Consider the following 117,267-nt stretch of genomic DNA (forward strand, 5'->3'; position numbering starts at 1 on the left):
AAAAATATATATCAGGGGCCAAAGTAAAGAGCAGTGAGCGCGGATTGGTGAGAGCAAGGGATCGAGTGGGTAAATGTGAAGGGAAAACAATTGTAACATGGCTAATAGTGCTGTCACGATACTAACATTTCAAACTCTATTACTAAGGAATATACTCAATACACGATACCGATTTCGATACCACAATATTACCACAAAGTTTTAACCCCCAAACATAAAAAGTAAGCTATCCCCAAAGTGATAAAGTAGCCTCTTGCCTTTGGATATAAACTTACAGATGAATTACTTTGGTAAACAGGTTGAGACTCACTGTTTTGGACAATAGCCCGACATTTTCATTGCACCTTCTTCATCAAACATTGTTGTCCTGTACTGGTTCTGATAAAGCTCGAGATCATTCTAAAACTGAACCAGCCATTCCCAACACGTGGGGTAGCTCAGTAGAGTGCTCGTCTTCTGATCCAAAGGTCGGCAGTTCAACTCCCTGCTCGGTCAGAGCGGTCAGATCCACTGGCCTGCAGGTTGGCGGTACGATCGCAGCTGCCTCATGTGAATACTGCCGTTGTGTCCTTGGGCAAGACACTTAACCCAACTCGCCCCCCAGTGTCTGCGTATATCTGGGGTGTGAATGTGTGTGTGAATGGGTGACTGGTTCCTTGATGTAAAGCGCTTTGAGTACCTTGACGGTAGAAAAGCGCTATATAAATGTGACCATTTATCACAAAAGGTGGAATTTTGTCCTGTTAAAAATGTTTCTTTTAGGATAGGGTGACCATTGTTTCAGAATTAAAAACTGTGACACAGCTGGGTTGGGATGGGGGGAATAATACAATTGTAAAAAGTATTAAAGTACGTTTTTATGCCTTCTGTCCATCCACCTTATTCACGGCTCACAACAAACATCCCCCTCTTTACTTTGCCTGACCAGCCATTCCCAACACGTTCTGGCAAAAACTGTGTGTGGCTCTGGGGCTCGACCGCTGCGTTTCAATTTCTAGGGCGGAGTTTAGAGAGCAGAGGCAGAACCAATCACATAAACCCAGAGGTGACGCAAAAAACGCGACACGCTTAACTGGATATTACGTAGCGCATGTCAACAAGGCGTGTTCCGCGTTATCCGTCCCCGAACACAGAAAATGTCTCCTGAATCGCGATGACGCCCTTCGTATAACCGCATCTAACGCACGTTCATCACAGCGAGTAGAGCGGACTTTCCTGATCATTCAAACCGAAGCGAGAGCAAAAGTAAACACTCGGTCACGAGCCGGGTCACGAGCCGGGTCACGAGCCGGGTCACGAGCCGGGTCACGAGCCGGGTCACGAGCCGGGTCACGAGCCGGGTCACGAGCCGGGTCCGCCATCTTGAATGTTTTGGAACGGGGGAGGAAAGCGCTACTTCCGTATCTCAGTGTGACACGTTAAAACCTCCGACTGGGATGGGACAGGTAAATGGATTACCGACGATTTCACTGGCTCTGACTCCGATTCCAGACCCTTACGCATTCGAACAGAATGTGGGCGGGGCTGGCGGGTCAGGCAACTCTTCACTGTGGTCTCAAAGCGGTCAAACTGGACAACATGTCTTTTACAAAACTGGGACAAATCGATGGTTTTGGACACTGAGACATGGGACACAGGGCTCAAAACTGGGACTGTCCCGGGTAAATAGGTACATCTGGTCACTAATTTTGATATAATTTTTAGTATTGATTTTTGATACTTTCGATACAACTCTAAAGGGTAAAAGCTAAAGATTAAGGATTAGGAGTTGGATATTAAATAAGTCGTTATTATTGAAAGAATAAACACAGACCAATCAATACATGTGTGTAAATAAAGATACAGTCCAGTAACGTTGTCAAAAAAGAAAAAAAAGAGAAAGAAGGAGAAAAAAAAAGAAAAAAATAGAAATACAAAAAAGAAAAAGAAAAAAAAAAAGAAAAACCAGTGGGTGGAACCAGAGAAAATACAAAGTGTGTATTTTTTGAGATTACCATTTTTAGAATAATGCATCCAAATGAAAATAAAATGCAAGGTTAGAGCGCACCTGATCCATAATGTGAGTCCCATTTCGTCCAGTTTATGTCGAATTTGTCCATTTCCAAGTTCAGTCCATATGTGATTTGTTCCATTTTCCGTAAGTCCATTATGATTTCGGTCCAGTCCTTTATTGTTGGTGTATATATTTAAGTCGTTTCTAAACCTGTATTGTTCTTAATAAGCTACAGTATTTGTTCATTATGATCTAAGCTGTTGTCTATGCTTTTTTAAGGCGATTAAAAGTCGCCTTAACTGTGACTGGATCTTTAGATCAGATTACATTAGAGCGTGTAATCAGCGTTTGCCTTTGCTTGTCTTTCCTCTGTTTTGGATGCAAGGCCGTACGTCGCCAAGTCACGCCCCGCGGGTCGCTGTCTGAGTCATGTCCTTCACGCAGCAGCCACATTAACGGAATACATTCAAACGCCTGCTACAGAATCATTACAGGCCACATCATGCACGTGTAGTCCGTGTAATAGCAGTGCGTTTATCACAAAGACGACTGCAATATAAAGTAGTCCTTTTCGGAGTAAAACCACGGTTATGAAACATCTGCAACACTAATAACACCACCGATCAAATGCTGGTAAAGTTTGTATTTCAGCTCAATAATGGACTTCAGCGGCCCATGCCTTCTGCTTTATATTATACACACTTTTACGCACTGCTTGTAACGTGTCCGTCATTTCAAATGTTTTCAAGTAATGATCCGTACCAAACACAAGTCATATTTTCAGATGGAGGGCAAGGGCCAATCTAACTCTACGGGAGAGCCACTGCATTTGAAAGAAACAACCACAAAAACAAAAATTTTGAGTCCACAAACTTGTAATTTAAAAAGTCCTTTCAACTGTGTTTGATTGATGGCACCACTTTTTGACGCTGTTGGGAAAAAAGTGATTGATTTTTCTTTCTTTATGTCGATAGAGACATGTGGATAAGCCCAGTCATTACAGAGATATTTAGCCTGAACCGGCACAGAACATGTCCTCAGCTCAGGGTTTATGGGCAGATTAATATTATGTGATGCCACGTAGCTTTCAACAATATGTTTAACACTACAAATACAAATACTACCATCACTGTGTAACTACCAATACAACTGCAGCCACAATGGCTTCGGGATTTAACAAAACAAGGCTTTTTCTACCACTATTTCACTGCAACGATGATCAAAACAACTCAATTCTAGGAGAAACTAACGCTGCAAATGTAGAAATGTCATGCTAGAAGTGAAGGGCCAGTTATTGTTGTGTCCTTGGGCCAGACACAACACCCACTTTGCCTTTGTGATGCAATATTTTGTGAAAAGTAAAGCCACTTTTAAGAAGAGTGTGATCATAAGACTGATGCGTTATTTGGAATAAAAGGAATAAAAGTAGCTGAGTGGCTTTCATTTGCTGTTTCATTTGTTTTTCATATTTTGTTATTTTCTGATCTTAATCCCTTAATTTCATCATTGAAATCACATTCTGTTCCACTTCACTGTTGCCTCTTTTCCAAAATTTGAATGTATTTGGTTCAATTAAATTCCTCCTTTTTGCTAATTCCTTCCTTTCGCAGATGTACCAAAGCCTACACGCTTTACTTGATTAATAAGCATCTTCTGCTTACTTTCTTTCACTGCAAGTAAGTCTAAATAATTTACTATCTATATTTAATTCATGGTTCTTCCAGTAATATTCAACTCACATATAAACGTATACAAACCAATTGAAGTGGTGTTCTTTTTGACATGTTTCCACTCAGTTTAATTTAAACCTAAAAACACACCAAAGCATGCATCACTGGAACGGAGCCAATTAAAAACAGTAATTACGGAGAGACTTGTCCTTACCTTGTGCCTGCACTTAAGCACCACTCCATATGCGCCTGCAAGATACAAACAAACAAAAGAGCGTTTAGTTTGACACAAACGTGTGCTTCTCGTATTACGTTTTAATTACCGACGTCACCCTCAAGACTCAGCAGCCAAACTGATTATGCTACGTCTGCTTGTGCTGCCAGCCAAGGAGGTTCAAGAGGCGCGCGTCCCTGTAACACATGCAGAGGTCTGGATGGCACAAACGCTGTCTCCGTGGACTCCGGACCGCATCAACTACACTGTGGGAATAATTACATCCTAAATCCAAGCCAATCGGCAATAGGCTCTGTCTGTAAACGCGCGGAGCAGGGGTTTTTAGATGAGTTAAATGGCACTGATTTAAACATAATGGTCATGATGTAAACACGGAAAGCCGTTTTTATTTGTGAAAAATAGAGGATTGAGAAACATGTATACTGCGCTATAGAGACAGAAAGATGTCACTAGCATGAGGCAGTTATATCAGCTTTACTCTGAATTAATCTGGTTAAGTCGCTTGTCTTTATTGAGCAGTGATTGGTTAACGTTGGTGAAATTAACCATTTGTGAAGCTCTGTGAGGCAACTTCTTGATTTTGTGTTCTACGATAATAAATGAACTTGAACGAGACATATTGTGCTTTTATTTAGCTTCTTAGTTTGAAGTATAAGATAAGTAGATCATCCTTTTACATTTTCTTCATTGTGAACCACGTTATTGATCCAAAAAAGCAACAGAAACCATGCACATGTGTCACTCATTTGTGACTAAAATTAAGACTAACGCTAAGTACAGGGATGTGGGCGGACATAGGGGGTAGGTGGAAACAGGAATTTCTCAGACATTCAAGCTTCAGTTGCAGGACAATCCAGGATTACTCAAGCATGCAAGAATCGATCAAAATATAACTCTAAACTGATCACGAGAAAACATTGATGAGGTTGATTTTTCATAATATGTCCCCCTTTAAACTGTTAGTTATTAAAGCTACATTTGGACATCTAAAACTTGCTATTACACAGATTATAACGCATTATATAGTGTGTTAGTGTGTAGAACAGGGACATTAAAGTGTAACCTTAGCCTTGACATGTTACTTACTACATTTCAACATACAATTCACCAGCAGATGGCGCAAGAACTCAGAGGAGTGAAGGAATCAGAACCAAAAACTTACTGCTCGAGCTAGTTATTGCATGCTATTTGTGCCCTGAAACCCGTGACGATGATGCGTTTTAGTGCTAAAGATGGAGACGGATGCAGAATTCCCCAAACACGAGCAAAAGAAACAAACCCCTACTTGTGTTTTTGAACAAAAGAACAAAAAAAACAAAATAAAGACACATTTTGATTCAGTTCTTTCTTACGCATGCATGTAAAAAACTCTAGAGAAAACCCACAGTAACTTGAGAAACAACCACTCTGCCAACATATTATTATGTAAGAGTTATGGTTGATGAGAGCCAACACTTTCGTGAAAAAACAAATCTAGAAAACTTGAGATAATTAAGTGCCAAACAAGAATGCAACGATATCAAAGTGTAACGTCACCCACCTTCTCCCACAATACCAAGGACTTCAAACTTATTCATCACATCACCAGGAGGGGGCGCTCCTCTAGCAGGTGAACGTGCACAGCTCTGGTCTTAGAGAGGACGCTCCTGTTTGGACGGGACGGCGACGGTAAAGTCCTGGTGCAGTTTGTCGATGGCGAGGGCCGCTCTTCTCCCCATTCTCCCCTCCGTTTCCTCCACAGAGACCTTGTATTCTTTAGCTATGTCTCAGGTTGGTTTAGTTTGTGTTTGAGAGCTGCTTTTTATTAAATTCCATTTCTTGTGTTCTCGCTGATCGTCTAGTCTTGTCCAAATCTCCACACGGTCGTTCCTGAAAGAGGAGAAAATAGAGCTCTGGTTAAAGTTATGTAACGTTTTTGGATTTGTGCTCCGCGTTCAGAAGACAGCAGCAAAACACGAATCAGTTTGGTTTTTGATCGTTTAGCAATTTCTGGTGGAGCCTGTCAGCGAGCAGAGACGCAGAAAGAGTCACTAGAAACGTTTATTCAAGCAGTAGAACCAGTAGTGAAGTTTCAACCGTAGTATAAGTAGCTGTAGTAAATGATACAAGCTATATATTAAACCTGTACACTAACAAGACATTATTATCACTGATTTGATGCAGAATAATTCATGTAATTGGTAAAATTATGGGTCAGGACCAAGAATTTAAAACAAAAATGCAAAATACACTACCATTTCCAACAGTGATCAGGGGTCTCATTTATAAAGCATGCAAATGTACAAAAAATGCAAAATGTTGCGCACATGAAGTTTTTGAGCTATAAAAAGAAACGTTGACATAGAAATGAGCCTCAAATGGTCCAAAAACTCAGCTTGTCACTTTTAAGGTTTTCTTAAATGAGGCAGAAGGTGATCCAATTGAAAAGAGACGAGATAGTGACGAAGTTTGAAGACGTTCGTGGATGTTTTAGTAAAAATTCCACGTCAAGTTGTATAAATGAGACCTCCGCTGTCCAGATTTTACAGTATTATGAATTCACACAGAAACGCAGGTTAAACACAAGGGGTGGCACAGGATCTGCCGAGATAAACAAGAAAATAAGAAAGATAAGATAAGGAAATGTGTTTTATATTTGCTTTGGTCAAAAAAATGCTACAGTGACAGGAAAAATATTACAAAATAAATACTGTTATGTCCTAATTATGAACAGAACCACAAAATTGTTTGATTTATTTATTATGATTTATGTTTAAATCCATTCTTGTGAACCCAATGTGGCGTCCCAGCCTCAGTAAACACATTAACTTCACAAAAAGTGCGTTGCAAGTTCATAATCCACCTCTTTAGATAAATTAGTCTTAACTATTATGGAATCAACAATCTGCTACAATCTTACGGAACGATATTTTGAAGCAATATTTTGAACAGAATTGTAGAAATGCTACAAATTCAAACATAAAAGTGCCTAACAACAGTGACTCCTTCATGTTTTCTGCGCTGAAACAGGGCAAAGGATCACGGCCTGTTGTTTTAGCTGGTGCTGCAACAGAACAACTTGGACCGAGGCGACAAGCAAAGCAAGAAAGACCAGAACAGACTAAATCCTAAAGCAACATCACAGAGCGCTATGTGGGCCGTCGTGGTGGTAAAATGGGACAGTATATAACTATGTGGACAGTCGTGGTGGTAAAATGGGACAGTATATAACTATGTGGACCGTCGTGGTGGTAAAATGGGACAGTATATGACTATGTGGGCCGTCGTGGTGGTAAAATGGGACATTATATAACTATGTGGGCCGTCGTGGTGGTAAAATGGGACAGTATATAACTATGTGGGCCGTCGTGGTGGTAAAATGGGACAGTATATAACTATGTGGGCCGTCGTGGTGGTAAAATGGGACAGTATATAACTATGTGGGCCGTCGTGGTGGTAAAATGGGACAGTATATAACTATGTGGGCCGTCGTGGTGGTAAAATGGGACAGTATATAACTATGTGGACCGTCGTGGTGGTAAAATGGGACAGTATATAACTATGTGGGCCGTCGTGGTGGTAAAATGGGACAGTATATAACTATGTGGGCCGTCGTGGTGGTAAAATGGGACAGTATATAACTATGTGGGCCGTCGTGGTGGTAAAATGGGACAGTATATAACTATGTGGGCCTTCGTGGTGGTAAAATGGGACAGTATATAACTATGTGGACCGTCGTGGTGGTAAAATGGGACAGTATATAACTATGTGGACCGTCGTGGCGGTAAAATGGGACAGTATATAACTATGTGGGCCGTCGTGGTGGTAAAATGGGACAGTATATAACTATGTGGGCCGTCGTGGTGGTAAAATGGGACAGTATATAACTATGTGGGCCCTCGTGGTGGTAAAATGGGACAGTATATAACTATGTGGGCCGTCGTGGTGGTAAAATGGGACAGTATATAACTATGTGGGCCGTCGTGGTGGTAAAATGGGACAGTATATAACTATGTGGGCCGTCGTGGTGGTAAAATGGGACAGTATATAACTATGTGGACCGTCGTGGTGGTAAAATGGGACAGTATATAACTATGTGGGCCGTCGTGGTGGTAAAATGGGACAGTATATAACTATGTGGACCGTCGTGGTGGTAAAATGGGACAGTATATAACTATGTGGGCCGTCGTGGTGGTAAAATGGGACAGTATATAACTATGTGGGCCGTCGTGGTGGTAAAATGGGACAGTATATAACTATGTGGGCCGTCGTGGTGGTAAAATGGGACAGTATATAACTATGTGGGCCTTCGTGGTGGTAAAATGGGACAGTATATAACTATGTGGACCGTCGTGGTGGTAAAATGGGACAGTATATAACTATGTGGACCGTCGTGGCGGTAAAATGGGACAGTATATAACTATGTGGGCCGTCGTGGTGGTAAAATGGGACAGTATATAACTATGTGGGCCGTCGTGGTGGTAAAATGGGACAGTATATAACTATGTGGGCCCTCGTGGTGGTAAAATGGGACAGTATATAACTATGTGGGCCGTCGTGGTGGTAAAATGGGACAGTATATAACTATGTGGGCCGTCGTGGTGGTAAAATGGGACAGTATATAACTATGTGGGCCGTCGTGGTGGTAAAATGGGACAGTATATAACTATGTGGACCGTCGTGGTGGTAAAATGGGACAGTATATAACTATGTGGGCCGTCGTGGTGGTAAAATGGGACAGTATATAACTATGTGGACCGTCGTGGCGGTAAAATGGGACAGTATATAACTATGTGGACCGTCGTGGCGGTAAAATGGGACAGTATATAACTATGTGGGCCGTCGTGGCGGTAAAATGGGACAGTATATAACTATGTGGGCCGTCGTGGTGGTAAAATGGGACAGTATATAACTATGTGGGCCGTCGTGGTGGTAAAATGGGACAGTATATAACTATGTGGACCGTCGTGGTGGTAAAATGGGACAGTATATAACTATGTGGGCCGTCGTGGTGGTAAAATGGGACAGTATATAACTATGTGGACCGTCGTGGTGGTAAAATGGGACAGTATATAACTATGTGGACCGTCGTGGCGGTAAAATGGGACAGTATATAACTATGTGGGCCGTCGTGGCGGTAAAATGGGACAGTATATAACTATGTGGGCCGTCGTGGTGGTAAAATGGGACAGTATATAACTATGTGGGCCGTCGTGGTGGTAAAATGGGACAGTATATAACTATGTGGGCCTTTGTGGTGGTAAAATGGGACAGTATATAACTATGTGGACCGTCGTGGTGGTAAAATGGGACAGTATATAACTATGTGGGCCGTCGTGGCGGTAAAATGGGACAGTATATAACTATGTGGGCCGTCGTGGTGGTAAAATGGGACAGTATATAACTATGTGGGCCGTCGTGGTGGTAAAATGGGACAGTATATAACTATGTGGGCCGTCGTGGTGGTAAAATGGGACAGTATATAACTATGTGGGCCGTCGTGGTGGTAAAATGGGACAGTATATAACTATGTGGGCCGTCGTGGTGGTAAAATGGGACAGTATATAACTATGTGGACCGTCGTGGTGGTAAAATGGGACAGTATATAACTATGTGGACCGTCGTGGTGGTAAAATGGGACAGTATATAACTATGTGGGCCGTCGTGGTGGTAAAATGGGACAGTATATAACTATGTGGACCGTCGTGGTGGTAAAATGGGACAGTATATAACTATGTGGACCGTCGTGGTGGTAAAATGGGACAGTATATAACTATGTGGGCCGTCGTGGTGGTAAAATGGGACAGTATATAACTATGTGGACCGTCGTGGTAGTAAAATGGGACAGTATATAACTATGTGGGCCTTCGTGGTGGTAAAATGGGACAGTATATGACTATGTGGACCGTCGTGGTAATAAAATGGGACAGTATATAACTATGTGGGCCGTCGTGGTGGTAAAATGGGACAGTATATTGTGAAACCGTGTATTTCCTGCAGGTTTAAATCATGAATGACTTCAGCGGGGCTTACAGACAGTGGCAGATGTGGCGATGCATTAGGTGAGCAGAGAAACACATCTTACGCTTTGAGACACATTAAGGCTTGACAGGAATACGATGCAAAATGTATGAAATGGAGTAACACTTTTTTCAAGGTGTTCGCCACGATTAATTATGCAAGATTTAAGTCGACTGAATCCATTTAAGAGACACTCAAAATACTGGATGAAAAGCACAGACTTCCAACAAACAATTGATGTTTTATGACGTTAAATGCACACGTAACGTAATTATTATTTTGTGCACGGAAATAGTGAATTCAATTTGATGCAACCTGTTGTTGGGTTATTGGGTAAAACACTTTTTACCAATAATGTGAGCGTTCTGTCGCCGGTGTCGGGAAAAACGTTGTTTACGATGCATTTATTCATCACGTGCAGAAAAACTGCACACGCACTCGCCACAAGAGCCGTGTTTTCTGTTCTCACTAATACAGCGCAGTTTGGAGTCTAGATCTCACGGTCAAGTGACGCCGTGTATTCTTTTAATCTGAGGAAAGCAAACTGTTTTAAGTGAAAGAATAACAGCAGTTAGCAGTTACTCAAAAATCAATATTGTGTATACTAGCGTTTAGAGAAGTGGGTCGTGCTTGTGAAGTGCATTATACAATAAATCCAAGCCACTATTATTAATGACTGCCTTGTTCATGGAATAAAATAGTCTGATTTCCCTCTTAAGTTGAATGAAAAGTGTTAACATAAAGGGATCATTCTTTGAAGACCAATCATATTGCTTTATAGGACTGCTTTTTACATCTATTAAAGGGGTTATCAACAACACTCACTTTGTATCCAGATCCTACAAGCTTAAAAAACGAGTAGGAACCACTAATAAACCATAGGCTTTAGGGTTTTATGTCTGCATCACTACCTGCTGCTGTGCTCTTAAGACACACCACTGTTTTCAACCAACCGCAACATAAAATCTGCATATTTGCAATGGCCCTATCACTATTATACAGTACATGACTATGACTGCAGAGTTAGAATATCCAGTATCTATAATCAAAACCACTGACAATTACCTAAACAAGGGCATGAAGTCATGTGTCTGTCCTTTTGTGGTTCGTTTTATGGTCCATTTATGTTTTGAGCTAAACCTGAACCAAGACTCGGGATGTCAAATGTTAAAGTTACGATTATTGTGAAGATTTATAATTATTTAAAACAAGATTATAACCAAACAGCACTGAAATCTGTTGTTTTCTTTCATTTCCATTGTCTAACACATTACTCCTTCCTCAAGTGTGAAAAAAACACCCAGATCCAAAAAGTACTTTACATTTTAGATATATTTTTGGACAATAGATTGAAAAAACATGATTAAATCTAGATTTTAAAATCATCCCAATTATAATTTTCTAGTTATTATGATTATATTGTGCTCTGAATAATCACGATTATCGATGAAGCTAATAATCTTGACATCTCTAACCAAGACATTTACAGTACAGGTACATTCTTGTATATTGTTGAATACTGTAATGCCGTTTTAAACCCACCACTTTAACCACACTGGGAAAAAGCAAAAGTGTGCTCGTGTTTCCTCCTGTTCCCTCACATTTTGAGAACAATTACTATGAAAAAAACAACACGACTAAACCACTTACACTTCCTTCTTTCACACATACAAATCCACTATTATTAAAAGCACCACATGGACACTGTTAGACTACGCACCCGCCGAAGCACGTTTGTTCGATTTAATCTCATGTTAACAAGGGGAAAAAAGAACCATAGAGACTTTTGCGGCGATTTGGTTGTGTTGTGTGGGCGTTTTCCTATGCAGCGTGCACAGCCAAGTCTCTTCAGGAGAAGTGATGAGGTGGAATCTGAGTTCATCCCTGGCAAAAGCTACAGCCAAATGCAGCATCAGATTAAACCATGACACAACCAACTTCAGAGGGGACTAACCAAGATTATACCCACCAAAATTAGACCAGAACATTCCTCTGATGTCAACAACATTTGGCTGGCAGATGTTATCAAAAAGGATAGTTTTTGTGTGATTTTTCTGCCTTAGATTTGTGGTAGTCTTTAAAAAACATGGTCCTAAATAGAGCCCATGTTAGTCCTGATGAAGACGTGGTTTGGACCTGTTCTAGTCCTTATTCAGTCCTGATCTAGAAGAGGTTTAATTTTAGATTTAGTCCTGGTCTGGTCCCAATTCTGATGTGATGAATGTGCAAGTGTGAACTCGTCCTTAGTCATGATTTTCGGGTGAGTTTGGGTGTGAGACTTGCATGCAAATTTGGCTGTAGTTCTGACCTTTATCCGTGTGTTTCGTCTGGAATTTGAAGTTTGGGTCTGCTCTAGATTATTGGATCGGTCCATGCCATAGTCCATAGAAAATATTCAATGTGCTCTCCTTATTGGAATCTGTAACCAGTTATTGCCAATAGTCAAAAAGGTCTCAAAGGTCATCATTGTTTTTGAAATCAGGACGTTTTAATGGTAAAAACAGTGATGATTACATTTTAAACTGAATTATCTGGACCATTTCTGGACAAATGAGTGATAAGAGTTGTGCCAATCTCATAATTCCATAGCCATTTTAGTCCTTAGCCTGGTGACGCAAGACCTGTTGTTCCAGCCCTGATATTATCTTCATATTTGACCAAATCCTGGCTTATTCCTCATTTAGAATAACACTTGTTCTGACTTCGATTGTAATGTTGGCTGCTGGTTTAACTTAATTAGACCTGCTCGTCCTCTTGTTTGTGTAGGAATAAGTGACGTGCTCTTTGAATTGGAATGTGCACGTTATGTCAATACTTTTCAGAGCCATTTTTTATTCCTGTCGTGGGCCACTTTAGACCTGCTCCGAGCGACGGGTCCGGATCAATCTGGCCGCGGGTGCGTCCTCGTTTCACAAGCGTGCAAGGACAATATTCCTCCATAGAGTGTCATTGTTTAACCTAATAAGAGGGCAAGCAAAAGCAAACAAAAAAATGGTTGAAACGCACCTTGCAGTTCCAGAATGATATGGTCCATTTGCTTTTGACCACAATCCAGGTTTAGTCCTCATTCAGCGTGACACCTGTGCGGATCCTTGGTTTATTACGACCTAGTTTACTCATGCATTTGTCTCATTTGTTCAAAAATGGCAATGTATAAAATCATCTTAAGTCAACAATTTATGCTTTCTGCTCTTTTGGCTTGATCAGACCGGTTGGCAACGGCTCCTCGATGTGTTCCTTGTGACAAAACCTGCACCTGTAATACCCATGCGTTCTGTCCATTTAGTCCTGGTTTGGTTCTGGTTCCACCTCGTTCACGGAGACGGTGCATAGCCAACCCACCTGAGCGCGTCTCCACATACACTTGACGCTGAACATCAGAGACGCCCCCCCCCCCCCCCCCCCAGCGCGACGAGTGTGAGCGCGCGTGTGGCCGTCCGCGCGCGCGAGGAGCGACGGGGGACAGCAGCCCTAATAACGCTCTGCACCTAAAAAACTGCGTCGACGCGCGCCGACACCATTCCTCCCGCTGTCCACGCGTTCCTCAGCCTACACAGCAGACCCGTGCATACATTATCCCGCGCGTACGTTGCACAATAACGGGCGTCTTGTTGCCTCTCCATGCGCCACACAAGACGTTGTTTTTTGTTTTTTTTTACGCACCGAACAGATGCAAGACGCCGGTGGGCAGCATGATGTCATTACAGGCGCGCGGAGAGCCTCGTACCTGCAGATGTGACGTGTCCGCGCGTGAGGTGAGCGCGCCGGGGCTGTGAAGTACGGAGGAGCATCATCATCGTGCCCGCGGAGGAGAAAACGGCGCGAGGAAGAGGAGGAGGAGGAGGAGGAGGAGGAGGAGAAGACGCGACAAGTGCGGGGCGACCGCGGCGGCGGCGGTGATGCGGGGAGCGCTGGGGCCGCGCGCGTCGTGACGAGCCGCGATTGGCGCCCGCGCTGCGTCTCGGGGACCGGAGCAGATCCAGGCGCGGTGAAGCCCAGAGGAGCCGCGTCTCTCCATGAACCGTTCGTCCCACCGTTCCTTCCGCAGGCTCCGCGCTCGCAGCCCGCCGCGGCATCAGCTGGTTATAGCAGCAGAACGCGTCGGGGCGCGCGTGTGTGAGCGACGCGGCGGAGAGCCAATGAGCGGGGAGACGTGCCTGCGCGCGCTCCGACCGTGTCCGGAGTCGCAGGCGCAGACGGGGGAAGATATACAACTTTAGGGGTTTATTAGGATTGATTTGAGAACTGAACACATGATGATGCCCACTACAGAATTTATTTGTTTGTTTAATTTATTTGTTTGTTCAGCTGCAGTTTGTGCGTAAAAGTGAAATGCGCATTCTGTCATTTCACTAAAGGGAGTTCAGGTTGTAGAATGTGCTCTATGTCAATTGAACTTATTAATGACATCTTTATCAACTGTAACTGGTCAGCACCCAATGAATGCTCAAATCACAAGTGAGACTACAGTGAAGTCATCAAGAAGTCCAGCTCCGTCCTGGGCTGTGCTCTGGACTCGGTGCAGGAGGTGGGGGACAGGAGGGTCCTGGCTAGATTCACATCTATGCTGGACCATGAGTGTCACCCCCTGCAGGACACTCTCTCCGCTCTGGAGAGCAGCTTCAGTGAGAGACTGATCCACCCTCGATGTGTGAAGGAGAGGTTTCACAGGTCTTTCCTTCCTGCTGCTGTCAGACTTTATAACAAAAACTGTTAGTACTGAACACTCGCAATACTGACCTAACCTAATACTGATGTGCAATTCTGTCATATGTGCAATTGCTGTTGGAATTCATGTGCAATTCATGTGCAACCTATGTGCTGTCGTGACACATATTCATGTGCAATTACTGTCGTGATCACATGCAATGGTATTTATGTATTTATTTATTTATTTGTCTATGGGAGTTTTTATTTATTTATAGGAGATCTTCTACTGAAAGTGTTTTTCAGACTTCCTATAAGTGATCTGTTCTTCTGTATCTACCTCTGTATCTACCTGCGTTGCACCAATGAAATTTCCCCATGTGGGACAATAAAGGAATATCTTATCTTATCTTATCTTAAGGCTAAAGGGATTCCTTTACATTTACTTGAGTCTTTCCTTTGATGCACGAGCAGATCAAAGACGTTACAAACACGATCATTCTGTGCCTGAGTCTTCTGTCTTCACGATTTGGACAATTCATCCTCACAACACTTGGCATCACAAGAATGCAGCTTTTACAAAACAGTGACGCGTCCAATCCACGTTTTGCACACATTCACCCCAATATTTAATCACATTTATATTCCTAATAGATTATCATCCTCACCCCCTGCAGGTGAGGCTCCTTTGTCACCCCCTCTCCCCCTTTTGCCCAGGAACACAAACCACATCAAGTAAATAACACATTATTATTTTCGTTTGCGCTCTTGGCACGAGACGCATCATCCAACCAAACAAGTCACAACACCTGCTAAAAACGACTCATTTGCACCCCCCCTCTGGCTTTCCCTTCCTTCACGATTATTTAATTAATTTTCATTTCTTTTTTTTCTTCTTCCCCGGTGGAGAACTGTGAATAGTGAAGATTGCGCTGCGCCGTGGACATGCGCGCAGGCTGCAGCGAATATGGCGGCTCGCATCTGATGGAAAGGGAAGATTCTCGCACCAGAAATACGCCCCAAGACGCGCTCGGTACGTCTCCCGCCTCGTCCCTTTGCCCCACACGTCGCACAGCGTCTGCGCCTCTTTTAGCCCGCGGCAGAAACGAGCGCACGCGCCAGAATAAAGACGCAGAGACGGGACGAAAAGGAGCGTGTTTATGTGCTGCGCGCACTGTGCCTCACGCTCAACTCTTGCTGCGATTTGGCGCCGTTTTTTTGACAGTTATAGCGGGTGTTTGCAGACGTAACGGTGGCAGTTGGGTGATGCTGAGTGCGCGCGGTTGTGTTTTGGCGCTAAATTGTTGCTGTGGTGGGAGATCGCGGCGGGTTTAGGGGCTGAAGAGTGAGAGGTGTCCCGCCCACTAAATGTGGACATGCTCAAGCTGCGTCACTCGGCCCCTCGGTTTTAATTAGGGCCCAGGGCTTTTCAATACGCCAGGCCGCGTGCTCCTGGGTCATCGAGAGTCTGAAAAAGATGTATTACAACGATGTTACCAGTAGTTATCATGTGCAGCTTTGTTCAGCAGCATTATTTGACTTTTTTGGTTCAAAATGTAGGCAAAGTTTCAGGCAAATGCACGAGGCAGATATTTCTTTTCAAGCAAATAATTTTATTGGGAAAATGTACATTTATTGCATGTTTATTTGTACTGCAACTGTATTGATGATTACAATTATTTTTTTTATTTTTTATTAATACCTCAATATTTTTTGGAGTGTCCCCATCGATATTATGTCAATCTAACAGAAATGTGTTAAATTGTCTTTAAATATTTAAGTTAAGGTTTAATAATCAGACAAATGTGAAATATCTAAATTAATCACAAAAGTTCAGAAATATCATCTCATACCCTAACATATAAATACATTTTAATCAGCTCTTTTTGTAGCATTTGTTTTACTCAATATACTTGAAAATGTTGCATATTTTCAAAACAAAATGATTTGCACCTCTGCATTGGAAATTGTAAGGTTATTGTGCATAACTAGTGCTAATTCTTAGATAAGTTGCAGTTTGACTTTAATTTTTATATATTTTCTTTTATCTTCTCTGGAATAAAATTACAAGAAGAAAAAGGTGCTCCTAGAGTTATGACGCAGACATAAGGTGGGAGGCTTTTATAATTAAACGTCTTCAGAAGGACATGCATTAGACACATTACAGTGTTGCAAAAACCTTCTGGCATTTCAAAGTTTGGTCAAGTTTATTTTTGATATGTGCATGAGCTGAGATTCAGACAATAACTAACTCTAATATATACCGTAACTGTATAAAATAGATCATGTTTTATATTGACGGGGTGAAGACAGACACATTTCCAAACGTGTCGTTAAAATGCTGCGTTAATTGCATCCATTTCAGCTTATTGTTCATTTGCCGGTCCTGCCTTTCGGTTGAGGTTGTAAAAATCAATGACTTCCTGGTGGGTCCTTCCTCCGTCTGACCTCGGATCAGATGAGCCCGTCTAGAGTCTGGAGAGGAGCGAGAATGTCTTTTATCCCCTCTCTCCCACTCTCTTTCTCCCTCACATCACAATATTGTGATTCTTACGACTATTTTCACCATTATTCACGATGACCAACACCAGAACTGAACAACAGTGAGACCCTTGATTCGCTTTTATCCACATTGTCTAATAGAGCCCGAGATGAGGAGAAAAGTGCAACGTTTTTTGCAATAAACAAGGCTTTACACCCTCACACGCAACTCTATTTCTATTTGTAGGACTTTTCACCGTGATTGATTACATTTAAATAACCTTTTTCCATCTAAAACTCTCACATTATTATTCTTAGTTCTCACGATTGACCTGAATATTCACAATGATTGCTAAGCAGAATATTTGAGATCTGTTTTCTCTCTTCGCTCTGCCTCTTCTCTCTCTCTTCTCTATTCCACACTTCTAAATGGTTTTTATGGCCGCCAGGAATCTTTATGGCTCCGTCTGATTGAATGGGGAGCGTCTCCAGACCTAGACTCTAAACCACAAACGCTGCGAAGGAGAGGAGAGTGCAGTACTTAAGAAGCCTTTGGATTGATGATTTGTACTAATAATATCACAACATGTTCCTAAATTCAGATCACACTTCTGATCACGTTTTGAAGGCATCTTTTTGCTGCAAATGCAAGAGAAATGGCACTGAAAAGCCTAACTGATGTTTTCATTTGGACATGCTGCTTTTGGTGAGGTATTTTAACTTCTACTTGAGACTTCTAGTTAAAGTCTAGTCTTGATTGTTGTCAGGGTGATATGCTCGGTGCGTAATATTGATTTGGAGGCCACAATGATGATTAAGAAACACCCCTGTTTTTAGAGTTGGTTCTTTAAGTGCTCGTAAACTAATCAAGAACATAGACCATTCTAAAAACTGTTACATTTTGTTCTAGATTTTTCACTTTTGCTGAAATGTGTAGTTTCAATTAGAGCTGCAGTTAATGATTATTTTGGTTGTCGACTAATCTAACAATGATTTTTTTCGATTAGTTGACTTTTACAATAACCACATAAAGAATTCCAGACAGAGCATATTTACAAAGTGTGTTATTCATGAAAATCAGAAATGTTTGTTCTTTTTTTTGACATTTTGATTTCGTAATGCTTGTTAAATATTGTTAACTTGTTGTCTTTGTTACAAAACATCTTTTTGTGTTTGTTTTAGAGTCTGTAATGATTAACAAAATATAACTACGATTGTTTTTAGAAATGATTAGTTGCGGCCCTGGTTTCAACACTGTTTAGTATTGGTTTTCTTTTCTTTTTTACTTATTTACTTATTATTTTACTACTTTTTCATTAGTAATCATACAGTTTTATATCAAAAACTAATTTCACTCATTTTCCATTGCCATAAATTAGCAATTAAAAAGTAAATATCAAATCTCTTGAATGGTGAAAAGTCTATCAGAAGCTAAAACCCACGGTCAACTTTATTTAATCACAAAAAGCTTGTTATTCAAGTGTTTTCTATGAATAACTGATGTTTATTCACACATTCTCTGCCACACATCGCTTTTGCAAAACAAATATGAATGTCACAATGTCAAGTCTTTGCTTTTAAAGGTTATTTTAATGCAGCGGAAACAAAAACATACGTGCCAAAAATACAGCCCCAGTCAGTGACTCACAAAAACAATGATTTTGATGTTTAAATAAAACAACATAATGATACCGTTGGTGACAGGTCAATTACATTTCGCAGGGTGAAATGTTCAAATGCTTGTTTTTGATTTTTTTTCATCTTCTATTTTTAGCTATTTTATTTTGAGTGTGATAATTAAAAGAACATTATTTCTAACGCAACAGGTGTTAAAGTGCCTCTGACAGGTTTGACGACTAATTAAACTAAAATGGAGTTAAGATAAATATGAAAAAAAGATATATAAAAATGTTAACCCAGAAAAGCACATATTTTAGGTTTATAATTTCACTTCCTGTTTGTAATTGATTACATCACACTTGGAAATTACCCAGCAAACACTGGGCAAAAACTAAATCTTAATGTCGCCATCTTTTTTTGTTGTTGAATTCATGTTTAGAGGGTCAAAAAACTTTGTTTATTTGTGTAAACTATGCATAAACTTTGAATTGAATGAGTGTGATGTCACTTCCTGTCATTTTCTACAGATTTTCAAAGTTTTCTCCACAAATATCTACTCGATTGGTGTAAAACTATAATTTATCAGTCAAAACTAGAAAATTGTAAAAACCTGCCATACGCACTTTAATGTTACAATATTTACTGCGTTTTGTGCGTGACATTACGCGCAGACACTATATGTTCTTGTATTGTGGAGAGGGAGGGAGAGGGAGAGAGGGAGGGAGAGAGGGAGGGAGAGAGGAGGGAGGGAGGGAGGAGGGAGGGAGAGGGAGGGAGAGAGGGAGGGAGAGGGAGAGAGGGAGGGAGAGAGGAGGGAGGGAGGGAGGAGGGAGGGAGAGGGAGGGAGAGAGGGAGGGAGAGGGAGAGAGGGAGGGAGAGAGGGAGGGAGAGAGGAGGGAGGGAGAGAGGGAGGGAGGAGGGAGGGAGAGGGAGGGAGGGAGGGAGAGAGGGAGGGAGAGAGGAGGGAGGGAGGGAGAGAGGGAGGGAGGAGGGAGGGAGAGGGAGGGAGGGAGGGAGGGAGGGAGAGAGGGAGGGAGGGAGAGAGAGAGGGAGGGAGAGAGGGAGGGAGAGAGGAGGGAGGGAGGGAGAGAGGGAGGGAGGAGGGAGGGAGAGGGAGGGAGGGAGGGAGAGAGGGAGGGAGGGAGGGAGGGAGGGAGAGGGAGGGAAAGAGGGAGGGAGGGAGGGAGGGAGGGAGGGAGAGAGGGAGGGAGAGAGAGGGAGGGAGAGGGAGGGAGGGAGAGAGAGGGAGGGAAAGAGGGAGGGAGGGAGGGAGAGGGAGGGAGGGAGGGAGGGAGAGAGGGAGGGAGAGAGGAGGGAGGGAGGGAGAGAGGGAGGGAGGAGGGAGGGAGAGGGAGGGAGAGAGGGAGAGAGAGGGAGGGAAAGAGGGAGGGAGGGAGAGGGAGGGAGGGAGGGAGGGAGAGAGGGAGGAGGGAGGGAGAGGGAGGGAGGGAGGGAGGGAGAGAGGAGGGAGGGAGGGAGAGAGGGAGGGAGGGAGGAGGGAGGGAGAGGGAGGGAGGGAGGGAGGGAGAGAGGGAGGGAGGGAGAGGGGAGGGAGGGAGGAGGGAGGGAGAGAGGGAGAGAGGGAGGGAGGGAGGGAGAGAGAGGGAGGGAAAGAGGGAGGGAGGGAGGGAGGGAGGGAGGGAGAGAGGGAGGGAGAGGGAGGGAGAGAGGGAGCGAGAGGGAGGGAAAGAGGGAGGGAGGGAGGGAGAGGGAGGGAGGGAGGGAGGGAGGGAGAGAGGGAGGGAGAGAGGAGGGAGGGAGAGAGGGAGGGAGGGAGGAGGGAGGGAGGGAGGGAGAGAGGGAGGGAGAGAGGGAGTGAGGGAGAGAGGGAGGGAGGGAGAGAGAGGGAGGGAAAGAGGGAGGGAGGGAGGGAGGGAGAGAGAGGGAGGGAGAGAGAGAGGGAGGGAGAGGGGGAGAGAGGGAGGGAGAGAGGGAGGGAGAGAGGAGGGAGGGAGGGAGAGAGGGAGGGAGGAGGGAGGGAGGGAGAGGGAGGGAGGGAGGGAGAGAGGGAGGGAGGGAGGGAGGGAGGGAGAGGGAGGGAAAGAGGGAGGGAGGGAGGGAGGGAGGGAGAGAGGGAGGGAGAGAGAGGGAGGGAGAGAGAGGGAGGGAAAGAGGGAGGGAGGGAGGGAGAGGGAGGGAGGGAGGGAGGGAGAGAGGGAGGGAGAGAGGAGGGAGGGAGGGAGAGAGGGAGGGAGGAGGGAGGGAGAGGGAGGGAGAGAGGGAGAGAGAGGGAGGGAAAGAGGGAGGGAGGGAGAGGGAGGGAGGGAGGGAGGGAGAGAGGGAGGAGGGAGGGAGAGGGAGGGAGGGAGGGAGGGAGGGAGAGAGGAGGGAGGGAGGGAGGGAGAGAGGGAGGGAGGGTGGAGGGAGGGAGAGGGAGGGAGGGAGGGAGAGTGGGAGGGAGAGAGGGAGGGAGAGGGGTGGGAGGAGGGAGGGAGGAGAGAGGGAGTGAGGGAGGGAGGGAGGAGAGAGAGGGAGGGAAAGAGGAGGGAGGGAGGGAGGGAGGGAGGGTGGGAGAGAGGGAGGGAGTGGGAGGGAGAGAGGGTGCGAGGGGAGGGAAAGAGGGAGGGAGGGTGGGAGAGGGAGGGAGGGAGGGGAGGGAGGGAGAGGAGGGAGAGAGGAGGGAGGGAGAGAGGGAGGGAGGGAGGAGGGAGGGAGGGGGGAGAGAGGGAGGGAGAGAGGGAGTGAGGGAGAGAGGGAGGGAGGGAGAGAGAGGGAGGGAAAGAGGGAGGGAGGGAGGGAGGGAGAGAGAGGGAGGGAGAGAGAGAGGGAGGGAGAGGGGGAGAGAGGGAGGGAGAGGGGGAGAGAGGGGGGGGGGGGGGGGGGGGAGATGGGGGGAGAGGGAGAGACGCAGACACTCCAGCAATGGCTTCAGTCATTGCAGATTTTCTAGTTTTTATCTTTATTATTTTCCCCTCCATCCCTTGTTGGGAAATGGGAGTTTTTGTTTATAGGAGATCTTCTACTGAGAGTGTTTTTCAAACTTCCTATAAGTGATCTGTTCTTTTCTTCTGTATCTACCTCTGTATCTACCTGCGTTGCAACAATGAAATTTCCCCATGTGGGACAATAAAGGAATATCTTATTTTATCTTAAATATTTCAAGTAAAACCAGGAAAAGTTTACAGTTCTTTTTGGAGCTGTTAACACATAAAAATGTCTTTAAAAGAGGGAGGACGGACTGACTGAGGCTTTGTTTTCACTTGATCAAGTCTCTGAAAACAGAAGAAGTGGCTTTTCAGGAGCTGATGTTTTTGGATAAATGTACAGTTTTAGTGATGTTTGTTTTCTTCTTCGCTTGTGTCTCTGTAGGTGACCTCCCACTGAACATCCTGTGGTCAACATGGGCCGCACTCCACACAGAGGTAAACATCGGGTCTATGTGTTGTAATGTGCTGCAACTAACAATTGTTGTTTGGATTGCAAGACTTTTTACTAAATTTGACCCAAATAAATTTATGCTGATAGATATATTTACAGCCAAAAACTTATTTACTTTGTCATTATGATGTAGCTATTGTTTTGTCTGATTATTGTTTTCTCTCAGTACATTTTTGATCTGTGAATAGTCCAGAAAATGGTTATTAGCTTTTTTCAGCCCTATTATTATGAGTTTTTTTATTTTTAATTGATGTGACTTATTCAATGACATTTTTATGGGCTTAAAAGTGATGAAAAATGACCAACAATGTCTATGACAATTAACTATTGAAAATAAAATATTACATCTTTTGAATCTCAAAATCGTGCCTTTAAACAGAAATATGAAGCTTGTGGATATAAATAATTGGAACATTTAAATCAAGCACTTCTCCAACTTGGAAAATCTAAAATGTCAGTAAAAAGAAGAGGTATTATTTATTTACTTAGTGGAAAGTACATATATTGTGCTGCTTCTGTCTTTGCTACAACTTAAATACTGATATTATTACTGGCTCCAGGAATTTGTAATTTATTGTAATCGTCAAAGCTTGAGTCGTTTTGTTCGTCATTAAGAGCTTGTGGTTTGGAGCAGAGTTCAGATTTTTGAGGAAGAAATTTGTCTTATTTTTTGTGTTAAGCTGCATTAAAATCCTTTATGTTCAGGATATTTTTCATGAAATCTTTCTTTTAATAAGACAAATGAGACTCAAAATCTTTTGATCTTATTCCCTGCCCTAACTGACACTATTACTCTTTCTGTTCTTGTCTTTGAGGTCAGGACATATTTGTGATTCAAATAAGAAGATTACTTCTAAAAATGTCTAATTTTTCTCTTTTGGCTTTAGAAAAAAAACTTGATACAGATTTTGATTCAAAAATGATAATATAAACTCTTTTTCCTATGTCTATGAGGTTTTTCAGCATTGATACTTGCTCAAATAAGTTGCGAGCTGGTTTTGGTATTAGCATCGATTACAATTTGGTATTGATTATTACTTTTTCATATTTTCTGACAACCCCACTCTCTTTATGCCTCAAAAAAATCAACAATCGCCCACAATTAAAATGTCAGAATCGTCTGTAGCCATTACTCTGAACAAAGCGGTGCGTAAAGGTCTTTGGTGCCTTCCCCTCGACGCTAATAAACTTTTCCTGCCTCGTCTCTGTTTGGTAATTGGAGCGTCTGTATCAAAATGCAAATGAGCCCTCAATCATCTTTTCATTTCAGATCAGAAAGAGGAGAAGAAGGAGCAGCAGCGGCGGAGCGGCCTCACAGCGGGATCTGCCCTCGACAAATCCAGTGGTGGGTAAACCCCCCGTCCCCCGCTGACACGTGTCACCGATCACACGTTTCACATTGCACGGGACGCGGGCGGGGGGCCTTTTCTTCAGCCCCCTTCAGTGTGTTATTTTTAAATTATAATGACAGCGTATTTGTGTCACGTTTCAGTGGGTTTTGTGCGCTTCGCCGTGGTGAAATACAGTAGGGCTGCGTCTTAGGTAATCCGCTTTATTAGTGACGGTTAATCGTTTATTCAACATCGTTAGAAGAAAAGAGTGTAAAGATTCAGTTCACTTTTTTATGATGAAGAAAGACAAAGCGTGGCAAACGAGAAGTGAAAGTTTAGGATGGATATTGGACTATTACATCCGATTTTGGTCATGTTAAATTGGGTTGAAATGTTTATTTGAAATACTATTGTGTTTTGCCTTTTTATTTTCTATTCTTATACGTCCTTTGCGTTTATATGTGTCGAATTGAATTTAAAGTTTGTGTGTTTTGAGGTTCGGTTGTTTTTGTAATACTCTTTTGTTTGTAATGCATATTTTTTCCCCCTCAGAACCGTTTTGTTGGGACGATTATCTAAAAGAGACGTCCTCCGTTGCAGCTTCGCCCTCGAGCTTTAAACAGGTAATGTTCAGCTCTACTTCCTGTTCCTCTTTTACTGTTCGGCTCAATTTGATGTAGAAAAGCCATCACGGTTTGAGGGGAAACAGACAAACCGGGCGTCTCACGTCTGCATTTTCTCCATCAGCGGAACATTTTATTATGAAAAATGTATTTACCCTATCTCAAAGTTAAATTTGTACTTAACGCAATAAAAGCTACATATGATCAACTTTTATGAGCTAATCACCAGCTGTTCTTTCATAATTAGTTTTCTCAGAGGTGTGTTTTGATAGATTCATGCACATCTGAGTAATCCTGTTTTGTCCTGCCTTCAAGACCACTCAGAAAAGATCTGTTTTCCCCTTCCCCCTATCCCCGCCCTCTTCCAGTACAGTAACTTGAATTTATACACAAAAGAAGGGTTCTAAAATGTCAGGTAGCTCTGCCGTTTTTAACACAAAGTCAAGCCATTTTAGATTAATCTTTTAGTTAACAATGAACAACATGTATGTACTGTACGTTATAGTTTATTACTAAGCATAATACGTCCTCAAAGTACGTTTCGTTTCTCTCTTTTGCCTCAGTCTCGAGTCCCTCCATCCAATGACTTCAAGGCGGGCATGAAGCTGGAGGCGCGGGACCCTCGGAACTCCAACTCGGTGTGCATCGCCACGGTGATGGGCATGGTGGGCACGCGGCTGCGGCTCAGACTCGACGGCAGCGACAACACCAACGACTTCTGGCGGCTGGTCGATTCGTCCGAGATTCAGCCAATAGGAACGTGCGAGAGGAGCGGCGACATGCTACAGCCACCGCTAGGTTTGTTTGGTTTGGTCTGTTTGTTCCGTTTGTTCTTTGATCCAAGACTTGAACAGAACATATTCATTTTTGGAACTTATAGTGTTAGCTAGAAGAGGAAATACTCGTAATAATCGTTTGTTTTTAAAGTATTACCTGTACAATTCAGGAACTTCAAAATATTGCCATAGTTCAATTTAAAGTTCCTATGACAGGTTTTTATTTTCTAATTTGACTGTATTTGGTGTATTTATACCTGTTGTAAATATAAATGATAGATTTACATCGATCAAGCAGCCATTTGTGGAGAAAACCTCAAAAATGTGTTGAAAATAACAGGAAGTGACATCACACCGCCTCATTCCATCCAAAGTTTATGCAGAATTTACACAAAAAAACAACTTTTTTGACCCTCTAAACATTGATTCAACATTTTTTTTTTTAAAATCATATATTTTTATTTGTCAAATAAAATAATTGTGACATTAGATGAGCCCAGTGGGTCCTGGGTAATTTCCAAGTGTGAAAATTACAAACAGGAAGTAAAATTATAAACCTAAAAAAGGTGCTATTCTAGGATAAGATTTGTATAACTTTTAGCAACATATTTATCTTAACTGCATTTTAGTTCAATGAGTGTTCCAACCTGTCAGAAGCACTTTAAAATACCCTTTACAGTCGACATGACAAAGGTTTAATGGCTGTAAAAGTTAAAGCTTGAGTATCGGAAAGGAGTACGTAACACTTCCCCAGCTCTCACGAACCCTTTGGCACAGCCTTGTATTCACATGCAGGACTTGTCTTTCCACTTTCCACTAGGACAGCTTTTTCAGACGGAGAATTTGAAAGAAGGTGGACCACCCTTCCACAGCCAATCAGCGTCATAGCCCTTTCTTACTAGTGTACAATAGATCAAATGTTTTTAAGTAGATACTCAGTAATACGAGACTAGGTTCTGCTTTTGGTCCTGCTAAAACCACTGCTTGTTCTACCACTTTAACTGATCACATTGATAATATTAGTCACTCTATAATTGCCCTGTCTATATAAATGTTAAGAATGATTGTTGATGTTTCAGGTTTTAGGATGAATGCTTCCTCGTGGCCAATGTTCCTTCTTCGAACTTTGAGTGGAGCAGAAATGGCCCCGAGTTCTGTATTTAAAAAGGTACAGTTTAACTCAGATTCAGACTACATGCTCTGTCTCTCTCCTCTTGTCCTATGAGGGCCGGGACGCCAATTTGTTTTTTACAAGGTGGTGGGGGAAACACACCTCTGATTGGCTGGCCCAAACCTTTTCCCTAAACCTTAAACGGTTTCAGCCAATGCCGAGCCTTGATCAGACACAGGCCTACACTAAGGCCGCACTTCCCCTGTCATCCCGTACAAAAAAAAATTCAGGATAGGTTTTGTTTCTGTGCACTTTCCATCTAAGACAGTAGAGGGAGCCATAGACAATAGTAATAACACCATCTGACCATTGAAGTTCACTGTTTCCTTTGTATTTTCCTTTGTTGATAAAGTTGCAAAACAATTATATTAATACTATTAAACTGTACATTTATGATGAAATGTACAAATACAATATATTGTCAGGTAGAAGAACATGGGACAGGTTGATAACATATATATGGATCATATTTGGGTCGCATGTTTATCTTGACTTATATTTTGGTGCTATTATCATTCAGATTATGTTTTAAAAAGTGTCTTAGTCATTTTCTAGCTCAATAAAGTCTGTTAGTTTAAACTATTTTAAATTGATCCTAGCTCTCTGTCTGTTTACATGTACACAAACAATCTGATCATTTTCTGATTTCTGGAGTTGTCAGATTGTTGAAATGTCACGTTAACACTTACATCTGATGTGAGCAATCTGATTCCTTTCTTTCTTTCTCTTCTCTGATTGTTCACACTTATGCAGGTTTTTACATGGACAATTATGCAAAAACAAATGTGAGAAAGACAAAACTGAAAGAGACAATGGAAAATGGTCAAGATTGAAAGAGTTATTTTGAAATCAATTGTACTTTGTCTTTCCAATGCAACAGATACTCTAAAAATCCTCTAATGAACCGACACGTGTCACATTGTTTTTGATAATTAGATCGTCTTCTAGATTTCAGATTTCTTTATGGACATGTCTTTTAGGAACCAGCGAGTCCGGCCAAAAACCTGTTCCAGCCGGGGATGAAGCTGGAGGCGGTGGACAGGAAGAACCCTTACCTGATCTGTCCCGCCACCGTGGGAGAGGCCAGAGGTCAGGAGATTTTCGTCATGTTTGATGGATGGAGGGGCGCCTTCGACTACTGGTGCCCCCACGACTCCAGAGACATTTTCCCGGTCGGGTGGTGCGCCATGACCAAACACAGCTTACAGCCGCCAGGGAACTTCTGTGAGTATGATCTGGTGTTTGTTCTGGAACAGGAGGGCGCTGATTGCACATTTTTTGCACCGCGCATGAGAACTGCGTTTTTACAATTATTAAGATTGAGTGAACTTTGCAAACAACTGAAGACTGAAACATGAACTGATAATCCACAGAAGGTGTTTGTAGAGGTTTAAACTACAGGTACAACAACAGGACATTTTGCATTCTATTTTCTAAAAAAAACACAGCTTTCTTTGCAGCAACTATCAAAAGATAAATAGTAGTTGTTACATTTATGAGTAGTTACAGAACAGTAATATACAGTCAGTAACATATATACAGTATACACAACATGCAGCACAGTAGGACATGTTTACAAAATCACACTTTTACATTGGCTTTACTGTTTCAGCCACTGCTTCACTTTGCTTTGCTGTTGAACTGGTTCAGATCTGTGAGGTTCACTTGAGCAGGTTTAGTGGGGTCTTGCTGTAGGAAAGTGCATTTTTGTTGTATTTGTTGTTTTTTTCTGGAGTCTGTCATTTTAAGCTTGATGTTTTATCATTTAAATATCATGTTTCAACTTAAACTTACCACTCAATTGTTTGGAGAGATGAATAGATTAAAGACAACAGCTTTGGTTACTCCAAAAATCAATCAAAACAAGTCAAAAACGGGAAGTTAATTCAGCAGATATTCGCGCGGGGTGATAAACATGTTTTAATGTGTTTTAATCAGATACTCGTGTCCGTTACAGCTTTTCAGACCTAATTTAGAATAATCCTTCTCAAACGGTGTGAGTCTTATTTAATCAGACCTGCTGCATGTTGTAACCAAGCAGAAAGCCTTATGTTGGATTTAACGTCTCGATATATTAAGTCGTCGGTCATTTCGTCGAGTGATTTGTGCAGCTTCTGTTTCTGCTGTTGTGTAAATAACGCCGGCCTAAACGTCTGTGATGGATGGGAAATGTGTGCGCCTCGTTCCTGTTTTGGGCTCGCTGTGGTTTGTTGATGGATGGCAGTTTCACATCATCAACCTCAGAAACTAAGACTGTTTTTGCAGCTCTGGGGCGTCGGTACATTTGACTGCAAACATTGAAATGCACTGAAGCAGGTCTGCCACAGTAAAAGTACTCAAAACGTTCATTAAAAACAGTTAGGAAGACACTACTACTATCAGTCTTGAGTCTTGAATAACTGTATTATTTAAATTTGAAGTTTGATTGCGGGTAATATGTTAAAATAGATAAACAAATGTATTTAATTTTAAAAACGGCAAGAAGGTCCTTGACTGGATTGGATTATTTCCTGTTATTAAAACGCTTATGACTTCTACTTATTTAGGAACTCTGACAAATAAGTCATTGATTGGACAGTATTATATTAAATGCATGGATACAAACAGGTGATATTTATGTTTATTTTCTAGGAGACGCAGTGTGTTTGATTTGTGGTCTGGGGGTTTTCGTCTGTGTAGAGTTTGCATCCTGTGTCTGAGTAGATTTCCTTTTTGTTCTCTGGTTTCCTGGAGAAAAAAACCAAGGTCAAGAAAAATAACAAACTAAAGAAGCTTTAGTCTTACCAAAACTGGGAAATTACCTTCAGACTTAAAACTGCACACAGTGGCAGTTATTTGACTTTAATTCAGCAGGTATGAAAAGATGTCATATTATTTCATGGATTAAGTATTTGCAAATTAAACTAGTGAGTTAAAATGGAAGAAAAAAAGATAAATTAAGGTTTGGTCTAAACAAGGTCAAAACCCCAGTAAACTGCCCTTAACAACTATAAAATACAGGCGTCAAATAAACTTTATTGATCCACAAGAGAAATGACATGACACAATAGTTCTCAATCCACAAAACAATATGATATGATGCACAATCTATGTTTTGGTTCTCATTGGATTGTACAAATCACACACAAAAACAAAAACAACAACAACAACAACAATTTAAGAACCAAAGAGCCAATAAATATCAGAATGTGTCGATGTTGACAAAAATTAGTATCCCTATAACGATAATCAGACAATATTATGTCATACTAACATAAATGTGTTGAAACATATTTTAAATTAATATTTGAGGTTAAATTATCAGACAAATGTGAAATGTCTGTAAAATGAATCACAGAAGTGCAGAAAATATCCCGTTACACTCTCAAAATGACTTTTTAAAATTTGTATTCATCTGTTTTTGTAGCATTTTTAAAAAATATTTTGTTGCCCGTAGGCTTTACTAGACAGGAAAGAACAGTGTGAAATGGGGGATGAGAGCGAGGGAAGGACATGCAGTTTTTCAAACTTCCTATAAGTGATCTGTTCTTTTCTTCTGTATCTGCCTCTGTATCTACCTGCGTTGCAACAATGAAATTTCCCCATGTGGGACAATAAAGGAATATCTTATCTTATCTTATCTTAAACAGAGCTTCTGGAGGAGCAGCTTCTGTGGTGCTTTGTGGTGCTTTGTGGTGCTCTGGGGTGCTTTGTGGTGCTTTGTGGTGCTTTGTGGTGCTCTGGGGTGCTTTGTGGTGCTCTGGGGTGCTTTGTGGTGCTTTGTGGTGCTCTGGGGTGCTTTGTGGTACTTTGTGGTGCTCTGGGGTGCTTTGTGGTGCTTTGTGGTGCTCTGGGGTGCTTTGTGGTGCTTTGTGGTGCTCTGGGGTGCTTTGTGGTACTTTGTGGTGCTCTGGGGTGCTTTGTGGTGCTTTGTGGTGCTCTGGGGTGCTTTGTGGTGCTCTGGGGTGCTTTGTGGTGCTTTGTGGTGCTCTGGGGTGCTTTGTGGTACTTTGTGGTGCTCTGGGGTGCTTTGTGGTACTTTGTGGTGCTCTGGGGTGCTTTGTGGTGCTCTGGGGTGCTTTGTGGTGCTCTGGGGTGCTTTGTGGTACTTTGTGGTGCTCTGGGGTGCTTTGTGGTGCTCTGGGGTGCTTTGTGGTGCTCTGGGGTGCTTTGTGGTACTTTGTGGTGCTCTGGGGTGCTTTGTGGTGCTCTGGGGTGCTCTGTAGTTACGCAGTTACGTGTGGAGTGGTCGTCTGATTTAGAGACAGTGGAGAGGGAAGAGTCAACAGGAGGAGATTGAAATGCACATTTGTTTATTGGACTTGTCTGAGCTGTTAATGTTATGCTTCTTGCAATCAGCTTTAGTTAGTGTGCATGTGACAGGTTAGACCAGGGGTTCCGAAACTTGTCAGGCTGAGACCCACAAAACAACCATGCAGCCTACTCGGGACCCCCACTGTAGTCATTTCAAGGTGTAAACCTTTTAAAATTAGGTTTATTTGTATTCATTTTATTGTGTTTTAGTGAAATTAGGTCAGATAACTCAAAAAATTACTGTGTTCAATGAAAAAATGTATAACAGTATAAAAATATAAATTAACATCATCTTGCGACCCCCTGCTCATGGTTCGCAACCCCCAGTTTGAGAACCAGTGGGTTGGATTACACAAATCACTCAAATGTAGTGAACTTGATTATGTTTACAATTTTACCCCCCAAAAATCTGTTTATTAAAAGTGTATTATTTTACTTCCTAGGTGGACATCTGGTTGGTAACTCCACAACTGTTACCTAGCAACCATAATGTAAACAGGGGGCAAAATCTATTTCAATTACGTAACAATTATGATTCGACAAGTAACAATACCATAGAACACCTGTATTTTGTTAAATGATTGTTGAACCTGTCATAAAAATGTGTCAGTTGAATGTAATTTTTCTCTGTATTTAGGAGGCAATGTCGCTTATTGATGACATCACAGGGGGAATTTCCTGCTTTTCAACTTACATTTTTCAACTGTTTTTCATAAACTGCGACTCGACTGATGTAAAACCATGTTGAATATTTAGAATAGAGTCAATGCCACCAAACAAAGTCATAATCAGAACAAACATACCAACAAACCTGTCGTGTGCACTTTAAAATGTCGACATCAGGATTGGAAAAGATTGACAACGACAGCGAGGCAAATATCGGATATTGGCATCGGCTGAAAGACATTTAAATAAATCCCTAACAAAAGGTGAATGTAATTAGCGAGTGGCAGGGAAATGGAGCAGGTTGTGTTTGGTTCAGACGCGCAGGTAACGATTTGAGTGCTAATGAGCTCATAATTATCTCGAGATGAGAGAGGCGTCGACAGTAATTAAAAATCATCATTATCTTTCATTGAGCCGCTCAGATTAAAGCACTGCTGTGGTAATTGTAAACCTTTTCATAGACGTGTGGGGAAATAATGTATGTTTGATACTGATAACTGCTACTCATAGTGTAAAAGTATTTTGTGAGTTTGTTGCCGTTGCAAAAGAAAGAAAGAAAGAAAGAAAGAAACAAGAAAGCAAGAAAGCAAGAAAGCAAGAAAGCAAGAAAGCAAGAAAGAAAGAAAGAAACAACTGGGGAGAAACTGATACTTCTTTGTTGGGAAATACTTTGTCAATTGCTGCAACTTCAAAGCTGCAGTTGGAACTTCTGCTTTTGTAGAGTTCACGTGTTCTTAATTTTTTTTTCAATGATATTTGCTGTAATTTCAAAGCTGTAAACTTGTTTGGCCATGTTTGAGATTTTTCTTCCTTTTATGGTTTACTTTCTCAATTTGGGAAGTATATTTGTTTTGTTTTTTGCTAATCTGATTGAAATTTTAAGTTTACGGTGAATAGTTTTTTATAAAGATTTTGAATTCTTGAGAGCAAGTCATGTCACATAATCGGCATCTTTAACTTGCACAGATGTTACATAATACTTGGGGGAAAAAATCTAAAGTATAGGTTGATAATACACTTAAAAAATCCCTACTTGGGCTGTCGCAATTTAAAAGTTAAATGTTGCGGTTTTTGTGTGAAAAAACTTCACAATTTAACGATTATTGATACAAAACATCAGTGAAATCTTTAATTTCTTTAATTTCCAAAGTAAATGTGACAAAAACAGTACTTTCCATTAAGCTGTATTTTTTAGACTCTAGATTGAATTTAAGAATAACTATTGTTTTTTAGTTTTTGATGATATTGTGAACGGAATAATCAGGATTATTGATTAATCTAATCATTTTAACATCTCTAATCACCACTTTTGAACAGTTTGGCTGTGTTTCATTACTTTCTTCTTGTATTTGTTTTATTCTTTACTTAATGTACATATCATATTTTTTTTTGAGTGCAATGACGACAAAATGAAAAAGAACTAGAAATAAAATTAAAAGAAAGCTGCTTGAGAAATTGCAATACAATATGGTATTTGCTTTTAATGTTTTCCCCCCATTTTGCCGGACTGTTGTTTTAATTGTGGAAACTAGGTCATTATGCAAATCACCTCTTTGAATTATTCATAAAGTCTAAAACGCGTCAGTGTCAGAGGGTCCGGGGTCGCACTTTGGGGGCGGGGTCAAAGAGCGCCGCCTTTCACTGGTATTTCAAGACTTCTTTTGTCATCACGGCTTAAACGCGAGCGCATTATTCAAATACTGCGCTGATTGTCGACCCTTTCAGTCAATGGCTGTTCAAGGAAGTCTGTTTGAAATAAACAAATGAAGTATCTTATCAGCAGAAATAATACTTTGGTGTTGAATGAAAGAAATAAGGTTTTAAAAGCGATGGAAAAAGTTGTTTTTTCAATTTTATCTTGATATGAATACAGAGGAAATGTGGCCAAGGAAGATAGTGCAGAGTTTATATATAAATAATCTTCTTTTTCAACGAGACGTATTCGATTTAAGCCTGGCGGCCGTTTTGGATGTAATTTATGGTACAATAAATACGATTCTCAAGCGTCCTCTCGGGCTCTGTGAGTAGGACTTGATTATATTTCAATGACAAATCGCGCTGACGATGTCTCACAGTTTACAGTGAGTGAAAAGGAATCTTCTCACAATTGCAGTATTACTCATCATAAAAATCACATGGAAGTATAAAAGTAAAATAAATGGTGCGTTATATTATGGTGAATCTAAATTACAGGCATCGTATAGACTCAACTTACTGAGAAAATGTCACTAAAAACTAAGAACTGTTTTGTGCCTGAACACAGTCACTCAAAGGTAATAAATACTAACAAAAAGCAAATAGAAAAGGAATAAAACTACTTCTACTACATATATTTTTTCTTATTTTTCGTTTTTCTTTGCATAGGTACATTTTTTAAAGTATGTTTTTGGTGTTTTATGTTTAAATAAATAAATAGTAAAACAATAAATTAAAAGGAATAAAACTGTAAATTGCAACAACAAAATCACAAACATTTTGGCTGATACAAGAGTGAATGTATTGATTTTAAATGTCTCTGTGTGTTTATGTTCATGTTTATGGATCAAAACTTAGATATAATTGTTCTGATTTATATTATTTATGGATTATCCTTTTCAATAGATACAATCAATACAGAAAACTTCACTCTTTCCTCAACTGTGATGGGTTTCAATTTTAGAATATGATTAGAGCTTGCAAATGTGGACTTTGGGAGTGACATAAGATTAAACAATGATTCAAATACACAAAAGAGTTGTGGAAAAACCTGGATCAATGAATACTTTTATCATACTAAAGTCCCAGAATGCTTTTAATGAACACTAAATTAAATATGTTAAGTTTACGTGTAGTAACCAAAATAAAAACAAACAATATAATGCCATTTTTACTCAATTAAATCATGTTTTAATGTGAGGTTTTGTGTTATTCTGATATTGACCATTCTACAGCTATTCAGGAAAGACACGAATATGTGATTTTCTTTTATTATATACTGTCTTCTTGTATGCTAGTTTAGATACTATATTTTTTAGACATGTTTTGTACGACCTTAGTGGCAACACAATCCTGATCTTTTAACTTTTTTACATCTAATACTTGACTTTTGTGTGTCATAGATGTTAAAGACCTAATGACTCGTTCCGTTTGTGGGTGTTTTTGAGTGGTCCTTTCAGATGAAGACGTCTTTAAGTGACAGCTCCGCCTCGTTGCCCCCGTTTGCTTCGCTGCTCATTTTTGAGTCTCAGCTCCGGCTCCTGACCTTTCACACTGAGACTTCTCCGAGGTTACCGTGACGTAAGAGCATGTGATACGGTTACATTTCAGGTGTTACTATAAAATGGCACAGATAAAATGATTACATGGGAAAAAAGACTGCACAACAAAGATATTTATAGTAGTATTTATAGTTATCGATTAGCGTAGTTTATCGATTATTCTTTTGATTAATCAATTTGGTTTTTTAGAACGCAAAAGTTACGGGATGAAAATATTTGTACCCAGTTTGCCCCAGATGAAGCTTAAGTGAAGCCGTTTGAGGACTAAAGGGTGTTTTCATCAAATACACTCAATTTACACAATTTACACATCATTTTCATCGAATTCCAGCTCAATTTGAGTCATAAAACTTATTTTCTCAGCTCATGGCACGTTTTCAAACCTATGCATAGACCAGTTAATGACTATTCAATTACTTAATGCATTGACGCCATAATAATCAATTAACTTGTTGCAGTTGTAATTTACATTTCCTTTCTACAATCAGTGTAGAAGTTCTTTTGGAGCGAGCCCGGATGTCTACATTTCAATCACCACAGCTCTAAATCCTCCTCCCCCTCCCTTCTCTTCTGTCTCCCCCGGGACGCCGCCACGCCAGCCCCATTAGCCCCGTGCTAACCCTGCGCTAACCTCCCCCATCCCCCCCCTCCAAAGCCCCCGCCAGTTTAGGAGGCAGGTGACTGACTGCCTGTCGATTCGGCCCACAGATAACATGCCTCCCCCCCTCCTCCCTGTCTCCACCCGTCCCTCCCCTGCTCCATATGCAAATCAAACATACCCTCCCCTCCCCTAGGCCTCCCCTTCCCTCCCCTACCCGCCCCGCCCCCTGACGCTCATTCATTCGGTGGGCAGGATTTTGCAATAGTAGTAGTAGCAGTTCCTTTGTTGTGGACTAGTACCGGGAGAAAACTACTACTGCTACTGCTACTGCTGCTAGAAAACACATCGGAAGTAGCAGAAAACTAAGAGACGATTCTTGGGGAGACATTCGGACAACTGAAGTGTAAAAGTATTTTGTGAGTTTGTTGTCGTTGCAAAAGAAAGAACCAGGAAGAAGCGACTGGCGTGAGAAACAGATTTTTTTTTGGGTCGGGAAATACTCCAGTCCATCGCTGCAACTTAAAAAGAGCTGCAGTGGGAACTTCTGCTTTTGGTGAGTTCACGATGTTCTTTCTGTACGATATCTGCTGTATTTTGAAAGGTGTAAAGTTGTTTTTAATTTTTTTATGTCTTGAAGTGTTTGTTTGCTTTATAAAATGACATCGGTTGAGGAGAAAGTCTGTTTTTCTGGTCTCTCTGCTCGGCTTTTGCACAGTTTCAGAAGTGTATTGCGCCGGATTCGGTTAATTTGTTTTGTTTTTTGCTAATTTGGTTGGAATTTTTGGGTTTCATTTGTTCGTGTAAAGCTTCAGAATCACACAAATCACATCACAAAACTTCTTTTTTCTTTTTCAATAACCTTGAGTGTCGACGAAACATTTCATTTGATCGAAGTTGTTCCTTTTTCTAAATTCCTCAGATGTTACATAGTTCAGAGGAAATCAATAATCTGTGTGAATGATCAACTTTCTTCCAACTTTCTTGAGATCATGATTGTATGAAAAAAGGCTGTAACTACAACCTATTTTACTATTAACCTTTTTACGTTGTTTTATTTGATTCCTTTAGTTTTACTCAAAACCTTTTTATTCAATCAGGCATTTTAATTACAGTTGCTTTCGGGACTGATTTGACTGTATATAGTTGTGTATTGCTCACTGTAAGTTCTTTGTGTTTTTATTATTTTATTCTGTGTTTTTGCGAAGCACTTTGTGACTTCTGTCTGTGAAAGCTGCTATACAAATGAAATGTACTTACTTGACAGACATTAACATTTAGTTGTAAGTTTGTATTTTATATTTGTTGCCTTTTTTGTTCATTTGAAACTTTTTTTTAATAGAAAAAAATGTGTCTGTGGTGTTGCTATCCATTACAAAATCTTCTCTTAGTACCATATCTTGCATCTGCTTTTTCTTTGACCAAACGACTGCATTGACGTGTTTACATTTGACATATTCCTCGTCTTCACATTATTAGAGTTGCATTTCCACTGTAAGAATAGTTATTTTTTCATTTTCTGTTATATCCACTGCAAGTTTTCACCTCATTTCCTTCAATTGTTGATAATAAAATGCACTGAAGCAGAGCATGTTGTTTTGTTAAAGAAGCCAAAATAGTGCTGGACAGGCAGGCTTCACGTGCACACTCACACACACACACACACACGCAGAGTCTCGTGCACGCTCGTTACCCCCTGGGCGAACCTTGCTGAACGGGTCAGTGGGTCAGTCTTTGTTACAGAGACATGATCAGTGCCATATGTTTTTTTAATTACAGCCTGAACAATACACACGAGGCTAATAAAGACGCTGCTGCTCGTTTAGGTTTGTAAATGTTATTGTTGTGTCGTTTTAGCCATTAGCGCCGCTTGTCTTTAACTTGCATGACGTATCTGACATGCGTGTGCAATGTAGGCCTGTTTTTCTTTTTAGAATACAAAGTGATGACTAAATAATTGCTGTTTATTTACTTCTGGGGTTACTTGAATTAATGAATGAATTAATGAACAGTGGAATAACTTTGTAGCATTTCCCCCCCTTTTGGGAATTGTGACTAAAATGTGAATGCTTTAATGGAAAAATAATTACAAAAAGTTGCATTTATTTGAGCCCAAAAAAATACTAAAATAAAAGCATGTTTTTTTTTCTTTTTTAGATTATTATTTTTTTGCTTTAAAAATATGCGTCCTTACTCGCATCTTCACAGACTTTACTTGTACTTGCCCTGCGCTCGCTTGTTTCCATAGAAATGCAGTTTCTTTGGACATAATATTCCACGGTATGGCATAAAAATACATACTGTACTTTAGGATACAGCACTGGACTTTCCCCATTGTTGGAGAATTAAAGGCAATCTTATCTCTCAACACCTTTATTTCAGTCTCTTCTTTGAGTTTAATCTTACGTGGTTCGGCTTTAACACTCACTTTTTCACATTTAATCCGAGCGTTGTTGTCTTTCTACACCTGCAGCTCTTTGCCTGGTTAGCATCGCTTGTTCCCCCGCAGCTCTTTGAAACCAAAAACCCGCTCCTTCTTCACCTGCTTTCACTCATTGGCCGATTAAGCAGCGTTTTGTGCTTTTACTGTCTGTTTCCCCTCAGAGAGTAATACAAGCCCCAAAGCCTCTGCCAAAAAGTCTGAAAAGCTGCGGCTCATTTGAGATCCCTCCAGAAAGCATTCGCAGAGAGAGAATATCCTAGAGTTTCATTGAGTCTGACCTATTTGTTAGATCTTGAATGGTCTTGGTTTATTCCTGGGGTCGATTTGAGTTTATTTGGCTTTCTTGGTTTTAGTGTTCCGTTTAGTCCTGGTTTTGGTCAGTGCGTCGTCCTGTTGTGACTTCTCTGCTCTCAAATAAAGTGTATAAATGCAGAAGAAATAAAATGGCATTGCTCAGAAGTTGTTTCTTGTAGTGCATGTTTTGCTTAAGCTTTTTGTCCATCTTGGGTTAGTTTTATTGTAGATTTTTGGTTGAAGTTTGAGATTTGGTGAATGTTTTGTAGTTTTTCTTTAGTCCTGGCTCAGTCCTACTTTGGTCCAGTCCTGGTACACAGTACTCTTGTGTAATTTCAGGTCTGGTTAAGTCTTGGTTCAGTTTAATCCTATTGAATCTTTTGTTTTTTTTATATTTAATACCCTGATTAGGCCTGTTTTAGTCTTTATTTGCGTTCACACTTGCGCAAACCTCAAGTCAAAATAGGGACTAAAGCTAACCAAGACTAAAAAAATATCTTCTCATCATTATTATGATTATCGCTATGATTATACTTGGTTTTATTTGTATTTATTTTGTTCCTCTTAAACTGGCCTTAATCTATGAGGAAATATATGTGCATGTTTACGCGTGTGTGTTTGTGCGTGTGTGTGTGTGTGCGAGGTGTGATGGATGTGTGTGTGTGTGAGAGTGTGTTTGTGTGTGTGTGTGTTTGTGTGTGTTTGTGTGTGAGTGTGTGTGTGCGAGGTGTGATGGATGTGTGAGTGTGTGTGTGTGTGAGAGTGTGTTTGTGTGTGTGTGTGTTTGTGTGTGTTTGTGTGTGAGTGTGTGTGTGCGAGGTGTGATGGATGTGTGAGTGTGTGTGTGTGTGTGAGTGTGTGTGTGAGAGTGTGTGTGTGTGATGGATGTGTGTGATGGATGTGTGTGATGGATGTGGGTGGATGTGTGTGTGTGTGTGTGTGTGTGTGTGTGTGTGTTAGTGATGGATGTGGTTGGATGTGGGGGTCCCATGAGAGGAAGGGATGAACAGGGGAAAAAACAGAAAACAATTGTGCTTTTCTTCTTTCACGTTGTTATGTGATGATGTCAGAAATTGCACTGTCAAAAAGAGAAAAAAAAAGACTGAAATGGGCTAAATTCAGGACAAAATAGAGAAGTGTGAACCCAGCCTTAAATTACTTTGATATAGTTTCAATTTGAGTAATGCAAAGCAAGGAAAGGTTATTTGTAGAACACAATTTGCACAAACGGGAAAAAAAACAAATAATTAAAGACATAAAAGAGAAGAGTGCAAATAAAATAATATCAGATAATATATAATAAATAATATCATGTGCACAGCTAAACAAAACAGTTTTTAGCTTAGATTTGAACATTGTCAATAATAATACACGTATACATTATTATTCCCTATTCATCTATCTTGTATTTGGAGCTGCTTAGTCCAGATTTGGGACATTATGGAACCAAGATAAGATAATTCCAGTGTTGCAACAAATATTAGGCACAGACGTATAATCATGAAAACAGATAACTTAGAAATAACTCTTATAATATTAACAATAACAACACTACAGCTCTTCTAGACAGAAAATATTGCACCAGGGATGATCGGAAATGTCAATACTACAGCGATAATAGAGTTTATTTTCAAACTCTAACCCTGCAACTATATTAGTTTCTTTAATGTTTGTACATACGAGTGCCCAAGTCCAGAGTTACTGTAGTTTGAGTTAGATTTGAGTGCAGTTTGCAGGGTTTGTTATAGACTCACACTTTGTTGATCCGTTGTTATTGCCATTCATCGTTTCATCTGGATTTCCGATTTTTGGTTTTGCTGAACTTTTGCCCACTTTTGAGGAGCTTCCAGGTTAGCTGAGTCCGTCACGTCTGTAAAAGAGATAAGAATAATCTCTCCAGAGACACGAAGCGAGGAGACAAAACAACACTCTGACACAACTTTGCCAACAAGTAACTGAAAGGAAAACTAAAACCGTCACAGCTGAGCCTTTTCACCCACTGAACCTGTGTGTGAAGGGCTCCCATCAGGACCACTGCACAAAGCCCATTTATCATCACGAAAACATCATAATTTTTCCCCTCAAGGAATGTCACCATGTTAAATTTTAGTGTTACGCTTTTTGTGAAGAAAAAACATCAACATTTAACAATTGTTCACGATTATTGAGACCGCGACCAAACAGCAGTGAATTCTTGAGTTTTCTTTCATTCCCGTGGTCTGAAATGTTCCTGTTCCTCAGGTTTGTGACCGACTTATTGAAATGAAGTGTATGCAAAGCAAAATAAAGTTAAATGTGACAAAAACAGCCAGATAAAAAAGTTGGGTTTATATTTTGGGCTTTATAATGAACAAAAAATACTTAATTTTGCCTCTAAAATTGTCACGATTATAATGTTTTGGCCCTTACGATTATATTGTGACCTGAATAATCACGATCATTGATTCATCTAATAATCTTGACATCCCTAGTCCCCACTGCTGTTGCACTTTTAAGATAATCAGACGCACCTTGTTTATTTGTGTGTTTTTAAAATTGGTTTGACTGAAACTCGTCAAAAACTATTTTCTTTTTTAAAAGCACAACAACACTTTTTGCCTCTTCAATCTTAAAACGTGAAAGTCCAAAATATTGTAGAAGGTGTTGCCTGGTCGGAGAACCACACCCAATACGCACTGTATTATTTAATCCCATTATCAAGTCACACTTAGGCAAAATAAAGTCCATCTTAATTAGCCTCACAATGCTGAATGTACTCTTCATGTAAATCACGCCATTGTTTGCTGAAGTAGGATTATATTTCTCCTGCAGACAGAGACACCCCTTTTGTTTGGTCCCGGCTGATGCCTCTTTAAAGGATTCAAGGGCCATTGTTTAGTGGATGTGGATTTTAGCAGCAGCCAAGCACAGATAAGAAATGACAAACGGGGGAGTGACGGCTGAGAATAAAACGCTATTTTCCTGGCTTTAAGTTTAGACTTTAGAATCCAAAACCTCTTTACTTTGTCTGTTAACCTTTAAACAATTAAACTTTCTCTTTCTCCCAATTACTCGTTGACCCTTGCTGTTTTTTTTAAATCTTTAGCGCTCTATAATGCTCTTGATTGTTGTGTTTCCTGAAGCTGTTGCCCAGAGGCTCATGACTTTAGACCTCGTTGGATGAAAGAACGTTTCTGTTTGAGCTCATTCTGGGTAATAAATAGTCTATAACCTTTGACCTGTCTCATCCCAGACTAAAAATGTCTGTTTATTATATTCAGAAGAGACACGTTATGTATTATAATACCAATGCAATATGGAATGAAATATTAGGCATTTATATATTTAAAACAAACCATTGATGACATGTCCCGTAGCTCAGTGGGTTGTGTTGTTGCCCCCTAACCACAAGCTGCTGGTTCTCCATTGCCCACTTTAGCTTTTTGAAAAGAAATTGGATTGAAAAACTTGCCAATAACTGTGCGAGTAAAGCATCTGTGTTTAATCCTTTTTTCAGACATTTAAATTCATTTTCTGATTGTATAATTCATTCACTTTTACAGTTTTCCTTCATTTGTAGCCCCAGCTGCCCCGGTACGATTGCCTTGTACTTCCCTTTACACGAATGTCCCTTAAAATTGGTGTTAAAAGTTTATGAAAATCATGTTTTGTTTGTGTAAAATACTCTTAATGTCAGAATAAAAAAAAATTGGGACTAATTTGCCTTTTTATCGCAGCAGATTCAGTTTTAATACAGCAGTCAGCAGGTTAATACTTGTAGAATTTATTATAAATATCACATCTATTGTTTTGTGTTGCATCGATCACCAAGACAAGTTCCTATGTTTGTGAATTTTGTTCATTGACAATGGCAATAAACCTTCTCATTCTGATTCTGATTCTGATTCTGATTCTGATTCTGATTCTGATTCTGATCTCTGTTTGGAATCTGTCACAGTAAATAGCCCAGAACAATAAAATCACTTATTTTTTGGGATTTACATTCCTTATGCTTTTCAGAATTATGAAGTCAGTGTATCATGAACAGCCTGATAAAGAGCACATGACATTCAGTTTTTGTAGAATAGATTCAATTGAAATGCTTCTAAAATTCTCTCAAATATGATTTTATTTTAGTTCTTACAAATAAACAGTTAATTATCATGATTATTGTTTGCTCGAATAATATTGACATCTATATTTAAATTCTGTGTCAGTGTAATTCACCTAAACATCATATTCATCTCTCCGTCTTCCCTCCCTCAGTCACTCTCCCTGGGGCGCTCCTGGCTCCCGTCTCCTCCTCGCTGCCCAGTCGCCGCTCGTCCCACAGCTCCTCCTTCATGCAGACCTCGTACCGCCTCCCTCACCCCTTACCCCCGCTGCCGGTGCGCAAGGGGGTCCGGGGCCGGCGACCCAAATCCCAGACCATCGCCCTCCTCAAGGCAGCAGCCGAGGCGGCGGCGGCAGAGGCGGCGGCGGCGGGGTCTGCTTCGTCGGTCAACGGAAGCGGGACGTCCCGCAGCAGCCCCCCCAGGAGCAGCTCGCCGGGGGTCACGCTCGCCCCCCGACCACACAAGAAGAGGGGTCCAAAGCCCGGCAGCAGGGTAAACAACATGTCAAAGGCGCAATATGTTATGATCTGGCCCACTGACTTTTTTGGGGAATGTTTGGTGTGTTATGGAGGTTATTGGCTAACACGGTGATGAAGAGCGGGGGAGGACAGGCCGCTGAAAGATCGGGCGGGACTGGAATAAATAAGGCACCGACAGGTTTAGCAAAGAGGCTGTTTTGGCTGCATTTTTATGGTTTAATCTTATTTAGAGTTTGGAGTTAATAACAAGCTTAAATTGTGCCAAAGCCCTCTCCTAATTTTAGCTCCTGTGAATAAGAGCACAGTTTTGTAATCCATTTGTTTAGCTGTCAAACTGTGTCCAAATCAAAGCTAAAGGCTAAACCAGGAGCAAAACAAGCTAATTCTGAAGATTATGACTAATTTGTATGTGATTATTTTAAGTTACGACACATTAAAAGCCAAATGGTGCAATAATGTCGATACATTCGGATTTTGCCTGATATTGTGATTATAATTTAGCAACATTTTGAAGGTTTCTTTATCTGCTTTAGACTGAGAAAAATGTAAACAACAAAGTCATTTCTTAATTTGAACAATTATAACCTTGCTGTAGTCACTAGTTGCTATAAGACACGTACACAACACCGTCTTTGAGAGTTGCAAGTCTTACTTCAATCTTGTTTTTTGTTTCTTAATCAGTAACGACAAGTCCAAACCCAGACTAAAGACTAAGACTAATCTGAATCCAGTCCGACTAATGTCTGTCTGTGTTTGGTGCAGAGAAAGTCCCGCCTGACCCAGTCTTTAGGGTCCTCCCCGGTCTCGCCTGCTCCTTCAGAATCCAGACTCAGCTCCAGTCTTGTCTCCACGGACAGTAACCACAGCAACGGGTCCAGTGTCGTCTGCACAGGTAAATCACATTAAACGAAGCCTGCTTATAATTAATGAATGCTAATGGTATGTTTACGGTCATTCCGCTCGATATGGGCATTTAAGTTCTGCCTCGACCAGGTTTGTTATTTTCTAAAGTTTGTTTGGTATTGGCTTTGTTAGATGGAATAGTAACTGTATGTGAATCAGACTTCATTCATATTAAAATAAAGAATATTTTTGCAGGTTTTATTCATGTGTATTATTTTTATCTATTGGTTTGAACAAAATATATTGTCTTTATCCCAAACTGCTGTCATTGGGCTTGATTAACCTGTTTTACTGGTAATTTCCATATAATGACATGTCACGTTTCAGAAAATAATGAAAACCTAATTTGTTTTCCAAGTGCATGTGTTTTTAAATAAAAATAATCTAACTTGACTGTTCTACTTTGTCCATTGTCCCACTTTATCCCATTTCATCCTAAATATTCTGGAAAGGAAGAAGAATTTATAACTGATTAGATTCAAAGATTTTTAGATTTCTAAATTCAGCCAATATACGGCCGTAAAGAGACATTTTTATGCTGATTCTAGATCATTTAAAAGTGTAAATGTTTTGTCTCAAGTGCCTAAAACATTAACTGTAAAAATATATGTCTTGAACTAACGTGCGCCTGATTCAAAAATGGGTTTTAACACTTTTGGTACGTTTAGACTTGTCGTTATTTGGTCCTAAATAGCACATTTTTAATCCCGATGTGGACTTGTTTGGTCTTGTTGTAATCTTTGTTTGCTTCTGATCTAGTCCAGGTTTTGTTTTCAGTTTAATCCTGTTTTAGTCCCATTGTGAACGCCCCGATTATAATTATGACGGCTTCATATCATTGTCCCACCTCTTTGAAACCACATACTTGTCTCTTCTCTTCCAGTGTGTGTGTATGTGAACAAACATGGAAACTATGGCCCAAACCTGGATCGTAAACTGGTCCAGCAGCTCCCGGACCACTTCGGCCCGGCTCCGGTGAACTCCGTGCTGCAGCAGACGGTCCAGGCCTGTGTGGACTGCACTTACCAGCCCTCCGCCCTGCTCTCCTTCCTCCAGAGCCAGTCCCACAGCGGAGGCGAGGTCATCAGAGGTCAGCTACACCAGTCCATGCTTCTCTGTTCTCGTTTTTGAGAGAAGCCTCTTTACAATACTTCAAATACATAATTATTTCATGATGAGGCCAGTATAACTAATGATGTGTGTATTACAGTCTTATCATAATACTCAAATGTCAAACTTTATTTCAATACAAAGGAATATACATGATTTTTGATACAATTTTGATACCACAAAGAGAATAAAAAAGCAATACACTGACATTTTTCACACTGAATTATAGTAACTGCTTTATTAAACATTGTCCTATTACACTAATTCTGATAAAACTCAATGTTATTTTTAAACTGTTCAGGAAAGGCCATATTTTTCCTGTTCTGATTGTTTAGTGTTTTCAAATGATTATCTAGTTTTGATTCTTGTTTTAGCATCGATTAGTACCTGATTTTTGATTCTTCTAACAACCTTAATGCATTTTAGTGATATTTGTATTTATAATGCCAATTTAAAGGTACTATAGGTAAGATTTCGGGTTTACATTTCGTGAACAGAACCTCACTGTGTCCCCATATACGAGGCACATCATACAACAAACAAAATATAGCTTTTCACTTACAACAATGGTAATGCTGAGTTTATTTTGGCGTTTTGATTCTCAAGACATTATCCAGTCAGAAAGCAAAAGCAGCCTCACAGTTTCAATGCTGAAATCCAGTGGGAATAAACCTAATCCTCATTTACCTAAAGCCCAGCACCCGCAGCCAATCATTACAACCATTACAATACAATCAATAGTCCTTATCTGAGGTTACGGCTCTGGCATGATTCTATCCTGTTCTTTTTTTTAAAACCCTAAGAGCGCAGCCTACATACAGTCCCTTTAACAGCATCTGAGAGCGTCTGCAATCAGCGCTGACATGTGTGCGTCTAACCTGGCGTGGGATTCTGGGAAAAGGCTCTCCCCGGGGGTCTGGATCAGCTCCGGTCCGGGTGGGGCACAGAGAAGGGGCTTAATTTGTGGATTTGCGGAGGCTTGGCTTGGCTCGGAGGGTGTAATGCAGTTTGAGTAATGAGTGTTTGAGAAGGGGAGGGTGAGATGGTGACCCCCAAAACATCTGCTCTTTTTCTCTTCTGTCGTTTGTATTATGCCGGTGTCATTTTGTGTATTGCATCATGGTTTGGCTGTTTGAATTTTTTTTTATTCATGCAGCTATACTATGTGTTTTGTTTTTTTAAAGCATTATTTAGTATTACATTTTACTGTGAATTTGAACATTCTCTGCCATCATAACCTTAGATTAAAATATCATTAAAAGCCAGAATAAAGATGTGTGGGTTCAGTCCAGTCCAACCTGTTTAACACATTCAATTCTTAAAGGAATAAATGCCACAGTCTGTAGTACATACAGTATATGTGGCCCCTGTTTGGAACCTGACTATGGGGCCATTCTCACTCAGTTTTGTTCTGATATGAGCCCAGTTTAGTCCTGATTTAGACTGTTCTGGTTTTAGTCCCAGTTCCGTCCAAATATGATGGATATGATGTGTGCAACAGCAGTAAAGTAGGATTAAAAACAGACTAAACCAGATCTAAACCAGGTCTATTGAGAGACAGTTTTTGACAAGACTAGACATAAGACTCCAGATTACCTCCCGACAGGGCGATGATGGCAAACAAATGTATGGCTTCGTTTTTCTTGTATTGACTGGTCACAATTAGTATTTTTACATATTAAAAACAAATCAAATGTCTTTCGATCTTCACATCATGAACATAAACATCACAGAGATCAGTCATTTAACACTAAAAATGATCAAAAAAACAAAAACAGCTTGAAATGTTGGGACACTGGTCAGTTATTCCTCTTTTTGTTTATATTCTGTCCATTTTGTCCAGCATTTTTTAAAGCTATGACCCTTAAACTGTAGTAAAAAGGTCAATCTCTCCATAGAATATATCTCTTTAATAATCTTTAACCATTTGTTCAAACACCACATCAAAAAGCAAATAGCGGTCGACTTGAGTTTGATTGACTGCAAAGCCCGACCCCCGGAGGAGCCTTATATACAACATTATATAACCGTTAAAAGTAGTGCCACAACCCGTCCTGCTTTCGACAGCCGTTGCCTTGACTAAACCGTACAGTTCGTGTTGCTTGTCCGCAGTTCGGTCGGACCACGGCATCCGGTACGTGAAGCTCCCGTCCGTGTCCAGCGCCTCGTCCGTCCTGCGCTTCCTGGAGAACCTGTGCTCGCACTTGGAGAGCGACTGCGTGTTCAGCTCGCAGCCCTTCAGCCCGTTCACAGGCAACACCCGCTTCTACGAGAGGAGCAAGTCAGGTCAGAGCATCGACACGGGCGGGGCTCGAGGAAACGGCGGGGCCCGGGCTGTAGTTTAGGGTTTGGGGGAAAGAGTGGATTGTTTTATACTTTGGAGAAGATGGACTTTCAGTAGTTCAGTAAAGCTTGAAGAGTTAGGGCACAATAAGCGGTAATTAAGAATTCAATCATGTACTATTGAATACTTCAGAAAATGTACTTCTAAATGCACTTTTTGTATTATTTTTGCTTACACTTTGGTTAATTTGTGTTGAAATATCAATAGTCTTACACTTGTTTATTTTTTTGTTTTTATTTTTTACAATTTCCACATTATATTGTATATTTTATCTGATTATTTCAACATTAAAACACAAATGTGATCAAATCTGTTACTCAGCACCGAAGAAGTATTTTCACCAAATGCATTTTACACTTTTTACTCAAGATTATTTTTGCAAAATACATATCGATATATTTATTTTTCAATTAATAGTCGGCTACTCTTATGTGAGCACAACGTTTGGCTTCTCTATCCACCTCTGACAAAGATTGAAACACTTTGTGCAACATACAACCATGAACAACAATAAAAGCCATTACTGTTTTCAATATTGAATTCATCAAGAAAACTGCATTTACAAGAGAATATTTCCTCTATTTCCCAAAACAGAAAACGGTCTCGCCAATAACAACTCCCCGAAGGACAGCGCCCCCATCTCCCGACCGCTGCACAGTAACGCCGGCGATTATCGAGCGGCCAAGAAAGAGCGAGCGTTTTACCACGGCCACGCGCAGCCGTCTCCCCCGGCTCTGCGGCGCGTCAGCTCTAACCCCTCCGACACCAGCCCAGCGCACATCAGCAGGAGAGTGGAAGGTAAGAGCCATTCAACACTGTGACGCGCAACAAACAATTACTACTACATACTATAATTTCAAACTTGATGTCAAGTTTGACAAACATGCGGGCGCAGCCCGCATGTTTGGTGCCCCGTCGCCCCTGGCAAGTACAGTGAACTAGCCCATGCCGAAGGCATGGATCATGCATACTTACTCCTGCTATGACAGAAATAGTCAACAATTAGTGAATGGGCGTAGCCCATTCACTAATTGTTGACAACAGCAGCGCGAAGCGCTGCATTCCTTCAAAAACCCTCCTGGCATCGTCCTGTACGCGAGAATCCATGCCGCAGGCATGGGCCATGCTTGTATCTGCTCAAATCAATGGAAGTCTATGGGGAGTGGGCGGGGCATCCCGACGGAATAGGGAGTGACGAGCGCGTAAGCGCTCGTAATGATGATTCCACCCCATGGCGGCATCGGGAAGGCTTAGAGCTTTCAAACGATGTATAATTTGTTGTTATAGTGGAAACGGCTATATTGTTTTTGCTAAAAATATTATTATTTTTAGGCCCGAGCCCCAGCAGGGCGGAGGGCCTATTGCTCCCGCAACGCTGCCTTCGGCAGCGTTGCAACTGTCTGACCAAACATGCGGGCTGCGCCCGCATGTTTGGTACCCCGTCGCCCCTGGCAAGTACAGTGAACTAGCCCATGCCGAAGGCATGGATCATGCATACTTACTCCTGCTATGACAGAAATAGTCAACAATTTGGATATAGGGAGTGACGAGCGCGTAAGCGCTCGTAATGATGATTCCACCCCATGGCGGCATGGGGAAGGCTTAGAGCTTTCAAACGATGTATAATTTGTTGTTATAGTGGAAACGGCTATATTGTTTTTGCTAAAAATATTATTATTATTATTTTTCTTGTTCTTCTTCAGCGCTTTGAACTCTAATTTGACCCCCTGAACATGCTCAAAAACTCACCAAACTTTACCCAAAATTCAAAATCGGCGAAAAATTTTGTTTTTTCTGGGCCATTTTTTTTTTCGTTAAAAAATGGCGCGACAGCGCCACCGACAAAAGTCAAAATACATTGCGCCTATGGGAGACGCCCCGAGGTCAACTTTGTCGTAGAGCTACGAAATTCGGAACACGCATTCCTCTCGTGAGGACAAAAAACAAATATTATTGTGGCCACGCCCCCAGAATTACCCTATGCCCGCCATCTTCCTTTGAAAATGAAAACACGCTGTGTTAGCCATTTTGTTCACGTCAAACTTTGACGAACTCCTCCTAGGGCGTTTTGCCCATCGACTTCAAAATCGGCGGACGTCCTCTGGACAAGTGGGGCATCTAAAGTTATCCAATTTTTTGAGATACCTTTTACGGTCTGTGTGCGGCGCAGCCGCAAAGTTGGACAACTTATTTTGGGATTTTGCAGATCTAAAAATTGTTCCCATTTGATCAAAACAAGTCCGATTAGGACCAAATTTGAATCAGTTGTTCAACTTTCTAGTTTGGACCAGTTTATGATGACAAAATTGAAATAGGCGCGATAGCGCCCCCTACAGAGTGACCTTTAAATTAACATTGAAGGTCAAAAATGAGTTTTACCAAAATTTTCTAAACTTTACCCAAAATTCTATTTTGCCGTCCCGATCAAAAAAGCCAATCAGACAAATGCCTAAATTTTTACGGCGTAGTCATAGCGATGACAGAAACCTCCCATGTTATCCCTATGGGAAAACCGCAAAATCTCTCAAATTAATTTTTTTTTATGTTTTACACTTTAACGAACTCCTCCTAGTGCGTTTTGCCCACCAACCTCAAAATTGGTGTACGTCCTCTAGACAAGTGGGGCATCTAATGTTATCCAAATTTTAAGGATAACTTTTACGGTCTCTGTGCGACGGAGCTGCAAACGTTTCCCAGAATTCTGACTATTTGGCCTTCAGAGTGGCCTAGAAACAATAGAGTTTTTCCAAATGACATGACATTTTGCACAAAATTCTAATTTGCCATCCTGATCATACAAGTATGAGAGCCAAAGTCATATTTTGTACGGCGTAACCGTAGCGATGACAGAAACATCCCATGATATCCTTATGGGAAAATTGCAAAATTGCTCAAATCACCACATTTTTACGCTTCACACTTTAACAAACTCCTCCTAGGGCGATTGTCCGATCAAACTCATATTTTGGGAAAATCATCTATACAAGCATGGCATCAAAAGTTATCCATATTTTGATTCTAAGTGCTATGGTCTCTGTGTGGCGGACCCGCAAATATATGTCACAAATGGGAAAACAGCGAAATCTCTAAAATGACCACATTTTTACGCTTCACACTTTTACGAACTCCTCCTAGGCCGATAGCCCGATCAAGTTCATATTTGGGGGAAATTATCTACACAAGTGGGGCATCGAAAGTTATCCATCTTTTGATTCTAAGTGCTACGGTCTCTGTGCCGTGGAGCCACAAATATACTGTCACAAATGGGAAAAACACCAAATCCTTCAAATGTTCACATTTACGCTTCACACTTTAACGAACTCCTCCTAGGGCAATAGCCCGATCAAGTTCATATTTGGGGAGAATCATCTACACAAACGGGGCATCAAAAGTTATCCATATTTTGATTCTAAGTGCTACGGTCTCTGTGCGGCGGAGCAGGAAATTTGACTGACACTTGTGTTCATTTGCACTGGATTGGCCATGTCCAATGTGTCCCCGTCTGTCAGGTTCTTTTTTAATTCAACACAATAAGGGCGCCATCTTTATCAAGTCGAAAGGTCAGAGTCGGAAGGCCGGCGGCCCGCGAGGGCCGTTGGATGCCGCTTGCGGCTTTAATTAGGCCCGAGCCCCAGCAGGGGGAGGGCCTATTGCTCCCGCAACGCTGCCGAAGGCAGCGTTGCAACTGTCTGACCAAACATGCGGGCTGCGCCCGCATGTTTGGTACCCCGTCGCCCCTGGCAAGTACAGTGAACTAGCCCATGCCGAAGGCATGGATCATGCATACTTACTCCTGCTATGACAGAAATAGTCAACAATTAGTGAATGGGCGTAGCCCATTCACTAATTGTTGACAACAGCAGCGCGAAGCGCTGCATTCCTCCAAAAACCCTCCTGGCATCGTCCCGTATGCGAGAATCCATGCCGCAGGCATGGGCCATGCTTGTATCTGCTCAAATCAATGGAAGTCTATGGGGAGTGGGCGGGGCATCCCGACGGAATAGGGAGTGACGAGCGCGTAAGCGCTCGTAATGATAATTCCACCCCATGGCGGCATCGGGAAGGCTTAGAGCTTTCAAACGATGTATCATTTGTTGTTATAGTAAAAACGGCTATATTGTTTTTGCTAAAAATATTATTATTATTATTATTATTATTATTATTTTTCTTGTTCTTCTTCAGCGCTTTGATCTCTAATTTGACCCCCTGAACATGCTCAAAAACTCACCAAACTTTGCCCAAAATTCAGAATCGGTGAAAAATTTTATTTTTTCTGGGCCATTTTTTTTTTCGTTAAAAAATGGCGCGACAGCGCCACCGACAAAAGTCAAAATACATTGCGCCTATGGGAGACGCCCCGAGGTCAACTTTGGCGTAAAGCTACGAAATTCGGGACACGCATTCCTCTCGTGAGGATAAACAAAAAAAAACATTGTGGCCACGCCCCCAAACTTACCCTATGGCCGCCATCTTCCTTTGAAAATGAAAACAAGCTGAGTTAGCCATTTTGTTTACGTCAAACTTTGACGAACTCCTCCTAGGGCGTTTTGCCCACCGACTTCAAAATCGGCGTACGTCCTCTGGACAAGTGGGGCATCTAAAGTTATTCAATTTTTTGAGATACCTTTTACGGTCTGTGTGCGGCGCAGCCGCAAAGTTGGACAACTTATTTTGGAATATTGCAGGTCTAAAAATTGCTCCCATTTGATCAAAACCAGTCCGATTAGGACCAAATTTGAATCAGTTGTTAAACTTTCTAGTTTGGACCAGTTTAGGCTGACAAAATTGAAATGGCAGTGATAGCGCCCCCTACAGAGTGACCTTTAAATTAACATTGAAGGTCAAAAATTAGTTTTACCAAAATTGTCTAAACTTTACCCAAAATTCTATTTTGCCGTCCCGATCACAAAAGCCAATCACAAAAATGCCTAAATTTTTACGCCGTAGTCGTAGCGATGACAGAAACCTCCCATGTTATCCCTATGGGAAAACCACAAAATCTCTCAAATTACCACATTTTTATGTTTTACACTTTAACGAAGTCCTCCTAGTGCGTTTTGCCCACCAACCTCAAAATCGGTGTACGTCCTCTAGACAAGTGGTGTATCTAAAGTTATCCAAATTTTAAGGATAACTTTTACGGTCTTTGTGCGACGGAGCCGCAAACGTTTCCCAGAATTCTGACTATTTGGCCTTCAGAGTGGCCTATAAACAATAGAGTTTTTCCAAATGACATGATATTTTGAACAAAATTCTAATTTGCCATCCTGATCATAAAAGTATGAGAGCCAAAGTCATATTTTGTACGGCGTAACCGTAGCGATGACAGAAACATCCCATGTTATCCTTATGGGAAAATCGCAGAATCGCTCAAGTCACCACATTTTTACGCTTCACACTTTAACGAACTCCTCCCAGGGCGATTGTCCGATCAAGTTCATATTTGGGGGAAATTATCTACACAAGTGGGGCATCAAAACTTATCCATATTTTGATTTTAAGTGGTATGGTCACTGTGCCGTGGAGCTGCAAATATATGTCACAAATGGGAAAAACGCCAAATCCTTGAAATGTTCACATTTACGCTTCACACTTTAACAAACTCCTCCATGGGCAATAGCTCGATCAAGCTTTACTTTGGGAAAAATCATCTACACAAGCGGAGCATCAAAAGTTATCCATATTTATATTCTAAGTGCTACGGTCTCTGTGCGGCGGCGCAGCAAATTTGACTGACACTTGTGTTGATTTGCACTGGATTGGCCATGTCCAATGTGTCTCCGTCTGTCAAGTTCTTTTTTAATTCAACACACAATAAGGGCGCCATCTTTATCAAGTCGAAAGCGCAGAGTCGGAAGGCCGGCGGCCCGCGAGGGCCGTTGGATGCCGCTTGCGGCTTTAATTTTTATTGTTCTTCTTCAGCGCTTTGATCTCTAATTTGACCCCCTGAACATGCTCAAAAACTCACCAAACTTTGCCCAAAATTCAGAATCGGCGAAAAATTTTATTTTTTCTGGGCCATTTTTTTTTTTCGTTAAAAAATGGCGCGACAGCGCCACCGACAAAAGTCAAAATACATTGCGCCTATGGGAGACGCCCCGAGGTCAACTTTGGCGTAAAGCTACGAAATTCAGGACACGCATTCCTCTCGTGAGGACAAACAAAAAAAATCATTGTGGCCACGCCCCCAGACTTACCCTATGGCCGCCATCTTCCTTTGAAAATGAAAATACGCTGTGTTAGCCATTTTGTTCACGTCAAACTTTGACGAACTCCTCCTAGGGCGTTTTGCCCACCGACTTCAAAATCGGCGTACGTCCTCTGGACGAGTGGGGCATCTAAAGTTATTCAATTTTTTGAGATACCTTTTACGGTCTGTGTGCGGCGCAGCCGCAAAGTTGGACAACTTATTTTGGAATATTGCAGAGCTAAAAATTGCTCCCATTTGATCAAAACAAGTCCGATTAGGACCAAATTTGAATCACTTGTTAAACTTTCTAGTTTGGACCAGTTTAGTCTGACAAAATTGAAATGGCCGCGATAGCGCCCCCTACAGAGTGACCTTTAAATTAACATTGAAGGTCAAAAATTAGTTTTACCAAAATTGTCTAAACTTTACCCAAAATTCTATTTTGCCGTCCCGATCACAAAAGCCAATCACAAAAATGCCTACATTTTTACGGCGTGGTCGTAGCGATGACAGAAACCTCCCATGTTATCCCTATGGGAAAACCGCAAAATCTCTCAAATTACCACATTTTTATGTTTTACACTTCAACGAACTCCTCCTAGTGCGTTTTGCCCACCAACCTCAAAATCGGTGTACGTCCTCTAGACAAGTGGTGCATCTAAAGTTATCCAAATTTTGAGGATAACTTTTACGGTCTCTGTGCGACGGAGCCGCAAACGTTTCCCAGAATTCTGACTATTTGGCCTTCAGAGTGGCCTATAAACAATAGAGTTTTTCCAAATGACATGATATTTTGCACTAAATTCTAATTTGCCATCCTGATCATACAAGTATGAGAGCCAAAGTCATATTTTGTACGGCGTAACCGTAGCGATGACAGAAACATCCCATGTTATCCTTATGGGAAAATCGCAACATCGCTCAAATCACCACATTTTTACGCTTCACACTTTAACAAACTCCTTCTAGGGCGATTGTCCGATCAAACTCATATTTGGGGAAAATCATCTACACAAGCGGGCCATCAAAAGGTATCCATATTTTGATTCTAAGTGCTACGGTCTCTGTGTGGCGGACCCGCAAATATATGTCAGAAATGGGAAAACAGCGAAATCTCTAAAATGACCACATTTTTATGCTTCACACTCTAACAAACTCCTCCCAAGGCGATTGCCCGATCAAGCTCATATTTGGGGAGAATCATCTACACAAACGGGGCATCAAAAGTTAGTCATATTTTGATTTCAAGTGGTACGGTCTCTGTGCCGTGGAGCTGCAAATATACTGTCACAAATGGGAAAAACGCCAAATCCTTGAAATGTTCACATTTACGCTTCACACTTTAATGAACTCCTCCGTGGGCAATAGCTCGATCAAGCTTTACTTTGGGAAATATCATCTACACAAGCGCGGCATCAAAAGTTATCCATATTTTTATTCCAAGTGCTACGGTCTCTGTGCGGCGGCGCAGCAAATTTGACTGACACTTGTGTTCATTTACACTGGATTGGCCATGTCCAATGTGTCGCCGTCTGTCAAGTTCTTTTTTAATTCAACACAATAAGGGCGCCATCTTTACCAAGTCGAAAGCGCAGAGTCGGAAGGCCGGCGGCCCGCGAGGGCCGTTGGATGCCGCTTGCGGCTTTAATTTTTCTTGTTCTTCTTCAGCGCTTTGATCTCTAATTTGACCCCCTGAACATGCTCAAAAACTCACCAAACTTTGCCCAAAATTCAGAATCGGCGAAAAATTTTATTTTTTCTGGGCCATTTTTTTTTTCGTTAAAAAATGGCGCGACAGCGCCACCGACAAAAGTCAAAATACATTGCGCCTATGGGAGACGCCCCGAGGTCAACTTTGGCGTAAAGCTACGAAATTCGCGAAACGCATTCCTCTCGTGAGGATAAAAAAAAAAAAAAATGTGGCCACGCCCCCAGATTTACCCTATGGCCGCCATCTTCCTTTGAAAATGAAAACACGCTGTGTTAGCTATTTTGTTCACGTCAAACTTTGACGAACTCCTCCTAGGGCGTTTTGCCCACTGACTTCAAAATCAGCGGACGTCCTCTGGACAAGTGGGGCATCTAAAGTTATCCAATTTTTTGAGATACCTTTCACGGTCTGTGTGCGGCGCAGCCGCAAAGTTGGACAACTTATTTTGGAATATTGCAGATCTAAAAATTGCTCCCATTTGATCAAAACCAGTCCGATTAGGACCAAATTTGAATCAGTTGTTAAACTTTCTAGTTTGGACCAGTTTAGGCTGACAAAATTGAAATGGGCGCGATAGCGCCCCCTACAGAGAGACCTTTAAATTAACATTGAAGGTCAAAAATTAGTTTTACCAAAATGTTCTAAACTTTACCCAAAATTCTATTTTGCCGTCCCGATCACAAAAGCCAATCACAAAAATGCCTAAATTTTTACGGCGTAGTCGTAGCGATGACAGAAACCTCCCATGTTATCCCTATGGGAAAACCGCTAAATCTCTCAAATTACCACATTTTTATGTTTTACACTCCTCCTAGTGCGTTTTGCCCACCAACCTCAAAATCGGTGTACGTCCTCTAGACAAGTGGTGCATCTAAAGTTATCCAAATTTTAAGGATAGCTTTTACGGTCTCTGTGCGACGGAGCCGCAAACGTTTCCCAGAATTCTGACTATTTGGCCTTCAGAGTGGCTTATAAACAATAGAGTTTTCCCAAATTACATGATATTTTGCAAAAAATTCTAATTTGCCATCCTGATCATACAAGTATGAGAGCCAAAGTCATATTTTGTACGGCGTAACCGTAGCGATGACAGAAACATCCCATGTTATTCTTATGGGAAACTCGCAAAATCGCTCAAATCACCACATTTTTACGTTTCACACTTTAACAAACTCCTCCTAGGGCGATTGGCCGATCAAACTCATATTTGGGGAAAATCATCTACACAAACGGGGCATCAAAAGTTATCCATATTTTGATTTTAAGTGCTACGGTCTCTGTGCCGTGGAGCTGCAAATATACTGTCACAAATGGGAAAAACGCCAAATCCTTGAAATGTTCACATTTACGCTTCACACTTTAACAAACTCCTCCTAGTGCGTTTGGCCCACCGACCTCAAAATCGGTGTACCTCCTCTATACAAGTGGGGCATCTAAAGTTATTCAAATTTTATGGATAACATTTACGGTCTCTGTGCAGCTGAGCCGCAAACTTTTCGCAGAATTTGGACTATTTGGCCTTCAGAGTGGCCTATAAACAAGAGTTTTTCCAAATGACATGACATTTTGCACAAAGTCATATTTGGTAAAGCGTAGCCGTAGCGATGACAGAAACATCCCATGTTATCCTTATGGGAAAATCGCAAAATCGCTCAAATCACCACATTTTTATGCTTCACACTTTAACAAACTCCTCCTAGGGCGATTGTCCGATCAAACTCATATTTGGGGAAAATCATCTCCACAAGCGGGGCATCAAAAGTTATTCATATTTATATTCTAAGTGGTACAGTCTTTGTGTGGCGGACCCGCAAATAGATGTCACAAATGGGAAAACAGCGAAATATTCACATTTGTGCTTCACACTTTAACAAACTCCTCCGTGGGCTCGATCAAGCTTAACTTTTGGGAATATCATCTACACAAGCGGGGCATCAAAAGTTATCCATATTTATATTCTAAGTGCTACGGTCTCTGTGCGGCGGAGCAGCAAATTTGACTGACACTTGTGTTCATTTGCACTGGATTGGCCATGTCCAATGTGTCGCCGTCTGTCAAGTTCTTTTTTAATTCAACACACAATAAGGGCGCCATCTTTATCAAGTCGAAAGCGCAGAGTCGGAAGGCCGGCGGCCCGCGAGGGCCGTTGGATGCCGCTTGCGGCTTTAATTTTGTTTTGTTTTTGACTCTAGTTTTAGTATCAATTAGTATCTTATTTCTGATATTTGATAAAGAATATTCTGGAATTCAACAGATTGTGCTTATCCGTGCATGGTTTTCAGAGTGAAGAAAATTGACCACTGTTGCCATAGAAATGACTAAATATAAAACGGTTAACATTTGAAATTGCTTTGTATCGCACAAGTAAACTGAGAATTGTGTGTAACATTATTGCCTTTGGAGAAATACACGGCCAAGTTTAAATCTTTTTCCTTCTTTAATTTTGAAACTTTGGCTTTTTAACGTTTAAACTTGAACTTTGTTTTCTCATTTGGCATATCCTCAGAACGACACTTCCAATATGATCTTGTAGACGATACATCACCGTCTCTTGGCTGTGCTATGTATGTTTTTATAGCTCCAAGCTCTACAACAGGCCCAGACCAGATGAAGCCGGACACAGAGACTTTGGGGAGCGACGCCTCCTCCTGGACAGTGGAGGAAGTGGTCCGGTTTGTCCAAGACGCAGATCCCCACACGCTCGGCCCACACATCGAACTGTTCCGGAAACATGTGAGTATTTCACTGGAAGCAATGCTCACTTTGCTACACGCATGGCAGTGGGGAAAAGGGATCATTTTTGGAGTATTTATTTGATCATGTTTTGTATGAAAATCTAATTTCTTTTTGCTCATGTGGCAGCAATGAAAAAGTGGAACGTTCTCAAATTAAGGGTGTGTTCACATTTGCACGGTCACTACATCAAACCAGGACTAAACCAGGACTAAACCAGGACTAAACCTGGACTGGACCAGGACTAGACCAGGACTAAACCAGGACTAAACCAGGACTAGACCAGGACTAGACCAGGACTAGACCAGGACTAGACCAGAACTAGACCAGGACTAAACCAGGACTAAACCAGGACTAAACCTGGACTAAACCTGGACTAAACCTGGACTGGACCAGGACTAGACCAGGACTAGACCAGGACTAGACCAAGACTAGACCAGGACTAAACCAGGACTAAACCAGGACTAGACCAGGACTAAACCTGGACTGGACCAGGACTAGACCAGGACTAGACCAGAACTAAACCAGGACTAAACCAGGACTAAACCAGGACTAAATTTGAAACTGGTCCAGGACTAAACCTGAAACTAGACCAGTACTAAGCCAGGACTAAACCAGGACTAGACTAAACCCGAAACTAAACCAGGACTAAACCTGATACTAGACCAGGACCAAAATGGGCCCAGTTTAGCACCAGACCATTATGAACGCATTCCTAAGTGGGACGAGGGTCAGAGGCTTGAATGGGACACCTGTGTAGGTGGTCACCACAGCCACCTGCTTGTCTCCATGGAAATGTATTTGGAATGTTCCACAGTATGACATTCAATTTGTCTCACTTGAATTTACTCAAGGTTGATGAGGTTTATTGCCCAAAATACCTTTAAAACCCAAAGCCTTTCCACAGATGTGCCCTGTAACTTGTCCTGGCTTAGTCCCTTTGGCGATAGATGAGTTTAAAGACACACTGTGGAACCTTTTATCAGTAAAGTTGCACAGTGCATCAGTCTGTGTTGTGTTATATCGTGTAATGACGCGTCTCTCTCTCTGTAGGAGATCGACGGCAGAGCTCTGATGCTGTTGCGCAGTGACGTCATAATGAAGTACATGGGACTGAAACTGGGGCCCGCCCTCAAGCTGTGTCACCACATCGAGAAGCTAAAACACTCCAAACCGTAAAACCGCCTGGAAGAATCTCACTGGAAACACCAACAACTGGCGACTTCAGACACTACACCTCCGTCTTGACTGGACCAACACCGAGCACGACGTCGGCTTGAATATCTTGTGTCACTACAAACTGGAGGATTTATTTATTACTTTGCATAACATTGAAACGCCTTTTTCTTCTGGATCTCGCAGCACGTGGCAAGCCTAGTCTGTCGGAGTCTAAACTGTGTGGATATAGTTTTGTTACGCGCTCTCAGTGTGACGTAAAGGCCTTTTTCCAACTGCAGACGGACGTTTTGTCACGTGCTCGGTTTATGGCAGGACGTCGTAGTTTCGTGACGGACAAGTTTGGTCAAGTTTGTGCTGAGGACTGGACGCAGCGAATATGCAAGTACAATATATAGTCTTGTTGAATATTGCAATAATGAATACGTATTTTGTCAGTGAATATGCAAAGTTGTCACACTTAGAGCCCCACAAATGACAATAGTGGGATTAATGTTAGTCACTGTATCGCCCGATCTGGCGTCGACCCAAATGTTCAATTGTATTCTAATGTTCGATGTATCGTACGTGTCGGGAGGTTTATCGACGGCGCTGCAGCCAGATGTTGCTGAGACACTTTTCGGGGGTTTAAATGCACAAGTCATTTTGCAGTGTACATAAACATGTTGAAATCGCACGCATCCCCAGGATCCCCCGACTGTCTTTTTAAAACATTCGATTTCAGAGTCCACTTTAGCGTGTAGACAGCAAAACGACACAAACCGATGCGAACGGAGAAGAGTGTACTGTACTGTATGTAACTATTTAATGTTTCCAATAATAACTGCGACGTAGAATAATAAATCATCTATTTTTGGAAACGTTACATGGAGAAATGTGAGCCGAAAGGACTGACTGACGTGTCTGGGCTGTTGCACGTAAACGAACAGGGACTTTGAAGAGGCAAAGGTTGTTTTTGATATCATTTTATACTGTAAGAAAGCATATTAACCGGGCGTACATGTAATCAACGTTTCTGCCTGAAATACTCTTGTCATATAACTGCCTACAGGATGGTGTTTTGTCAGTAAATATAAAAGTATTGCTTTGTTTTTCCATGACAGAAAAACTCATTTTCTGAACATTTCAGAATCATTTATGAACCAAACCATGTCCGTATTTGCGTTTCCCTGCCTTCGCTCTCCTGTAGTGTGATGAGTTATACTTGAAACCATTATTGCTTTAACGTGAATCTCAGGTTTTAGTACGACTTGTTTTAAAAGCATTTTCATTTGCCATTATTTGTGTTTTTAGACAGAATACACTGTAATCTGCTATATTTGTTTTATGCCTTGCCATCTGTTCATGTCATTTCATTTGTAAATATAAAGCAACTTTTTACTGGAAGTTCAAAGTATGTTTGTTAAATAAGTTTGATGCCTTCACATGATTAAACTACTGGTTATGCCATGCAAACGGCCTGTAATTTTAAGCGTATAATTTCGGCATTTAGATTTAGAGTAAAATGCATTCACTTCACAGATATAAAGTTCACAGACACAATCATTTAATTTGTAAACAGAATTATTAGCACGTAATGATTACTAATATTTTATAACTTTTTGTCTTGAACCTATTAAATCTCAACAAGAAGTGAGTCAAGAACACGTGAGTGGTATAAATACAGTAGTGAGTGTACATTTATGATGGGAACAAAGACTCTGAGGTGAGGCACTCACTCTCAAATAAATACAGAACAGACATAACACAATACACAAGACAATAAATAATGTGCTTGAGTCCAAATACATGAGGCATTGTGCAGTTGCTTAAACATCTTGTGCATATTTTCTCACTGATTCCCACCAGTCATACATTGGAACAGACAAGGTCGTTGACCTCAGTGACATTAGGGTCAAAGCTGGTCTTAGATTTCTTCTTGGCCACTTTGCCGTGGCGGGCGTCTGCTTTCACAAAGCGCTCCTTGTTGTGGATGACCTGGATGTACTGGTCCACGCTGCTGTTCTGCTGGTCACTGCTGGAGGCCACAGACGCCGAGTCTGATTCGGTCAGAGGCGTCTGCAGCTTCTGCTTTGTCTTTGGTTTGACATGAGGCTCCACATGTCGGCCCCGGGATGGAGACCCGCTGTGCCTTCCTGAAGACGGGACGTACCTGCGGGTGCGCACAGACACCTGCTCGGCCCCTCTGACTTTGGCCTGAGGAGGGGCTTTACGGTTTACTTTGCCCCAGTCCACCTCTGCCTCCTCCTCCTCTTCCTCCTCCTCAGGGGCCTCGTATGGGCCCTTGGCCATAGAGCAGTGGCTCTCAGCCCTTTCTCCAATGTAGAAGTGAGCGGGCTGGTGCAGGTCGGACAGAGACTTTGGTCTAAGGGTCTTTCCCAAAGGCATCCTCCTCCTGGAGCTGGGCCCCTGCTCCTCCTCCTCTTCCTCGCTCATGTTCTGCTGTGATTGGTGCGCTCGGTGGAGGTGTGGCTGGTGGTGGATGGCACGAGCTGAATAGCGTTTGATATTTCGTGGGTACAGCTCCACGATCTCTGCAGGTTCCTCCATCAGGTAGTGGCGTGGGACACGATTGGTCGAGCGCAGCAGGTGTTTCCGCGGCTCGTGCTCGTTTACGATGACGTATCGTGTGGTGTGGCCCCTCCGGCTCCCAAAGCTTTGGGCTGTGATGATCCTCTCCACGGGATGAAGTGCATGGATGGTCTTCCTGTACACAGGTTCAGAGGTCAAGTGGTCAGAACGTGGGCCGTACACCACTTGGTGGTAGGACTTGAATCTGGAGGAACTGCTAGCACCACTCTGACCACTATGTGATGGTGGAGGCCTGTTATAAAAGGACAGAGCAAATACATACAATTAAAGTCTGCAAACACATAGATATCCTTCTAAATACTTAATTACACCGGTAATTAAGTTAAGCATGTCTCCTGTGTGGCATGTAATACAACAACCAGCCCTGACAGTTGATCCGGTCAGCCTTGTTTAATTGTATGATTCTTTTGTGTGACTTTGAAGCACATGTATCTGTGAAAATCTTTTAAAAGTCAAGGAATCTTTTTTCATATAAAACAGAGGATGAGTAGATCAACATTGTGGCTGGTTGGTGTATTGCTACAGGTTTCAAACTACTGCCATGCAGTCTAGTAGTGCACACTATTCTACAACATGCATTCATTGAAATGAGCCACTACCTTCTAACATGCCAATAATAGTATTCCCAGAACTTACAGAACAAGTTAGAGTCCTGTAAGAAACAGCATCTGAAAGCTTCTCCCAGATTCAATACAGTAATTAGGCCCGAGCCCCAGCAGGGCGGAGGGCCTATTGCTCCCGCAACGCTGCCGAAGGCAGCGTTGCAACTGTCTGACCAAACATGCGGGCGCAGCCCGCATGTTTGGTACCCCGTCGCCCCTGGCAAGTACAGTGAACTAGCCCATGCCAAAGGCATGGATCATGCATACTTACTCCTGCTATGACAGAAATAGTCAACAATTTGGATATAGGGAGTGACGAGCGCGTAAGCGCTCGTAATGATGATTCCACCCCATGGCGGCATGGGGAAGGCTTAGAGCTTTCAAACGATGTATAATTTGTTGTTATAGTGGAAACGGCTATATTGTTTTTGCTAAAAATATTATTATTATTATTTTTCTTGTTCTTCTTCAGCGCTTTGAACTCTAATTTGACCCCCTGAACATGCTCAAAAACTCACCAAACTTTACCCAAAATTCAAAATCGGCGAAAAATTTTGTTTTTTCTGGACCATTTTTTTTTTCGTTAAAAAATGGCGCGACAGCGCCACCGACAAAAGTCAAAATACATTGCGCCTATGGGAGACGCCCCGAGGTCAACTTTGTCGTAGAGCTACGAAATTCGGAACACGCATTCCTCTCGTGAGGACAAAAAACAAATATTATTGTGGCCACGCCCCCAGAATTACCCTATGCCCGCCATCTTCCTTTGAAAATGAAAACACGCTGTGTTAGCCATTTTGTTCACGTCAAACTTTGACGAACTCCTCCTAGGGCGTTTTGCCCATCGACTTCAAAATCGGCGGACGTCCTCTGGACAAGTGGGGCATCTAAAGTTATCCAATTTTTTGAGATACCTTTTACGGTCTGTGTGCGGCGCAGCCGCAAAGTTGGACAACTTATTTTGGGATTTTGCAGATCTAAAAATTGTTCCCATTTGATCAAAACAAGTCCGATTAGGACCAAATTTGAATCAGTTGTTCAACTTTCTAGTTTGGACCAGTTTATGATGACAAAATTGAAATGGGCGCGATAGCGCCCCCTACAGAGTGACCTTTAAATTAACATTGAAGGTCAAAAATTAGTTTTACCAAAATTGTCTAAACTTTACCCAAAATTCTATTTTGCCGTCCCGATCACAAAAGCCAATCACAAAAATGCCTACATTTTTACGGCGTGGTCGTAGCGATGACAGAAACCTCCCATGTTATCCCTATGGGAAAACCGCAAAATCTCTCAAATTACCACATTTTTATGTTTTACACTTCAACGAACTCCTCCTAGTGCGTTTTGCCCACCAACCTCAAAATCGGTGTACGTCCTCTAGACAAGTGGTGCATCTAAAGTTATCCAAATTTTGAGGATAACTTTTACGGTCTCTGTGCGACGGAGCCGCAAACGTTTCCCAGAATTCTGACTATTTGGCCTTCAGAGTGGCCTATAAACAATAGAGTTTTTCCAAATGACATGATATTTTGCACTAAATTCTAATTTGCCATCCTGATCATACAAGTATGAGAGCCAAAGTCATATTTTGTACGGCGTAACCGTAGCGATGACAGAAACATCCCATGTTATCCTTATGGGAAAATCGCAACATCGCTCAAATCACCACATTTTTACGCTTCACACTTTAACAAACTCCTTCTAGGGCGATTGTCCGATCAAACTCATATTTGGGGAAAATCATCTACACAAGCGGGCCATCAAAAGGTATCCATATTTTGATTCTAAGTGCTACGGTCTCTGTGTGGCGGACCCGCAAATATATGTCAGAAATGGGAAAACAGCGAAATCTCTAAAATGACCACATTTTTATGCTTCACACTCTAACAAACTCCTCCCAGGGCGATTGCCCGATCAAGCTCATATTTGGGGAGAATCATCTACACAAACGGGGCATCAAAAGTTAGTCATATTTTGATTTCAAGTGGTACGGTCTCTGTGCCGTGGAGCTGCAAATATACTGTCACAAATGGGAAAAACGCCAAATCCTTGAAATGTTCACATTTACGCTTCACACTTTAATGAACTCCTCCGTGGGCAATAGCTCGATCAAGCTTTACTTTGGGAAATATCATCTACACAAGCGCGGCATCAAAAGTTATCCATATTTTTATTCCAAGTGCTACGGTCTCTGTGCGGCGGCGCAGCAAATTTGACTGACACTTGTGTTCATTTACACTGGATTGGCCATGTCCAATGTGTCGCCGTCTGTCAAGTTCTTTTTTAATTCAACACAATAAGGGCGCCATCTTTACCAAGTCGAAAGCGCAGAGTCGGAAGGCCGGCGGCCCGCGAGGGCCGTTGGATGCCGCTTGCGGCTTTAATTTTTCTTGTTCTTCTTCAGCGCTTTGATCTCTAATTTGACCCCCTGAACATGCTCAAAAACTCACCAAACTTTGCCCAAAATTCAGAATCGGCGAAAAATTTTATTTTTTCTGGGCCATTTTTTTTTTCGTTAAAAAATGGCGCGACAGCGCCACCGACAAAAGTCAAAATACATTGCGCCTATGGGAGACGCCCCGAGGTCAACTTTGGCGTAAAGCTACGAAATTCGCGAAACGCATTCCTCTCGTGAGGATAAAAAAAAAAAAAAATGTGGCCACGCCCCCAGATTTACCCTATGGCCGCCATCTTCCTTTGAAAATGAAAACACGCTGTGTTAGCTATTTTGTTCACGTCAAACTTTGACGAACTCCTCCTAGGGCGTTTTGCCCACTGACTTCAAAATCAGCGGACGTCCTCTGGACAAGTGGGGCATCTAAAGTTATCCAATTTTTTGAGATACCTTTCACGGTCTGTGTGCGGCGCAGCCGCAAAGTTGGACAACTTATTTTGGAATATTGCAGATCTAAAAATTGCTCCCATTTGATCAAAACCAGTCCGATTAGGACCAAATTTGAATCAGTTGTTAAACTTTCTAGTTTGGACCAGTTTAGGCTGACAAAATTGAAATGGGCGCGATAGCGCCCCCTACAGAGAGACCTTTAAATTAACATTGAAGGTCAAAAATTAGTTTTACCAAAATGTTCTAAACTTTACCCAAAATTCTATTTTGCCGTCCCGATCACAAAAGCCAATCACAAAAATGCCTAATTTTTTACGGCGTAGTCGTAGCGATGACAGAAACCTCCCATGTTATCCCTATGGGAAAACCGCTAAATCTCTCAAATTACCACATTTTTATGTTTTACACTCCTCCTAGTGCGTTTTGCCCACCAACCTCAAAATCGGTGTACGTCCTCTAGACAAGTGGTGCATCTAAAGTTATCCAAATTTTAAGGATAGCTTTTACGGTCTCTGTGCGACGGAGCCGCAAACGTTTCCCAGAATTCTGACTATTTGGCCTTCAGAGTGGCTTATAAACAATAGAGTTTTCCCAAATTACATGATATTTTGCAAAAAATTCTAATTTGCCATCCTGATCATACAAGTATGAGAGCCAAAGTCATATTTTGTACGGCGTAACCGTAGCGATGACAGAAACATCCCATGTTATTCTTATGGGAAACTCGCAAAATCGCTCAAATCACCACATTTTTACGTTTCACACTTTAACAAACTCCTCCTAGGGCGATTGGCCGATCAAACTCATATTTGGGGAAAATCATCTACACAAACGGGGCATCAAAAGTTATCCATATTTTGATTTTAAGTGCTACGGTCTCTGTGCCGTGGAGCTGCAAATATACTGTCACAAATGGGAAAAACGCCAAATCCTTGAAATGTTCACATTTACGCTTCACACTTTAATGAACTCCTCCGTGGGCAATAGCTCGATCAAGCTTTACTTTGGGAAATATCATCTACACAAGCGCGGCATCAAAAGTTATCCATATTTTTATTCCAAGTGCTACGGTCTCTGTGCGGCGGCGCAGCAAATTTGACTGACACTTGTGTTCATTTACACTGGATTGGCCATGTCCAATGTGTCGCCGTCTGTCAAGTTCTTTTTTAATTCAACACAATAAGGGCGCCATCTTTACCAAGTCGAAAGCGCAGAGTCGGAAGGCCGGCGGCCCGCGAGGGCCGTTGGATGCCGCTTGCGGCTTTAATTTTTCTTGTTCTTCTTCAGCGCTTTGATCTCTAATTTGACCCCCTGAACATGCTCAAAAACTCACCAAACTTTGCCCAAAATTCAGAATCGGCGAAAAATTTTATTTTTTCTGGGCCATTTTTTTTTTCGTTAAAAAATGGCGCGACAGCGCCACCGACAAAAGTCAAAATACATTGCGCCTATGGGAGACGCCCCGAGGTCAACTTTGGCGTAAAGCTACGAAATTCGCGAAACGCATTCCTCTCGTGAGGATAAAAAAAAAAAAAATGTGGCCACGCCCCCAGATTTACCCTATGGCCGCCATCTTCCTTTGAAAATGAAAACACGCTGTGTTAGCTATTTTGTTCACGTCAAACTTTGACGAACTCCTCCTAGGGCGTTTTGCCCACTGACTTCAAAATCAGCGGACGTCCTCTGGACAAGTGGGGCATCTAAAGTTATCCAATTTTTTGAGATACCTTTCACGGTCTGTGTGCGGCGCAGCCGCAAAGTTGGACAACTTATTTTGGAATATTGCAGATCTAAAAATTGCTCCCATTTGATCAAAACCAGTCCGATTAGGACCAAATTTGAATCAGTTGTTAAACTTTCTAGTTTGGACCAGTTTAGGCTGACAAAATTGAAATGGGCGCGATAGCGCCCCCTACAGAGAGACCTTTAAATTAACATTGAAGGTCAAAAATTAGTTTTACCAAAATGTTCTAAACTTTACCCAAAATTCTATTTTGCCGTCCCGATCACAAAAGCCAATCACAAAAATGCCTAAATTTTTACGGCGTAGTCGTAGCGATGACAGAAACCTCCCATGTTATCCCTATGGGAAAACCGCTAAATCTCTCAAATTACCACATTTTTATGTTTTACACTCCTCCTAGTGCGTTTTGCCCACCAACCTCAAAATCGGTGTACGTCCTCTAGACAAGTGGTGCATCTAAAGTTATCCAAATTTTAAGGATAGCTTTTACGGTCTCTGTGCGACGGAGCCGCAAACGTTTCCCAGAATTCTGACTATTTGGCCTTCAGAGTGGCTTATAAACAATAGAGTTTTCCCAAATTACATGATATTTTGCAAAAAATTCTAATTTGCCATCCTGATCATACAAGTATGAGAGCCAAAGTCATATTTTGTACGGCGTAACCGTAGCGATGACAGAAACATCCCATGTTATTCTTATGGGAAACTCGCAAAATCGCTCAAATCACCACATTTTTACGTTTCACACTTTAACAAACTCCTCCTAGGGCGATTGGCCGATCAAACTCATATTTGGGGAAAATCATCTACACAAACGGGGCATCAAAAGTTATCCATATTTTGATTTTAAGTGCTACGGTCTCTGTGCCGTGGAGCTGCAAATATACTGTCACAAATGGGAAAAACGCCAAATCCTTGAAATGTTCACATTTACGCTTCACACTTTAACAAACTCCTCCTAGTGCGTTTGGCCCACCGACCTCAAAATCGGTGTACCTCCTCTATACAAGTGGGGCATCTAAAGTTATTCAAATTTTATGGATAACATTTACGGTCTCTGTGCAGCTGAGCCGCAAACTTTTCGCAGAATTTGGACTATTTGGCCTTCAGAGTGGCCTATAAACAAGAGTTTTTCCAAATGACATGACATTTTGCACAAAGTCATATTTGGTAAAGCGTAGCCGTAGCGATGACAGAAACATCCCATGTTATCCTTATGGGAAAAGCGCAAAATCGCTCAAATCACCACATTTTTATGCTTCACACTTTAACAAACTCCTCCTAGGGCGATTGTCCGATCAAACTCATATTTGGGGAAAATCATCTCCACAAGCGGGGCATCAAAAGTTATTCATATTTATATTCTAAGTGGTACAGTCTTTGTGTGGCGGACCCGCAAATAGATGTCACAAATGGGAAAACAGCGAAATATTCACATTTGTGCTTCACACTTTAACAAACTCCTCCGTGGGCTCGATCAAGCTTAACTTTTGGGAATATCATCTACACAAGCGGGGCATCAAAAGTTATCCATATTTATATTCTAAGTGCTACGGTCTCTGTGCGGCGGAGCAGCAAATTTGACTGACACTTGTGTTCATTTGCACTGGATTGGCCATGTCCAATGTGTCGCCGTCTGTCAAGTTCTTTTTTAATTCAACACACAATAAGGGCGCCATCTTTATCAAGTCGAAAGCGCAGAGTCGGAAGGCCGGCGGCCCGCGAGGGCCGTTGGATGCCGCTTGCGGCTTTAATTTTGTTTTGTTTTTGACTCTAGTTTTAGTATCAATTAGTATCTTATTTCTGATATTTGATAAAGAATATTCTGGAATTCAACAGATTGTGCTTATCCGTGCATGGTTTTCAGAGTGAAGAAAATTGACCACTGTTGCCATAGAAATGACTAAATATAAAACGGTTAACATTTGAAATTGCTTTGTATCGCACAAGTAAACTGAGAATTGTGTGTAACATTATTGCCTTTGGAGAAATACACGGCCAAGTTTAAATCTTTTTCCTTCTTTAATTTTGAAACTTTGGCTTTTTAACGTTTAAACTTGAACTTTGTTTTCTCATTTGGCATATCCTCAGAACGACACTTCCAATATGATCTTGTAGACGATACATCACCGTCTCTTGGCTGTGCTATGTATGTTTTTATAGCTCCAAGCTCTACAACAGGCCCAGACCAGATGAAGCCGGACACAGAGACTTTGGGGAGCGACGCCTCCTCCTGGACAGTGGAGGAAGTGGTCCGGTTTGTCCAAGACGCAGATCCCCACACGCTCGGCCCACACATCGAACTGTTCCGGAAACATGTGAGTATTTCACTGGAAGCAATGCTCACTTTGCTACACGCATGGCAGTGGGGAAAAGGGATCATTTTTGGAGTATTTATTTGATCATGTTTTGTATGAAAATCTAATTTCTTTTTGCTCATGTGGCAGCAATGAAAAAGTGGAACGTTCTCAAATTAAGGGTGTGTTCACATTTGCACGGTCACTACATCAAACCAGGACTAAACCAGGACTAAACCAGGACTAAACCTGGACTGGACCAGGACTAGACCAGGACTAAACCAGGACTAAACCAGGACTAGACCAGGACTAGACCAGGACTAGACCAGGACTAGACCAGAACTAGACCAGGACTAAACCAGGACTAAACCAGGACTAAACCTGGACTAAACCTGGACTAAACCTGGACTGGACCAGGACTAGACCAGGACTAGACCAGGACTAGACCAAGACTAGACCAGGACTAAACCAGGACTAAACCAGGACTAGACCAGGACTAAACCTGGACTGGACCAGGACTAGACCAGGACTAGACCAGAACTAAACCAGGACTAAACCAGGACTAAACCAGGACTAAATTTGAAACTGGTCCAGGACTAAACCTGAAACTAGACCAGTACTAAGCCAGGACTAAACCAGGACTAGACTAAACCCGAAACTAAACCAGGACTAAACCTGATACTAGACCAGGACCAAAATGGGCCCAGTTTAGCACCAGACCATTATGAACGCATTCCTAAGTGGGACGAGGGTCAGAGGCTTGAATGGGACACCTGTGTAGGTGGTCACCACAGCCACCTGCTTGTCTCCATGGAAATGTATTTGGAATGTTCCACAGTATGACATTCAATTTGTCTCACTTGAATTTACTCAAGGTTGATGAGGTTTATTGCCCAAAATACCTTTAAAACCCAAAGCCTTTCCACAGATGTGCCCTGTAACTTGTCCTGGCTTAGTCCCTTTGGCGATAGATGAGTTTAAAGACACACTGTGGAACCTTTTATCAGTAAAGTTGCACAGTGCATCAGTCTGTGTTGTGTTATATCGTGTAATGACGCGTCTCTCTCTCTGTAGGAGATCGACGGCAGAGCTCTGATGCTGTTGCGCAGTGACGTCATAATGAAGTACATGGGACTGAAACTGGGGCCCGCCCTCAAGCTGTGTCACCACATCGAGAAGCTAAAACACTCCAAACCGTAAAACCGCCTGGAAGAATCTCACTGGAAACACCAACAACTGGCGACTTCAGACACTACACCTCCGTCTTGACTGGACCAACACCGAGCACGACGTCGGCTTGAATATCTTGTGTCACTACAAACTGGAGGATTTATTTATTACTTTGCATAACATTGAAACGCCTTTTTCTTCTGGATCTCGCAGCACGTGGCAAGCCTAGTCTGTCGGAGTCTAAACTGTGTGGATATAGTTTTGTTACGCGCTCTCAGTGTGACGTAAAGGCCTTTTTCCAACTGCAGACGGACGTTTTGTCACGTGCTCGGTTTATGGCAGGACGTCGTAGTTTCGTGACGGACAAGTTTGGTCAAGTTTGTGCTGAGGACTGGACGCAGCGAATATGCAAGTACAATATATAGTCTTGTTGAATATTGCAATAATGAATACGTATTTTGTCAGTGAATATGCAAAGTTGTCACACTTAGAGCCCCACAAATGACAATAGTGGGATTAATGTTAGTCACTGTATCGCCCGATCTGGCGTCGACCCAAATGTTCAATTGTATTCTAATGTTCGATGTATCGTACGTGTCGGGAGGTTTATCGACGGCGCTGCAGCCAGATGTTGCTGAGACACTTTTCGGGGGTTTAAATGCACAAGTCATTTTGCAGTGTACATAAACATGTTGAAATCGCACGCATCCCCAGGATCCCCCGACTGTCTTTTTAAAACATTCGATTTCAGAGTCCACTTTAGCGTGTAGACAGCAAAACGACACAAACCGATGCGAACGGAGAAGAGTGTACTGTACTGTATGTAACTATTTAATGTTTCCAATAATAACTGCGACGTAGAATAATAAATCATCTATTTTTGGAAACGTTACATGGAGAAATGTGAGCCGAAAGGACTGACTGACGTGTCTGGGCTGTTGCACGTAAACGAACAGGGACTTTGAAGAGGCAAAGGTTGTTTTTGATATCATTTTATACTGTAAGAAAGCATATTAACCGGGCGTACATGTAATCAACGTTTCTGCCTGAAATACTCTTGTCATATAACTGCCTACAGGATGGTGTTTTGTCAGTAAATATAAAAGTATTGCTTTGTTTTTCCATGACAGAAAAACTCATTTTCTGAACATTTCAGAATCATTTATGAACCAAACCATGTCCGTATTTGCGTTTCCCTGCCTTCGCTCTCCTGTAGTGTGATGAGTTATACTTGAAACCATTATTGCTTTAACGTGAATCTCAGGTTTTAGTACGACTTGTTTTAAAAGCATTTTCATTTGCCATTATTTGTGTTTTTAGACAGAATACACTGTAATCTGCTATATTTGTTTTATGCCTTGCCATCTGTTCATGTCATTTCATTTGTAAATATGAAGCAACTTTTTACTGGAAGTTCAAAGTATGTTTGTTAAATAAGTTTGATGCCTTCACATGATTAAACTACTGGTTATGCCATGCAAACGGCCTGTAATTTTAAGCGTATAATTTCGGCATTTAGATTTAGAGTAAAATGCATTCACTTCACAGATATAAAGTTCACAGACACAATCATTTAATTTGTAAACAGAATTATTAGCACGTAATGATTACTAATATTTTATAACTTTTTGTCTTGAACCTATTAAATCTCAACAAGAAGTGAGTCAAGAACACGTGAGTGGTATAAATACAGTAGTGAGTGTACATTTATGATGGGAACAAAGACTCTGAGGTGAGGCACTCACTCTCAAATAAATACAGAACAGACATAACACAATACACAAGACAATAAATAATGTGCTTGAGTCCAAATACATGAGGCATTGTGCAGTTGCTTAAACATCTTGTGCATATTTTCTCACTGATTCCCACCAGTCATACATTGGAACAGACAAGGTCGTTGACCTCAGTGACATTAGGGTCAAAGCTGGTCTTAGATTTCTTCTTGGCCACTTTGCCGTGGCGGGCGTCTGCTTTCACAAAGCGCTCCTTGTTGTGGATGACCTGGATGTACTGGTCCACGCTGCTGTTCTGCTGGTCACTGCTGGAGGCCACAGACGCCGAGTCTGATTCGGTCAGAGGCGTCTGCAGCTTCTGCTTTGTCTTTGGTTTGACATGAGGCTCCACATGTCGGCCCCGGGATGGAGACCCGCTGTGCCTTCCTGAAGACGGGACGTACCTGCGGGTGCGCACAGACACCTGCTCGGCCCCTCTGACTTTGGCCTGAGGAGGGGCTTTACGGTTTACTTTGCCCCAGTCCACCTCTGCCTCCTCCTCCTCTTCCTCCTCCTCAGGGGCCTCGTATGGGCCCTTGGCCATAGAGCAGTGGCTCTCAGCCCTTTCTCCAATGTAGAAGTGAGCGGGCTGGTGCAGGTCGGACAGAGACTTTGGTCTAAGGGTCTTTCCCAAAGGCATCCTCCTCCTGGAGCTGGGCCCCTGCTCCTCCTCCTCTTCCTCGCTCATGTTCTGCTGTGATTGGTGCGCTCGGTGGAGGTGTGGCTGGTGGTGGATGGCACGAGCTGAATAGCGTTTGATATTTCGTGGGTACAGCTCCACGATCTCTGCAGGTTCCTCCATCAGGTAGTGGCGTGGGACACGATTGGTCGAGCGCAGCAGGTGTTTCCGCGGCTCGTGCTCGTTTACGATGACGTATCGTGTGGTGTGGCCCTTCCGGCTCCCAAAGCTTTGGGCTGTGATGATCCTCTCCACGGGATGAAGTGCATGGATGGTCTTCCTGTACACAGGTTCAGAGGTCAAGTGGTCAGAACGTGGGCCGTACACCACTTGGTGGTAGGACTTGAATCTGGAGGAACTGCTAGCACCACTCTGACCACTATGTGATGGTGGAGGCCTGTTATAAAAGGACAGAGCAAATACATACAATTAAAGTCTGCAAACACATAGATATCCTTCTAAATACTTAATTACACCGGTAATTAAGTTAAGCATGTCTCCTGTGTGGCATGTAATACAACAACCAGCCCTGACAGTTGATCCGGTCAGCCTTGTTTAATTGTATGATTCTTTTGTGTGACTTTGAAGCACATGTATCTGTGAAAATCTTTTAAAAGTCAAGGAATCTTTTTTCATATAAAACAGAGGATGAGTAGATCAACATTGTGGCTGGTTGGTGTATTGCTACAGGTTTCAAACTACTGCCATGCAGTCTAGTAGTGCACACTATTCTACAACATGCATTCATTGAAATGAGCCACTACCTTCTAACATGCCAATAATAGTATTCCCAGAACTTACAGAACAAGTTAGAGTCCTGTAAGAAACAGCATCTGAAAGCTTCTCCCAGATTCAATACAGTAATTAGGCCCGAGCCCCAGCAGGGCGGAGGGCCTATTGCTCCCGCAACGCTGCCGAAGGCAGCGTTGCAACTGTCTGACCAAACATGCGGGCGCAGCCCGCATGTTTGGTACCCCGTCGCCCCTGGCAAGTACAGTGAACTAGCCCATGCCGAAGGCATGGATCATGCATACTTACTCCTGCTATGACAGAAATAGTCAACAATTTGGATATAGGGAGTGACGAGCGCGTAAGCGCTCGTAATGATGATTCCACCCCATGGCGGCATGGGGAAGGCTTAGAGCTTTCAAACGATGTATAATTTGTTGTTATAGTGGAAACGGCTATATTGTTTTTGCTAAAAATATTATTATTATTATTTTTCTTGTTCTTCTTCAGCGCTTTGAACTCTAATTTGACCCCCTGAACATGCTCAAAAACTCACCAAACTTTACCCAAAATTCAAAATCGGCGAAAAATTTTGTTTTTTCTGGGCCATTTTTTTTTTCGTTAAAAAATGGCGCGACAGCGCCACCGACAAAAGTCAAAATACATTGCGCCTATGGGAGACGCCCCGAGGTCAACTTTGTCGTAGAGCTACGAAATTCGGAACACGCATTCCTCTCGTGAGGACAAAAAACAAATATTATTGTGGCCACGCCCCCAGAATTACCCTATGCCCGCCATCTTCCTTTGAAAATGAAAACACGCTGTGTTAGCCATTTTGTTCACGTCAAACTTTGACGAACTCCTCCTAGGGCGTTTTGCCCATCGACTTCAAAATCGGCGGACGTCCTCTGGACAAGTGGGGCATCTAAAGTTATCCAATTTTTTGAGATACCTTTTACGGTCTGTGTGCGGCGCAGCCGCAAAGTTGGACAACTTATTTTGGGATTTTGCAGATCTAAAAATTGTTCCCATTTGATCAAAACAAGTCCGATTAGGACCAAATTTGAATCAGTTGTTCAACTTTCTAGTTTGGACCAGTTTATGATGACAAAATTGAAATGGGCGCGATAGCGCCCCCTACAGAGTGACCTTTAAATTAACATTGAAGGTCAAAAATGAGTTTTACCAAAATTTTCTAAACTTTACCCAAAATTCTATTTTGCCGTCCCGATCAAAAAAGCCAATCAGACAAATGCCTAAATTTTTACGGCGTAGTCATAGCGATGACAGAAACCTCCCATGTTATCCCTATGGGAAAACCGCAAAATCTCTCAAATTAATTTTTTTTTTATGTTTTACACTTTAACGAACTCCTCCTAGTGCGTTTTGCCCACCAACCTCAAAATTGGTGTACGTCCTCTAGACAAGTGGGGCATCTAATGTTATCCAAATTTTAAGGATAACTTTTACGGTCTCTGTGCGACGGAGCTGCAAACGTTTCCCAGAATTCTGACTATTTGGCCTTCAGAGTGGCCTAGAAACAATAGAGTTTTTCCAAATGACATGACATTTTGCACAAAATTCTAATTTGCCATCCTGATCATACAAGTATGAGAGCCAAAGTCATATTTTGTACGGCGTAACCGTAGCGATGACAGAAACATCCCATGATATCCTTATGGGAAAATTGCAAAATTGCTCAAATCACCACATTTTTACGCTTCACACTTTAACAAACTCCTCCTAGGGCGATTGTCCGATCAAACTCATATTTTGGGAAAATCATCTATACAAGCGTGGCATCAAAAGTTATCCATATTTTGATTCTAAGTGCTATGGTCTCTGTGTGGCGGACCCGCAAATATATGTCACAAATGGGAAAACAGCGAAATCTCTAAAATGACCACATTTTTACGCTTCACACTTTTACGAACTCCTCCTAGGCCGATAGCCCGATCAAGTTCATATTTGGGGGAAATTATCTACACAAGTGGGGCATCGAAAGTTATCCATCTTTTGATTCTAAGTGCTACGGTCTCTGTGCCGTGGAGCCACAAATATACTGTCACAAATGGGAAAAACACCAAATCCTTCAAATGTTCACATTTACGCTTCACACTTTAACGAACTCCTCCTAGGGCAATAGCCCGATCAAGTTCATATTTGGGGAGAATCATCTACACAAACGGGGCATCAAAAGTTATCCATATTTTGATTCTAAGTGCTACGGTCTCTGTGCGGCGGAGCAGGAAATTTGACTGACACTTGTGTTCATTTGCACTGGATTGGCCATGTCCAATGTGTCCCCGTCTGTCAGGTTCTTTTTTAATTCAACACAATAAGGGCGCCATCTTTATCAAGTCGAAAGTGCAGAGTCGGAAGGCCGGCGGCCCGCGAGGGCCGTTGGATGCCGCTTGCGGCTTTAATAACACTTTGTACCTACAGTAATCTAGTAACTTAGGTTATCTCCTATGGTGCTCTATTATTGTCTATTTTAATCCTATAAACATTTTCAGAAAATAATCCATACACTATGATGTAATCCTCTGAATTATTTAAGTCATGTTTCAGACCTGTGCTCCAGCCTGTGCTTGGGCAGAATGGACACAGATGGACTTCGGGACGTCCCTGGCACCGGCCCGTGGTTCAGCTCGGACCTGGAGGCAGACTGGGCGATGGTCCTGATGCTGTTGCCACGGCGAATAGGAGACTGGAAGTTGGTGACGCTGCCATTCCGCCGCGGTGACGGAGTTTGGATGGACGCCTCGTGACTCGTGATGTCGCTCTCCTGTGGCTCAGTGCCCGGGTCAGCTGTCGGCTCCGGGGCCTGCAGCCGGGCTGAAGAATTACACATTAAACTATTATAATATCAAGTTTTTTATATTTGGGCTAAATGTTCTAGTGAAGATACCTGCTGCCATCTGGAAAACCTTCTTCTTGTCCTCTGTCCGCTCCTGAAACAGAACATATTATTGTCTAAAGTAGTGTGATCATTTTAACCATTTACTTGTCATTGTCCCGTGTAATTACTAACAGTAACATTATTTTATTCAAATTAAATGTAGTATAATCACGTCCCCCTGTTCATTCAATTTCCCTGTTAACGATGTAAAGTTCAAACACAATTTACAAAAATTTATACATCCTTTACAAAACAAGGGAATTGAAATAAAACATAAAAACTGCCTGTACAGCTGGTTTGTAATTTACAGATTTGTCCACTAGATGGCACACACAGCACATATTTATAGTATACATTTATATATAATATGTATAATGTTCTCCAGGCTGCAACAGGCTGTGGATTGGCATGAAATGAGGGAGGACATGTGTGTTTTTCCTCCTCACATTGCTTACATAATGACTCTTACCGTCTGAAGCTGTAACCGTAGCTGATTGTTGGTGAATTTCAGCGACCGAGCGATGGACTGTAGGTAATAAATCAGCATGCTAGAACAAGAGGAGGAATATAAGGCGGCATGTGGATTTTAAACTAAAGTTAAAGCTGTTGTTTGGGAGGTGTTCGATAGACTTACAAGAGCAGTAGAAGAGCGGGGAGCACTACGATGGGACTGGTGACGTAGTTCATGACTTTACCGAACCACAAAGGAAAGTCTTTTTCAACTGTCTCTGAAATGATGTCGTAGATCTTCTCTTGACCACTGAAACAAACACCTTTATTCACATTTCATTACACACTTTAGATAGCCTGAAATACAATCATGGAGGATATAATGTAGACCCAATACTATCAAGTGTGACTTTTTCTATTATGTACATCTACAAATGAAAGAAACCAAATAATACAACATTAGACTTTTATTTGCTGACTTTAGACCGGCTCCCTTAGCTTCTGACAGTTTTTTTGTGTGCAATGTTGACTTTTACAAATACAACCGGAGAGTAAGTTTGTGAAGTTAAAGGTGTTTAATAAGTGTATTCTTATTTGTCCAAGCGGTCAGGAAAGAAAAGAAAAGGCATGTACCTGAATGGGCCGCAGTGCAGCGAGGGTCTGTATCTGACTATGGAAAAGATGGTGGGCAACATACACAGAAACAGCATGAACAGCAGCATGGCCAGGTAGAAGTTATTAGATCTGAGGAGAACAAGAAAAAACTTTTTGATACAAAAAAGGTCAACAGCACCAAAATGCCTGTTCCTAGAGATCTGAAACTTTACACAGTTGTTGTCAATAAGATAAACATCATGTACAGTGAACAGCATATGCACACAATGAAATGCTCAGGTCCATTACAATTTGACAATATTCAGGCGAGACTAAAAAAGGATGTTTTGTTTATGTTTGGGCCTCTGTAGTGTAAGTTCTGAAGCCCTGACAGTGTTCATGTGCACATCTGCAGAAACTAGAAGGCCTAAGCTTTCTAATGATGCATCACACTTGCATGTGGAACATAAGATCCTCTTTTAATAAGCAATGCCATTTGGGTCTGTCCAACCATTGTGCACAGGGCGAAATATGTGGATGGTAACAGGTTAAGAGTACTAAGTTATGTATATAGGAACTTCATGTTTGTTTCACCACATCTACTGCTTAAGTTGTACACCAGTCTGTTTTTCTTTTGTGCAGTTTATCCTGTTTTCTCACACTCAAAAACACAAAAATAACCAGTAAAGTAACAAAAGACATCACTGGTCTACACAGCTATATTCCCAAGCCACAACGCTCATCGCACAGACAATAACACAGAACCACTGCACTGTTATTTCAGCCGATACAGGACTCTCAGATGCAACAGAGCGAGATTTAAAAACGGTCTAATCCCTACAGCCATTAACACTCTGAACAAAGTGTAAACCTCCCTGTTCTGTGTGATTACGCACTTGTAGTATGTCATCTGGATGTCAGTATGTCATGTAAACTTAGGTGATGTTTGATGAGTGTGTGTTTTTCTTTGGGGACAATAAAGTAACTAACTAATAGGGCTGTAATCCTTTAGTCTTTAGTTGATTGAACCTACATTTCTATGGGACAATGGGAAAAATACACTTTACTATTGAGTAAGATACATTGAGATACTTCCTAGTTTTGATTGCTTTTGACCCATTTTGCATCCCTTTACGACACCCCCTTTGCCACACCCCCTTTGCCACACCCCACTTGAGTAGGGCATGTCTTTAGTCTTCCTCCAAAGACTGAATTTTCCAAACCACATGCTTTCACTGGCTAAAGATTGACTGTAGAACTCTTGAAATGAAACAAAAAAACAAACAGATTACCGGTATTGCAATTAGAAATGACAGCATTTTGATCTCAAGTAAAAGTGCATTAATTAAACTGGTTGCACAATCACTTATTCACACTTTCTGCCAATTTTGACATAACCTGTGGTGGAAAGGAACAAAGTACAAAAGTAAAAGTGCTGTACGTAGGTAAAAGTACAGGTATCTGTACTTTACTTAAATACGTTTTTACAGTGGATATTTTTTACTTCACTACATTTGAGAGCAAGTATCTGTACTTTCTACACCACTACATTTTTTAACTGGACTGAAAAGTAAAAGTATATTTTCTTATGGTTTTAGACCTGAGTTGTTAGCACGTTTATTGAGACATTTTAATTTTTAGACACAAAAACAAAGGGCTATAAACGACCAGAAAATGTTTTATCACGATAACTTCAATTAACACTTGAATAGTTACTTACTACTTGAATTACTTTTACTTTAATTTTTTTAATTTTAATTTTTTAATTTTGATTTAATTTAATTTTTATATTTATTGAGATATTTGTACTTTTCCTGGGGTACATTGGAGGCCGGTCCATGTTTAGTCCTGACTCTGGCACCAGCAGGAGGCCGGTCCATGTTTAGTCCTGACTCTGGCACCAGCAGGAGGCCGGTCCTCCACAAGTAACACAAAGGAGTACTTCTTCCACCTCTGGTCATGACCATCGTCGTCACCACAGGGGCACGGCAACAGTAACAGCGGCGCGTACCTGGAGGCTCTGAACACCTGCTGATGTGGGACGTTGCAGGTGAGGACGGCCCAGCTCCTCAGATACATTAAACCGATCAGCTTCAGCACGTTGAAGGCGGGAAGACACGGCGAGAAGAACGCCCCCATCCTAAACATCACAGAGTAAACAGATTATCAGGAGATTTAAACAGGGCCGTTGGTCTGCAGTTTTGACAGTTGCAATTCAGTATTTTCAGCAGAGAACTCACCAGATCATGCCCTGGTTGTAAATGAGATGCAGGACATTCTCGGCTATTTTGAATTCTCCGTATTCAGGCTGAAAAAGAGACACACGTGTAGACAAACATCATTTATAGCACTTTATAGCAAAGAGTTATTGTAGACAGTGTTCACAGCAACTCTGTCTCCATGGTAGATCCTCAGTCGTCCAGGTTTGGTAGTGTTTGAAAATTGAATCCTTATTATATCTACGTTGAGGAGTAAATAACAACAGATACTCCTTACTGCAAACAACAAGCTTGTTAGTTCTTTCAGATGAACTGAAGAAGCTACTGAGCAACTGATGAGCAGCCAAACATCTCAACTCTTAAAACTTTTGTCCATTTGACAGAAGTACAGTTTTCTATTTCTTAAAGCAGCTCTGGTTGTGTACAAATCTCATGGCCTAGCACCAAAGTACCTCTGACATGATGTACTATATGAACCATCCCAGAAACTGAGGGACCGGCCTCCTGCTGGTGCCAGAGTCAGGACTAAACATGGACCGGCCTCCTGCTGGTGCCAGAGTCAGGACTAAACATGGACCGGCCTCCTGCTGGTGCCAGAGTCAGGACTAAACATGGACCGGCCTCCTGCTGGTGCCAGAGTCAGGACTAAACATGGACCGGCCTCCTGCTGGTGCCCAGAGTCAGGACTAAACATGGACCGGCCTCCTGCTGGTGCCAGAGTCAGGACTAAACATGGACCGGCCTCCTGCTGGTGCTAGAGTCAGGACTAAACATGGACCGGCCTTCTGCTGGTGCCTAGAGTCAGGACTAAACATGGACCGGCCTCCTGCTGGTGCCAGAGTCAGGACTAAACATGGACCGGCCTCCTGCTGGTGCCAGAGTCAGGACTAAACATGGACCGGCCTCCTGCTGGTGCCCAGAGTCAGGACTAAACATGGACCGGCCTCCTGCTGGTGCCAGGGTCAGGACTAAACATGGACCGGCCTCCTGCTGGTGTCCAGAGTCAGGACTAAACATGGACCGGCCTCCTGCTGGTGCCCAGAGTCAGGACTAAACATGGACCGGCCTCCTGCTGGTGCCAGAGTCAGGACTAAACATGGACCGACCTCTTGCTGGTGCCAGAGTCAGGACTAAACATGGACCGGCCTCCTGCTGGTGCCCAGAGTCAGGACTAAACATGGACCGGCCTCCTGCTGGTGCCAGGGTCAGGACTAAACATGGACCGGCCTCCTGCTGGTGTCCAGAGTCAGGACTAAACATGGACCGGCCTCCTGCTGGTGCCCAGAGTCAGGACTAAACATGGACCGGCCTCCTGCTGGTGCCCAGAGTCAGGACTAAACATGGACCGGCCTCCTGCTGGTGCCAGGGTCAGGACTAAACATGGACCGGCCTCCTGCTGGTGTCCAGAGTCAGGACTAAACATGGACCGGCCTCCTGCTGGTGCCCAGAGTCAGGACTAAACATGGACCGGCCTCCTGCTGGTGCCAGGGTCAGGACTAAACATGGACCGGCCTCCTGCTGGTGCCAGAGTCAGGACTAAACATGGACTGGCCTCCTGCTGGTGCCAGAGTCAGGACTAAACATGGACCGGCCTCCTGCTGGTGCCAGAGTCAGGACTAAACATGGACCGGCCTCCTGCTGGTGCCAGAGTCAGGACTAAACATGGACCGGCCTCCTGCTGGTGCCAGAGTCAGGACTAAACATGGACCGGCCTTCTGCTGGTGCCCAGAGTCAGGACTAAACATGGACCGACCTCCTGCTGGTGCCAGAGTCAGGACTAAACATGGACCGGCCTCCTGCTGGTGCCCAGAGTCAGGACTAAACATGGACCGGCCTCCTGCTGGTGCCAGGGTCAGGACTAAACATGGACCGGCCTCCTGCTGGTGTCCAGAGTCAGGACTAAACATGGACCGGCCTCCTGCTGGTGCCCAGAGTCAGGACTAAACATGGACCGGCCTCCTGCTGGTGCCAGAGTCAGGACTAAACATGGACCGACCTCTTGCTGGTGCCAGAGTCAGGACTAAACATGGACCGGCCTCCTGCTGGTGCCCAGAGTCAGGACTAAACATGGACCGGCCTCCTGCTGGTGCCAGGGTCAGGACTAAACATGGACCGGCCTCCTGCTGGTGTCCAGAGTCAGGACTAAACATGGACCGGCCTCCTGCTGGTGCCCAGAGTCAGGACTAAACATGGACCGGCCTCCTGCTGGTGCCCAGAGTCAGGACTAAACATGGACCGGCCTCCTGCTGGTGCCAGGGTCAGGACTAAACATGGACCGGCCTCCTGCTGGTGTCCAGAGTCAGGACTAAACATGGACCGGCCTCCTGCTGGTGCCCAGAGTCAGGACTAAACATGGACCGGCCTCCTGCTGGTGCCAGGGTCAGGACTAAACATGGACCGGCCTCCTGCTGGTGCCAGAGTCAGGACTAAACATGGACTGGCCTCCTGCTGGTGCCAGAGTCAGGACTAAACATGGACCGGCCTCCTGCTGGTGCCAGAGTCAGGACTAAACATGGACCGGCCTCCTGCTGGTGCCAGAGTCAGGACTAAACATGGACCGGCCTCCTGCTGGTGCCAGAGTCAGGACTAAACATGGACCGGCCTCCTGCTGGTGCCCAGAGTCAGCGTTTCAGTTTTATGCAGCTAAAATCTGGAGCAGTCTTCCTGAAGATATGAGACAGGTCCTACTTTGACCATTTTCAACTCAAAACAGTTCCGCTTGGTTGTGCATGTGACTGAAAGGATTTTTTATTTGCACTCTTCTTTTTTATTATGTATTTATTTGAATGTTCTGCACCTTTCCATATCGTGTAACACACTTCAAAGTACTTTGCATACAAATTGTGCTCTACAAACAAACTTTGTTTTTCCTATGTTTTCCAGAATTTTAGGTTTTCAATAATATAAAGTTACATTTTATGGATATTTTATGGAGTGAAAACATATTAGATCTGACCCACATTTAAATAAAACCTTTACTTTAAACCTGGGCAAACTACGGCCTGCGGGCCACATAAGGCACGTCTGTCTTTATAATCGAAACATGCCAAGTCATATTTAAATTGTATTTATTTATTTTGTTTGTTTTTTTACCCTTAGGCCAGATCTGGGCATTTGTGGCCCCAGGGACAAGATGTGGTCCTCGGCATGTTTTAATCCGGCCCCTAGAAAGATTTTAGTTTCTATTCTTTAACTGTCTGTAACATCTGTCTGCACTTGTATCCTTAATAAAGACAGGAAATGAATTAAATAATAGATGCAATAGCCTATATTTGACAGAAAAGTGATATTTTATTTGATATTTATTATATATATAATATTTATATATATATTTTTCACACCAATGAAAAGCCCTCCTCTACTTGCCTGGATTTGAATATGGTCCTTGGAGGAAAATAATTGCCCACCCCTGCTCTAAACCCAACTATGTAGTTTCTTACCTAGTGTTAGCATTTTTTTTTGAGTAAAAGCCAAATCATTTACTAGGTGCAACAATAAAGAAACGGAAAAGTGGAAAAGGTGATTACAAGGTTGATTATAAGGTTGATAACAAACTATAGTTTGTTATCAACTATATATAATGTTAGTTTCTGTGTCCGGAGATCTGGACGTCGAGGCCCCTGCCGTCGACTGCCGCCCAGATCTCTTTGCATCGGCCCCTTACGGATCCTCCTGCAGGTGGTGGGTCCATGGGAGGACGTCCCCACGTGACTCGTTCGGGCTGTGCCCGGCTGGGCCCCGTGGGGAAAGGCCCGGCCACCAGACACCCCCCACCCCTGGGCGCTCCCGTAGATATAGGGTGGGGAGCTCAGTTACACGGTGGGAGCTCGGAGTAGAGCCGCTGCTCTTCCACGTCGAGAGAAGCCAGATGAGGTGGCTCGGGCATCTGTTCCTGATGCCTCCTGGGTGTTTTGGGAATGTCCCACCAGAAGAGGCCCCGGGGAAGACCCAGTACACACTGGAGGTACTATGTCTCTCGGCTGGCCTGGAAACACCTCGGGATCCCCCCAGAGGAGTTGGAAGGGAAGGCCTGGGGAGAGGGAAGTCTGGGAGTCCCTGCTTAGACTGCTGCCCCTGTGCCCAGCCCCGGATAAGCGTAAGAATATGGATGGATGGATGGATGGAGTATATAATGTACATACAAACTTGCTCTCGAGGTCCCAGCAGCAGCAGTCGCTCAGGTACCTCACCACCAGGCCTCGGATGAAGTCAATGAGCAGGATACTGGCCACAGTGAAGATCATGTCTATAATGGACAACTTTAACATCTCCTGCACAAAATACAGTACAAGCAAATACAAATACAGTGATATGCATTCATACATTCTTTATTTGTAATGTAAGTTAAAATGTGAAAATATTAAATAAAACGTATAAAAAAAAGCAACGTATCAAACCATTACTGTAGTAATACATGTATTTGGTACCACTTCAATAAAGCCAGAACAAAGACATCATTCAAAATTATTCAAGCTAAGTAACTACTTAGGAATTAGGGCATAAATAAAGTAGTTACTAAGCCTGAATCATTCTTATTAAACAATTTGTTCAGTGTTCAGGCTTTATTAGATAAACAGTATGTAGCTATCTGGGGATGGCATATCAGCTGCATAAATCCTTGAAAATAGAAAAGCTACTGTAAATATGCCAACACATTTCCATGGAAACAAGCAGCGGGAGACAGGTTTGTGGAGATGCAAGCCCATTCACAGCAATGATACAAGTTTTTCTTTTTTTCAGTGCAATAAACATAAAAAAACAACAACATAGATCTATAAAATGTGTAGTTGTTATAAAGTAATCAGTAATAAAACATCTACATATCAGTATATACATATTGTTATTTGCTATAATTTCCATTTCAGTTTATTCAGTTTGTTGGTTGGGAACGTTGACAGTATTGAGCCCAAATACAGTTGTGAATATGTCAGATTAATGTGACATAATATATTAATATGACCCATTGTGGCCAAATATGAATTGTGGCCAAATATGAATTGTACCTGTCCAACGTAGGTTTCCCAGCACTGATCCTGCTTGTTTTTCCCAAACACAGTCGTCTGGTTGGACAGAGCCATTGCTACGCTTCCTTTTGTGGCGTTGATAGAGTCCAACACAGGCGCGACAGTGGCCAACGGGCTGATGTTTCTGGGCACTGAAGTGGACATGCCTTCAGGTTGCGAGATTGTGGCCAGGAATGAACTTGGTTCTGTCCAATTTGAGGAGGTCACTGGAATCTGAAATTGACATTGAAAGTGCATTGTTATTTAATAACATGGAAAGCATAAACAACAAATGTCAAGGTTTTGTTTTCCCCTAAATATGTGTAATCCATTCAAATTACTCCAGACTCCATAATAAAACAACACAATAAAAGACAGATAGGCTAAGTTAAAGCTGTACTCAGTAACTTTTCTGGTGGAGGAGCGGCCACCTGCTTGTCTCCATATTGTATTATTTTATGATATTATAGCCTTGCTTAAACATATTTATCTTCCAGGAAACAGGGAGATGACACTGAGACCAGACCAAGTTACAGGTCAGATATGTGGAGAGGTGAGCTTGCGCACTGCAGGAAAGTATGTTTGTGAATTTCGTTCATTGACAATGTCTATAAACCTTTTCTGATTCTGAAAATGATGTGATGTTCATGGAGACAAGCAGCTCAATATGTACACAAATTTACAGTTGAGAGGCATATTATTTTATATATTTTACATAGAACTGCCGATCTTGTGCGAAACTAATTTGCACACAAACCCATATGTGTATATATGTGTACGCACACGCACACGCACACGCACACGCACACACACACACACACACACACACACACACACACACACACACACACACCATATATAGATTTTCCTGTACTTACTGCAGAGCTCATACTGTTGACTTTGTCCAGCAATGCAATAATGAGACTGTAGAGATTCCCCAGATACAAAACAAGAACCCTGTGGAGAGGCATAATATCTATGGTCATTCCTGAGCACTAATAGCTTACATTGCCTAATGTATGTATAATGTGAGCAGAGATCTTTTTTACCTGGCGAGCTGAAAACGCAGAGAGGTTCTTGGGTGGTACATCTCGAGCTGAGCCACCAACTCAAATGCAGACGGAGCAATCATAGTGATGAGGGACACAACCACACTCACCTGAAGATTATCATATAATGATTTTAAACCCATTTGAATAATCTGTTTTAGACATGCGCCTGTTGGAAATTATATAGTTAGATACAATGTTTTGTTATATTAATATTTATAGACTGGTCAGGAAGGGCACCCATTGAAGCCAATAAAATGTAGGTTGGGGGCAGCAGCTGCTCAAGGTGTCAAGGTGGTAGAGCTCTCATACCCAAATCTCATACCAAGTGTGAATCAACTTTTATGAGCTTTAAACATATTGTAATGATTTGTCTTTGACCCTGCATTGTCCTTCATTTGAGACTTGTGTATAATCTTGAATATTGAATATTTCAGTTTTCACCCACCCCCTACTGCTATTGTGAATCACCATAGTGGGGCCATTATTGAGTGACTGTGTAAATTAAGCAGTCACTATTAGTTCTTGTAGTTCTTTATCACTTATTATAGAAACCCTTGTTATTTAACACGTATCACAGGTCAAATCTCTTGTCCGATTTTCGTCAGTTTGTTTTGTAGATTTTTTGTCTTCTTCGGTGTTTTATGGTGGTTGATATCCAAGTGTTACATTGCCACCACCAACTATAGTTCTACGGCTTAGACTTTAGACTTTATTCTTCTTCTGTTGCAGTTGTTGTAGTTGCTTTTGTTCTTCTTCTTCTTCTTTGGTGTTCCACGGCGGCTTGCATCCATAGTGCCACACCACCGCCACCCACTGCAGCTGCGCCCCCCAGAGTCTCCTCCATGATAGATTGTAGTGTAACACGACAATGACGCACCTAACTCTATAATCTTCCACTTAACCCTGTGTTATATATGTAAGTAACTACAGCCTTACACAATCCCTGTGACTAAATAGTAAGAATATTCGGCAGATTGAATTCCTGCCTATAATTCTTAAACCATAAAGCCGACCCAGTTCTCTATCTTTCATATGTTGTTATATTTTGTACAGTAAGTCAGCGCATGCTCAACAGTTGTCTGACTCTTGACAGTGATCACACAAACCGGTCGGATGTTTGCCTATCCTACTCACCGACCAATTGAGTGTGGCCCATTCTCATGCGAGCAAAGGCACTTTCTTCCCCCACGTTCCTGCCCATGGATCTGAATGGACCACTACTTTGTGTCTGATACAGATGCCGTCCAGTATCACAATGATTCCAATAGTCTTGCCAAAGTGTATACACATGACTCTTAATAATAGGCTTGATTTCAGGTTTGCTTATTTCAACCACCACATCAATTGATGGCCGCCTAAGGGAATTTTTAGCCAGCAAATCAGCCATTTCAATACCATCCATCCCAAAATGGGCAGGAACCTGATTACTTTCATCTATCTTTGTTTTTCGTGATTTGTCATCAAATTTTCCCTGTCTTAGAGTGGCGGAAGATAAGATCACTTTTATTTGTCCCACGATGGGAAAATTTCAGTGTTGCAACACAGATTAGGCACAGAAACAGATTAGGCACAGAAGTATAATAATAAAAAACAGATAACTCCTCTCATACTCTTAGTAAAAATAGTAGTAATAGTAAAAACTTATTTATATGGACATATTGCACCACGATGATAGGAATTATGTCACAGTAATATATAGTATAACAGATGCACATGATTATGAAAACTGAATGACACATGTTCAGGACAGTGTTATAAAGTCTGACTGCAGCAGAAGGAAAGACCTGTGAAATCTCTCCTTCACACAGTGAGGGTGGATCAGTCTCTCACTGAAGCTGCTCTCCAGAGCGGACGGAGTGTCCTGCAGGGGGTGACACTCATGTTCCAGCAATGTTGGTGGTTGGTGACACCATCGTCGGTGACACCATCGTCAAAGGCATGACATCATCGTCATGGCAGCTGTATGATATGACCATGCATTACGCAGTCACTCGCAATGGCTACTTGCCGTTGCCCGGCGTCTAATTATTATTTAAAGTTTTGTTTTTTTTGGCCATGGGCTAATTTCTATCCATTGTCCCCCATTCACTCTCACAAACACACTCTCTTTCATACACCGCACACTATTGTACATGTTTTCAGCTGTAGGGGAAACTGGAGCACCGAAGACACGGAAAGAACATGCAACCTCCACACAGGCCCTGTCCCGCACTTGATTGTATTGGCAATTCTATAATTTATAAATCTATTTCATTTATTATTATCGTCACTGTTTTATTATCACTGTTTACATAATTGACTGTTTAATATTGACATGAGTGACATGAACTAAAAGTTCATATTTGTCAGAGTACAAGATCTAGTCTGAGTCTAAGTTTGACTCTGGTCTGAAAAAGTGTGTGGAAGATTTATGTGTGGAAGTGACATTTGAACTTCCGGGCTGTGGCTCGTCTTCATCATTTGAGTTCTGGTCCGCACAATGTCTCTTCCTACTTTTAGCTTCTTCCTCGTCTTCATCGAGGCTTCTCTTTTGGCCGCGAGAACCTGAAGGTGGAGTGTGGGCATTCTCCTCCTCATGTTCTTCCTCAGAGTTGGAGTGTGTAAACCTGTTGTTCTCCTCCAGGTCTTCGTCATTCTCCTCGTCTTGTTCCTCCTCAGAGTCGGAGATTATATAATAATTGTTCTCCTCCAGGTCTTCGTCATTCTCCTCCTCTTGTTCGTCCTCAGAGTCGGTGGGTATAAACCTGTTGTTCACCTCCAGGTCTTCGTCATTCTCCTCCTCTTGATCCTCATCAGAGTCAAGTACAAACCTGTTGTTCACCTCCAGTTCTTCGTCATTCTCCTCCTCTTGATCCTCATCAGAGTCGAGTACAAACCTGTTGTTCTCATCCAGGTCTTCGTCATTCTCCTCCTCTTGATCCTCATCAGAGTCGGTGGGTATAAACCTGTTGTTCTCCTCCAGGTCTTCGTCATTCTCCTCCTCCTGGATGGGGATTGGTGAAGGCGCAGGGACAACAGCAGCCCGGGGTGGAGCCCCTCTCGTAACAAAGATAATAACAAATCTGCGGTCGAAAGTATCTCCACCAGGTCCAGCATAGTGTTGCGGTTGGAAGACGTTTGAAAGAATTTGCTGATCTCCGCCAGGTCCTGCGTTCAGCTGATGGTACTGGTTATTTACTAGAATGAGGTACCGCTGTAGTTGGACGACAGGGATCCTGTTGTTTTCCATTTCAACTTACTTGAGCAAATATGTATAGTTAAATATGTGTTGAGAATAATAATTTATCCTCTTGAGAATAAATTAACTTGTTCGTCTGGTCTGGTCAGTCATCTGTGCTCAATTGATGTTGTTGAGGTTGTTGTTGTTGTTGTGGTGTTACTTTTAATGGCTGTTGGCAGCCATCTTCTTCTCTTACTTTTAAAGGCGGTTGGCACCCAACTTCTTCTTCTTCTTCTTTGGTGTTTTTATGGCGGTTGGTATCCAAGCGTTACATGAAAAGGTGCATTTCTTCTTCTTCTTTGGTGTTTTATGGCGGTTTGAATCCAAGTATTACATTACCTCCAGACTTTATTCTTTAGATTTTATTCCAGAGCTTTTCTTCTGTGTTTTATGCTGGTTCTTCTTCTTCTTCTATGGTTCTTCTTCTAGTATGGTGTTTTATGGCGGCTGGTATCCAATTTGTTACATTTCCGCCAGACGTTATTATTTAGACTTTATCTTTTAGACTCGATTCTTCAGTTCAAAGCCCACAATCTCAAAGCACATGAGTTCCAAGCCCATGAATTCCAAGCACATGAGATCCTCTACTTCTTCCTCCTCCTCCACTCCACAGCGACCGGCATCCAAGTGCCACACCACTGCCACCCACTACAGCAGCTTAACACACCCCATCTCTATAAACGTCCACCCAACCCTGTGTTATAAAAGTGAGCAATTACAGCCTTGCACAAACCCTGGAATGTAAGAATATTCCGCAGATTTAATTGTTGTTGTTGTTTTATGGCGGTTGGCATCCAATTGTTGCATTACCGCCAGACTTTATTCCTCAGATGTTGTTGTTGTTGTTGTTGTTGTTTTATGGCGGTTGGCATCCAATTGTTGTTGTTGTTGTTGTTGTTGTTGTTGTTTTATGGCGGTTGGCATCCAAGTGTTGCATTACCGCCAGACTTTATTCCTCAGACTTTGTCGTAGTCCTCAGACTCTGTCGTAGTCCGTAAAAGTACTCCTTCCATTGCTTTGGTGTTACAAAGCCCATGAGGTCATGATATGTCTTTGTGACTAGAATAGTTGTTGTTGTTTCAGACAACAACCGGCTTTATTCCAGGGAGACTCTTCTTCATCTTCCTCTCCTTCTTTGACTTCGGTGCTTCCACCGTACAGCTTTATTCTTTAGGCTTCATTCTATAGGCTTTAATATGTCCACTGATGTCGCTGCTTGGTAGCCGTGCGTCTACGAGACTGGACGAGGACAGGATGAGGCTGAAGCTATTGATATCCGGGGTGAGAGCAGAGACTGTAAGGTGATCATAAAGCTTGCACAGGATAGTGCATCCTTTAAGGAGTGGAATTCAGTGGCATTGTCAAAGAGCCTAACTGTAGCTGTGGGAGTGATCAAGAGTGCGAGTGTCCTTAGAGATGGCTCGCTGCTGGTCGTGTGCAAGGACGCGGCTCAGCAACGGAAGGCGATTGGAACTAAACGTCTGGGTGGAAAGGACATTCTTGTGTCTGATGCTGAAAGAAACACGGTCAGAGGAGTTATCGTAGGTGTCCCTACGGCGACGTCTGTGGATGAAGTTAAGGAGAATTTGACTGGAGATACGGTGGTGGACGCTAGGCGTTTGAAGGTGACCCGGTTTGGGGTAAGATGTGACAGCTTGTCGGTAATGGTAACACTTGAAGGGAGGTGCCTGCCTAGTAAGGTGTTCATTGGGTACATGTGCTATAGCGTCAGGCCATATGTTCCGCCGCCCCTGCGTTGCTTTAAGTGCCAGCGCTTCGGGCATATTGCAGCGGTCTGTAGAGGGAAGCAAAGATGTGGTAAATGTGCAGGAGATCACGAGTATGGGAAGTGTGACGTGGGTGCAAAACTGAAGTGCTGTAACTGTGGGGAAGAACATAGCTCTGCCTTCGGGGGATGCAGGTTTAGCAAAAGAGCTGCTGAGGTGCAGAAAATAAAGGTCTCTCAAGGTATATCCTATGCAGATGCAGTCAAGAAAGTTTCAAGTAACGAGTTTAGAGTAAATACAGAGAGAGGAGCCAGCGCTGCTCCCAGCCAGGGCGAAATGAGAAAGGCCAGCGTGGCTCCCAAGAAGTGTGAAGGTTTCAAGAGTGGAGGTCCCAAGTGTGCAGGTTCCAGAATTAATGAGAATACCCTGGTTGTGGATAGAGAGGATTTTGTACTCTTTATGGTGGATGTTGTAAACTGTGCTGCTCAGACTCAAAGCAGAACTGAAAGGATCAGGATCATTGCTAAAGCTGCAGGGAGATTCCTTGGAACAAAGGAGCTTGATTGGGCAGATATAGAAAACAGGCTAAAGGCGCTAAATGGGAGTCGGAGTGATGGGGGTCTGCTTGTGGGGAGTCAGAGTGATCAGAGTGACGAGATGGGGGTGGGGGTGGTCTCCTGTCCTCGCCCAGTTGTTGTTGTTGTTGTTGTTGTTTTATGGCGGTTGGCATCCGAGTGTTGCATTACCGCCAGACTTTATTCCTCAGACGTTTCGTAGTCCTCAGACTCTGTCGTAGTCCGTAAAAGTACTCCTCCCATTGCTTTGGCGTTACAAAGCCCATGAGGTCATGATGTGTTTTTGTGACTAGAATAGTTGTTGTGTTGTTGTTGTTGTTGTTGTTTTATGGCGGTTGGCATCCAAGTGTTGCATTACCGCCAGACTTTATTCCTCAGACTTTGTCGTAGTCCTCAGACTCTGTCGTAGTAATAGTTGTTGTGTTGTTGTTGTTGTTGTTGTTGTTGTTTTATGGCGGTTGGCATCCGAGTGTTGCATTACCGCCAGACTTTATTCCTCAGACGTTTCGTAGTCCTCAGACTCTGTCGTAGTCCGTAAAAGTACTCCTCCCATCGCTTTGGCGTTACAAAGCCCATGAGGTCATGATGTGTTTTTGTGACTAGAATAGTTGTTGTGTCAGAGACCAACCGGCTTTATTCCAGGGAGACTCTTCTTCACCTTCCTCGCCCTCTTTGACGTTCGGTGCTTTGGAAGTACAAAGCCCATGAGATCATGGGACGTCTTTGTTGTTTTACAAAGCCCATGAGGTCATGGGACGTCTTTGTCGTTTTATCCTTTAGAAGTCCTTCTTCCATCACTTTGGCGTTTCTAGGCCCATGAAGTCCAAGCGCGTTAGAACATCCTCTTGCTCCTCATCCTCGGCTCAGTCTCCAACACCCCCCACCTCTATAAACGTTTACCCAGCCCTGTGCTACATAAGTAAGCAACCACAGCCTGACACAAACCCTGTGACTGGATCGCCAGAACGTTCCGCAGATTGAACTCCCGCCCATTATTCCGAAACCACAAGGCCAACCCGGCCCTTTCCCTATCATAAGCCTCACAGCAAATCAGCACATGCTCGACAGTCTCTGGCACCCGACAGTGACCACACAGACCGGTCGGATGTTTGCCTATCCTACTCAGTGACCAATTGAGTCCAGTATGGCCAATCCTCATGCGGGCGAAGGCCCTTTCCTCCCACGCGTTCCTGCCCATAGACCCGCAAGGACCCACACTACCCTGTATGTGATAGAGATGCCGTCCAGTAACACAGTGGCTCCAAAATTCCTGCCAAAGGCCGACCACATGACTCTTGATAACAGGCTTGATTTCAGATTTGCTTAACTCAACCGCCACATCAATTGATGGCCGCCGAAGGGAACGTTTAGCCAGTGCATCAGCCATTTCGTTACCATCCACCCCCACATGCGCAGGGACCCAAATGAAGGAAACCCTCACATCCTTCCTGGACAGGGAGAGCATCAGACAGAAGATGCCATTCAACACATCCTGTCTGCAATCCGATTTCCCAGATTTAATGCTTTGCAATGCAGAAAGGCTGTCAGAGGCCACCACAATGCCGCAACACTGCAAAGCAGATTCCGCCCATTCCAACGCCAACCGTATCGCTATAAGTTCCGACGTGAAAACAGAAAGGCGATCTGTCAACCTCTTCTTGACCGCTAGCCCCAGGTCAGGCACAAAATAAGCGGCGCCAGTACGCCCACTCTCAGGATCCCTAGACCCGTCGGTATAAATAAACACATCACCTGAGTGCTTATCGATGAGCGCTTGAACGGCAAACTGCGGTGCCCTCCCAGCGACTCCTCTAAGCTTGCCATGCAAGCTAAAATCAACAGGAGCCGGGACAAACTTCCACGGAGCTATAGCAGACAAAGCCACCGACGGGCTCACACGCAGATCACCAACCCCCGCAAGCCGCGCCTTCGCATTTCCTACCTGGCTGAAAATCATACCGCCAGCCTCACTCTGCCCCCCATCAACCCTGAGAAAGTCCCTCACCGGGTGAGAGCTCGTATGACCTTGCACATTCACCCAGTAAGCCAACAGAAGTTCTAGCCTCCGGAGCCGTAACGGCAATTCCCCCAACTCAACCTGCAGCGCCGAGACAGGGGAGGTCCTAAAAGCCCTACAGCAGATGCGCAAGGCCTGGGCTTGCTCCACATCAAGCTTCTTTAAGTTAGTCTCAGCCGCAGACATGTAGGCTATACAGCCATAATCAATAGCCGCCCTCATGACGGCCCGATAAATACCCAGGAGCGACCTTCTGCTGGCCCCCCAGTCCTGGCCGGATAGACAACGAAGCAAGTTATTCACCCTTTTGCATTTACCACTGACCTCATCAATGTGCCGACGCCAACTAAGCCTCTCGTCAAAGGTGACCCCCAAGAACCTCACCTCCCTGACCTGTTCGAGCACCTGCCCATGCAGTCGAAGGGAGACGTCCCTATGTCCATTGAAGAAACAGATCACTTGAGACTTCCGTACGGACAGTTTAAACCCCCACTTCAGGGTCCACTGCTCCACCTGCTGTATTGCCCTTTGCAGTTTCGCCTCGTAAAACCGGAGATTCCTCCCTCTCACCCATAGAGCGCCATCGTCAGCATAAAGGCTCCTCCCAACAGACCCATCCACGTCGTCAAAGATGTCCTTAATCATAACATTGAACAAGATAGGGCTACACACACTCCCCTGCGGGATCCCATTCTCCACCCCATAAACCCCAGAGTAAGCAGCGCCCACTCTGGTTTGGATACGCCGGCCAGACAGAAAGCTCCGGACCCAGTTAAACAGTTTACCCTTCACACCACACTTCCGCAGCTTAATGAGGAGCCCATCCTTCCAAACCATATCGTACGCCTTCTCCACATCAAAGAGCACCGCAATAACCTTTTCTTTCTGAGCCCTGGCCAGCTGGATATCAGATTCCAAACACAACACGGAATCCATGGTGTTCCTGCCCCTACGGAAACCACTCTGGTGCGCGGGAAGCAAACCCTGACTCTCCAAGAAGTAATCCAACCGCTCGGTAACCATGCGCTCCATCGTTTTCCCGAGCTGCGACGTCAAGGCAATCGGCCTATAACTTGAAGGGTCAGACGCTGGCCTACCCGGCTTCAGAACCGGCACCACCGTAGACTGTTTCCACGCAGATGGAACACAACCTGAATCCCAAACACGGTTGAAAAGTCAGAGACCAACCGGCTTTATTCCAGGGAGACTCTTCTTCACCTTCCTCGCCCTCTTTGACGTTCGGTGCTTTGGAAGTACAAAGCCCATGAGATCATGGGACGTCTTTGTTGTTTTACAAAGCCCATGAGGTCATGGGACGTCTTTGTCGTTTTATCCTTTAGAAGTCCTTCTTCCATCACTTTGGCGTTTCTAGGCCCATGAAGTCCAAGCGCGTTAGAACATCCTCTTGCTCCTCATCCTCGGCTCAGTCTCGTAGACGCACGGCTACCAAGCAGCGACATCAGTGGACATATTAAAGCCTATAGAATGAAGCCTAAAGAATAAAGCTGTACGGTGGAAGCACCGAACGTCAAAGAAGGAGAGGAAGATGAAGAAGAGTCTCCCTGGAATAAAGCCGGTTGTTGTTGTTGTTGTTGTTGTTGTTGTTTTATGGCGGTTGACATCCGAGTGTTGCATTACCGCCAGACTTTATTCTTTAGACTTTGTCGTGGTCCTAAAAGTTCTTCTTCCAGTTGGTCTCTGAAACAACAACAACTATTCTTGTCACAAAGACATATCATGACCTTATGGGCTTTGTAACACCAAAGCAATGGAAGGAGTACTTTTACGGACTACGACAGAGTCTGAGGACTACGACAAAGTCTGAGGAATAAAGTCTGGCGGTAATGCAACACTTGGATGCCAACCGCCATAAAACAACAACAACAACAACAACAACAACTATTCTAGTCACAAAGACATATCATGACCTCATGGGCTTTGTAACACCAAAGCAATGGAAGGAGTACTTTTACGGACTACGACAGTCTGAGGACTACGAAAAGTCTGAGGAATAAAGTCTGGCGGTAATGCAACAATTGGATGCCAACCGCCATAAAACAACAACAACAACAACAACAACAACAACTCCTTCCATTGCTTTGGTGTTACAAAGCCCATGAGGTCATGATATGTCTTTGTGACTAGAATAGTTGTTGTGGTTTTCCTGCCTATTATTCTGAAACCACAAGGACAACCAGGTCTTTTCTCTTTCATAAGCCGCACGTCTTCAAAGGATGAAAAAATTCAGTTGTGTTTGATAGACTGTAATTCTTGCTGTGTCATAAAAGAATTAACATCTCAAAGCAGGACTACCGTGTTGAGTAGCGTTACGTTGAAAAAAACGGTCGGATGTCTGAAGAATAAAGTCTAAAGAATAAAGTCTGGCGGCAAAGTAAAACTTGGATACCAGCCGCCATAAAACACCATAGAAGAAGAAGAATCTATTGTAGTACCAATTCGGAAACCAATTAAACCCCCATCTGACCCGTCAAGCTATAGGCCGCCTTGATGTCGCAACTATGGAAAATCAAGGAGCGTGTGGTTACCGAGCGGTTGAATTACTGCTTGGAAAGTCAGAATTTGCTTTCCACACACCAGAGGGTAGAAATACCGTGGATTCTGTGTTTTAGAATCTGAAATCCAAGTAGCCACAACTAACAGAGAAAAAGTTATTGCTCTTTGATGTGGAGAAAGCATATCAAGTTGCGTAAGTGTGGCATGAAGGGAAACAGGGTAAGGAGCTTCTTGACTGGCCGACGAAGCCCCAGAGGTGAGGACGAGAAGCTCCAAATAGAAGTATATAGGAAACCTACAAACACGGATCAGTACCTGCTCTTTGGCTCTAACCACCCACTACAGCACAAGCTGGGAGTAATCAGAACTTTACAGCACAGAGCCCAAGAGGTGCCCACCAGCTCAGAGGGCAAGAGGAAAGAGGAAAAACATGTCCGGAATTCTCTCTCAGCCTGTGGATACCCGGCTTGGGCTCTCAACAGAGTGAAGAGAACCAAAAAGCAGGACAAAAGGGACAAAAGGGAACAGTGTCACAACATTGTTGTGATGAAACGGCTGATTCGCTGGCTAAAGATTCCCTTAGGCGGGCATCAATTGATGTGAAATCAAGCCTATTATACAAAGTATTGTTGGTCAATGCAGATCCATGGGCAGGAAGAGAGTCTTTGCTCGCATGAAAATGGGCCACATTTTGACTCAATTGGTCGGTGAGTAGGATTGACAAACATCCTACCGGTTTGTGTGATCACTGTCAAGGCCCAGAAACTGTTGAGCATGTGCTGATTCGCTGTACGGCTTATGAAAGATAGAGAACCAAATTGGTTTTATGGTTTCAAAATAATGGGCAGGAATTCAAACTGCGAAATCTTACTTATATAGCACAGGGTTAATTAGAAGATTATAGAGTTAGGTGAGTCTTTGTAGTGTTACACTACAATCGCTGATCTCCTGTCCACACTCAATCCAGTATATGCACGGCTGCCGACAACAACAAAAGTGACTCCAAGAATCACTACTACAGTGGGTAGCTGTAGTGTAACACTATGGATACCAGCTGCTATAGAAAACCAAAGAAGAAGAAGTTCTTCTACTACTAACTACTTTAGTAAATATATTAAAGGTTGAAAACAAAAATGCTTTATATTTACTTTACTGTTCTCTCATTACACCATATTTAACATATGGTATTGAGATCTGGGGAAACACATACAAAACTAGAACCAAACCAATTTTCATTCTACAAAAAAAGGCCATTAGACTGATCAATCATGCATCTTATAACTCGCCGAGTAACCCTTTGTCCATTCAATCTAAGCTTTTAAAATGTTATGATTTGGTAGACCTGTATACTGCTAAATTTATGTTTTTAGTTAAATGTAATCAAGTCCCTACATCATTGAGGATAAAGTTTACCCAGAGGGAAAGTAAATATAATTTAAGGGGAACGTGTATATTTGACAGACCTTATGTAAGAACCACGCTGAGGGAACATTGTTTGTCTAGTAAAGGAGTTAAATTATGGAACAATTGTTGTGATGAATTAAAAAATGCCACTTCTTTATTTCTGTTTAAAAGGATCTTTAAGGAAATAATCATAGAAAAAGCTTTGTTATAATACCTTGAATGCTTGTGGAGGATACTTGTGAGCAGACTGTCCAGTATTATGTAGTGTTGTTTTTGTTGATGAACTGTTGCTTGTGAACTATAAAATGTCCACCAATGTTGAGAGTTTGAGAGAAGGGTCGGCACAAAAAGCCTTGGCTTCTGCCTACACCTGGTCAAAAAACATTAATGTATCTCTAATTTTGTTTTGTGCTTGAATGTTGAGCGCCTTTTGTTTTTGACCAAACCACAAAAAAAAAAAAAGAAATTAAAAAGAGGATTTTTCGCCGATTTGAGAAATCAGCCTCACTCCCACCCTCCTGTTCTTTCAAAGAGGCTGTCTGCCATCAAACCTTCTGTTGCCACACATGCGTTTGTTTATTAGCGCGACCGGATCACATTGCATCTCTCATCTCTGCAGATTTCCGTCACTTCTGAGCCAGCTCAAACACAGTCTCTTCTCTTGTCCCTCAGCCATTTTTGTACTTCGCGGTTTGAAGCATGGAGCTACACTTAAGGAACTCGCTGCTCGCTTCGCTAAACACACACCGGCATATCAACCACGCATGCGCAGCCAGGGAAACTTGCTGCTATGCTGGGAATGAGCCAGAATGAGCCTGCAGGTGTGCAGTAGGACACAAGGAATGATTGACGTGTGGGAGAACTACTCAGCTGTCCACACCATAAGGCAATGAGACCATGGTTGGTTGAAAAATCCTCTATTCAACCTTTAAGAACAAATGGGAAAGAGAAGGTGAACTTGTTTTGACGGACAAGGAGTGGGAAGGTGTTTGTACATCCCAAGAGAGGAGAACAAATTTGCATGTCTGGAGTGCCAGCTCTCTGGACATATGTGAGCAGCATAAATGCCGGTAAATGTCGGCCTCGGTGAAACTGAGATAAACAGTGTTTTAGGTTTTTTTCCCCAAGTTTGTGATTTTCGTTTTTTTGCATTATGTGAAAGTTGAAGTTATAAAGGAGCCCCTCCGTGCTTCAGATAACAGTATTCATTACCTTAAAAGTACACATTAAGCTGTTAAAAATGGGTAGTTTTCGTGTGCCGCGCGGGGGCGTTACCCTTTTTTCAGCAGCGTACTGTTGATCTTTTTCCACCAATCAGCTGCGGACCACATGGCTACAGCTACGTGTCCTCTGTGTACTCCTCTCATGGACTCCTCTCAAGAGACATTATTCATTCTCAAGGCTTTCAACAGAGCGTATGATTCCCTGGACTACATTGCAACGGAACTGAGGTACTTTTACTCTAAAGTATTGCTTTAACGCTGTGTTTTAAGGCGGTTCCGTGATGTCACTTGCCTCGGCGCCTGAGCAGACATGGAGCAATGCTAAGCTAACATGCTGCTTCAGTGCACTCTACGTTATAAATACGGGCTTGAATTTAATGTGACCACTTTCTGAATAGTTAACATCACGTAGTCTCTTGAAACTAGCTGTTTGGCATGGTAAAATGTCTGCATGCATGCTTTGTGTGTGTTTTATGATGCTTTGCGTTAGTTTTCGTGGCTAAACCTGTGTTTAGCTCCGGGCTGTGGGGCTAAGTTGGAAGCTAAACTTTGCTATCAACCTGTTACCGGGTTATTTTTCGGCGTTTTGTCTGTACAAATGATATACTTATGTAGTATTTCGTGACCCGTAGGTTGTGTGGGTTGTGCTTTATGTGTGTTTTATGGTGCTTTGCGTTAGTTTTTTCGTGGCTAAACCTGTGTTTAGCTCCGGGCTGTGGGGCTAGCTCCGAATAGAAAAAAAACTACAGCTCCCGATACCACTTCTGGTCACGTGGCTTACGTACGTCGCACGTCAAGCACGCACAGCGCCACTCGAACCAATCATGCGCTTGCCTGGCCAATATCAGCTTCCTGTGTGTCTCTCCGTGCACGTGTTGGGAGCATGGATGTATTATAATATCTGGATAGGGTACGCCCCCTCTGCCTCTGGCTCCAAATTGAGTAGTGGCCACTTCGCAGAATGCAGCCTTTTGGTCGGACCATTTCAGGAGTTCGGCCTCTAAAATTACCAAACATGCTAAATTGTTTTTAGTCTAAAAATAAAATAGAAGGAATTTCACTCTTTAACTGTTTCTAAAATACTTAAAAAATATTTTTTTAACCTTCCGGTGAACGGTGTACGAGCACCGAGCGCGCACGTGACCCTCATGAACGAGCCTCGGGAGAACATGTGACAGAAACTAAACACAAGCAGAAGAAAGAGACGAGGCGAGACCACGATACACGTAAGTTGTGTTTGTTTGTCATTCCTCACGAGTCACACATCGTTCCATATGAAGTATAAAACAACAATTACACAGTTAACACAAGTTAACACAAGTTAACACGAGCTAACGTAAGCTAAAGTTTAGCTACACAAAGATGCAACAACACGTCGTGATGGCTCGTGCTTCTGCAAATAAATAACTAATTATTTCTCCTACTAAATGTTCTAAGAGACAAAAGGTTAAGCACAGATCAAGGAAAACTGGAGAAAGAAGGGAAATAAAGTGATGTTTGCATGATGTGCAATCAAAAACTACAAATAATTCAAATATAACCTGCTGAAATGGGTCATAGCTTACACATATAAATGTAAACGTATGTAAAAGTGACAGTGCTGTACTTACAGGGGCTGAGACGACATTTAAGGTTTTATTACCCATATAATAATGAAGTGTGCTGTGTTTAAACAGCAAAGCACACGCTTGTTTTCTATAGGAATGTTATGGATTTACTTCCATGGAATATGTAGAGATTTAGCAAACATGTCAGTTATGTTCTAACTTCTAAGGTTTAAACTTATGCATAAGTAAATGACTTTTGGTTCTAGCTTTAAAAAATTATGTGAAAAGAGGAACTTTTGTGTTACAGAGCGAAATGTAAATCTGTCAATAACATTCCATTTAACTCCGTTAAATGTGCAGAATATATCAATGTTCTAATGAGTATCTTTCTCATCTTCAGAGTGCTGACCAGTGAGTTTAGTCTGTCTGTGCTGACCAGAGCTCTACAGGTCACTGCAGGTCACTACAGGTCACTGCAGGTCACTGCAGACACAGAGTGATCTCAAGTAAACTCCTGACGACTCCAAAGCAAAAGGTATTTTGATAATAACTTGTGCCTCGAATCAGTACTTTGAATTTATAAAATGTCTGTTTTGTTATGACCAAAAAAAACTAAATGATAATTGTTCTTCAAAAGAGCCACTGCTGTGTCACATGTGTCTGTGAAGCAACTTCAGGACAAACATGTGAAGTGTATGTTATATGACTTGTATAAATCTAATACATATGAAGTGTATGTTATGTGACTTGTATAATCTAAAGCTGTGACATGTTCTGTTTGTCTCAGTCATACGATGGAGCTGAACGGAGGAGTTACTGAAGTACAGAAGACTGCGTAGCCATGGAAACAAAGTCTTGTTAAATACTGAGATATTCAGTATTTAACGCAATAATGTCACATTCATGTGCTTATAACTGATGTAAAAAGAGTGTTTATTTTACCATTATTATTAGTATTATTTTGTCTTACGCTGTTTTTATTTTATCTTTATTTTCCCCCTCCATTCCTTATTAAGGTATGAGAGGTTCTGTCTATAGGAGTTTTTGTTTATAAGAGTTCTTCTATTAAGATCGATCTATTAAGAGTGTTTTTTAAACTTCCTATAAGTTGTCTGTCCTTTTCCTCTGTATCTACTGTGTTGCAACAACAAAATTTCCTCATGTGTGGACAGTAAAGGAATATCTTATTTCATTCAGTTTGTTCTATTTGACTTATACAGGTTGTTTTATCATTGTTAATATTTTTATGTTGCACTGAATCACCAAAGCAAGTTCCACTGTTTGTGAATTCTGTTCTTTGACAATGGCAATACATTTTCTGATTCTATTAATGACGATAATAATAATGAACAGTACAGACTCCAAAACTCCTTAATAAGGGACTCCCACATTCTAGCTTTAAAACTCATTGGAGCTTTAAAACTCAACTAAAACTGGCTAAAATCAATTTATCATTTGTAGTTATAATCAGATTTGCATTTATTGAACAAGTTCATTCATGTTCATTATTCTTATTAAATACATTAATAAACAAATGTGTTTTGTATTTATTAAAGATTGACATGATACAAAAACGACACAAAAGGAAACTGAATATAATTAAATACTGCTTAACTCAATTATGTAACAGAATCGATGATTATATTTTATATTTCTTCTCATCTGATTAAAAAAATGCACATTGGCCAAATTATATTATGTAAATTAATAACTGAAAAGTTAATAACAAAATTAATACCCAAATCAAAAACTACAGAAAATGATGAGGACATTATTACACCTCTAAATGTAATTTATTGTCATTAAACCGGACTTTTTATCTTAACACTTCTTTATAATTCTCTTAAATATCAGAGCTTTACAACATGATACATGTATATTTATAGATGGATATAACAATTCATCATTATACGTTACGTAAAGACTATTTCAAGCCGAATTATTCCAAAAGTCCGTGTTGACTCTTAGTCTTTCACGCTACTGTGACGTGCGCGCTCCCGACGCCAAAGCCTCACGGCGATGACGTCACAAAAATGGGAGGAGATATACCAGTGTTCAGGAAGTAATGCGGAACTAAAAAACTTTTTTGGAACCATGCGCCAATGAGCAGCTCCATAGGTTTCAATGGCGGCCATCTTGGCTTCCGGGGGCTTGGTTGGGAGAGACGACAGGACGGCTGAACCAGGTAAGCTTTGCGAGTAAAACACCCGCTTTTAATCACTTTAATGTGCGCCGGTTTTAAACTCGAGTGTATGTTCATAGACGCCTTATCAACCGTTGCCGATGCTGGATTTTTAGAGCGCATGAAAGTCTGTCTGAATTGTCTGTCTGTGTTTTCTTGTTGTTGTGCTACATATTGATTTGATTGTTTTTATATATATATATATATATATATATATATATTTCATTACCCGTACCAACCGGTTATTTATCTTAACGAAAGGTATTTATACAACAAGAATTAACATCACGTAGTCTCTTGAAACTAGCTGTTTTGGGATGGTATTATGTCTGTATCTTCATGTTTTTTACTGTTTTGTTTCACTTTTCAGAATTGGCGCTCAGAGATGGATCTTATAAAAAAAACTATGCAGAAGTCCATTGCATTACAGCTTCGACTTTCCACAGCAGGTACTTTTTATTACACATCATTTACTTAACTTCACTTTATTAAATGTACAATAAAGTGCAAATGCAGAATAGCAATTATAGAACTAACTTCTAATTCAAGTCCAGTTCACATCAACAACAACAACACTCCTCTTGAGTCTTTAGTGACAGCTGTAGGGGGAAGGTGGTGTCAGTGTGACAGGGGGAGGGCTTATCTCAATGAGATGCAAATGAGCCCCTGTGACTCTGGGCTCACTCAGGTGAGAATCTTTAGAGGCCGTTTTCTCAGTGAAAGGTTTTGAGAGTTGTATACATTCAAATGACCACAACTTACTCAAATATTATCAGATGTGCATGAGTGAGACATCACTGTATAGCTTTGAATTCACACTTTTCACACTTTTCACTTTTCTTTGCATGGCTGCCAAGCAACGACAACAATGGAAGTATCAAAGCCTAAAGAATGAACCCTAAAGAAGGAAGCTGCACGGCGGAAGCGCCAAACACCAAAGAAGGCGAGGAAGATGAATTATCTCTGGAAAAAGCCGGTCGGAATTTGAAGAATGAAGTCTAAAGAATAAAGTATGGCGGTAATGTGACACTTCACTTTGATACCAACCGCTACAACAACGACAATGACAACGACAACAACAGCAACCATAAAACAACAACAACAACAACAACAACAACAACAAAACCTACACGTTACTCTAAAAAAGTTATTTGAGTACTGTTGCCCCAAACTCTGGGTGACTAATGAGTAATTGTCACCATGGTAACCTATAGTAACTATAGGTAGATACCTATATAACTATCGGTAGATACAAGGGGGGAGTTTCTGTTGAAACAAACAACTCTTTCTACTTCAGGAAGGCTCCGCCCAATGGGCGGGTCTTACCACAGAACAGTATTAATATCGGAGTTCTCGATCTAAATTCTTTTATTGACAATGACTCTTGGATGAGAGTCGAAACGTCTAATTTTTCAAACTGAGTCCAGATGACTACAACTGAAGCTTTTTCTACTATAGTAACAATAGTATCCAGATCCATCTTGTGAGGGAAGATTCTGCAAAAGAACTCAAAGGGAGCTGGACTTTTGTATACTGCCCTGTCCCACTTCAAATGCGCTTTCACAACGGAGTGGACTTCAGGCAAGTACATGCACTTCTGCCTTAGCCACTTAGCGGTGGAAACAATGGAAAGGAATGTCTTAACTGTTAAACTGATCATAATTTAAATAAATCATCAACAATCATTAAGCCTGTTCCTGCGTTGCACCAATGAAATTTCCCCATGTGGGACAATAAAGGAATATCTTATCTTATCTTATCTTATTTGTTCGTAGCCAATTCAGAAAATGATCCAAACTAACAGCACACTAACAGTTGATTTACACTGCTGTTTTTCCTTACCACATTCACAACGCTTTGAAGTGTCCCAATTCTCATTACTGCCCCTGTGCACTTACTTTCCAGTCAAGTGCGTAGTGTAAGTGGACAGGGCCACCCAGGAGTCGACCCCACGACCTTCTTGCTGTGAAGCGAGAGCCCGCTACGTGCACATACATGACTCACATGGCCTTGACAAGCAGTATCCACACCACAGTGCACACGTCCCATCTTTCTGTGTTTTCATTGATCCCTGTGGACCACATGACTGAATGTAATAATCCAATAATGCCCCGTTTGTAGCTGTACCTCATTCTTCTCCCACAGAGTCAGCTCAGGCTTCTCCTGCTCCAGTTTCTGAGAGCGATCCACCACAAAATAAATGATGTAGATGCTCCCAGCCAAAGACAGAAGCACCAGAATGTTAGCTAAGATCCGCAGGCTGATTAGCACAGCACTGAAATACACAATACACAAAAAAGTGTTGGTTTTGCATGTTTATTCCTGCTACAAATAACACATTTGTATTCACTTGATTGTAATTGGGTAAATCAAATTACAGAATATTTGGACCTGTAAATAATGTCTTACTATGAAGTGGCAGAAGTTTAGTGGATTTGGGGAATTGTAAATCAAAGGGGTATAAAAGTAGAAACATACTCACAGGCTTGTGTCTTTCTTTTTCTCTTGCTCCTCACAAATGGCCTCCTGTGAGAAGTGATATGATGTAGTTATCATGTAATCAACATAAAGTAAAATGTGTAATAAACACCAGAAGCTATTTATTCGGTTAAAATAGGTTAAAAATGAATTCAAAAATCATAGTTTACAATAGAAAGTTGACTACTTGATTACTAAAATAATCGTTAGTGACAGCTCTAGTTTATTTGACAGGGAAAAGTATGTTTCATGAACTATAATAATAATTGTAGTGTGTGACTCATGTCACACACTACAACATTTTAGGCTAATTCTCAAAGTCCGTTCCGACTTTTACATTAAGACTGTCACATGCAATGTTTAAAACCGTCTTTTGTTTGACATTTTTTCTGTCTAAATACTATAGTGAAACTGTTTTCTCACAATAGTGCGAGGATTATTCAAGACAAGTTTGTGATCACAATCAATAACAGAAGTAATTAGGGGCAACATTTGTAAACTTATTTGGACATTTCTTAAAAAATGTGTACATACAGGGTTCAGAATAAGCGGTATTGCGTCGCAAAATGCGACGCAATTTCTCTCAAATGCGATGCATTTGTCAGAAAAAAGTGTGTTTGTAACGCAGCTTTTGCGATACAAAAATGCGTGTTCAATTGTATAAACAAAGTGCCTAAAAGTACTGATCACTCGTCAATCGATCGTCAATAACATCATGACACATGTGGACGCTGTGTTGTCATGACGAGTCCCGCTGCGGTCTCAGATCGAGTCTGAAAGCGGGAGAAGCCACGTGTGGTAAAGTTAGCATCAGATTCGGACTTCTGAGGTCAATAGCTCCTAAATGCAAAAGTCTTTGCAGATCATTCACTGCCAAAATACTATAATATATTTACACTGCCAAGTGACACAACCTTGTTTTTAACAATCAGATGCGTATTTTGGGCGCAGCGAATTACATGGCTCCGAATGTGCAAACGGAGCCGAGACGAGTGCTTAGGGACCGTCATCAAATGTGCAGCCGGAGCCTAGACGAGAGTACTTAGTCATCAAATAGCAAAACGAAAAATGGAATGGAACGTAGTACAATTTGAATAACACATAAAATACACCATGATGGACGCCACAGCAACCTTTATTTTTCCATCAGAAGCTTAATACATATTTTTTGTGAGTGTAATGACAATTAATATGTAAATGAGACTGATCTGATTGATGATGATATGGAAGAAAGTTGTAAATAAGGCCATCTGACTTTGTGTTGATTAATTTTTTCAACAACTAATTTTATTTGCAAGTTTTTTTTTTATGTTTAAAGTGTTTAAAAGTTAATTTGTTAAGGGTTTTTTTTAAACAGAATGTTTACAAATACTATTATTAAACAAATAATCGTGATATATCAATGGAAAATATTGATTGTTAGTCACTTTCGTGTTTTGCTATGCAATTATCAAATTGCGATACAAATTTGAAAACATTAACACATTGTTTAGCAGTACCGCTATACAAGTGAAAATCCTTAATCTGAGCCCTGACATAGCTCTTTGATAAATGAGGGCAAGCTCAAAACACAAGCCATTAAAGCCTGACCCTGATGTTGTTGACGATGGCGGCCCCTTTGCTCTCAGCCGCCTCTGGGTTCCCGATCAGATAATCCCAGGCACAGAAGACTCTCCAGCAGAAGGTGAAGTTCTCATCTGACGCACTCGCCAAACTCAGCCGTGAGTTTTTTGCCATTCTGGAGAAACATCACACATCAAACATCACACAAACAACACATATGTTTGCTCACTGTGCAGTTTCTAGCTTTATGAGCGTCATTAACTGGACAATACCAGCGTATAATCACTTCTGGACAAGAGACTCATTCGGATTATTTTATTATTTACTCATCAGAATGTTGTCATTATTGTATATCTGTCACCAAAATATATACATTATTTTAACACAAGTGTAGTGGTTCTCAAACCTTTCACACCAGGTACCACCTACAAAAATATTTGGCCTTCCAAGTACCACCAGATCTAACCCAGATTTGTGCTAACCCAGGTCAAACATAGGACTACATTATTTCTGTACTAGTTCAAGGACTAGCACGAAAGATAAATATATTGCGGATTAATTGACTTTGTGGATGCGTTCACAAAATTGGCACAAGACTGGGACTAAATTCATAACTAATCCTTAACCATGACTGGAATTGGACCAAACCAAGAAGGCATCTGGACTAACTGGGCTCAAACTAGGACCAACATTCAGCAGAAAACTGTAGAATCTGTAACAGCAAAAGAAGAAGAAAAGCTCACACAGCATTTGGCCATTAAACAAGGGAGTGTCTGCAGTGCCGCAGCACGCGGCCAAAAAAGCCATGTTATTTTTGTGCCGGCTGCGCGCCGCGGCTCCTGAAACTGTGCCGCTATTTGACCGCATTTTAGCATCATTTTAGACCGCGCCGGGTTAAGGTTAGGGTTAGCCATGAGGCTATAACGGGCTATAAGGGAATGCCGCGGTCCCTGAAACTGCACGGCCATTTGACTACGCCGCGGCTCTCCAGCCACGGCCATTAAACAATGGCCGTGGCTGCAGTGCCGCGGTCAAATGGCCGCGCAGTTTCAGGAACCGCGGGACTTCTTATAGCGTCATGGCTAACCCTAACCTTAACCCTAACACTAACCTTAACCCGGCGCGGTCTAAAACGGCGCTAAAACACGGTCAAATAGCGGCGCAGTTTCAGGAGCCGCGGCGCGCGGCCGCCACAAAAATAACATGGCAGTTTCGGCCGCGCGCCGCGGCACTGCAGACACTCCCTTAAACAATAGTCCAATTCATCTGAGCAGCCTGCTTTTGTCTGAAAAAAAAAAATACCAAAAATGAATGAATTGGAATAGTTTAACTGAGAAAACGTCTTACTTTCGGAGCAAAATGATGAAGCTGTAGGCAAAGACAGCCATCCCCACCAGGAAGTAGGCGAGTGGAAGTCTGTATCCTGCACTGCCGATCTTTCTGACACTGCCATAGTATCCATAGAACAACACAGAGTACTGCAGATATCCCTATAAAACGAAAGAAATACCCATTGGAAAAATCATAACTACAATGAGAAGCATCACGTACTGTTCACACACAACTGAAGAAAATAGCACAAGATTTCAATAATCATTCAATAAATTGCGGAAATTTAAGTGAGTTTGAACATGAAGCCTAGACAGTATAGTTTGTTCTTGATCTATAGTGGTCAGTATAAAGTGGTTTAGGGAAGAAGTGAACCAGCAGCAACAGGTGATGCATTTAGGAGGTGACAAAAAGGTTCCTTTTAAAGTCATCAAATAGTGTATTACATTTGAAACTCCATTTTGGACACTAAGTAGAAGGTTCGATTCTCGACCATTCAGGAAAGGACCATTTTTGTGATATGTGATTTTATTTTTCAATTTTTGCAACAAAAATAAGAAACGGACCAAGACAAGGGACTAAATAAAATAAGAAAGAAGAAAGACACCCACATTTTCAAATTAAGTCCAAATGTGATTTTCTTAATGTCAGTCCAGTTCTTGTGATTTTATTTTCAATATCAAACTCCATTCAAATTAGTATCTAGTCCATCTTATTGATTGATTGACTGATTAATATCTGGGTATTGCTTTTTTTGTTTTTTCTTTCGGTTAAAAATAAATATTAAATATATTCAAGTTAATGCACAATTGTGCTCAGACATGGGCACGGAGGGTTAGTTAATGACACAACAATACAGAGTTGGGCAATTAATACTTATTAAATAATTAATATTTTTAATCAAGATTCAGTCCTGTCTGATCGTCAATAATGAGCTTGTTTTTCTCCACAGTCATTTCTCTGTCAAAGTTCAGTCTTTGGAGGAACAAATTTGACTATGTTGTGTTAATTAGCAATAGTTAAAAGTCTGTATTGTTTGCAGTCCTGAAATAAACACGAGAAGATTCATTTTAAACAATACACTGCATCCAACTGCCAACCTTTGAGTCACTGCGAAACACTAACAGTATTTGAACTACAGCAAACTTCCCATGTCTCTTGCGTGTCACAGGCGGTCCAATCTGGTTGCTGACTTTGCAGAGATTGTGAAGGTTGTATCGGCTCAGTGCAGTGGCCAGAGAAGGTCAAGGAGGCAGTAAAGTAATGTTTGACTAATGGGCCTTTGTCGGTGTATTAAAGTGCTATCGACGGACGTGTAAAAGTGAGAGAGACTTGCCCCGAGCGACCAGATTGTGTCCAGGTCCTGGGCTGAAGTCAGGTGTTCTTTGGGGATGGTTTTACTCCGGGTCGTGCCAAACGGAGCTCCAGCCAACAGCTGCAAAGAAAGGACAACAAATATGAGTAAAGAAGCTAATAACTTAAGTATTTTCCGCACTATAAGGTGCACTTAAAAGCCTTTCATTTTCTCCAAAAACGACGCTTTATAATCTAGTGTCCCTTTAATATGGATTAATTCTGGTTGTGTTTACTGACCTCGAAGCGATTTTGTGTGGTACATGTTTTGTTTCGCTTAATGCGCCTTATAGTCCGGTACCTTTTTATATATGAAAAATGATAGAAAATAGACCATTCATTGACAGTGTGCCTTATAATCCATTGCGCCTTATAGTGTGGAAAATACGGTAATTGTACTTTTTGGGGTAGATTTTAGAACATGTACTTGTACACTATATCCACACTTGTAATTGGGTCAATTCTAGTCATGCAATTGTAATTATACATTTTTCAACTATTGTATAAAATATTGATCCAAAATGCTTCTAAAATTGTGCTAAAAAGTAACTAGTACTTTGAGTAGGAGAGTAGGCTGTTTCTTTCTTTTTTTTCTTTTCCTTTTTTTCAATGTATAAGAACAGAACAAGACCAGAGCGTGAAAGGCTAAATCAAAAGGCAAAAGAGCATAAACCAGAACGTTAAATGTCTGTCACACTTATATCCTCCCATCTGTCCCAATGTCTGGTAAATTTGTTTATATTCAAGTTTAATAAGATTTTTCCCCCATTTTTGTAAATGTCTGAAGTTGTTTCAGTCCAGTCCTCGGCTCATCCATTTCATTTGTTGCCTTTTTGCCTTTTTTGCTGCAGCCAAAAGTACACTCGACAGGTATCCATCGATCATCTCCATTGCAGAAGTCCTACATGTGAGATACAGTAAATTGTTTTAAAATCATATGGACTATCGGTGCTGAAGACAGTCTGCAGCTCCTCACTTATCTCAGCCCAGTATTTATGAATAATCAGTCCCCAAAACACATGGCAGTGATGAGCCACTTTTTACTTTGACTTAAATGCCATTTTCAGTACTTTTCCAAACACTGGTAAATAATCAATGGCCACATTTACACACTAAGTGCTCCAAAGTTTACTCAAAGCACTTAACACCAAGGAACACTTTGATACACCACAACAACAAAAGGGGCGAGGCTGGTTAAGTGTCTTGCCCGCGGACACAACAACACCATGCACCTGTGGGAGTCACACTAATATCACTGGTGAGTTTTAGATGATATCAGAATATTCTATGGGACTAAAATTGAAATGGAGGCACGTAAAATAAATAGTGGACATGCAGGTCTAATGATTTAATATGAGAATAAGCTCAGTGGTATTTTTGTACCCAATATTACACATTTAGGTTGAATTTGGGGGTTTTAAATCGCGTTACAGTCAAGCCACACTTTATTCTCCCTGTGTTAAATTTTGCATCAGCACAAACCCACCGCGGACAATAAAACTCAATGAACGGAGGAGAGATAAGGCTGCGATGTGTTCGAGGACACTGGGAGAGGTTAGTTCCATTACGGGCGAGAGGCACAGGGCACGCAGTAAATCATGTGTGGGAAAATTGGCTGTGTCTACACGTCACTAGGGTTCAATCTAACAGTTTTTTATGTCTTTTTGGATATTTAAACCCTTGAAGGATTCACACCAACGGCACGAGCTACAGCACTAAACGAACGGATCGGTAATTTTATCAAAGATTTTTCAAATAACTGCTGTTGATTGGTATTAATAGAGCAGTAAAATGTCTGATTGTTTTTGTGCTTTAGAAACACATTTGAGAGACGACTGCAATATGAGCTGCTAAACAAAAAATATTCACATGCATTTCTCAACATTATTATAGAGATTTAACTACAAGATTGCAGGTTTTATACACAATTAGGCCCTATATAGACACATATGGAGATTTACTACATCATATCATCTAAACAATAGTGATTACGCTTGGACTGCAAATACTCTTGGTCTTACTAACCTCTGGCAACACAATAAATGCTCCGGTCATGACGGTCAGGACGATGTTGATCCCAAAAAGCCATCGAAGGAAGATGAAGTACGAGGCCACACCTGACCCAAAGTGGCCTAAAAACAACAATAAAACAAATAGGTAATATGAATACAACTAAATAAATAATGCAGTTTATAACGGACAAGGCGCTAGAATTTGATGTTTTCATAATTTAAGAAGGAAGGCAGGAGACAGTTGAATTCTATGGGAGGATTATTGAAAACTCACAATTTTTGGGGTTGAAGAATGGCACTTAAAAGGCTATGGTGAAAAACAAAATCCCCTCTGTTTGTCTGTGCTGTCACTAAAAACTTTGTTCCAGTTTTGGTTTTATGTGGATAGGCAAAGTAATTACAGTAATATTAAATCAAATATTAAGAGAGAGCTTAACAAAGGTATCAAACAACTGCATTTTGACAATTAAAAGTGAAATTCTTCCATATAACTGACCTGTTCTTTAGATCAGGTTTGTGATGTTGTGATGTCACATGAACACAATCTATATTGTGTCAGGTTTTACCTCTTAAAAAAGACAATAGTTTCATGATATTATGGACTTACTCTCAATCTTCTTGATCCTGACTTCCCAGGGGATGAAGATTACCACGATGTTGTAAAGCAGTCGGGAAAGTTTCTTCAAAAGCTGCAAGATAAAAGCAGCTTTTAGACTATTCAGAATCAATACGCAGGCAAGCAGGCTTATAATAATGATCTGTTTAGCTGGACTATTCACTATTTTCATCAGAAAGTATTCACCCCATGCACATAATTATGGTTCACGTGATTTGTTGCTTCTCAATGCCATAAGCCTATTATTTTATTTGATGATACACTTTATTTTTATTTACAACGACTTTCTATTGATGCAGATTGCAGTGACGTGTTTTTATTGACTGCAGTGGAATAGATTTAGATCTCATCAAAGAAATATGTTTAAAGGACAAATGTTACACAGAACGAGTCTGGTAATGATTTATGGACCTAAAAAACAGCAAAGAAGATTCTCAGATTCACGTCACAGATCAAGAAAACGATTCAGAAAAGAGGAAATAACTGGAATTCATCAAACTAGTGTGAATGAAGCTACAGTAAATGCATCTCCAGGTATGTTTTTGATGAGGGAACAATGTTAGCTAAAACCAAACTTTGCATAATGCCCTTTAAAATAATTCTTATCCAGCTCACCAATATTGTAGTTTTCCTCTTTGTTCCTTCTTTAGTTTCCCAATAATAATAATAATAATAATAATAATAATCAATATGTTTTTGTAAGTAAAATGACTCAAACCCCCCAAACAAGAGGTGACTGCAGTTTAGTCTCTGTCGGTGTGTGTCACAGCCTGAATTGAGAAGTGGATTATTACCCATGATAAGGTGAGCGTTACGCCAATAATTTTAATTTTTTCAATTAACTTGAAGCCAAACAGTTGAATTAATAATTCATGGTAAGAGCCCTCACTAAAAGTCAATTAATTCTAATGGGACTGAGCAGCCCGAACATTTTAATTAAACTCAGCTTTAACAACAGCCTATAAATCCAGTGTGGAGCCGCAGCCCTCTGCTCTGTCTGTTTGAGAGGAGGATAAGTCACTAAAGCGCATAAAGTTAGCTACAGTTTCAGCCAAAATGAAGGAAGGTATTAGTTCAAATCTGCCCGTGTTTGGCTGGAATTTTCCTGTTGCAGCAAAAACGGGGAGTTTGTTTTTGTGCTCATGTGAAAAGGCGTATTGGTGTTTTGTTGCTTTTTAACTCTCCAAATACTTCAGTCTTTTAAATGTTCAATTGAATTAGGTCCATACTTGACTTATATTTTATAAAGAAGAAAGATAAACTATTTTCCCCTTCCAAGGTCAGTTTAAGGCATGGGTATATTTTATTGTCCATATTTGTCAACACACTCTCATTGCTGTTGGGGAAACCTGTGATTGGGGGACAACAGTGTAGCAGAACCTCCACACGGAAGCCGAGCCCAGGACTGTCTCGCTGTGAGTCTGAGCACTATCGTTCTGTATGATATTATAACACCAGATGCACACAAACTCCAGACTCACATCAGCACCTGCCGTCTGGTATCCTCTGGTCCTGGTCAGTCTGCCTTCATACTTCAGCACGATCTCTCTGGCCTGTCTGAAACACACAGGAGAGAATATTGTGATCTTTAAATACAGAAGCAAACAGTTTGGAACAGGAACCAATGAGCAGTTGTCATTGTTGTCAGTATAACACAAGCACAAAGTGTAGCGTGAATGGGGTTAATTTTACATCGTTTCAGCAACTGGATTGTGTTTTTCTCACTTAAAAAAATCATAATTTAAAAATTCACATTTTAATTATTAAATTCATAGATTTTCAAGCAATTAAATTCAACAGTTTTAATTCAATGTAGAACATGTGCAGTGAAAAATATGTCAATATTCACTGCACATTTTGTACTCTGAATTCAAAGTTGAATTTGATGGCTTGAAAATATAGGCATAGAATGTTTGAAAGGTGAATTTTTTTTTCTTTTGAATTTTAAATTGGCTAAAACTAAAATCAAACTATACACTGCAAAAGGGAAATTCTGACTAGAAAACAAACATCAAACGTGTTTTTTTAATGTTTGTTAGAAAACAAACATCAAACATGTTTTTTTCAGGGTTAAAAAATTAAGGGAAATTCACCAGCAATTATAATTTAAAATGTAAATTATCCACATTAACCAGAAACCGCATTTGCGGTTACACGATCACTCAAAATTGGATTATTTTGAAATTAAAGGTCCCAAAACATGCAAAATCGACTTTTTAACCTTCTTACATTGGTATTTGTGCTTCATATATGTACCCAGAGTGTTTTTTGATTGATTCCCGCAGTTTTTAGCTATAGTACAGACTATCTCCTTTCCGCGAATCTCCAAACTGACGGGGGTGGGGCAAGACCGCGTCATAACCACAGGCACGCGTCATCATCCCCCCTCATCCGCCGTTTGCATTTCCGGGTTGGTGAGGGGGTCCAAGGTCTGGGTGATATTTCTTAACTATTATGTTATGGGTGTTGCACAACCCTTATTATTGTCAATTATACACTTAGGATAGACTACGAAACGTGAAAAAACGCATGTTATGGCACCTTTAACAGTCCTAAAATGTCATGTAAACAATAAGTTGATGTCTGTAAACAAATTTTTTCCTGATCATTGTTCCTCCATTTTGATTTTGCATTTACATTTAATTAGAATAATCTTAAAGGTCCAGAATTCAGATGATAATCAGATTACGATGATTATGTCCTTTCCTCACAATTATACCTCTTGTTAACCAGTCAAATCTTTTCCTCAAATCACACTCCACACTAACACAACAGTTTAGATAGATTGACATTTAGATGATTTTTGACAGGTTTAACATAAAGGTGCACTATGACAATGAAAGGTCACATGGTGCACCTTCAAAATTCAAACATACAGTAATATAAAAGTGCATAAATGTTCCTTCTTTGCTTATGGACACAGACAATATCGATATACCTGTCGTACAAAGTTTTTAACGGCGACAAAACACACATATAACAACTTCAGACGATCAAACGGACTATTACGAGCCCCAAACATTTTTATAAACAACATTATTACAGCGGGACAAACTTTATTAATTCCCTTGCAGCTGGCCGGTCCCATAAAGATAAATTAAATGTATTTCTGAGGTTTACGGCGCGTGAGACAGAGCCATGAAAGCAGCTCATCCTCTCACTGTTACTGTTGAGACATTATTGACCCAAAGCACCGTAAAGAGACACTATATCCACACTATTATCATGTTTGGAGGACGGGATTCTCCGCTCAGGTTCACACAGATACAGTCAATGTAAAGCAAGAAGCAGTTTTTGTTTGTACATGTCTGCAACTGTCAAAGTGTCGCTATGTGCATTCCTTTAAGCGTACACCACACTGTTTTTGTATTGTTTCTTAATTAAATATGAAAAAAAGAAAAAAACTGAATAAATATTTGAATGAAAAAAAACACGTATTATTTTTTATTATTAATATTATTATTATTATATTTTTCTTTATATAGGTTAGTTTGTTTTATGTACTTTTTGTTGCTGTATGCTTAAAATGAATAAAATAAAATATGGACAACTAGTGCAGTGAGATCTGAAAATTGACAAAAAAAGTAACTTACATTTACCAAGTTACAGTATATTTGATTATACTTTTACTGTAAGAGTAGCATCGTCACTTTTTGTCAAATAGCATCATATTTATAATAATAATAAATATAACTAATAATATATATAACTAATACTACATGTTCAAAGGTACATAAACAAATTATTGCTGTAAAATTCATAGAAAAAGGTTCATCTGGGCACTGTTTTGAAAATCAGCCCGTTTCGACTTTCATCCCACAACAAGCTCCAGAACGGATTTTCTCAAGCGTTACCTGATTGTGGGTGTAACTCTTTTGATTTTAGATATTTAAACATGTGCGTTGGTGTGTATTTACCTGTCACACAACATATTTTACACATTTTACACATTAAAACAATAGAATAAATGACGTAATGTGTCTATAATGTTAGGTAAATGATGTGATGATGTAATTGTCCCATCCTCAGAGACAATAAAGACTCATCAACTCTAACTGTCTTTATAAATGTGTCACATCACGCTGCAGGACACACTTCGGATTACATCATTAAGCTTATTGACTTTTTTAACAAGCACATTTTACGTTTTAGGTTAAAAATACAAAGAAATGAATCACAACTTATTTCTAATTTATGGAAGACATTTTGTGTACTGTAGAGTTGAATTTTGAAGGAAATAAAAAGTGATAATGTGTCACGTTATACACAAATAAAGAAAAGCCTGTTCTTAGTTGTGTTAGATTTCTTCCTTTTATTTGAGAAAATATAACACTTCATATTTTTTTATGTTAAATACCTCTGTGGCTTCCCTTTCCGCCTGCAAAATGATTATTCAAAAACCTCAGATAAGCCTCGATGATTAAACCCATATTTGCAGTATCTCTGATTTTTGAAGTGAAATATTGCCCGTAACTGCAGTGGGAGTAATCGCAGAAGTACAGGCGCAGATTAGAGCGGTGTAAAAATGCAGACTTGCAGCCGTTCTTCCTGATGACGCCAATAAAACGTGAGCCCTAATAACAAACTGCCCGTATAAAAGCTGTTATCCACGGCACATTACTCAGCATCTCTCGCTCTCTATTCGCTGAGCTAAATCCTACAAACAGTACGTCTTCATCAAATACTTACTCCGTGCGGATGAGTGTGGGCAAGAAGACACAAAGTTATTATAAAGTTGTTTTAAAGCCTTTTTGAATACAAATCAGAACATATTACGAATAATCCACTATTTTTGAATTATAATAGCTTATTGGAATTAAAATGTCATAAATAAATGTAACTTTATCGTAAGACAAGATGAATGTTACCAAAGAAAAACAGAATTTCTTTATGGGAAATTAATAATACATTTTTTAAATCTATTTATTTCATCTCTACATAATAATGGGATTTGCAGAAACTTTTTTTCACAATGGGTTCAAAACTATTCAAATGGATTAAATATTGATCCGTTTGTTTATAAGTTTGATCTAGAGTTTGTCGTTCATCAAAATGCCTGAGGCTTGATTAAAGTGTCTACAGACCTTCTTATGATGCATTATATTTCATACTTTGATTCTTTTGGCTGTGGACCAGACTTTTAAACTTGATTTATCCGTGCGTTTATTCAAAGTGGTTGTGGCAGCGGCGCACAGAGCCGAGCGGTGACGTAAACAAGCTGAGTGACTTACTTGAGCAATTTGAGTTTGCGCCTCATGGGCCACGGTCTGCTCCTGATGTTGGCGATGATTTCTTTTTGGTGCTGGATGTTCTGAAACATCTCCTCGGGATCGTCGCTCTCCACTCGCTCGTCCTCTTTGTCCTCATCGTCTGAAGAGCTGCAACAGAAGGACACGTTCTTATATATATATTTATAAGATTAGCTTTATATTTGTTGTCATTGCTCAAAACACAACCACATTTTGATAGAGCAAAACAGCACAGCAACAGTGTCTAAAAGTCACGTTTGTACAAATATTTGTTGTTGTAATATTTAATGGCCTTAAATTATTTGAGAATTGTCATTGTTTGCTTTTTTTCTGTCAATAAATAAAAAAGCTGTTAGTGAAATAGTAAGTGAATGAGTGAGGAAGGAAGTGGGTAAGGTTTATTTGCAGCATCTTTTAACAACTAAAAAACAGATTTCAATATTCTTTAATATTAATATATTTCAATATTTTGGATACAATTTGGGTATTTTTGTTTTGCATACACATTTTGTCACTTAAAAAAAGAAACTATTCTAAAAATTATGTTGTAATAATCTGAATGTTAAATTACTTTAGAAGACACATTGACATTTTGGGGACAACAAAAAAATAAATAAAATGCTGCTGCTGTCGCTGTTGTTATAGTTGCAGTGTCATGAAAATAAATCAAGATTATGAATATTTAATACAAGGTTACTGTAATTTCATGACGTTGCTTGCCACACAGACTGAAACACAACACAGAGAAGTATTTTTAAACTTTTACCTCTGGATTATAAGCCTGTAATAACATTTAGATGATGAATAGAAAAACAGATTTAAATGTAAAACACCAACCTAATAAACGGTCAACATTCTACTACAACTAACTAAAAACAAGTTGATTAAAAAAATACCATAAAACGTACAATTAACTAAATGATGCACTTCAAAGACTTGTAAAGACATTACTTTGCAAACAGGACCAGATGATTAGATTTGGCAGGAGACTAATCACATGAGCTGGAGGAAATGCTGAGATGACTTACCCCTGTTGGTCCTGGTACGAGGAGTAGAGTCTCCGAGAGTTCTTCCGGACGCTCTTGTGTCTCTTTGCGGCCGACCTGCCACTGCCCCCCCTCACCAACGGCTCTGAAACTGAAGTCATCTCTCTGGACTGGACCAGGACCAGGACCAGGACCAGGACCAGGCGAGGACAAGAGGACTAGACCAGGATTAAACTAAAGCAGTAGAAGACCAAAAAACATTCTAAACCAGGATTATGACAGGAATTGACCAGGACTAAGAGAGGAAAAGCATAGGACTGGACCAGGACAAGACCCGGATTAGTACCAGGACTGAACCTGAACTTGGGAGAGGACCAGAGGAGTGAGGAAGAGCTACCTG

At 41.6% G+C, this 117,267-nt stretch overlaps 3 protein-coding genes and 2 long non-coding RNA genes across 7 annotated transcripts in view; 3 read left to right on the plus strand and 2 right to left on the minus strand.

The window, feature by feature from the left end:
- LOC140381148 (cyclin-dependent kinase-like 5) overlaps positions 1-5,646 on the minus strand; it is a 58,170-nt gene extending 52,524 nt beyond the window's left edge. For both annotated transcript variants that reach the window (XM_072465170.1, XM_072465169.1), the window contains exons 1-2: positions 5,439-5,646; positions 3,878-3,912 (exon numbers count right to left, since the gene is read on the minus strand). In XM_072465170.1, coding sequence (XP_072321271.1) covers positions 3,878-3,912; positions 5,439-5,475 — 72 coding nt within the window. In that variant the 5' untranslated portion in view covers positions 5,476-5,646. The remainder of the gene's footprint in view (positions 1-3,877; positions 3,913-5,438) is intronic.
- A 16,276-nt stretch (positions 5,647-21,922) lies between these two features.
- On the plus strand, positions 21,923-58,221 carry LOC140381055 (polycomb protein SCMH1-like). 2 transcript variants are annotated; one of them, XM_072465076.1, is made up of 13 exons: positions 21,923-22,008; positions 23,295-23,369; positions 23,908-23,978; positions 24,542-24,776; positions 25,834-25,922; positions 26,906-27,149; positions 41,722-42,062; positions 42,812-42,941; positions 43,836-44,042; positions 46,175-46,348; positions 47,001-47,204; positions 56,886-57,040; positions 58,094-58,221. In XM_072465076.1, exons 1-13 carry the CDS (start codon positions 21,987-21,989, stop codon positions 58,217-58,219), a joined length of 2,073 nt encoding a protein of 690 aa, XP_072321177.1. In that variant the 5' UTR covers positions 21,923-21,986; the 3' UTR covers positions 58,220-58,221. The 2 variants fall into 2 exon arrangements, with proteins under 2 accessions (XP_072321177.1, XP_072321178.1); XM_072465077.1 differs by having other exon boundaries at positions 56,904-57,040.
- Positions 58,222-66,683: 8,462 nt separating this feature from the next.
- Positions 66,684-69,501, plus strand: LOC140381128 (uncharacterized). Its single transcript, XR_011931233.1, has 2 exons — positions 66,684-68,320; positions 69,374-69,501. It is a non-coding gene; the product is annotated as an uncharacterized lncRNA (long non-coding RNA).
- A 1,587-nt stretch (positions 69,502-71,088) lies between these two features.
- Positions 71,089-117,028, minus strand: LOC140381127 (transmembrane channel-like protein 3). Its single transcript, XM_072465151.1, has 22 exons — positions 116,910-117,028; positions 115,864-116,010; positions 112,114-112,189; positions 110,624-110,705; positions 110,030-110,136; positions 107,988-108,086; positions 106,670-106,812; positions 105,350-105,497; positions 103,764-103,807; positions 103,409-103,556; positions 84,870-84,979; positions 84,699-84,777; positions 83,821-84,054; positions 82,960-83,088; positions 78,839-78,906; positions 78,610-78,738; positions 76,638-76,748; positions 76,189-76,314; positions 76,024-76,102; positions 75,564-75,606; positions 75,226-75,490; positions 71,089-72,320 (listed from the first exon to the last, which is right to left on the minus strand). Exons 1-22 carry the CDS (start codon positions 117,026-117,028, stop codon positions 71,345-71,347), a joined length of 3,462 nt encoding a protein of 1,153 aa, XP_072321252.1. The 3' UTR covers positions 71,089-71,344.
- On the plus strand, positions 97,662-100,564 carry LOC140381129 (uncharacterized). Its single transcript, XR_011931234.1, has 4 exons — positions 97,662-98,778; positions 99,500-99,634; positions 99,737-99,792; positions 99,887-100,564. It is a non-coding gene; the product is annotated as an uncharacterized lncRNA (long non-coding RNA).
- Positions 117,029-117,267: the final 239 nt, after the last annotated feature.

This window comes from Eucyclogobius newberryi, unplaced genomic scaffold (genome assembly GCF_026437365.1).
Source record: "Eucyclogobius newberryi isolate DKJ021-1_F unplaced genomic scaffold, fEucNew1.0.hap1 SCAF_5, whole genome shotgun sequence".
In the NCBI taxonomy this organism is placed as follows: domain Eukaryota; kingdom Metazoa; phylum Chordata; class Actinopteri; order Gobiiformes; family Gobiidae; genus Eucyclogobius; species Eucyclogobius newberryi.

Bases quoted from the DNA above. Each gene is read 5' to 3' on its own strand.
- LOC140381055 (XM_072465076.1), top strand. From the start codon at position 21,987: ATGGGCCGCACTCCACACAGAG. The intron at 23,370-23,907 runs GTGGGTAAACCC...TTTCCCCCTCAG, and splicing joins TGCCCTCGACAAATCCAGTG to AACCGTTTTGTTGGGACGAT. The intron at 44,043-46,174 runs GTCAGCTACACC...GCTTGTCCGCAG, and splicing joins CGGAGGCGAGGTCATCAGAG to TTCGGTCGGACCACGGCATC.
- LOC140381127 (XM_072465151.1), bottom strand. From the start codon at position 117,028: ATGACTTCAGTTTCAGAGCCGTTGGTGAGGGGGGGCAGTGGCAGGTCG. The intron at 103,808-105,349 runs GTCAGGCTTTAA...CACTTCTCACAG, and splicing joins CCATCGTCAACAACATCAGG to GAGGCCATTTGTGAGGAGCA. The intron at 75,607-76,023 runs GTAAGAGTCATT...GTTCTGTTTCAG, and splicing joins TACGGTTACAGCTTCAGACG to GAGCGGACAGAGGACAAGAA.